Genomic DNA, 144,179 nt, shown 5'->3' on the forward strand with positions numbered 1-144,179 from the left:
CAAGTTTAAGCTTAATGTGCCTACTGAACATCCCAAATGTGGATTAGATATGCATGGTGGTGTCTGCCAGGAACGCTTCCCTCCTTAATGTGACATGACAAAAAGTGCTGCCAGCTCTGTATGTACGCATCTGTGTTTTTTCTAAGTTGTGCTGACATGGAACCAAGCTCTTAAAAATAACTATAGCTTTAACTTTCCTTTTTTAACTTTTATTCAAGACCAGATGATTTTAAAAGGTTTAGGCTACACGGACTTGACAAACAATATTGAAATAGGAGAACATGTTACATTTATTTTTACGTTTGTACTTATAAAATGACAAGGATAATTTATCCAATTTCAATATTTAAATCAGAGTTAAAACCATTGATGGACAAGATCAAATATGAGTCATTGTGTTACAGAGTCAAATGTTCTGTAACACTGAATTTGAAACCTAAAAAAACAACAACAACTAATAGCGTAATACATAAAGGAGAACGTAGAAACAAAAAACTCCACACCCAAAAATGACTTGATTAATTGGTGGGTATGCTGGTATGGTCAGAGCAACATGCTGTTTGACATCAAAGTTTAAGGGGAACCTTTCTATTTTTTCACAACCGTGTGCAGTGTTTGCAATCTAAAATAAACTTTTCATTTAATATTTCTAATAACAAAATTATACCCAGACCAAGTCTTCCGTTTCTAATACCTTCAACTATCAATTCAACAATTTTGTCTCTCTTGTGCAGCAGCCCTCAGCTGTGCCAGTGGAACAACGGAAAGACTGACCTTTGAAGAAGCAGTCTTTGCTGTGTACCACGTAGATCCGTCTCCTCTCCAGGCAGGCGGTGCGGTAAACCTCGCAGTGGTTCTCATAAAACCTGCCGTCCGAGCCGCACACGGGCACAAACGAGGGCCGGCATTTTTCCTGGCAAACGCACTCCGCACGGCCGGTTTCTGCCATCAGCACACACTGCCGGCCTCGTCCGCAGTAGGTCCTGCGACACGGGTCTTCTTCTGCGTCAGAATGATCTGGAAGAAAAGAGTACAGGACATTGTGGCTACAAGCTGAGAAGTTATCAGTCAGCAGAAAAATGTAATGACCTATATATAAACTGAGAATGTGTTGAATGGTGGCAACTCATGTAAAACACACACTTTTGAAAGCTCAAAAATGGGTTTATCCATACATTTTTAGCAGGAAATACAGGCCAGGAATGCTTTGCTGTAGTCTTGTATAGCTCATTAAACATTGCCTGAATATATATTGACCTGTGGCACTTATGTGTAGAAAATTAACAAGAATCCAAACCACCTTGGTTACAAGTTCAGTGTATTTTCCTTATCAGTAAAAGACGGAAGTATGTAAAGTTCCAGTGCTGTAGGGGGATTTGTACCTTGGAAAACAGAAGAGCCACAGACTAAAGCCATACGCCTCCAAAGCTTACTGCAGTGGAACAGTGCGTTAACAAGAAAATACTTTTTTTTTTTAAATCATTGCTTACCAACTGTTAGGTGTCCTTATTAACGCTCTCTGCAGTCGTTTACACAGTCAAGCACAACAAGGATATTCATACATGAACATCTACTGTTGGTGAGCTCAAAATGTAAGCAAATATCACAATTTCGCTTCGTTTTTCCAACTTCAACAACCACATATATCTGGTCAGTTAAACAAGAACAAAAGTAAAACAGTAATGATAATTTTCATAACTAGAGCTCACACGCAAGCATCTGCTGCTCAGTGCCTTCATCACCTCGTCCTACTCTCCCAACGCAGCTCACTGCAGGTCCATCTCAATGAGTTGGAATATCTCCAGAAAGTTTATTCAAAAAGTAAAACTCATACAATCTGAATCCACACAGAGAAAGTCATTTTTAATCAAGCTATTGAAAACTCTAAATTCAGTTACTTTGAAAATGATGACATTACTATATTATATTGTTACTATACTCAAAATATTTGTTATATATTTAATATTAGAAGGCAAGGCAAATTTATTTGTATAGCACACTTCAGTACAAGGAGAACGCAAGGTGCTTTACATGATTAAAGCATAGGAAAATAAAAACTGAATAAGAGCAAGTTGGAATAAAATGTAAACAAAATAAAATGTAGGAAAATGGAAACTAAAAGCAAATATGATTGATTAAAAAAAAACAGTTGGACTAATGATTAGAACAGTCGAAGGCAGTCCTAAACAAATGTGTTTTTAATCTTGATTTAAAGGAACTCAGGCTTTCAGCACTTTATAGTCCTCTGGAAGTTTGTGCCAGAGAAGGATAGGAATTAGATGCTGCTTCTCCGTCTTTGGTTCTGGTTCTAGGTATGCAGAGCAGGCTGGAGCCAGACGACCTAACTGGTCTGGATGGTTGATACACTGATAACAAGTCTGCGATTTATTTAGGTGCTAAGCCATTCAGTGATTTATAGACTAATAGAAGTATTTTAAAGTCTATTCTCTGAGATACAGGGAGCCAGTGTAAGGACTTTAGAACTGGGGTGATGTGCTCTACTTTCTTAGTCTTAGTGAGGACACAGGCAGCAGCGTTCTGGATCAGCTGCAGCTGTCTGATCCACTTCTTAGGCAGACCTGTGAAAACACTGTTGCAGTAATCAGTTCGACTAAAGATAAACGCATGGATTCGTTTTTCCAGATCCTGCTCAGACATCCTGCAAATGTTCTTCAGGTGATAGAAGGCCGACTTTGTAATTGTGTTTAGATGTTTGTGGAGGTTCAGGCCTGAGTCTGAAAAAATCATATATAATATATTTGTTTGGTAAATATTTATAGTGCTTAACTAGCAAATCTGAAAAATACTTTATTAACTTTAGCAAACTTTGACGTTTGGGGTGAGATTCTTTCCAGTTTGTCCATAACCTTTTCAAAGAGTGATTGTGCGATCTCATTATTGTTAATCATTTGTGCTTTTCTAATACTAGACATATTTTTTCTCTGTTTTGGTGTCACAATTAGTATTGATAAATATTAAAATACTCTCCAATTTGGAATAAAAAACTTAAATATCAAGCCATGGCTAAAAATACTGCCCTCTAGAGGCATGTAATAAGGGTCTAATCCTTTGAAATGTGCTATTTTGAGATGAAACATTAAACTCAAGCAGTGAAGTCAAAGCAATCTACTCTAAAACTGACCCCATTTAGTTTTATTTCTGTATTTCCTTTTAATATTTCAAGCACTTCTCTCTGTCACTCTTTTTACCTTTGATGTTAACAAACTTAGCTGTTTTAGAAACCAGAGCAAACATAAAGGAGATGGATAAAACCACCGGCTGCAGCAATTTCAGCAAACAAATCGCAAGACATAAACTTTGTTAGTGTCAAGCAAACGGCACACACAAAAACCATCTGCTTTAGAAAATGGTGTAAATACAACTACAGTTTTAGATTTAAAAAAGCTAATGTGTGCAAGTAACTCTGATATCACTGCCTGTAACATTTTATTGTTGTTGGAGACACTAGAAGCAGTGCTCAACTGTTTCAGAGGAATAAACATACCTCCCAGAGGGGCTTTGTGGGCGCTGTGCTCATCCTGTTTTGAGAATGAGTCGGTTAAGATGCTGGGAACGAGCTAGCTCTATTATCCCTCTGTGAAATAATGGCAAAAAGCATATTGGCTAAACATGAAAAAGCTCAAGCTGTGCCCTTATATTCAAACTGCTGAAAACAGAAATTGAATTTGCCTTAAGTATAATCATATCTCTACTCTCAGCATATTAAATAACAGAGATAATGTGCTGCCATTGGAGGACAAAAGTATAGTAATTGCATGAAGGCGATTTCAGGGTTGGTGCACAGAGGTCAATGGCAGCACACACATTTTACGCCCCTACCTCTCCTTCAGTCTTTGAGGTGACTGAAGGCAGGCAAGAATACAGCATCTGGCAAAATACTCCTTCCCCTTAAACCTTTTAAATCTTATCACAATACAGTGCATTTCAATGTATTTGTTTTATTTTATATGAAAAGATGTCATGTCACATTAAAAATGTAGTGCATAACTGTGCCGGAAAAATGAAAAGGATACATAGTTTTCAATTTATTTAAATAAGTCTAAAATTTAGCCACCTACCTAAACTGACAAGTAGAGAATTACCCAGAAAAGCAGCCAAGAGGCTCAAGGTAACACTCGAAGAGCTGCAGAGGTCAGCAAATCTGTCCACAAGACTACTATAAGTAATGCCCTCCACAGAAATGGCCTTTCTATAAGTGGAATTAAGAAAACGGTAAATAAAGTAAAGGATGTCTTACCATAAATAGAAAAAGGTTTGCCAAAATCAAAGTTTTTGCGCATGTGTGCAAAACGCCCTGTGTGGTGGTGAACATGCGTTGTGGTAAACAGGGCGATGTGCAGCGGTAAACACTCCACATTGCCCTTAATACCATCCTTATGGTAAAATCTGGCAGCTGCAGTAGCATACTGCTGGGCAGCTTTATTTAGGTTCGGGCAATGAAGCATGTCATAGTTGATAGGAAGATGGATGGAGCTAGATACAAAACAATCCTGGACGAAAATCTTTCAGAGGATCCAAGACTTGAGACAGGGTCAGAGGTTCACCATCCAGTGGAATGCCCTCAACATGCAGCCTTTTGTTGAATTTGGACTTTGCATCAATTATCTGCCTTTTGCTTTAAGTGTTCTTAGTAATTCTCTTCAGTTTAAGGGGTGGTTTGAGTGGCTAATTCAATTCTAGTTTACCAAAACTGCTTTGTGCAAACACTTGGCCAATCTGCAAGCAGATCCGGAGAATGATCAACTTCCACATGTTTACAAGACGTATGTGTGTTAGGAGAAACACACAATCATTATGCTCAATAATGGGAAACTTGCCAAATGGTGCAGTGCTGCGTATAAGTAACATCTGTACTATGCCTTAGGCAGAGAAGTCACTTGCTGCTGCATGTGTCCATATTTAAATGACTTTTCATGCACAATAATTAAATAATACTTCAAAAAGTTGAAGTCTTATTGCATTTACTTTATGTTCTCACTTGACTCACTAATAATAGAAAGCCCTTCAAAAAGCCAAAGGTACAATGGAATGGTTTAAATTGAATCATATTCATGTGTTACAATGGCCTAGTCAAAGTCCTGATCTCAAAACCAATCTGTAGCATCATGTTTAAAATGTTGCTTACAGACACTCTCCAATCTGACTGAGTTTTAGCTATTCTGCAAAACAAATAGGACCATTTTCCCTCTCTAGATGTGCAAAACTGCTAGACACAACATTGAAGACTTGCGGCAAAGGTCGGTTCTGTGTGTATTGACCCAGGCAGGCTTAACATGGCAAACCTTTTCAAATTTCAACTGTAAAAATGAAAAAAAGTATTGTATTGATTCCATTTCACTTTCAATTTAACCCATGAAATGGCTACGAAATACTGTCAATGCTGTAACATTATAAAAGTTCAGGGGTGTGAATACTTTTTAAAAGGTGCCGTGGCTTGTGGCCTTCACCCGGGTCATGACCCGAATGAAGGCCAAATAAAGTCAGGAACTAAAGCAATGTCCCAGTAGTTTCAGCGTTGCTGGAGTCTTCACCAGATGGATGACCCTCTCCATGCACATTAGGAGTCGGTGAAGTAGTGCCAGAAACGTTTTGATTTCTACTTTAAGGCTCCGTCTGCTCTGTTTTCATTTATTGTCCATTACAGACAAGTCAAATTATTAGTTGACTGTTCAGACAAACTGATCAATCCAGAAAACCTGCATTAATCATCTAGGAATGTTACCTGAATACATTTCTCATTATATATGACTATCTCTCTACAGTATAACACTATGCATAACTGTTGGAATAGTAATTTAAAAGTAAAATCAATAATTGCAGGCCGACAAAGCCCACAGGAATGTCCAGCCTGACCCAACATGGCAGCTCTGACCACATCTTTATCATAATTAAGTATTAGAAATCAAAGGCAGCTGAGGTTTGGGGGTTTGCCAGGTTACTAGCCTGATGGGAACACAAGTGAGGCAAGACGGATGCTATGCCTAAGACAGGCTCAATTCCTTTTTATCCAGTTGGCTAATTGTTCTGCGTGTCTCGGCAAGGCATCTGTGGGAAATGCAAAACAGCCGAGCTCCCTCGCCACCTCGCTGTTCATGTCAAGGTCAGGGACGATTACAAGATCGTTTGTATTCTCCAAGCATGAGAGATTAAACGCTTAGCAACAACCGTCCAGCGGCAGGAACCCGCCGGTGTTCGCCTCGTCTTCCTCCTTCCCGCTCAGCGTCTTCATCATTCCCCCTTGACCTTTCCATTTTGTTCGTAGAAAAGAACATGAACAGCAGCCACTCAAAAACAACAGTAGCAAAAGTGCATAAAAGCTGCATTTACAATACCAAAGCTTTCTGACATTTAGCTAACTCGCTATGCCTGCGTTCATCTCCTCTCTAACATCTTTTGTTTCTTATTGTCTTGGACCATGCTGTTTGCAGTTGAGGCTTGCTTAAGAGGCTGAAAGTGGTGTCTGATAATCCTCCCTGTCTAAGCTGCTGGCACAATGCTTTCAATGGATCAGGCTTTCACTGGTGCCAGGACAATGCCAGGCTGACCAACCAGTTTCAATCCATGCCTTCTGTCACTCTTATTTGTTCATTTTAATTCTCCCCCAGTGCTCAGTCTTTTGTCTTCTTTAGTACACTGATCATGTCCATTTTCTTTGTTGTTTCAGACGAAATATACACATTTTCGACTAGAACATAATTCCAGTCTTGCTTTTAGGATAATTGTTAAGATAAGTTCTGATGAGTTTACATGCAATCATCACGGGCCTCAATTTTAGATTTTTAAGTTTTATTAATTTATTAGAAGATGGAGAAAAATATAATTCAATATAAAACTATGTAATATTAAAAACTGTTATAGCAAAGTTTTGAGCAGAATTATGGATTCTTTAATCAACATATAGTAAGGGTTATCCATTGTTAGAAATGTGGCGTATGAGTAGAATGTAGAAGTGGAACGTCGGTCCTGGGAGCAGCATGCACACCTAGACAGTCTGGGACACAAGGCTGGGACACAAGGTCGTCAGATAGCACCCAAGTGGTGACATATTATTTTACTGACGACATGTCAGGAAGCGTACAGCCCTTGCATGGGCGTGTACCTAGACTTCTTTATAATGCTTAACAAATGATCAGTCGGGGCTCTTGCCACATTCATTGCCGTTGCGTCATGTTTGATCAGGAGCCCATCAGCGCTGATGTGTCTGTAAACCATTCCTCTGCCTTTTAGATTAAATATGGTAAAATATAGTTACGGTTTGAAGAGTCTTTTTATTACTACAGAAGTCCACAATGCAAACACCGCACTATCAGATAAAAGAACCAGGGGAGGCCGAGAACAGGTCAATACCTGAACACCATTAAAAGGTCAAATATATACAGATACAGCCCCACTAATGTTTTGTTCAGCAGGTTCCACATTGACCACATGATGTTTGTTGCCATCAACAGCCCTCTTAAACAATTCTGGCTGAATATTTAACAGAAAACGTTTACCAGAAATCATAAAGCCCATTCAGGTCCTTTGTACATCCATTTAAGTAAGCTACGGCATAAAATACCTCAGGCTAGAATCTCCATTTACCATTTAAAGACAATCGCCAAAAACACTTTTTTGTACTAAATCCTTTTTTTTGCCTCAGAGGGGTTGCTTGAACTTTCTGATACATGTTCCTTCAGAGGGACAAAATAATACCCCTGAGCATGTTACTAACTAGAGTGGAAGTATGTTTACCCTGCTGATGGGGGACTCTGCCTGAATCGCCACCATTTTAATAATCACACCAAGCTAAGAAAATCCAGAAAATACAAACCTTTCCGTATCTCACTATGTGAAATTTACAATGTTTTTCTGTTTCTCCCAGGTGGACTGCATTATTTATTGAATGTGCTGGATTTAACAAAAGCAGTGATGTTTTCATTGTACACACTTTACAGGGAACATATGAAGGGCATACGAATGCTCCATATGCGTTTCTTCACCGGAGGAGAGCCCAGGATGTCTGCAGATCCAGCAGATTATTCCATTTGCTCTGTAGCAGCTGTAGATAATTAAATATTGAGACACACTGTCAAACACTGTCTTTCCTGTGCTGCACCGTTGGACAAAGCGCTCCTGACATGCACACTGCGCTTGAATATCAATGGACACCTGCATCCCTTGGTGCTAGGTGAGATATGCTGGGGTGTACACACACGTACACACACAGATAAGGACAAACTTATTTTTGCTGCATTGTACCAAATAATGTTATTTGTGTCTGTAAATAAGGGCAGAAGCTAGAATACAAATTTCTAGGCAGTATGCAATGTGTGTTTATAGCTTTTTGCACTTACAGTCACAAGTTTACGTACACTCAGTTCAGCTTTGGCTTCATCTTCAATCATTCAATTGATTTGTTTTAGTTGGAATGGTGTGCTGCTCAAAGTGACTGCATGTTGGAGTAGCTCTGTTTTTATTTTGCTAAATCTTTAAAGAAACTTTAATTCCTCCTTTTTTGTGGATCAATTTTTTTGGATGTTTTTCCTCTACCGGTGTTGGATGCTTCGCTGCTTGAAGGATTTTTGTTGGGGCATTTGTTATGACATGTAACCATAGCAACCAGTTGGTTTTATACAACCTGGAGCAGCTAGTTAACATCTTAAAAGCTGAAATAATACTTGAGCTACGTCCCCAAATCTCAGATGAGCTGAACAGGAGGTGTCGAGGATGAGGGAGCAAGAAGGAGAGAGAGAGGAGGAAGAAATATTAGCCATTTCTTCCATGGATTATTATGGGCAAAGTGAGATCTTTGGGAAAAAAGTTGAAGAACTCCAAGCCTTAAAGACCCAGCTAGAATACTGGGAATGCTGTATAATGTGTTTCAGTGAAATATGGCTGCAGGATCATATACCTGACTCCAGCGTCTCTCTATCAAGCTTCCTGACCATACGGGCAGACAGAGATTTAAAGAAGAGTGGAAAGAGCAAAGGTGGTGGATTGGTGGTGGTGGTGAACAACAGCACCCAGGACAATGTCGCTGTGAAGTTTCGTCCCTGCAGCCTGGATATTGCAGTGTTAGCAGTGAGGTTTTGTCCTTATTGTTTACCCAGAGGGTTCATCAGTGTTATTAAGTCAATAGTCTACATTCCTCCATCAGCTATTGCTGACACTGCATGTAAATGTCATCAGCTCAGTTGTGGATAAGCTACAGACACGAAATCCAAATGCTTTTCTAACAATATCTGGTGATTTTATTCATGTCTCACTCTCTGCTACACTTCCAACTTTTCAACAGTTTGTCACCTGCTCTACTAGAGAACACAAAATCTTGGATTTCTTTTATACAAATGTCAAAAACTCATACATCTTTAAGGCAAGGTCTCCTCTAGGTAAATCACATCACAATCTGTTTTTTCTGCTCGGAACATAAGCCTCTTTTTCAACAGCAACCTGTATTAAAGAGAACTATGTGAAAATGGTGACAGGAAGCCTAGGAAGCCCTTAAGGGTTGTTTTGAGGTAACAGACCGGGATGCACTGGGGTGCCTACTTAACCTACTGGTAGGCCCTAGACTCCTGTCATCTGCAGAAATACTCAGATGACTGCAGTCATTGGGTGAAAAGATGTACAGGGAGCTGAGCACAGGAAGCGGATGGACTGCTCTGTAGCATTGTGTGGAAACAATCATCTCATCCTGAATGTGGATAAAACAAAGGAATAGGACCAACCTGATTACCATACAGGGAGAAGGAGGTGGCAGAGAAGTACAAATACCTCGGTGTTCAACTAGACAACAAACTGGACTGGGAACACAACTGTGAAGCTGTCTACACATAGGGACATATTAGACTGTACTTCCGTAGGAAAGCTTAGGTCCTTGAGGGTTTGCAGCAAAATGCTGCAGATCTTCTATAAGTCTGTTGTGGAGAGGGTGAGCTTCTCTGCCATCATCTGTTGGGGAATCAGCATCAGAGCAACTAACTTAGAGAAGCTCAACAAGCTTATAAAGAAGACCTGGTATGTTCTGGGGACTCTTCTAGAACCTCTGAAGATGGTTGTACAAAAAAGCATTCTTCATAAAATTAAGAACATTATGGACAACCCTAACCTACCTACTGATCAGAATGTTGTACAACAACAGTATCTTCAGTCAGAGGCTTCCCTATCTCAGCTGTAAGACAGACCGGTAAAAGAGATCCTTCCTGTTTGCAGCCATCGCCATCTATAACAACTCGTTGAAGAAACCCCAGTAACATGAGTTACACCAGCATTTAAATTTCCCTTTGGGATTAATAAAGTATTTTTAACTGCATTTAATTGAATTTTAAAAATGATTCTTACACACATGTCCAAATAAACTGTATTAGTGCATATCCATGAGCATTTAGTTTAATGTTTCTTAGCACCATGACCACATGCTTTTCTGTAACCATCAACAGGCTTCCTGGCATACTTGATCAGTTCTTTAAGTAAAATTGGTAGCATTCATTTAAATTGTTTGGTTTCCAGGCCATGACTTTTAAACACATTCCATATATAATCAATGAGGCAGAGGAGGGGACTTTGGGGAGGCTAATTCTACATCTTAATCTTTGCTTTGTTTATTAAGTCCAAAACCAGTTTGATTGTGTATTTTGATAATCCTGCTAGAATATGCCATTGTGCCCAAATTACAACCATCTATCTTGAATTAAAGTTACAATTGAAGAATCTCAAGGTAGTCTTTCCCCACTAGCCCTTCCCTTTGCTACATGTAATTGCATTACTGGCAGCAAAGCTGAATCTTTGTCCAATCTAACCATAAAATCATTTTCTGAAAGGAATAGGTATTGTTCATTGTGGAAGATGCATCTTTTAATCTCAGTCCATCTGAAACTAGTGTCACTGTGGGCAGTCCAGCAGGTGGTGTTAAGACCCGTTTTTTCTGCCAAAGAGAAACTATTAGCTCCAGTCAATCATGATCACTAATGGAAGTCATTAAACCTTGGTTCTTGATCTTGTCAAGCTAAAGAGTCTTCAGTATCACTATTAAAATATGTAAGTCTCTATATGTACATATTTAAGACTGTATGTACCTTTCTTTCCCTGTCAAGACTACAGAAATTCTACATTAAATTCAAACTTATGCAACAAATTCTTGTTTTCAAAATGCATTATAGTTATATGTTCACTGTAGCCCAGGAAAGGACCAGTCCAGATAAATCAATAAAAGCCCAAAATTACGGCTTTTAGACTGATGCCAGTATGTAAATAAAAGTGGAGCAGTGGGTAATTCAGACAAAACAATTATAACATTTAATTTATGCAGCGATGATGACTGGATCAGACTGGTCAGACTATTGTGAAACTCCTCCAAACAGCTCACACTACTGTCACTGATTAGTAGAAAAAATATACGTAAACACTTATTACTAACCAACTAGTTAGATCAGTGCATACTTGTATCAAATCCAATAATACAAGATTACATTAAAGTGGCTGCTACCCAGAAGAAAACGCCAACAATTTTCCATAAAAGTAAAATCACTACAAGAGATGTAATCTGTCAGCCAGTTTCACGGCGTGCTCCTCTCTATGTGCTCGTTTATTTCCATACGAGTTGGTGGAATTGAATATTACATTTTAACAGGAACAACTAATGAAAAGAGGTAAAACTTGTTTGCAACAGGTTTTCAGTTCTCATAATCTCAAAAAAAAAAAAATTATAGCTTTGAAAAGTATTCAGGGGGCCATTCAGATTTGGAAAGCAAGTGTACATCACTTTAACATTTTCTCCTTAGAAGAGCAAAATCTAACTTTCTTTGCAAATGCAAGTCATGATCAGAAGTCAGTGAACTTTAACAAGACAATAGATCATTTTAATGCAACCAAGATCACATCAGGCAGCCTGCACAAGTCCAACTGCTGTTTTAATTGTCTGTGTTACAGTGACATTCACTCAGAGTTGTAGGAGCAGTTTGGTGATGTAATAACCAGGACATGTTAAACACTACAAAAGGATGGATCACAGCAGTTTCAGACTGAACTGCAGATGAGGTCAGTGTTTTACTTGATACAAATAAAGTGTTTTTCATTTAGTGTGCAGAATTTAGCTTCTTTAGAGTTTGCAGCAAGTGCTCGTTTTAATTGTCACTCGAAATACTCCAAGATCTCTTCAAGGGTTAGCATTTGTATAATTTCCATGTAATTACCAATCTCCAAGAACAAATAAAAAGAGGGAAGAAGTGGAGTCAAGGGCTACAAAACAAGCTCAGTAAATACATCTTTGACATTGGAGGGCTTTGAGGCATTATTCTCGCACCATTTCATTATGAGTGTTGTTAAACACAGTTCAATTTTAGCTAATCAATGCATACCAAAAGCATACCTTACAAAGGATATACTCAATTGTGAAGTCACAGATTAAAATTTTAGCATTTTGCCATTTTAAGTTAGGGAATTGGTTACATTTACTCTGTTAAGAGTTTCCACACTGTGGACTATAGGTCAATGTTCTCACCATGACAATGTAACAAAGCCTATATCTGGAAGTATCGTCTAGCATTTTGAAACGAATCAACAATTTAATAATAGATGTAATAACGATGTAAATATAATAGAACAAAACTGTGTTCTATTATTTTTCTTAAGTATGCATCTATCCATATATATCTGCCTCTCACGTAGACCTTTGTCCAAAGTATTTTCTTAATTATATTCTTTAACCAGAGGTTGTAATATGATGTTGGCCCTCCATTTAGAGGTTTAACAGCTTCAACTCTCATGAGACAGCTTTTGAGGTTTGGCAGTGAGTTTTTTTTGACAATTCTTCGAGAAACAACTGTGAAGTCAGACATTGATGTTGGACAAGGAGGCCTGGCCCACAATCTGTACTCCATTCCACACCAAACCTTGTGTTTGTGGACCTTACTTGTGCACTGGAGTGCAGTGAACAGAAAGTAGATATCCCAAATTGTTCATAAAAAGCCAGAGCAAGAAATTGTCAAAATTGTCTTGGCATGCAAAGGCTTTATCGCCTTAAACCCACCCATACCAGTACCATTATGAGCAGAGCCACACCCATTTTATCACACTTTAAAAGTAGGTCAGTAACTGTCACTTTTTTTCCCTAAAAAATATTTTCACAGGAAATAAGAGACAAAGCCCAACTCTTGAAAAGAAGTCCCACAATACATTCCCCTCAGCAACAAACATTACACTTGATACTGTCTTCAAAATTGGATTTATGATAACAAGATTTCAGCTTTTTGGAGCTGGCGGTTACCTAGAGTATCGAGAAATTGCAAAAACATTGGCAGCTGTTTGGGCCCATGTCAAGGCTGCCTGAACTATGTGAGGGATATGTCCGCTGCCAGCACTCAGGTCAGCTGCGATTTTTGAACTTGCCTGCAGGATGGGAACAATCTTGGAGAAAGCTGGTCATTCTGGCAGAATAACCACAATTTTGGCTTTTTTGCAATTGCAAAAACAAATGGTGCTATCCAAACTGGCACCTTTGGAATCTTAATTTCTTCTGGATATTATATAAAAGAGACACCCTGTGACATATGTGACCTTGAAATAGAGCACTACTGAACTGCCTGATATTGCCACAGTTCACTGACACACAGACAGACAGACATTAAAACACACAGGCATACACACCACGCTGCTTTCTGTTTTAGCTGTAGCATTAGAAATGTCAGATCAACGACGCTTAACATTGCACTTAGTGACACAAGGCTTAGATGCAGCTGTTTAGGAATAAAAACTAATCATATGAAGCTCCCTGTGCAGTGCTCATGGGCTAATCTGAGAGTCACATGAATATTAAAAGATCTGTAGGTATTGCCTCAGCAGAACAGCCCACCTTGCACCTCAGGAGCCTTGGCCCTACTCTGATTTGCTTGCATAGGTTGTAGTATCAGTTGCATAGAAAAGAATTCCCAGAAGTCACACATCTTCATATGCCACTGAAATGCAGGGTATGTACGCAATATGACTTGAGCATTTAAAAAATATATATATTTTTTACCAGTAAACATACAAACAGAATTTTTTTTTTATTTGTTTAAAATTAACAAGGTCAGTCTTAGCTTTATGGTGCACCATGAAAGGTTAACGACACTGATACAAATTTAATTACTGTGCAAAATGTCAAATCTTTAAACAGCTGACCAGACACCAACCCCCCCCCCCCTCCACATACACAGATGATCTATTCTAAGCACATGACCGCACAAAATAGCAAAAACTAAATATTAAAAAAATGTCAGTGAGAAAATATTTTATCCTTTTCTGTTGGAGACATGCCATTAAAGGCATCTTTCCTGATATGACAAAGAATTAAATAAATAAATGCTGAAATGTTTTAGTATTATCAAATTTATTTTAAACAACTGTGACAAAAGGGTGGCAATTACATTTTTGAGGGTCATTTAAGCTATGGACAGAAGCTGCTAACAGACAGAATACAGAAAGTAGTCTTTGCTGATTAACTGTACTTGTCAGATCCCATATTAAGATATGCTGACTCCACTTTTCTCTCTGTCTTGATGCTTGTCTCGCCATCCCCAGATTATTGATTGAGGAGAATGCAAATGAAGGAGGTAATCAAATGTAAAGACCAGCTGGCCTCAGCTGCTGTTTATGAGGTCTTGCCACCTCTTGGGACACATGTACTGCAGTTACTTCTTTGGTAATAAAAGTAAAAGATGTAATTCATTAGGCTTAGATGCAGGTAGTAGACTTGCAGTTACTTTGATGTAGGAACATAAGTGAGAACGCCTTCTGAGCAGAACAGTTATGATGCAGGCACAGAGGGAAAGGTCATCCGCTCCTCCGTATAGCAATCATACTTAGTCTATGCTTCAAGACATAATGTCAGAGCTCATCTGGAAGGTTCATCTGGTCTGTCTTCATCATGTGTCTCCACCTGCTACCATGACAGCAACCTTAGACAGCGAGACAGCTGTTACTTGCCCTACCGTTACCCAGTGCTTCCATGCAATCATCTACATAGATAGTTGGGGGCTTAGTGAAGTTTATGGTAGAGCATTCAGTAACTCAGATGCTAAATTAAACACATTGCTAATTTGAGAACCTCAGATACAAATGTATGTTAATAGGATGCAACTATAGACATTACTAGGCACAGCTCTGACTGCGAGATGGAAGCAAAGTGCTGCCAATCCTTGCGATGAGCGAAATATACATCAACTGGCATTAAAAGGAAACATGCGTCACCTAGGCCGCATTTAGAGCAGAAACAATTTTATGATTGTCTACCACGGCTTAAATTATAAACATTTTCATGGACTTTAAAGGGACAGTTTTTGAATATGAGCTTCAGGTAAAAGTTATTTGCAGGTTATGCATTTGCTGACGTTACTGTCATCTATATTATCATAAATTAAGTCAATCATTATACAAACAGTGTAAAACAACAGAAATATCAGTGGTTTCAATTAAAGCTATATTTTTGAATATACACGTTGCTATTAAATAGTTAATCTTATTATAAACACTTCATTGTGTTCTGTATTTTTTACATGTTCCACACAGGAAGACCACAATTTTAAAGGTTTTTATATCAGCGTTGGCACTAATTGCAGTTATGTTTTTGCAACTGGAGTCATTTTAAGACATTAGAAGTCTGCTTTGGTCTTCTCAGACTAGCTGTTAGTTTCTACCTCCAGGCACCCCTTAGTAATTTACTGTGGGTGAGGGATTAACTACTTATGCCTTTCGATACAACCTTACTTCAAAAATCTTCAAATATAATAAAAAAAAAACCTCTTTATGCAATCTTTGGGTTGATGGGGCTAACCAATATCTCATTTCCATTCTTTGTTGGTGAGCTGATATTTTGACACTATAAGCCTTTTAACTATAAACTGAAAAATTTACTACAGCAAAAACCGAGGCTGTTCATGAGTTATGAATAATTTTAATGAGAATTTAACCAACTTTTATGACTTTAGAGTCACAACTGGTGGTTTATAGACTGCAAATGTTAAAAAGAATGAACAAAAACATTTTGAACACATGCTTTTAGAAGTCCAACCATAATTGTGAATGTTATGAATAGAAAATATAATTCAGAAAACACAAAATTACAACAAAGCATGTTCTTTCTTCAATGAAACATGGGCTGCTCTTGCCTGTGGGCGATAAAAAAAGAGCAGTAGAACAAAAGGCAAAGTTAAATTGCATTGGATGTATTGGGAAAAAGACGGTGACACAATCTGGGAACGCTAGGCTTTAACAACACAACCAAAATGTTCAGGAATTCACACTTGGTGGTTGTCAGTCACATGGTCATTTTAGTTAAAGCCTGACAGGTATCTGTTTCTCACTCAGTGGGTTGCCCACCTCAGAGGACTAAGAATGATTAGGTAGAATGGCAGGGCTTCATCTTGTAAAATAATGACTTTCTGATGCAGCCTCGGGGCAACCTCTATAATTAAGTAGTTAGAAAAGCTGAGAAAGGGCAAAAAATTTGTTCTTGATATAACAGTTTGTAAAACTTGGGAAATTGAACCTTCAAATCTATTATAATTCCAGTTAGAATTAAACCCTGTAGGGATAGAAACTATTGACTTCACCAACATGAGTAGAAATATTATATAAAAAGCAATTCCTGATCAGGCAAAACATTAGCACCACTGAGCTCTCTGACCATCGTCAGCAGGCAATTCTGGTCAGGTGTCTTACCCACGGACACAATGACAAAGAGGGTTGTTTGAACCAGCAACCTGATGGTTACACAATCTGGATCACTTTCTTAGGCTTGAACATTCTTTGAGGTTTCTGCAAAAACTAATTTCACCATCAAAGATTGTAAGAAAGGAGTATGAAATATTCATATTAATTCAGGGAAAGGGAGCTGAATACAACCCTTCTTATTGTTGGCCCTCTAGCGCCCCCTCTAAGGGGTGTTTTGACTGCAAAAAATTGACTTAACACACAATTACACAGGTGATTCTAAATTCTTTTTTGGACTTTGCTTCAAAATCCTTTCAAGCCTGCAGTTATATTTGATGTTTACCTTTTTTTGCCACATTTTCCTTCCACTAAACATTGCATTAATACGCTTGGATAAAGCACTTTAAACAGCATCTGAATAGTGTTCCAATATGTTATATAATGTTAGTTAAGTTCGGAAGGTAAAACTGAGGTCTGCTAGTATAAAAGTTTTTGTATTTTCTGTGCCTATGCATAATCATCGTTTTTGTATGTTTTTTTTTTTTTTTGCGGCTATTTTACTTACCCTGCTTCAGGGCAAAACCTTAGACACAGCAAAAGGAATTTCAGCAATACTATTCCCAGAAAACTCTGATGCCTTGCACACACATAGCTGGGTCTTTATAAAATCAAATATCTCCCCCACATTGTTTTTAAAAATAATATTGTGCACACAGGATTGTTTTAAGAAAATATTTAATCCACAGAACCTGCACAAATATGCCACTGAGTGTTGTTTCAAACATACCAAAAGCATACAGGGCAGTGTACCACAAAGCTAAAACTTATGTCAGTCAGTCAGTCAGTCAGTCAGAATGCTTCAAAATAAAGGTGATGTTGAACAGCATTGTGTGTCTGTACTGGGAGAGAGTTGTTGTAAAACAGCTGAACTCCAAGCACTCTTTCTCCTTTGCACCTTAATGTATTGGAGCAGTTGGGCTTGTAAAAACAAACCAGCAAAAAGCGTCTGAACCAACTGTAATTTTTATGTTCCATGTATGCTTTTACTTTGTAGTCTCTATACCGAGGTGAAGACAGGAAATGCTGTATTGTTGTTTGGGTAATGTCAGAAATAAACGGAGATGCCGTCAATTTCGTAGCAGTAGCATTGTCCAGTTTACCATTGATTAGACATGTATTGTAAACACTGAATCACAACACCAACGTAACAATCAGCACTTATCTTATAGCATTCATTTTTCCTCCACTACATGGCAAAGTGTATAGCAATGGTTGCCAACGTGACGTCAGCGGCACATTTTGTGGCGCCAACTGCGATGCGCTGGACCCTAAAACTCAATTTTACCATGTACACACACAAATATAAAAACTGTGATTTCTGAAATTCCTCTTTGGCCAGAGTTTTCTGAAATAAAGGTTTTTGGTGATGTAAAGCTGAGTTTTCATGTGGATCAAAGGCCAAAACACATACAAATTTATCAGGCAACGTGTTAAGAAGGTCTTAAAGCTATAGTTGATAATACTGTTCAAACTCAATACATTATGTATTCAGAAAATGAAAGTTTAAAAAAATCTCTCTCTATGGGAGCTGCAGGCCTGCAAAAACTCTAACCAATCACTGCCCTTTGCAGTGAAGTGCTGGTGAAGATTGTACGTTTTTGAGAGTTGGAACTTAAGTCCTCCTCTGTTTAAGGTTGTTTTTCTCTCTTAACAAAGGAAGCCATTTACATTAAGAGAGAAAAAACAACCTTAAACAGAGGAGGAGGACTTAGGTTCCAACTCTCAAAAACTTACAACACAACAATAGAGTTGATTCCTTCCAATTATCACCTCAATCCTCACCTCCATACGGGTGATCAAAACATCGCTCTTGTAAGCCAGGCCAATAACGATCCTAACGACTCCCCATTCCAAAGGCGTGGACCTGTTTCAGATTAATTTGCAGGCCAACAATGACCTTAACGACTCCCCGTTACTAAGGGGGTGGACCTGTTTCGGGTTAATTTGCATGTTATCTAAGCCATTACAAGGCCTTTCTTGGGCAGTATTATAAAGCTTAGAACTCCACACTACTCCAGACATTTTGAATTGAGAAAGCTTTCTGGATAGGAAGCGAAACATATTCAAACTTTGGAAAAAAGTCCAGGTTTTTTTTTTTACTTTTTTGAAATGACCTTTGCACCGAAGCACAGGGATTTGTTAGTTTTGTTCCTGCTCTCACCCTCTTCTGTCCCTCAAGTTCCTGGGGTATCACCATATCTATTAGTAGTCCAACATGCCAATCATTCTGATGTGCCCACGTAACACCAGTGTGCATGATAAGATAAGATAGACTTTAATGATCTCACAGTGGAGAATTTCACATGGCACATCAGCTCAATAATCAAAAGAAGGTGCCAAAAGGAGGAAAAGGTGCATGAGGTATATACAGTGCATCCACATTAAAGTGGTGCCAGGTAAAGAACAACAGTGAGGTAGTGAGATAACGATAACAGCTGAAGTCACTTATTTAACAGGATTATTGCACAGGTTATTGCACAGGGTATAAAATAGTAATTGCACATTAGTTATTTCACAGTTATTACAGTTATAGTGCAGCATTGTAAATTCTGATAGCAGCAGGGATGAATGACCTGCGCTAGCACTCATTTTTCCAAACCGGATGTCTAAGTCTGTCACTAAAGGAGCTGCTCAGCTCCTCTACAGTCTGGTGCAGGGGGTGAAAGGTGTTGACCATGATGGATGTGAGCTTGGACAACACCCTCCTCTCGGCCACTTCCTCCACCGAGTCCAGAGTGCAGCCCAGGACAGAAGTGGCCCTTCTCACCAGCCTATTCAGTCTATTCCTGTCCCTCTAGCGCTGCCAGGGGCCCAGTAGACGACAGCGTAGAGGAGAGCTGAGGCCACCACAGAGTCATAGAAGGTTTTAATTTTTTTTTTTTGCACATTCCTCGTTAGTTTCCTCTTGCCGGCTGTGCATGCACACTTCTAGTGTTTATGTATCTGGTTAGCTTAGCGGTTAGCATCAGTGTTAGCTGTTCATTGTACCGCCGCTGCTCTCACCATATACTTTGAACATGGTTGAGAGTCGCAAGAAGCAAATCACATTCATGTCTATGAGAAGAAGAGGAAGGCTTCAGTAGAAAGACCAGAGTGGATTTGGGAGATTATTTTCACGCAACGCCCTGAAGAGCGGTAAAACGGTCTTTTGCATACACAGTTAATCAAAAAGGGACTTGGTGAAACTTCCAGAAAAATCGCCGACCATGGCTTTAAGCTTTTAAAACACTTTTAATAGTCAACAACCCTTTAGGATATTAGTTAATAGCTCATATGTGTAGGAATACATTATTCTAAATGCAAGATTTGTATAGAAGCCAGCTGAAACTACAATCACATAATGGGCTTTTGATGTAGATGTTCAACACAAACTCAACTTAATGGTCCTTGATTCCTCTTGGTATTCTCTAGACTAGGGCTGAGTGATATGGACCAGAAACTAGTTTACTCTTTAAGCTTGTAGTAACCCCAACAGTCACCCCCTTTACCTATTTCTTTAAATAAAGGAAGGAATATGTAAAGGAAGGAGTACTGTCCAAGCACAACATTTATGCATTTATGTGTTTGTAGTTGAAAAGTTCACAAACAACTTTAACAACAGTCCTTTTTATTGATCCCTGAGACTCAGAGGAGATTCAGGTTGTCTTTATTTGCTGCATAATTCAAAGCTGCACTCCCATTTCCACACCTACAAACTAACGCTATGGTAATAAAGGTCTTGAGAAACAGTCCTCTCATGCTGCCTCCCTCATATTAGCATACTTTTACCAGTGTAGCAAAGGATTAAATAAGATCTCAATTGTTTTTTTCAAACGTAGGCTGAGGCTAACATCACTAACATAAACCCCCTTACATCTCATGGGACCGTGGTGTAGAAATAGAAAGTGTTTAAAAAGATGGAACATCTCTCTTGTGCTCGGTACTCAGAAACAATCTAAAACTTCAAGCACCAAATTAAATTTTCATCCTTCTGTTTGTCTACTAATGCACATGTGCAACATGATCAAAATAAAGCTAAATTCTTGCTCCAGTATGTAAAACAGCTGCGTCTTTAATGAAAAATGCAGCATTTTCATAGCTGGGAAAACTCATTGTTACAGCTTACTGCTCCCTTCCTCTTTATTATCAACATCTTAATCCCATTGATCCATCTTCAGGCTCATTTTGCTTTCTCCTTTCACCATTTATCTCTGTATTTATACACCTCTCTACAATATATACTCCATTTCTGCTGACACCACAGCAGCGCCTCCCTCGCTGCGGGACTCTGGGAAAACGGAGACCAACAAGACACGATGGCCTTGCTCCTACAACAGAGATGACTAATAACCCCTGCAGGGCAGAGGCCTGCAGAACTGAGGTGCAGAGGTGCCTCCTGTGTTGGGTGGGCTTTGCTTGTGTGCCCCATTCTGTGTTCACGCTAACAGCTTTGTGAAATAACGGCTTTATGTCCATTTGGAAGGGTTTAATATCTCTGCCAAGAACAAAATTGCCATCAAAAAGAGAGAGGCTGTGTTCTCTTTAATTATGTTTAAAGAGAACATTACAGTATTATGCTTTGGCGATGACAGATTGTTAATTTTGAAATTTACTAGCATTATGTGGAAAAAATTGAGAGAAACAAAATAGTTCTGAAAAAACTGACACAAAAGTTTGTTAGACAGGAAGCTAGCACAGCTGAATGACCTGATGGCACGAGAAAGCAACGAATGTGATGTGCATGGAGATGGAGGCAGGGCAGCAGAACCGATTGATGGGTACGATTAAAGGGGAATGCATATCAAGAGCATTGCATCTCATCCATCAAAAAGCATCATTTAGTGCCTTTAATAGCCTTTTTTTTTAGATCCGCCAATATATGATACCGGACTGTACACTTAGAACAGTTTTATCATAAGCATTGATACTCTTCAATCAAACAGATTTGAAAGGGATCACTCAACGCTACAATGTTGAGCATTGGCAGCCTACCACATGCAACTGGTGTGGATGATTTGATAATAAGAGGGAAGTATTTCAGATGCTGCTGTTCTGTTCTGCCCTTTATAGCTGGCCTACTGGGAGACCTACAAGGAACAACTGCACCACGTTTTCCTTCTAATTTGCACCCTGCGGATAACAGGATGGCTTATTTGCTGCCTTTGTGCTTTTGTTTACGAATGGCAAAGCCTCTGAAACCAGCTACATGGACTAGCTGTGCTGGCAGCTAACATCCTTCCATCCTGGTAACAAATAGGTTGATCTGCTATGAAACCTATGCTCTAGGATCAACTAGGACGTAGTTTTTTTTACAGACAGATTTCTTCAGGAACCAACCCGGCTGCTTGCGTAGACTGTGGCAGTGCTACTTCTGTCGCAAACAATCAGACAACGTCAGCAACATCTAAAGGAAGATGCCATTTCAATGATGTCCTCCAGACAAGGTATTCTCAATTTGTTTTAATATATACATGTCAATAAAAGGATACATTACTTATTACCAGGGGTGTTGCAAAATCCTGAGACCATAAAATGCCATTACTCAAAGTCAAGTGTCTTGCAGAATCCTATCCAGCTGCTATCATAGTTTGACTTCATCTGGTGAAGTGACTGTAGCCTGTAATCAAGAGACCTAGACATAAAGGTTTGTGCTTTAAGCTTTAAACGTCTTGCGTTGCTCTGATGAGTTGGTGGTTTTCACTAATAAAAAGACTACTTTTTGGGCTAGTCCATAACCCTATACTGCAAAAACGGAACTAAAAGTAAGTAACATTTTCATTAAATTAGTGTATTTGTCCTTGATCTGAGCAGGCAAGTATAAATGATCTCCCAATGGAATAAGATTTTTGCAATTAAAATAGAACAACTCATCCCCATCTTATTTCAAGTGCAGTATAACCAATTATCTTATTTTAGGGGTCAAAATACTCATTCCACAGGCAGATAATCTTACTTACCTGCTCTAATCAAGGACAAATGCACTCATTTCAAGATAAAATTTGCTTACTTTTGGTTCCTTTTTGCAGTCTATGTGGCAACGTATCGGATACTAGACAGAAAAGACATTCTGTGGTGCCTAGCCATTATTGTCTAATGACACTAAGGCTAAAGGGTCATGTAAAGAGTCAATTCAGAACTCCTATTCAGGAATTCGAAGTACATTTCCAAGAGGTAGTTTTTGTTTTTGGGCTATAATGACCCTGAACAACACTTAAGCTATTTGTAGACTACACACTAATCGTTTTAAATTAGGCACAACCTTCCTAATCTATTTACTTAATTATTTATTGAGCCAGCTTTTTTGTACTTTATGATATGGTGGTTTTTTTCTGTATTTTATCTACGACATTTTGATAGTACTATTGTGTACTTTTTAATCTGTATCTCTATGCCTGGAGCACTTGCTGTTGTTGTTACTGCCATGTCATTATCTTCTGTCAATGTTGTCAGTGTGGTCTGTGAGCAGCCCATTCTTTCTACCTCCAACCAAATTACCCTCGGGTACAAATAAGGTTACATTGACCTTGAACCCAAAATGACTAGACTAGTCAAAGTTAAAAAGAAAAAAAATTCTATTATATATATATATATATATATATATATATATATATATATATATATATATATATATATATATATATATATATATATATATATATTAGGGCTGGGCAAGTTAACGCGTTAATTTCGCGTTAATTCATTAGACTATTAACGGCGATATTTATTTTATCGCGCATTAACGCATGTTGCTCACATCATGCTTTCAGTCAGTGTCAGTCAGCACGCGCGCTGACTGCAGCGCGCTGTCACGGCAGCACTCTCCCCCTCCCCTCTCGTACATGGCTCAGCGGCGCCAGCCAATCAGCACGCAGGCTCAGCCTGGCCCGCGCACTCAGCTCTCACACAAACTTAATACACAAACAGCTGAGAGAGAACGCAGCAGCGAAAAAACATGAACAGAGGAAGTAGCACCGTTCGGCTTTATTTTAATACCGTAAATGAAATCAAGCTGTATGTTTTGTAAAAAGCCGGTTCATTTAAGTGGAAACACAACAAATTTATCTAAGCACGTGAAAAAACATGAAAACGTCGAGCCCCAGAAACGGAGAGAGGAGACGAAACTTCTCTCACTGCCCTGACAGACCCACAGACTGATGTCTCTGACTGAGGCGTTTCAGTCCTCCAGGGAACATCCAGGTAGATCAGTGGATGGATGGATGGATGGATGGATGTTACTGGAGCCCACACATAACATGTAATTAAGACCTTGAAAGAACCCAGTACATATATTAAAAAGTGTTATTTAAGATAAGATAACATTAGCTAATCCTTTTTTTATCCCACGACGGGGAAATTTATAGGATTAAAGCAACAGGCAGGTGCACACAACACAGACAAAATTACATAAGGATTGAAATATATAAGAGGTGGATTAGCGAAAAAACACTGAACATAACATTATTATTATTATTATTATTATTATTATTATTATTATTATTATTATTATTAATAATAAATTGTAATAATAAAATAAAAACCACAAAACCCAAAAGGTCAACAGTTTCATGATACATCAAGCTTAGGGACTGGCTAATATACAGCAGGTCAAAAAAGGCCATATTTTGGCTGCAGTGCTTGTTCTCTTATGAAGAAAAGATCAACTAGTGCACTAAATTCAATAGATGGGTTGAAAATATCCAGTATAAAATAAGTGCTACAAATGTTACAACACTTTTGTTCATATGGCAGCAGAACATTAAAATAAAAGTGCTCTTTACACTACTTTTGAATTCATTCTTGGAGTTTGTAAATACAATGCGATTAATCGCGATTAATCGCGATTAATCAGGGCGATTAATCGCGATTAAATATTTTAATCGTTGCCCAGCCCTAATATATATATATATATATATATAGAAATTAATGAATGAAATGAAATTAATAAACCTTCCCGTTAAGTATGTATTACTTACTGTGGCCAAGTCCTCTTGTTTTTTTTCTAAAGTTGCTTGTAAATTCCTTGAGTCGCGGCTTTTTGGGCTAATTTCTGAACGTGCAGTTGCTTATTTAGGGACTAATATAAGCGACTATAAACATGAGTAAAAACACTTGCTTCTGCTATTGCACTACAGAAACTGAACTGGCCGGCTGAAATATCTTTCCGCCGCTCCACGTAGACACATACTCCTTAGCCCTCCGTGGCCGTTTTAAATCTCTGCTCCCTCATTAATTATCTCCATCTACTAATAATAGCGGACATACACTCATTTTATGCTTGTTATTAATGATTTTTCTTTTCTTGGGTACTTTCTCTTCCCTCTCACTGGACAAAGAGTTTGGATGGTCCTCCATTTCAACAGAAAACGGCAAGTAGAATTATCTACGGTCGTCTTTGCTTCTTTTCTACTCATCCTCCACCGACAGCATGTCTACATATAAGAGACAGATAGGGAAAATGCGTGTGGCTGACACGTTTAGCCCCTTTTGGCTACTGCAATCAGAAATAATGAAGCAACATGGCACCTCACAGTGGGTGCACCGACACACATTTATTTATGATATATATAGGCAAGGCAAGGCAAATTTATTTATATATCACATTTCAGTACAAAGACAATGCAAAGTGCTTTACATTATTAAAATATAGCAAAATAAAACAGAATAAAAGTAGGAATAAAATGTAGATAGAAAAAAGAACAAAAAAGTGGTGATTCAGTTAACTAGAACAGTTGAAGGCAATCCTAAACAAATGTGTTTTTAATCTTGATTTAAAGGAACTCAGGCTTTCCGCACCTTTACAATTTTCTGGAAGTTTGTTCCAGATAAGTGGAGCATAGGAACTAAATGCTGCTTCTCCTTGTTTAGTACTGGTTCTAGGTATGCAGAGTAGGCTGGAGCCAGAAGACCTTAATTAATTAATTAATTAATATATATATATATATTATAATGATATTCATTATGTATAATCAATTGATTCCTCTCTTAAGCTGAATGAATTCTTGTACCTGCTATAGAGTATGACCTTACAGCTCATACTCTATAGAAAGCATGACTTTTTTTTATTATTGACAAAGAAGGAACTATTTCCAAGGCAAAACATTTAAATCAATGTGTTATTTGTAATGCAATTAAGGATATATGTCAGAGAGGAAACCTATATTAAGCACACAGTAAGAGCAAAGCATTGCTGGTCTCCACATTTATTAAATATATTTAGAGTTTTGTGTTAATCCACATTGAGGTAATACATCAGTGGTCCCATATCCTCTTTTTTCCTTGTAAACTCCTTTCTTGCGGCAATAGAAAAACGGAGTCCTCTCTACTTGCTTTCAAGTTGAATGCACATAAGCACAACGACAGCCAAGGAACTCAGACAGGTATGTTGTACTGAAAAGAAGAACAACCCGAAACGCTGTGTTTGGTCACACTGAGTGCATCAGCTTGTCCTTTGACAATCCAAAACTTTTTATTGTCATCCACCAAGGAATTTTTCTCTCACTCTCTATCCACTTCAAAACACGCGAGTCCTCTGAAGTAAATGTAGAAGTGTGGCTCTTCATTTTAAGCTTTGTGTAAACATTAGATCATAAAGCACTTCACATGCTGTACTGTTTTTACCCAATCTACTACTATGCAGAGATTTGGGAAAACAATTTCACTAGAACTATTATTCATACCTCAAAAAAGAGCAATAAAAATCACCAAGGCTGGGTACGTAAAACACCTTTATCCACTTTTTATACATTCCAAATTATTAAAATTCATGGATAGAGCTGAACTACAAACAGTGCTAATTATGTTCAAAGCCCAAAATAACCAGCTACGACTTTAAGAGGAGCTTATGAGTTAAGAGGTTTAAATCAATATCAAACATCCATCACCAGAAAACACAGACAACTTTGTTTATTTAAATGTGTGTGTGGTGAAGCTTTGGAACAAACTGAATGTGGAGCTCAAGCAATGTCCAAACATTAAGCAGTTTAAATATTGACATGAAAAGGGGATTATAAATGGATATAGCTACAATATAATAGAGTTCTCACCCTGTGTAACTTTTAACCACTAGGGGCGCTTTCAATTTTTTTGTACTGCTAAATCACTGCTGCACTTTATCCTGTAACTTTATCTTATCCTGTAATCTATATTTCAAGCTGTATGCAAATGAAATTTCGTTTTGCACGCACTCTGTGCATACAAAATGACAATAAAGTTGTTTAAGTCTAAGTCTAGGACTTCTAACTTCTAGATTTAGTGCCCCTGAAGGCCACTGACAACACTGCACTGTCGCACAATTAATCAGTCTCCCTCTGTGTTTTGGAATCTGACAGCAGACCACTTTGGACCAGCAGATGGAGAAGTCATGGAGTTACTGGTAAAGACAAGGCCACATTCACCCCTCTAGATCAAATCCTACATCAGAGAACCAAAAATATATTTGATCAGCTAAGTGTCATATTTGTTTTGTTCCGTTGTTACGGCAGTCTGAGCAGAGGACAGGTCATGTGACCCTCTGAAGTTACATAGGGTAGTTCTCGAGAGGGGCAGCCCTCAAGAAGTATTGATAAGTGCTGTATATTAACCTAAAGAAATCATGCAGTATATCTCAAATTAAGCTGTTACACAGTGTTGCTTTATCATTGTTGTTTTTGTAGTAGTTGTACATTACATGTAAATATCCAATCCTTCTTTATTTATACAGCTCATAAAAACACAGACCGAGGAGCTGTATAGTCAAAAGCAAAAAATAAAAGAAAATACACACACATATAACATAAAAATAGTATATGATCAACATAAGAAACACCCCCTACGTTTCAAAAACCCAAGAGAAAATATGTTTTTAAAAGATATATGTAAAAACGGCGAGGGACGAAGCCTGTCTTATGTACAGCGGTTAGGCATCAACAACTATGTTAATCGTTAAGTTTTAACCCCCCTCCCCCCAACACAAAATTTCTATAAAAAACACTGAACAATATTTAAAATGACTGCACTATTAAAAAGGCAGTTAAAGTCAGTTAAATTGGACACCCTAGTATCTCCAAATCATTACAATCCACGGTATTGTTGAAAACACATTTCGAAAGACAAGATAAAAACAAAAAAAAACAGCAGCTTCTCTAATCTAAAAAGGGGATTTAGCAGTTTTCTTGTTTTGCAGCTTCATGCACGACTGCCTGACCCACCTCAACACACTCTCTCGTTGTGATAAAACGTAGACGTCCCCATTGTACATGACTGCAGTGACAGCCATGCAGGTGGAGCTCAAAATACAGACCCAGGTTAGGGACAGAGAGAAGTTACAGCTGGTGTGTGTCAACTATGTTTTATATATCTTGAATAAATGTACTAATGCGCCACAGCTACAGCTTTAAGCTAAATCCCACTGTAAACAGCCTGAGAATTATGTCAGCAACCTTTGTATTACAAAAACTAAAAATAAGCTGCTCAGAAAAGTTTTCAAACTTTACAAACGCTGACATCAATGCAATGAATTTGCAAAATGTACAGCTAACAGACTCTTGGGAGCATATGGCTTGTATCCTCCTTTTGCTCTGCACTGAATCTGAAGACAGGGAATTAAACGCTGTGGAGAATCCTGACATTTGCTTGCGGACCATAAAGCTCATCTTCCCAATGCGGAATATTGTGAAGCTGTACTGTACGTATAGGGAACCTATACGTATTAGTTAATGAGACTCAGCTACAGTTTGGAAAAAAAGCAACAGTCACACAACATTAGCAGAGTTTGACTGTACTGTAAATTAAACATCTAAGTCAAGATTCTCAAGCTGTAGCGCAAGTATCAATGATGGTGCTTGAGCTAGCTTTAGAGGTACTTAAAGGACATTTTGTCATCAGTTATTAGGAAGGTTAATACTGTCAGCAAATGTAGACAGGACAGAAAAAGGGATTTTTATTACAGAAATGTTATGTTCTGACAATGTTACGCCCTACTCAATCATGGGGAAGACTGCTGACAAGCAAACGGTTATTAAAACCAACCACCAGAAGGGCAAGCCACAAAATGCTATTCCTAAAGAAGCTAACTATTCATAGCTTAAGAATGCCCTATGCAAGCATATCAATGGAAAAATAGGTGGAGGGAAAAAGTCTGGTAGACAAAAAAAGGTGCACAAGCCAATGTTATAACCACATCATTGAAGCAAAGCACAATGAAGACATTCAAAGGGACTCAAAACATGCGGCTCTTTTGCAAGGCGGCCATGTTGGATTTTTAAGTTGGGATTTCCCTCTTTGATTTCAAACTTTAGGGAAGCTCTCATGTAGCTATTACACGTTTAAACATGAAAATTTCAAAAGTGACATATAACAACTATTTGCAATTTTTGGTTGTATGACAAAATGTATAAAGTCCAAGTTCTGTTGTACCATTGGTCTAAAATGTCAGTATGGGGTTACTTGGAACATTTACTTCAGTAGTTTTTGTTATAAAAAGAATGAGAAGCACTGGCCTAAAGGGTGAGAATTTATTTTTAGAAAGATCATGAATATCATAACATCTGCATATTATGATATTCATAACTGACATGGAAATTGAGCAGCACTGCTACAGTACCGCTTAGGGTTTCAGTATGTGCCCTATTAACCAAACTAGCAACTTTAACTCAATATGCATTTTTGAGCATAGTTTTCAAGACAGTACAAACCAATGGCTGGTGGCTATAACTAAAGGTGAAATGCAAACAAGATTCATGGCTGGAAAATACATAAAAAAATCAGTTAGTTTAGTGTTAACAAACTGACATGCAATTTGGGAAACATGTACATTTTCACATGGTATTTTGTCCACAATGAAATTCACAAAATTTCACAAGAGAGGAAGCTTCTCAGTTTGTCAGTTCAGACGGTGCACTTGCTAAAGCTGTTGATGAAGATTATGCATGCTGAGTTACTGTGTGGCCATGCATGCAGGATATTCCTATTGATTTTAATGTATTTATAAAAGAAAAGGCATACAATTTTAACTAGAACTGCTTGTTGTGTTTAGATTTAATTGTCTACTTTAAGCAAAAAATAAATCACTGTTAATACTTTAGGAAACAGAATAATTGAGGGAAAAATGTTATGCAACATCTGGCATTTAGTTACTAAACAGTATTTTGATGGATCAGTATTGCATCATAGTCATAATTTACACAACTAAATATATTATTTACTTTATATTCTAATAGCTGGCCTGAAGCAAACTATAAAATAAATATAAAAACACAGCGAGAATTTCAAAACACACAGATATGTGTCCTTGTGTGAACTATGGAATCAGATTGATGTATTATTTTATTGTGTGTTAAAAGGTTTTGCCTTGTACTTGTTGTTTAGGTTTTGCTGTAGTAATACTCGGTGCAGCACAAGCTTATACAGCGACTACTTCAAAAGACATGAGAAAACACAGCTAATGTATTCAGTGCTTGTGCTTCCTAAAGAGCATTCTAGGTTGAATTCTGAAGTATGAATTATATACAGCTGTGCGTGGATGAAATATGTGGATATGGTTGTTTGGTTGGTATGGCAAACAGTGTCATTTCAAATAAAACTAAAACAAAATACTTTCATATTTGCATTTCAGAAAAAAATATAGTAGAAATGTACATAAAAACACTCACAAGCTTACCTTTAAAATATAGTAAAAAAGCACTGTAGTTTAATGTGCTCCCTGTAGCTGTGCAGTATGTATATTGATGTAGAAAAATAAGTTTATTGTGATAGGCTACAGGGGAAGATTAACTGGTACCAATAATAGTGCCATCATTAACTGGAGGGCGAGGGGTCGATAAATCCGACTACACAAACCTTTTACTTGGATTGCCAATAGTTATTTTTAAAGCTTTTCAAGTTTATTTAGGGGCCAGTTTAATTTTTAAATTGTTTAACATTGCATTCCTATCTTAACTTCAGTCACAGCCTAAAAACTGCTTTTGGATAAACAGAGGGAGGAGGGGACGGTATTTTTTGTTGTTCAATGTGTCCTATGAAAAACAATGCTAGAGGGTAATAAAAATGTCTCAGTCTAATGCCAAAGTCTTGCAAAGCAGCCAGAGCCTTGTGACGCACTGGAACTGAGACGCTCCCAGAAAACATACAAAACGCAATGGAGAGAGAGAGTTGAACATGTAAATAACTTTCAAAACAGAGGGCATGTGCAAACATATATATGACTTTATAGACTCGAACATAAAGAGACTTTATAAAAAGAACAGTTGAGCGAACTAAAGGCACATCTTTCTAAGTCTTTCAACATTTAAAGGTCAAGCAAGGACATTCCCTTATGCTTACATAGTCGTGGTCTTATAAAACAACTCCCCCCTATAATAAACAGAGCATGATTTAAAAAGCTTAAGAAATAGTATCGCACACTCATCTGATGATTTGCATTCAAAAAGTAAACAAATTCAATTTGACATGGCGGCTGACAAAGACAAAAAAACAACAAAAACTATCAATGGGAGGCACTTCTGGTAATTGAAATGTAATGAAAGGGGAAAATATTATATATATATATATATATATATATATATATATATATATATATATATATATATATATATATATATATATATATATATATATATATATCTTTTATAAAAACAGGGCAAGAATTTGAACATTAAGCAGTTATCTTGTTTCTCAACCAATATTCAAACACCTTTCAGTCTACAGCAATATGATACTAAGTTCTAACTCGATGCCTTTCAACTTAAGATCACATCTCTAACCTTCTATAATCTCATTGGACTCCATCTAAAGACAATAACAGGAATACAGGGTTGCAAAGGCAAAGCACTGAAGAGAATAGACCAAAATTGTATATACTGAATAATACATTAACATCTATTCCCACTTACAAAGCTGGCAGGTCTAATGTTTAAATTATGATTTGCCTCGAGGTACCCAAGAGGCAAAATGGAGAAAATAGAGAGAATTGTCTTTAAAAAATGGATTTAAATAACAGAGATGAAGAGAAAAAAAGCAAAGTTGCAGTCAGATTTGTACACAGTCAAATAAATATACCATGATACACAATAAATAGTGAATAATGGGAAAAAACAGCATATAAAAAGCTCTGACCGAGCTTTGCCCTGTCAGAGGGGTCCTGTGAGTGATCTCATCAGTGTTGCTGTTCTCTCTGCTCAGTGGTCAGGACGGCTGCCTTAGTGTTGACAGCTGGCTGCCGCGATGTCACAAAGGAAGGGAAACACCATGGGACAGGGTAAAAAAAGCAAAAAGTGGCAGAAATAAATGTGACCTTTTGGCCTTAAAGTTATGTTACAATATATTATTTATTTAGTTATGATATATTATGAATATCATTATAATGATTTATTATTACTGGAAGTTATGCCCTGATCTCCAGATGTTTAGTTATTGTTAAGTTCCAGGGATGGTGCATCTTTCAGTTTTCCTGTATTGTTTATGTCAAGTTAGTAAATCATTTGACTTTGTATCTTCTTTCTGTTTATTCTGTTTCCCTGTCTTCAGTCTTCCCCTTCATGTGATTCACCTGTGGTTTATCTCGTTAATTACTTTCACCTGGCCTTTTGCTTTCCTCTTTCCATTTAGGCCACCTGTTCCTTCCCCCTATAGTCAGATCCTCCGTTTTCCTATCCTTTTGTCTGGTCTTCTTGTTGTTGCTCCCTGGTGTATGTTTATTGCCATATCCTGTCTAAGTTTTGTTATTAAAAGCTGCAGTTTTTAATTTGCAGCTACCCAGTTCTTGTCTGCGCTTTTTCCCCCCTACATCTGCATCAGACATATCATGACAGGTTTATCAGCTAACCCAGAGCTTCCTAGACCTTAATGTGATGGTTTTGCAAGAGCAGATACTCCCAAAAAGTGTATTTTACTAGTTTAAGGTTAATTTGTAGTGCTACTTTACTACACATGGCATTTTAGGCTGTGTGTGATACAGCCTAAATTGTAGGCTAATAGATTTAACTTTTTTCTCATCTGAACAGATCATGTTATTATGGGTTTCTTCCATAAAGGCTAGTTTTGTGAACAATTAACAGACTACAGTTCCTCTAGAGCTTGCGGGAGCCTCTTGGCAGCTAGCTTCAGTGGTAATCAAGGACGTTTTTATCTTTCATGTGATGTATTGAACAGTACTCTGTCAGAAGATCAGATATTGGGATGCTATTTTATAACGGAACGCAACAAAACTTCTTCATAATCTGTCTTTCAACAGAACATTTGTATAGAGAATAAATAGCAAACAAATGGACAACATCTTGCAATTCCAGCGATCTTGTATTCATCAGAGTAAATGGAGTTTAATATGGTCTAATACCTTAAATATTTTCTTTGCATTTTAATAATACCCCACTTTGTGGTGGTTCATGTTTGTGGTTTTAAGGTGAGACAATGTGAATAAATACTTTCACAAGGTAATTAAATCTTTGGCCTCATAGCATCACTGGTATTTTAATATGAAATTATAACTCGCTGTAACCTGCTAATTAAAATGCAAACCTGATTTTTTCACAAAACAATTGGAGTTAAAAAGAGTGAAAATGAGAGAAAAACAAAATAATTTGAGTCAAAAAATAAACAACTTGATAACATGGGACAAAAGCTGGAGTAAACCCAGAGACAAAGAGGACAGAATTACCATCCACCACTGGATGAAATAAAGAGTCAAAGGAATCACATTGGATGGTAAGATGTAAAAGTGGAGACATGAAGAGGGGAAGAGCAGAGTGGAGGGCAGAGGACAAAAGGAAAAAGGACAGAAAGGGCTAAAAGAATCAAACATAGAGCAAGTGGAATGGGAAAATTGAGGTGAATGGCAGCCAAGTATCTGAGGGACAGGCACAGAGCGGTCAGTCTGTGTGTGTCTGTCTGGGCCTTCTGACCATGTTTGCATGTACACGATACAATCTGGTGACATACAGAGAAAAAAGGTTGAGGGAAAGAGCTCAAAAGGGGGAAAAAACGTTGTAGAAGAGAGACAGCTAGATCTGAGGGGATTTTAGGCTTGTTCGAAGAGCCATGGACGTTACATGAGCCCAAAAATCTCCCTCTGGTTTTATGGATTTTGGATATTCTCTGAATTCACACAAGATATAAAAAAAATAATTAGAAGACAGTAAAGCAAATAATAGGGGTGTAATGGTACACAAAAATAATGGTTCAGCATGTACCTCAGTTTTTAACATATAGTTCAGCATGTTTCTGGTATGTTTCAATCAAGAGAAAAACAAATATCCATCTTTCCACTTTCATTCGCTAATTTGAGAACGGGTTGCAAGGGTATTAGGTCCTAGACCCCAGACAGCCTTCTCCCCAGCGACATCCTCTAATTCACTTTGGTGGATCCCAAGGCGTTCCCAGGTCAAACAGGATGTAAAGTCCCCCCAATGAGCCCAGGGTGCTTCACGGGGTCTCCTCCCAGTGGGATGTGCCCAGAAAACCTCCTTAGGAAGCCACCCAAGAGAGCCGAGAAACATGCCCCCATGACCCCCTCTTAGCAATTCCCAGAGGATGTTGTTCTGGTCCAGTGGCCTACTGTTGCTTACCCAGGACGAGTGCTTCCCTTGGATCTAAGGTACGACTATCACTCAGGGCCTCCTCTCCAACAACACAATGTAGGCTTTCTCAGGGAGGTGTGATCCGTCAATAATTAGAACATACTCTCTATTCCCGTTTTCTGATAAGTGGGAACACAAACCAGGTCTGCGACTCCATTAGTGCTGTCTCAGTTCTCCATGCAACATGGAAGAGGTGTGTCAACCTCTGTGACAGCCAATGATCAATGTTGCTTAGGAATTTTTGAATCAGACTTTTCCAACATTTGACAATTATTAGCTAATATTTTAATTACTTTGGCCTTAATGTGATTGATAATAAAAAAAAATTTGGAGGCTGTTTGTTGTTTCTGAGATGTACAGACATTAAAGAAAGTTTAAGGTACCTCTTAACAATCCCACACAACAACTTCAGTTTTCAAGTTTAAGCTCACCAATATAGGTCTAGTCTCCTCAAAACCTGGTGCTGGTGGTGAGTTCACAGCAGGGGCAAGATGGGAACACTCAACTTCAATCAGATCACAATCCATAATAGATGGCCATGTAAATATCTTATGAGAAGGAGCAATGGAGAAAATTACTTAGGACTACACACAGGAACACAGACACATATGCATTCACACAAAGCACCACAAGTGTAGACAACCGGCCCAGAAGGAGCAGACAACCATTGCCTTCATCCCTCCCAAAAAAGTGTAATAGAGGGTATTTATAGAATATTCATGCACAATCTTAATGGAGCTTCTGCGTGAATATGTTCTTGTTTTTGGATTTGTCTGAGTGCATGCTCAACACAAACAGTATAGCAGAACAGACTCCTCCAAGTGATTTACCTCCCACATAAATATAAATATGCCTCTGTATGTAACTTTAATATTTAAAAAGTTAACATGTTTGGCACTAAAACTGATAAACAGTTTCCTGTAAACTCTGCAAGGCTGAGATAAGGAACGGGTTGGAATACAAGGCACCAACAAAAATGTTCTGCCTGTACTGCTAACATCCAACAAAACATTCCTATATACATGAACCAGCCACTTTATTACTTACTAAATACATATTGACACATTTCAGTAAAGAACAGGAAACTCAAGCCACCAGCCGCACAGGTTAATGACAACTGGTAGAATTACAGTTTGGAAAATGCTTCCTGGTCCTAATTCAGCTGCGGTATAAAGATGGTAGGATCTAATTTTGGTAGAGAAAATCTGAATGTATCAATCTATTCTTCTTATAATTCAAAGCTAGCAATGGTGGTGTAATGTTGTGGAGGACATTTTTGTGACATACTCTGTTTCACCTCTTAGCATTGTTTAAATGTCACAGACTACCAAAATATCACGCCTGACAATGTCAGTCTCTTTATAACAGCAATCTACACGTCTTCTGTTGGCAACTTGCAACACGATTATCTACCATATCACTAAGCTTATATCACTTGAAAGTTGTTACTTTAACATGACAATAGATTTCTGCACCCCAGTGGCCTCCATAGTCACCAGATCATAATCCATCAGAGCAGCTTTAGGATATAGTAGGTTTGTCATGATACTAAAATTTCAATTAGATATTGATACCCAGGAAAATATTCAATACTCTATACCATTTTGATACCATGGGGGGGAAAAAAAAGACAAATCATTCAAAGGCATCAAAAATATACCTTTTTCAATCTCAACATGGAATATGTTTCTCAACAAAATCACAGATGCTAGTTAAAGGTGTGAAGAAGATCTTTGAGTTTCCCTTCTTCGTTTGCCTCGTATGCAAAATATCTCCAAACAAGGCTTTTTCCTTTTTTGACTAAGACTGACTGGTCTGGCCCGTCCTGCAGCTGTGGTGGTCATAGTAGCCGCCAATACATGTGCACGGGTGCAAAAACAACAAGGTGGGTCGTGGTGAGGGCTCTCTGTCTGCTTGGCTGCACAGTAGAGTATGCGGCTCTTTAGTATTGATATCATGCCAAATAAGTATTATATCCAGATACAGTATTTGAGTATCGATACTTTTCAGAGTATCTGTATTTTTGAAAACCTTAGGATATCACAGAACCAGAAATCTGTAATATGGATGTGTAGCAAAAAAATAAAATAATAGCAGCTCTCGGGCCAATGTTTTACTCTACAATCTGATCTTGTGTTGTATTCATTTTGCTGGGTAATATTAGGACATGAACCAATGTTGCTTCCTTCCAGGAGCTAGGTGACTTCCAAGAGGTCAACTCTTTAAGGAAGGTCTGGTCAGATCTAGATAGACTTATTCATGAAGGGTAGGAGGCCAGATCCATCCTTTCACCATGTTAAAAAGTACATTTTCAAGAAGTATCCTTTCTTTAGCTATCTGGTGTTTAAGTGCCAACATACAAGATACAATTCAACTTTTTTTTCCCCTTTTCCTTTTTTTTATGTTTTTAGTGTTTGCTTCCAAAACAAAACCATCCATCACCGATTAGGAAGAAACCTTGGCTGTTGAACTGTGAGGGGAATAAACACAATTGATCCCAGTGCTTGTTAAATGTCTGGTGTTCATGATGTAAAAACATGATAAATCATTTTAAAGCATATTCTCAACTTTATATTTAATGTTTTGATTTTTTTGCTAAATAAAATGAAAACCCATAAGGTCGTCGGAAACAAATCTTTTGGAAGGAGCTCTCCTTCCTTTTGGAAGGAGAGCTTTTGCAAAATGGAGTGAACAATTATTGCCAAGGAAACATGCAGAACGCTGATAGATTAACCAAAGAAGTCCGTCTACAGTAATGTAAACGCCTTACAGAGACTGAGTTCTGTTAACTGCAAGGAAGACCTCTGCGGAGCCCCCAGAGAAAAGTATTGTACAATTTATCCAATCCAACTATATTTATAAAGCAATTCAAATTACCAAAGAGACCAAAGTGCTACTTTGCGTAACTCAAAGGAATTAATATATTTTTATCCATTTTCATAGACATCTTCAGGTTCACAAAGAAAAATGACCTGGACAAATGGTAATTTGATGCCTACAACATACTCACATTAACTTCCTTAGCTATTTGTGTTTTCAATACATTACATTAATAAACACACAAACTATCCTGTTATCTTTTAGTATTATTTAGGACATTCACTCCTATTATTTAAAGCTCCTAAAGTACAGAAAATCTAAACACTTGTTAGACATTAGAATTTTTGACAAAATAACAGTTCAACTACCTAAAGGTTATGCCATAAATTTAGCATCCATTTAGCTAATAGTAAACAGATGACATTTATTACAGATTACATCTGGTTACATTTAATGCTTTATCTTTTTATTTTTACATTTAATGCTTTATCGTGTTAGACATAGTCAGCAAATGATCCTATGAACAAAAAACACAATTTCAAACTGTGTCCAAGCGTAATAACTTTCCATAGCTTCATACACAGTCAAAGCTTTCACTCTCAGTTCTTTGCCATCTAGGTGGTGGTGATATTATGAGTGCTGATGCAGGGCTAAGCCCCGCAGTGCTCCACAGGGGAACACTAAAAGCAAACCCTGACCCTGTTGACCATCAATAATTCAGCAGAAATCAGGGTTAGAATAAGTGCACCGAAAAACCGCACATAGCTTCTACAGCTCAGAGAGGAGCCAATCGTTCCCACATCATAAAGTTTGCATAAGGCCCGGCCTTCTGTTAGCTGTCAACGAGGATGAACATTAGCTCCATTACGCTGAAAGGAGGCCTGGTAGATTTAAAGTACAGGAAAAGTGGGGGTTAATCTTTGACCAGATTGGGCCTGCTCTGAGACCTGGTCGGCCTTTAGAAAAGCTGGCATAGTGGATGTAGGAGGCCATCTGCAACTGGCTGACCAGCTGGCTGTCCTACTGGGAACTCTGTCAGCCATGTACGCATGAAGCCAAGCTGACAAGTGAATTTGAGAGCAATGACTGAATGAGAAAGTGAAAAGCTGTGTAGTCTATATTTGTTTTATAGAACAAAGACTTCAAAGTTTATAGAATTTATGACTCACTCAACACAATGCAAAGCAAATACTGAGAGTTTGTTCCAATATTATAGTTGAATAGAAACAGGAAATTTAGTTTAAACAACAACATGCGAAAAAGTAAGGCATATACCTGTTTTAATAAAACTAAACAACATGCAGGACAACCAATTGCCTTCAGATGTTCCCTAATTAGCAAAGTCAACCTGAGCATCTTTACGGATTATTAGATAACAGAGGCTGTGGCTGCGAAAGACAGTTACCAAGGAAATGAACCCAAGGACGTGTGGCATGCATAAACAAATGGACAGTTATCTTCCCTGAAGCCAGGCTCTCAGTCTAATGGTGACATGGATCCCGGAAGACAACATGGGGTAATCGACCAGTCCTGAGCATGCTTTGCTCATCCATATCAGTTGACGTGGCCGAGAGTTGGACACTCTGGAGCGTTCGGAAATCTGCCTGTCTCGCATTGTTTTTGTACTGAAGCTGCAAACATCCCTCTGCCCTTTAGATTAAATATGTTAAAATATAGTTTCAAGAGTCTTTTTATTACTACAGGAGTCTACAATAGAAACACCACATATATCAGGAAAAGAAGCTGGCTGAACCGCAACAGGTATCAGAACAATCATGAACAATAAGCAATCCTGAAAGAAAAACTGTAAGAGGTGATATAAGATTGGTTCACCTTCCAGCAGGACAATGACTCTAAACATAGAAGCTACAAGGCAGATGTTTAGATCAAATCATGTGTTAAAAGGACACCAAGCCCAGGCTTTTATTCCTATTGAACTACACCTCTATCAATCAATATATATTGTTATTAATGCCCTGCCCTACCTGCAGCTGTAATTGTAGCAAAAACAGGTTCTAAGAAGTACTACAGATGAACAGAATACAGTATAAATTATAATATACATCCTTCCAAACTCAGCCTAAGGTTTGTGGCTGTGATGAGAAAACGTGAAAAGGATTTTGAGCATTTATAGTTTGACCTTGTCATTGAACTTGTAAACATTTTTTCCAGGTAATGCAAAACAGAGCCAATTAAAAATGTGTGGATTAAATTGGTTTAAAGTTCAACTCTGTTGTAACTGGCATTAAACAGGTGAGTGAGATTTGCATTTTTATCGAGTTTCTCTGGCCTTCCCCTGCCCTTAACTCTCTTTGAAGAGGAGAGAAAGCAGATAGGGATGTTAATTAAGGACCAAAAGAACGACAATGGGAATGATATCAATGGCTCTATTGTGTTATCCAAGATAGGAATAAATTGAATTATGGAGCAAGCTGTGGAAGCTGCAGTGGAGAGGAATGGTGAGCACGGTGACTCTTTCAGAAAACAAAATAAAACCAGAACGGTTCCATAATTTACACATTATGAAATTCTTTTTGGTGAAGAAATAAGGTCACCATTCAAGGTTATAGATGCTACTTAAAATCATAAAAAAAACACTATACTTTGACACCAATATAGTCTTATGTTGCATCTATTTTAACTATTCCACTTTTATGTGGTACCTGGAGCTTAAATAACTCCATAGACGATTGTGTAAAAAAAAAACTGAAACCCTAATACTGACTCTTTTTGTCAAGGAAGATAAAAAAAAAAAAAAATGTTTTATTTCACAGAAAATAGCTGCAGTGCGTATAATGAATAACTGAATTTAATACAGAGGGTAAAGACTGGTAGCATAAATTGATCCATGTCCTGAATCAATATATTTTGATGCTTCCTCTACTTTTTCTTGTCACTTTTCTGGATCAATATTTTGGGTCGCCTGAGAAATTCCAAAGAATGTTCTTAACATATTATCTGGGTGTCTCCCAAATCTCTGTTGGAAACATAAAAACGTTTCATGCGGTGAAAAACTATAGCATTGAGTTTGCATTTTGTGAATTAAATAATAAACAAGTGTAAAGGAATAGTGTTTAGAAAGGGACATTTTATACAATAAAATGTCAAAATCGTCAATGCGAGTTTAATTTATAAAGCACATTTAAAAACCACAGCAGTTAGATCAAAGTGCTGTATGACAGTGAAACAAATCAAGACATATCAAAACAAGGAAACAAGAAATTATGGGGTGAAATATATATATTTACAGTAAAATCAGATAAAAATTAATTTTAAATAAACAAAAAAATAAATCGCCCTGCGACAGACTGGCGACCTGTCCAGGGTGTTCCCCGCCTCTCGCCCAGTGAACGCTGGAGATAGGCACCAGCAACCCCGCGACCCCATGAGGGATTAAGCGGTTTGGAAAATGGATGGATGGATGGAAAAAAATAAATAAACAAAAATCAGATAAATGAATCACAAGATTATATTAGGATGTCAAAAAGCCTGCTAGAATTGAAAGCTTAAGAAGAATGATGGGTTTTCAGGAGTTATTTTAAAGCTGTCCAATGTTTGTTGTCCAATGTGCTTTATTGGTACGGGGCATTCCTCAAATGATGTCAAATTACTAAATTTAGAACTAGCAGTGCACCTGCTTCACAGCCATCTTGTGGTTGGACAAGCTGTGTAGAGTGGTGGAGCAGACAGCTTTGTCCCAAATATTGCATCAACACATATAATGCTAACAACGAAACACTGCTGCTTCGGTGTCTGCCGGAGTGACTCTCGATATGGTGACCATTTGAAAGGATTTTTTTTACATTCCCTTTCCTAAACCCCAAAAGAACGCAGGGAAATGCGATCGCTGGATAGGAGCGTGTAAGCGTGAGGGCTTTGCAGTTCGACTGTAACTTTAGTCAGTTTTAATTTGATCACAAGGGATCCGTTTTATATGATCCACTAATGCGAGTCTATCTAGCAACAAAAAGTACACGAACAAGCAGACAACTGTGACAGACTCAGGAAGGGGGATTTTTGGTTTCAGCGACCATCTAGTAACACAAAGCAAATATTATTTTCGTAAGACATTTGCAAATGACCATAGAGCCGTTCACTTTCAGAGAATGGATTATTGAGGGATCAATCGAGTTTAAACAGACGTGATTTTCGATTAGCCAAACGTCCTCGATCCGTTTAAACAACCCCGTGCCGATGTGTTAAATCTTCAGTTTTAACCTACTAACTGGACGATGATGTAATGACCCTCTTCTTTTTCTCCGCTAACAAAAACATCTATATTTTCTCGTGTAGATGGTTGGAAATAAGACGGAGCGCACTGGATTCGCTCTCCCTGCTGAATACGCGCTTCGACACGGGAGACACAGATTCTGGCGGGGGTAACTCTGAGAACCAGAGCGATGAATCCATGTAGCTGACATTAAGTTGGATATTTAGGAACACTGCAAATGGCTTGGCTAGGCCTAGCTAATAATGCTGGAACGTCTTAGCTACCATACAGCCCAACTATACTTCTAGCAAAATAAAACTTCTCCTTTCCAACAATAAAGCTTTCTTTCCACCAACTGTAAGGCCTCTACATTTCAACCAACATCTCAGTTGTTCGACGCAGTGCTTCTCATGTGAAGCATGTTGAAATGAAGCTCCTAGGACATCCTCATCTTCCAAAAGTATTGGTGCTACAAACGTTGCCATTTCTCAATTTGTGATTATATTATCCGACCGTCTGAGGAACTGCAGTTGATTTCCAGAGGGGTGGATCTAATCAGACCTATTTGAGAATAGCCCCATTCACAGAGTGGGTCCTGGCACTACAAAGGCTCAGTCATACCCTGCTCTTATGTTTTGTTTGTGGGACATGCAAGAACTTCAGCTGCAAACGATGAAGGGGAATCTTACATACAAGGAATTGCAGTAGTCCAGGATAGCAAAAAGAGAGATGCTGCTTAGTCTTTGCCAGAAACATTGACCAAAAGCAAGGTTTTCCAATAATGATTTCCTACAAGCAACCAGCCATGTTTTTTGACTCAGCTCATCCAGATCAACAAACAAAAATCTTAGTTACATTCTAATTTATTTAAGGGAGTTTAGGGTCAACAAAACTTTGCTGTAGTCTATGTAGTTCAATAAAGGCAGCAATGATTCCTCAGATCCTATTTTGAAAGGAAAACAAATTTGTAAATTATCTGCACAAGAGTGAAAAGAGATGTTTTGTTTGGTAATGATAGACCTCAAAGACAACACACTATGAGAACAGGCCTGGGCCCAGAATAAACACAACTCCACAGACATGTGGCACTGCAGCCAAAGAACGTCCATTCATCCTGGCAGCGAAAGCTTTTTCTGTCAAGTCTGACCAGAACCACTGAAGAGCAGACCTTTACACAATGAGTCCAAACAGGAGAAAAGGATGATTCACCATGTCAGACAGCACTAAGGTCTACAAGTACAAATATAGGGTCACCCCAAGTCATTTTAGATCAAAAATGCTTCTTTAAGTATGTGAATATACAAAAACATCTAAAGAACATGCAACACAGTAATGGCTTAACTGACACCTACATAAAACATTACTACATAGTGATGTTTGTTAATAAAATGAAAGAATAGGCTACACAACTTGACAAAATGACTGAGGATGCCAAGTCGTTTTATTTTGTACTGAAGAAAACTTTGAAATAAATCTTGTTCAAGCTCTGTGAATATCTCAAATTAAATTCCATTCTTTTAAATTGTGGGCAATTTTCTTTTCAGATTAAGAATGGATAAAATAGAGAATAACTCAAATGTTTGAGTTAAAAGAATTGGGGAGGAAACAGAGTCTGGCAAAATATGTTTTTCCAATTTAACTTTATAATTTGGAGCAGGGCCACAATAAACAGAAAAGTTATTAAAAGAGAAAGCGTTCAAGTAGAGCAAGGAAGCAAAGTAATAGGGCAGAAAACTTTAATCTACCTTGAACATCAGATGCTAAATCCTCAGCAAGTGAAATGAAAAACAAATGGGGAGACAGACAGGGAGGCATCATCTCTGATTAAACTGTAAAAAAACTGAAAGAAATGTGATTTAGGTACAAGAGAAGCCAAATCCGAACCTTTAACAACACCTAAACAGAAGACCATTAGGTTCTTGAGGGCTAAAGACAAGCGGTCATGGTCTGTTGTTGATTGGATGACAGTGTGCAAGTGTAAAAGTAAGCAATTGAAAACTTCTTAGAGTGCAACCGACTGCTAACTTTTCTTTTCTGTTGTTGTTTTTGCATTTTGGCACCACCCCAGGTTCTGCTGCCCTGGGCAGAGAGCCATATCCAAAATCCCAACTGCTGCTGCTGCATGAGGATGTTGGAACCAGACTGATGAAGAGTGCTGCTTCTCCAATTCCCCAGCGAAAGAGGAAGTTTCAAGTGTGTGGAGCTTTGTTGTGATCCAGCTGGAAAGAGGGGTGCAGCCCAATAACCGGTACCGTAGTATGCGTCAAGCTAATAACAGCTAGCGTTAGCTTATGTTGACCGGAAGCTTTACTGACCGATTTAAGTTGCTCTCAAACATCGACACATTTTAAATAAACAAACAAAGCTTAGACTGGAGGGGGGGGGGGGGGGGGGGGGGGGGGGTAAAGCCTGCCGTCCCGCCAGGATTATATTACGGTGGAAGAGACCTTGTATTTTGACGGTACGCTTTACAACAAAACAGGTGAAGTCCTGTGAAGTAATTCCACACGCCATTTTTTTCTGAATTTTGGTGTGTTTAAAAAACATTTTAGGCCCATTAAATATCCATACAGAATTGTATCCACATGCAGTTTTCATAAACAAAAGAAAATGCAGACTACTGCAAAAAGACAACCACTGGGCGCCTGCAGTCACAGAAGAATAAGGATTCCTGCAGGATGACTGAGAAAAGAGAAAAAGGATTACATACATAAACAACACAATGTTACCACTACAGAGTATGTCCTCTTTACTCCTCTTCATCAGTCCAGAAAATCTGCTTTATTAACAATTCGACACCAATTGTCACCAGTTCCCTCTCTCCCTGCCATCTTATTATTTATTTATTTTTGCTCTTCTCTCCTGGCACAGCCACAGTGAAATGCTCTCGTGCATGGATAAAGACATTAATTTCTCTTTGTCAGCCGCTGACAACACTCATACCATAAGAGAAACATCTCTAATGGAAGCAAGAAATGACTCAGTTCCTTGAATAAAATCAAAGTGACATGATGCTCGGTTAGAATCAGAGCAAAAAGAATGACGGGTATTCATTGTTGATGACAATTTCTACAGCAGGCGGTGCAGCAGATATAAAACTTGGCAAAGCAGCAATGAAATGGCAAACACTGCCAAACCATATTAAAATGTGTTTGTAATTTTACTCTTGATTAGCCAATAGAGAGAAAACAGCAGCAAAATTCCTGACAATGGTCTTGATTCAGAAAATGGGGAACCTGTCATAAAAACACACTTTAAGTCTTTGCATTGCAGGCTTAGTTTAATTGTTTAAAGTGCAGTGAAAAAGGCATGTGTCCCCTTACAGCTGTGGTTCTCAAGTGTTTTCTGTTGTGCCCCACTTTTCAGCCCCCCCCCCCCCATCCCAAAAAAAAAAGGTAAATTTTTTTAGCTTTATCATTTTGTGTTTTAATGCATTAAAGCTGTCATTCTGAAGATTACCCAGAATCCATTTTAAAATGTATAACTCATATGGGTTCATTTATAACATAACAATGGTTTTCCGACAACTAGAATGCTTCAACATCACCACCCCTAACCTACCGTATATAAAATTACTATAAATGCCCCCCACAGGGAGCGCCCCACTATTTGAGAAGCACAGCTTTACAGATTACTTCAGATTTTTCAGTCACCATTAAATGTTTCAGATAAAACTAATTTTAATATCAAATGGACTTAAAAATAGTAGTGAGCAGATCTGCTCACTGCCTGACCAGTAGAATCAAGAAATCACTTAAATATAAACTTTCTGACTTTTTTAGGCTACAATATCTCCAAAGCAACATGCACTACCCTGAACTAAAGAGATAAAAATAAGAAACAGTCACTGACATCTATCCGTTAGTAATGGGTTACAAAACAACCAAACAAACAAAAATTAAAATAAAAAATATTGCCCAAAAGCAGTAATTCTGAAAATGCTTGATGCAAACAGTAAAGCTACAATTACATTACCTAACAGAACGATTAAACAGGAACTTTTCGACTTCAGTAGTTTCCCTTTGTCTCTCAATGAAGCAGTAGATTTGTTAGAAGCAAGTCACAATTTTTGATAACCTCGTCTGTTTCAACGGAGGCCTCTGTTTTACACATTCATATGACTCCTTACACATTCATCAGCGTTAAATGACATTTCACGATATCTTTGAGATTCAGTTGATTAAAAAAAATAATTAAAGCTAGTGAAATTAGGTCTTTTGTTCAAGTAAACAAGAAAACAAATCTCTAACAGCCTGGTGCTGCTCTCCCACACAAATGCAATGATGAGTGCCATCCGCATACACGATTTATTCCTCTTTCAGATGAGGAAAAACATTTAAAAGAAATATCATTTCCATCTCAAGCCATTTTTGTTTGAGTAAAACCACAAACAGAATTATGCATTCAACTGTAACACAGAAATGTGTGCAATAAATAGACATAACTGAAATAAATAACTGGAATGACGCTGCTCCGAGAAGATCTGATGAAACACAGCTGTAAGTGCATCAACACACCTACGCTCAATTATGTTTTTCAGCAGCTCTTAACCTCCAAAGGCACACGTATATTTGATCATAATTAAAACATTCAATTACTGAACCCGTCACACACACACACACACACACACACACACACACACACACACACACGGACTCTGAGCTCAGAACTTCACCAGAAGTTTCAGTTCTTTTGCGAGCCGGCTTTTGTTTTGTGATCCACTGCGCCCAGCGTCCACAGAGAATAATTAAGTGACTCCCAGCACTTTTGCACCCCATAATAGGTAATCCAAAGATCATTAGTAACAGTATACGCTTGACTTGTGTTATTTATTAAGCTGTTCTGTTTCCCATTAAAACCCCTCGCTGGAAGGTGATTGATACCGAGCCGCTTTCATGCGTCTGAGGAGTCTTCCTGTTAACAGATTGCCTGATTTTTGCCAGCCAAAGAGCCCACTCACAGATAAAGTTGCTTTTATGTTGCTAGCCTTTAGAGGTTTTACAATGTCAAACTTCTGCACTCCACTTCAGCAACAAACAGGAAGTTAACGTTTCCTCCTCCAGAAGTAGAGATGCTCATCTAGAATATTTGTGAAAAAAAAACATGCTCGTCTGGCAGCAACTAGAGCATCTCGTTAAGTCCTGAGAAGCAGTCAAATTAAAGTAAATTATGAATATACTCAAAAATACCATTCCTTATTATATGAAAAGTTTGGAGAACTAAAAACAAAGCTTTCCATGATTTCTTATTGCACATGCTGGGGTTAATAAGGCTACCATATTCAGAGAAAATGATGTGATGTTCCCACATACTAATCTGGGTGAAAGAAGCAGGTGAATCTACATGAGAACAACAGTTTGTTGTCACAGAAAGAGTTTCACACAACCAATTTAATCTTGAAGATCAATTGAGAAAATGATTTAAACAGTGTTTGCCTGTAGGAAAGTAAAAAGTTTCATGATACCTACCATGTAACTTCCAAGAAAGGAAAATAAAATGAGTTATATGTTAATATATGCACAGATATATACCGTTGTGTGTGTGTAGTTAAAATGACAAGAGAACGAAATAAACAACATTCAAAACACTTTTCGTGCCTTTTTACTGAGTTGCAATTCATATAAAATAAATAAAAAACAAAATTTTCCAATAAATTTTGCCCTATGAACCATTTTCTGCATATACTGGGGGTATTCTTATGTTTAAATTAGTCAGCTTCAAAGGGATTTATTAGCTATGTCTAAAGTATTGTGAGCAGGGGTGAGCCTTTATCATACCGTTTTATTGCCATCACAAAAAATCTCTTATTGTGATAAGAACTTGGTTTGGCGGCTTGGTGGTAAAAATCACACTTCTTTAAGTAACTAGTGTCCTGATTAGGACTGGGTATTGTTAAATAAAACCACACTTCAATTTGGTTTTGATTCTTTGGGTCACAATTTTACTCAATATCGATTTGTTATTGATTTAAATGTTTCAATACAGATTTTTTGTAATAAATAGAAGTATACAATTTTTTAAGAGTAATTGTTCATTTTAGATAATTATTTCAATTTTGTACATAAGGAGAGCCATTGCATTTCAGTGGACATATTATTTTTGTGCAATTCAAAATCAATAAGGTGTATAAAAGGGAAAACATGCCAGTGCTGTCATAACTAAACTTTTGCAGTTAAACCTAAATTAATCTTAATAATTCTCAATTCTTGAACAATAACATCTGGAAATGCAGCACTAGCACAGTGAAACTTGTGATAAGGTACAGGCTGGCCCTCTTTCAACCGCTGGGTTGAAATTGTTATGAGACACATAAGTTTATTAGTTACAGTGCTAATGTGATGATTTCTATTCTCAGATGGCCAATATAATTACAGCAACAACATACAGTATATGGCCTATAAGGCAAACTATAACAAAGCCACAGTTTATTTCCTTGCAACTAAATAAAGTTAACTTGAATCTAATAAAATAAAGAATTGGGAAGCTGATACACCCACATTGTTCACTCTGAGTAACCTCTGGAGAAACAGACTATTTTCTGCTATGCTATAATCGTATCATTGTCCAGCATTTTATCCTATTCATCTTTAGCAGAAGGCACACTTGTTTAAATGTGTTGCTGCGCTTTCCTACAGGAGTTTCTTTTTTGTATCTCAACTTTTCTGCGTCAGCGCCACTTCACAGCTAACGTGGATCTACTTAATGTTGCTCATGGTGTCAGTGACTGACAGGTATTGCTCCGCGGAGGAATGACCCGACGAGCTAGAGCCACAGCACAGCACATCTGTCTGTTAAATGCGAGGAACAAACTGAGAGGGAAGAGGCTTTTCGATTCGTGACTGCTGACTTATAAGCACCGCTGAGGGTTTTTGTTTTTGTTGGCCGGGCTTTATGGGACAAGTTTTCTCTGATCTCTGCTGCTCAGTCGACCTGTAGCACTTGTTCATGTCCACTCCGCAGCTGAGCAGAGCCTGGCTGCAGCGGAGGAGAGGTAGAGAAGGCGTTTGAGGCAGAGAAGGGGTTTGAGGCATCGTCACATCGCAGAGCGTGTTGCGTAACTACGGGACAGAGTGCGACAGGGCCTCCACGGGCCGAACAACTGCGGCATTGGGCGAATCCCCAGTAGTCCCAGTCCTCCACTTTATTAACACTGCAGTAAAATAATTTACTTCATTTCCATTCGCATTGTGCATTGTCCCAGCCGTACAATGCAAATATTGCAGGAACCCAGTGGCCAGGGGAATTAATCCACTCAGAAGATTTTCTGAATCGTTATTGAATTGGGGAAAAATGCAATGCATTGATTAATTGATATTTTTACCCAATCCTAGTCTTGATGAAACAGATTTGCACTGTTACCCTTTAAAAGACTGGAAAAGCTGTCTTTTTAATCACTTTTATTGTTATCACAATAGTACCACAATATATCGTGATAAAATTTCAAGTCCATATTGCCCGCCCCTAATTGAGAGTATTACTACCTCTTTAACTTATTCTCAATTTAATTTCACAACAAGTGTAAAGTTCAGTTTATATTTATTGTGATTACATTTGATTTACTAACTTGAAGTTGCTCAAAATTATGAAGTGTATGGAATATCACACATGGTTTTCAAAGTAAAAATAACACTAAAACATGAGGATTTGTATGTAGTGTGCAATAAAACCCTTAAATGAAATCTAATGCAACGAGTTGCCAGTAGAAGTTGCTTAATCAGTGAATGGTCACTTGTCTAATTTAATTTAAAGGTACTGCTTTTCTGTGACTGTCTAGGAGGTTTGTAAGCAAACAGCCCCAGAGTGACAATGGAGTGGTTTAGATCAAAGCATTTTCATGTCTTAGAAATGTCCAGTCAAAATCTAGACCTAAATCCAATTCAGAGTCGGTCCCGAAAACCAAAAAAGCTTTTTCAGGTTAACCTTTCTTTCTACTGAGCCCGCTCTACACACCGTGTTCCCTGCGTTTTCCATGTGTAAATGTTTGATTCCCCGCCACGGTGCTGTGTTTACTTCATACAAGTTGTCTGCGCATGCCAGGAGTTTTTTTGCATGTTTCCTTGGCAGTGCTACAGTGCAACCAATGGGCCAGACATGACTACAACCTTTTCAGTTTTTCTTAATCGTTTAAGAAAATTTGCCCTGTTCCTTTATGTGTAGACAAGGCATAAGACTTGATTGCATAGGTGTTAGAAGCTAGAGAAGAGAAAAACCCAACTCACTTTTAGCTACAACAGGAGTGAAATGTGGTTCTACAAAATATTAACTCAGGTGTATTAAAAAAAAAAAAAAAAAAAAAAAAAAAAAAAAAAAAAAAAAAAAACATACCACATGTTACAGATTCTACTTTCCCTGCCAAGTAAACACCTAAAGCTGCTCCACATGTTTAAATGGCAGAACTTCTCAATAGCATCTATATTTAAAGGGTGTTTTCACAAATTTTCAAAAAAAGTGAAAAAATAAAGATCCAATATTTGTTTCGCAAAGCACTGCAAATGAAGGCATGAAATCCTTCCACTGTAAAGATGCTGGTTTAATCTCTAATTCAGTTTTGATTTTTGGTCTTTCCATCACTATTTTTCCTCATGTGTAGGCAAACACTTCATGTGTGGTATTTTAACAATTCCATTACCGCAGAGAAAAGAATCTACAATACCAGCAGCAATTCTCAAGAAAAAAAAAAAAAAAAGGTAAATGGCCGACCAAATCACCCTGACATTTCACGCTGATAGTCTTTCCCTGATCCATAGAGCCTACTGTATGACAGCCAATGGAGACGGATGAGACTGCCAGTCTCTGAACAATATAGGATGCAGCCAACCATACAAGTAGTGATAAAATCTGACGTTATCACCCTGCAGACTTTTTCCCATGGGACAAGTTTTGCTTTGCTGACTTGCTCTTACTCATTCCGTGAAAGACCATCTCAACATGCCATCGCTTCTCATAGATTTAAAGAACCAGAAGCTTTCCTCAGACATTTGCTCTTTAATGATGATGTAATTGAGAAAATGTCAATGCGTGGAGGCACTTTGTCAATTTCTAAATGTCAAATAAAAAACTAACTTCAGAGCCCAAAAAAGTGAGGCTCCTTTCGGTCATTTCACACCAATTTCTCTCGAGCTTTACCTTCGCTACATTTTTTTCTAACATTATTATCCAGAGACATATCCTTACAGTTCAAAAACAGTTCAAACTATAAATTTATCAAACAAGTTTTTCACAAAACAAGGCCAACCTATTCATGTGTGTTTCATCATAGGCCCTCCGGCACCTGTATCAGAAACTGACTGGATTGTTTCAGCTGTCATTTTGAAATGTCAAAGCATGAAACAAAGAGGGGAACACCAAATTTTAAGAGCATGATAGAACCCTGTGCTTCAAATAGAGAGACAAAGCTGTCAGAAATAAACTTGCCACTTGATTTCACGGCTCATGAAAACAGTGGAAACCAGCAGCAATTGCAGGCTTGTAAAGAGACGGGAAGGGTCACCCTTCACCCAAACTTACTGAAGGAAGGGGAAATATAATGTTTGCTTTAAATTGTGTCAAAGAGTGAGAAGCATTATTTTATAATGATCTTATCTTTGAATAAGAGGGGGAAAGTTAGATGCAAATTTGATCAGCTGAGGTCTGATCAATACAATGTGAAATTAGGGGGTAATAATATTAGAGCATGGGCTTTTTTTAAATAATACAAAATAAAGCTGTCTTTTTTGGGCAGGTCACCTTTCTCTAAGAGCTTTTGATCTCCGTTGGACTTTTATCTGGTTAAATGAAAATGTAATTAACAATGGGGGGAAAAAACATAAAACACTTGATATTTAATTATGTATAAAACATAATATAAAATGCTCTGTTCAAAATTGTACACATATTGCTATGGCAACAAAGTTGAAGCGCATATAACTCTTAAGAGAAAATAATCTTTCCTTTTAGACTGCATAGTATTAAAATAATGGCATTTATAAAGCAAAACATAATTGACAGAAGATGTTATAGTTGCTTTCCTCAGAGGCAACCACAGAAAATTATAAATTATGACTGAACAAATTGTTAAAACACAAGCATATGCATGCACGTGATTGCGTGTGCACACGATAGAAAGATACTCTGCATTTTTATCATTTCTTCATCACTAAAATAGTGATATTTGCCAGTGAGACCTGCTGTTACAGGCATGTTTTAATTGTGATAATGAGCTGAATTTTCAGATGTGTGTGTAGTGCTGGATGAGAGAACAACATGAAACTCATCAGAGTCCTCTGACAGGCCAAAACTTTCCCCACATTCTCCCAGAAATGTTTTCGCTTACTGTGAATCTGTCTGAAAACAGTTGAGTTCATGGCAGCAGAGGATTTGTGTTGCGTCACACTTTTGATCATCAGACTGAAAATGTCAGTAAAACAGAACTCGCTTTTTTTGATTTTTTTTATCAATTACTTAATTTCTAAAATCACTGGCTCAAATATGGATGGAAACCTAATGTTCGTTTGACAAATACTGATCAATGATATTGCAAACTGCATGCATGAAATCCCCCTCCAAGCCCTCAGGCACAGGTTTCTATTCATCTCCTTTACCCTGCAACACATTTCTACATTTTTACACCCCTTACACATAATGATATAAAACATTCTGCATATACATGTTGGTCTCAGCGTAAAGAGCAATATGTCTCCACGAGAAAAGCCTTTTAATCATACATGCACCAATAAAACATTTCACATCATTCTAATTTCACAAAAAACACTTGGGATAAGGCATTTGTTTAGAAAAGGAGCATTTGTTGCAATAAAAAGATTGATCTACTTTTGACCATAATTTAGTGTGCCATTTTGTAAATTTGAAAACTATTTTATGGTCTCGTTAGCAAAACAGCCTCCATGCTCTCGAGAAGCCCCTTGGCCCCATTGGTTGGCATCACTGCCATAGACGGCTGACTAGTTTGGCAAATAGATTTATGAAATAAACAAGAACAAAATAATGCATGTAAAACCGTGTTTATAGTCATTTTTGTGAACGTTTTTGATTAGTGGTAATTATTTCTGTTTTTGGAAACAATGCAAACCATTGAACTTTAACACATTTAATATTTAGTCAATGATGATCAACTTTTATATTACCTAATTTGTAAAACTTTTAAAAGAAAAACATCAAAAGACATGTCATAGTTAAAGTTATTTTGACAAGATATCCCATGTGGGGAAATTGTGGCCTCTTTTCCACTTACTTAAATTAGTTGAAGACCATTTTTGGCCAGATAGCTTATCCTTGTCTTGCAAACAAGTCTTACTTTTTGAGTGGAAGACAGGATGGCATAAATGTGTGCTGTGACCTTCAAGGACCTTAAAACACCCCTTGTAAATGTGCTCAAAATTACATATATTACATAAATATAACTATCAGGATGGTTCAACTAGGAGGCTGGCTGGTTGTTGTAATTCCTCAGATTTATTGTTATTCCTCTGCTGCATGGGGACAGCTTTGATCAAATTGAATATTTTTTGAACGATCTGTTTAGTTCTTAAAGAGCATATTCATTTTAATCTTAAATCAGAAAGAGGACAATAATTATTCCTTGTGTTATAACATGCTCCCTGTTGATCCTCCCCTTTTTAACCCCCTTTAGTTTTGTCGAAGCTTCGTTTTCTTTAGCTGCAGAGTTGTGAACTCTGCACCAAAACAAAGTCTCCAACAGTTTCTGAGCCTCTACTTGTTGCCATCAGCACTGCAGCATCCCTCAAATCACCATCATTATTAGACGGCCTGACATCACCATTTGACCATCATCACAGCCAGTCCATCATCTTCAATCAAACCCTTTGATTGCTGCTGATTAGAGGTAAAGTTAGCCAATCAAATGCTCTTGAAAATCAAGGTAGCCAAGACGACTTTTCCCTTACTCACTAAATAGAAATAAAATATCCTTTTCAATTGGCAGTGGAAATGCCACATTGCCACTGAAAACACGTTCAATCAACTATTTTCCTTACAAACAAGGCTTCAGCTTTCGAGACGTGATAACAGCAGTTAGCCGAATATTTGTCCTTCAAGCTAAATGTGAGTAAAGTAACTCGAGAGAGAGACTCCGAATGAGAGCAATTAATGAAAACAAAGCCCCAATTCCCAGATGCTTTTAAATGATCCACTCTCCTGGTATGTTCCTGCCTTTCTATGGTGTACATGTGCTCCCCAGCTGCCATCAAGGCTATAAATATCACTTATCACGCTAACTTACTTCCCTCTTGAGATGCAGCAAAAAAGAGAGAGAATAAAGGGGTCCAAAAGAAGTGCCACAGGTATGACTGCCTGCCAAGAAAAATAGCATCCGTCAACTTTAGCTGAGCTGCACATTCATTCACAATTGGAATCCAGCCATGCAGCTACAGCAAGGGGTGGGGGGAGATTATAGCTGGTCTGGGTCCAATCATGTGTCCTTTACAAACCTCAGACCAACATCTGGAGATTCAAGAGACTACAATTTTCTCGCTCTTCTAAGTGTTGACTCTACTGCAACAATCACTTGCCGCAGTAAAATCAAGTTGCCGTTAACTGGGCAGAAAGTCGTTTTTATCCTCTAAATGCCATAAAAAAATAAAAAATAAAAAATTAAAGATTGTTTTAAAATGAGAAATATAGAGTGACAAACACAGGCCCTGCGTCATTTAACACTCAAAAGTTAAAATAGCGTTGATAATTTGCTGTGCTTGGGAGTCCTCGCGGTGCTGATGAGTGCAGGTGGGGAGAGAGCCAGGGGCGCGATGGGTGTGTGCACAGGCATATAAAGCTTTGCTCTTTCACAAACAAGGCCCCCCGTGTCAGCTTGCAAGCACAAGCGCCGAGCATCGTGCATGGTTTTCTCTACTGTGAGCCACTAAATTAACTGGAGTTACAGAGCTGCGCCTCGGTTCCTGGCTCGGCTCCCAGAGTGAGCAAAGGCTGCCTGCACAGACGACTCCCCTTGCCTACTCATCATGGCTCAGCAGGACCTGGCAACACTGCTGTGTCCTAAAGGTAGGCCTACTTCTGCACGAGTTCACCGATAAACCGAGCTGTAAATCTAGCCTCTGGATCCCAGGATGCCATCTGTGGGGTCTCTGCCACGCTTCCTGCTGCATCTCTGCTAGTTTTGTTCCAGTAAGTTTCTTCAGGCATGTTTTGCTCCTGCAGACAGATTAATATCTTACGGTGCTGGCGGGGGTTTGTTTCTGTCATTTGTCATTAGTATGAACAGCATGAGGTATAATTATAAGTAAATGGAGCCTTATGTATGACACGATATTAAAAGATATGGCAGCTAAATAAAACAAGAAGTAAATACAACAGGGAAGACTGCTCACAGCATTCCAATCCACTCAGGTTTATTATAAAGAATGTCACTAATAGACGTTCAGCGACAGTGAGGACTGCTACAGGAAAAACAAACCCAACAACGGGGCTTTAGATAGAAATCAGCACTGATGCTCAACACACTATACTCTCTAGCATCATAAACATCCTCTGGCTATGTGAATAGCAGAATTCTTCACTTTTAGCTTTTTACACCTCTGTCATTCAAGGAACATTGGTGTTGCGGGAGTCACTGCTGGGGGAGAAACATCTACAGCAACACAAACACCAAATATCTTCTCTACCCACCTCTGACTGTGTGATCTATGTCTTGAACAGGGCTATAATGTTTTACTTAATCAGTAGGTGTTCCCGAATGTTTTTACTTTAAGCCCCTGTATTAATTCTCCAATAATAGCTGAGCATGCTTAAATGCAGAACAAGATGGATTGGATCGTCATCTACTGTCATTTTAGTTAATTATATTTAAATCAAGTGCTCTTTCTATATAAATAGCAATTTGGCCCAAATAGCTATGCCCTGAGATGAGGCCTGTATTCTCACAGGGCGCAGAGATGTTTTATGTTTTTGTCTTTTGCACTGCATTAAATTGCATCTGAATATGAATTTATGATTAAATCATTATGTGCTAATTGATTTGAACTCATTTGGATTCTATATAATTGCATATAAACTGGACCTTTTTATAAAGCATCCCGAGATGACCTTTGTAGTGATTTGACACTTAAATGAACTGAATCAAAACTGAATTACCTATGTCTGAACAGCAGTTTATGCGCGATGTTTTTCGACACTGTTGCTCTGATAATAAAGATTGATTATGTTTACAGGTGATGCAGTTTCAATATTTAGCAATACATGTGTTCTTGTGGTTCAGCTATCTCACTAAGCAAACTGTTTACTGTAGAGTTTGCCCTCTTCTGTTTTATTTTATGTTAAAGATCTTTGCCCTGAAAATTGTTATGATTGAGGGATTGTGTTGCTTGATTAATTAGTTCAGCCCAACAGGGAGCGGCATACTCTGTTTTGTTGTGTAAAATGCATTTTGCTTTGCTGGGAGTATCTTTGACAAAACAGGCGAAAACCTAACGAGATATTATAGCACAGGGGTCACCAACCTTTTTGAAACTGAGAGCTTCTTCACTGGTGTTGTGTCATACGAAGGGCTACCAGTACTGACCTTTGAACTAGAAGAGTCTGAGTTCACCTTAACTTTATGTAAAACAAACATTTTCCACGCTTTGTCGTAGATATTGTAATTTTTAAGTCTATATAAATGCTAGAGTGAATAAACAAAGAGTAACGGAATACAATAAAGTTTTAGATGCAGCTCACTGGCAGGTTGTGCTGTTTTCAGAACAGGCTCGTGGGCGCACATGTGCCACCATGTTGGTGAACCCTGTTCTAGCATCAGTACTCTTGTGGCGACACCACTCAGTCTTCCACTCTTTAGCATTCAGGTACTGATTGCCAACCAGCAACAAGCATTCTTGCAGCATTCCTTAATGCAACAAGTTTTGAAATATAGCGTTTTTGTCATTTTTATTGAACCTCTATGTAAGCCCTTTTTGGAAACTTTATTCCATGCAGACGCCACAACACAGTTTTCCCAAGAAGAAAACGGTATCGAGTTGAGAGAGCTATGCAGCGTTGTTTTCCAATTATTGCTCATGCATGGTATTCCATGGCAGTATTAGATATGCTTTTCAGTCTCGTACTATTTAAATGTGTGGCATTCAATGTTATTTAGTTTCAAGATTACACTAAATCCATTTGAAGAATGTGTGACAGCTCATAGTGGAAGGGATATTTTATAAGGTTCTATGTTAATATTCTTGGGAAAAATAATTTGAAGCCACAACAGAGGCAGCATAATGTCTTATACAGGCTCCATTCCATACTAATGCTCACAGGTTACCGCTTGCATGGTGAGGCCAAAAAAACCTTATGAATACCAACTAAGCAGTAAGCATAGATCCGAATAAAGGCCCAGCCACTAATCCTTGATAAGAATGGCTTCATTTGTTTGTTTTTTTGGTGGGGGGAAAGCATCTCTCTCTTAAAAGCAAATAATGGAAGTTGATAAACTCCCCTCCATTATCTGTCACAGCCCAGCGATGCACCGTATTTTTCTAAGGATAAACATTTCAAATATGTAAAAAACGTTATGTGTAAGCTACAGGTGTGTCATGGCCACAAAATTTGTTTGCTCCCAAACGAAAGAACACCAAGATGTGCTTTTAAAGGACAGAAGAAAGCAATACATAAATAAAAATATTAACGGCTGATAAACCAAATGGATAGGGACTAAAAAAAAAAATGACAAAAACATACCAGGCACTAATTAGCTTCATTCAAATGAACATTTTGAGTTATTTCTTTAGAGTTGATCATTTCAGAGGACAGACCATTAGTAAGCTAACATACTTTTGCAGTAAAAGAAAATGAATGTCAGAACACACTACCGATTCATTCATTTGTCAGAAAATGTGAATATTTCTGTGCACTACTGTTTAAACTGCCATGTGTGCTGCTCTGTGCAAGAGCAAAGACCCGACTTCTGTGCGGTGAGAGTCTAACACAATCCCCGTGGCCTTTGCCAACCTCCAGAATGGGAATCGTTGCATTATTCAGTTCACTTTGTTAAATCTACCTGGAGCTCCGACAGTGAAACAGATGTTGGATGGTGCTTTGACCCCCCATCATTAACAGCTGGAACTGAACTGTACAGGTGAGGGGGGGGCTGACCTTTAACTCTGATCCTTGGGAACAACCGCACACTCGTTACCTCATATGAAAAATCACATTAGTTTGTCATTTTGGTGGATGCTAAATAGAATCAAATGAAACTAGAGAGTATTTCCCCTGAAGAGCCATCATATTAGTGTGGATAAAATAGGTAAAAACACAAAATGGATAAAAATCACTGCAATACTGTACAATTAATACATTTAACAGTAGTTCTGCATTTTAAAAGATTGTGTCAGAAATCGGGTGCTTTTGATGTTGCAGCATGGTTTGGCCGACAGCAGCAGTTCAAAACATTCACATGAGGGCCTTTTCCCCAAAACTATTTCTAGTGCTTAACCGGTCCTAGTCCTCCTTTAACACCGAGATCAAATCTGGCCCAAGAGCAAAAAGTCTAGCGCCAATCCAGAACTGGTTTGCTGCTGGACCGGCAGAAAGAACTGCTGTTGTGAGGAGTTGGGGGCGGACTCACAGGAAAACGCAGCTAATCAAAATGTGAGATTCATGTTTAAATGTCAGGAGTTTAGCTCACTTTTGTATCATTTAAATCTAAAAACCAGAAAGACACCACACTTTGACCAAAACTGTTAGCATGCAACATCAGAATATGAAGCCTGACGGCCCCCTTTCTTCCCACAGTTTACGTTTAAAAGGAACCATGCCGGAGTTAAAGTAGGTCAACACGACACTTGCAACAAATTTTTCCCTGAATCCATAAACACCATCTCCTGCCATGTTCTGTAACATTGTTAGTATTTTAATATCACAAGGTAGTGTTAGTCTTGTTCTAAAAGTTGTTAACTCCCACTCTCAGGCACTGCTTGTGCAGGATTGTGGAGCGTTTATGACAGAGCTGGTTGCTAGTAAAAATAAGGGCAGCGATATAAGGGCAGCTGGTTTCTGTGATAATATACATTTTGGAACGCACTAGGATGCTTCCCAAAAACACAGAATGAAACATTTGTTTATAATGATGTGGCTTCCAACTTTACTGGTTCTATACCTAATTGGTTCAGAACCAGTTATGCTCACTTGGGTCCTAAGCAAACCGACATCTCTAGTGGGACTGTTTCACTGTTGAGGCTGAGCAGTCTGCAGAAAGAGAAAGATCTCAATTGGGATGTCATTTTCTCAAGTGTGGACAGGGGTGTGTTTTTGGGACATACAAGAGCAGACCAGTTCCTTTGTGATTGTGGGTCATTTCTGACGATTGCCCTCCTGCCTGGTGGATACCTGGTTGGTACTTTACCAGAACTGTGATAAAACATCTAACCCTCTTATCCCATAACCAAATGCAATGTTGTTTTTTACTTCTGAATACGGATTTTGTTTATCTTATGCTTAGCACATTATGTGCAACTTCCATAACCGCACAGTACTTAACCCTCAAAACACTTGCTTTTATGTTTAAAGTTCTGTTTTACATCCAAATTGTGTTCACAAGAAGAAGTTTTCATTTGGCTTTAAAAAGCCACCAACCACAAATATATGCCTTAAATGTACACTTCTTCCCATTGTTTAAATGGAAGACAAGTCATCCAGCAATAGTCTAAGAGTGGACTTGTTATTAATGTAATCAAATCTTAATTTGTCGTCTGTATCACTGACAAACTAGACGCATAAATTGAATCACTCCTAAAATAAAAAAAGAAAGCAAATTTTGGGTGATTCTGTCTCAGTAAAGAGGGAGAACAGCCTGGCAAACTAGCTGGGAAACGGAGGACAGTAATAAAAACGCCAGTCACAGCAGCCGTCGCACTGCATGAAGTTTCTAGAAATTTTGAGAATGCACTTGGTATTTTATCGTAGGCCATCTTTGGCTTTGAGAGCACTAATAAGCTGTCAGTCCGCTTGTCGAACTGAACAACTGCAGACTGCTGAGGAGAGATATTATCAAAGACTCTCCTTTTCTTTTTGTGTCCTGTCCTACCTGAAATCTTTACTAAACAATATGTTAGGCCTGGTTGCCTTGTGATGTTCGATATTCTTCAGAAAAGGGCGGTCAGGGAGGATTCCCGATCTCACAATCAAGAGCCATGTCAATAACAGATAACCCAGATTTTTCAGCCTTCTCTGCCAGAGGTAGGCCTGTTACTGTAAATCAGCTTTTTAAAGGAAAACAGTTAAAATCATTTTTACAAGTACAGTAGACGTGTGGCTGACCTTTTCTGCTATTTTCATATGAAGACACAACATGACTACTAATGAGTGGGGAATGGCAGGAGACCTCCTACAGAAGAGGAATGGTGTTTTATTGACCTAATAGAAAATCACATTTTAAAGAACTGCATAAAGGAAATTTATATTTCGGAAGATTTCACTGCACTGCATAGCTGAGGCTGAAAGAGGACATTTTTTTTGGAGGTGGTTGTTACCGGTAAGAAGATATATATATAAAAAAAAAAAAAAAAAAAAAAAAAAAAATGTGATGTGATGTCAATGTCTGTGTTTTCAATATGGATGCTCCTGTTTGGAGCTTAATTAATTAAAAAAGTAGAAAACCAAAACAACGTGGTAAAAGATACAAGTAAAACGATGTATTTTGAAAAAGGTATTTTGCAATTACTGTTAGGAAAAAGCAAGGTTGTAGTGAATAATCTGTTCCACATCTTGTTTTACCCAAAAGGAGAAGTTTGTTATGATCTCCTCCCACTCAGAATGACAGCTGAGTTATCACTTAGCTCGCTGAGAGACAGCTCATTCCAACACTTCAAAATAACCACACTAGCCACAGTCGGCACTATCTGATTTCACACTATTCTTGCTGCTCCTGCTTAGTATGGCAAGTAGCAATTTCAACACGCAGCTCTCCCTCCCTTTCTTCTTTACTGATGTCTGTAACCAGTGACACCCTAATTCATTCGCTGCCCTATTTCCATGGGCCTGGAGTTTCATTGCTGATGCATTTAGGGTGAAGAGCCTCTCCACCGGGGGCCCAGCCGTCTTGCACACACCTGGGAGTCTCCTCCGCTATAACACATTCTATTTGCACAAATTGCTCCAATTGTGTTTAAACATGACAGGCAATTCCCAAAAAAATGACTGAGACCGTCTCTAGTCTTCAGGGAGACAACAGAGAAGTGAGGGATAATTGAGATTTGTCTCTTTTTTTTGCTTCGTCGTTGTTAAACACGAGAGAAATTAAAATTTTACGCTCTAAAAGTTGCATGAAAAAAATGTAAAAGTCCCATCTTAGAACTACTGCTTTGTTTTAAATGTCTTTCAATTCTTCTGGCTGGGAGGAGCAGAAAAATAAGAACGGCGATGCGTAGGATTCGTTGATTGCATGTGCTCTACTGCAAAAAAATTTAAATGGAGAATACTAATGAGAATATGCTTCATATAACAGGTACAAGCATTTTACAGGGTTAAAAAGAACATAATGAAGCAACTTGTTGCAGCATCATGTAAAGTATAATTTAGTCAAAAGTAAGAACAGGAGAGCTAAACTGGCAGAAGATTATACAGCATAACTGAGTAAACCGGAAAAATCACAGCTGAGGAGTGGGTGCACGAAGCGCTTCAGCGATAACCAAGACTTATTTAATACAAGTCCGTTCACAAACTATTTCCAAAAGCAATCACAGTCCATACAGTGGGAGAGTGTTACTGAACAGCACAAGGCAGCTGTGATTAAATTTGCAACAGAACATGCACAGAAAGATAGCAGCTTCTGGTGTTTAAATTCAGCTTACATGCTTCTGTTAAGCGCAAAGTATGTTTGGAGAAAGTAGCGGGATGAATTCAACCAAGACTGCGCCAAAACTGGGATTTCACTATTCAATAAAATAAGATTGTAAAAGAGGAATTAAAACTTTTCGGGTAACAAACTGTCACAGAGAAGGAAAAAAAATACCTTTAAGTATTAAAAAAGATATTACTCCCATGAAATAAAATGTATCATTTTCAGTCTCAAATCTGCCTAAAATCAGCCTAAAGAATTAAGTTTATTTTGCCAGGAAGCCTTAACAGCATAGAAGGGAATAGTTTATTTTATTGAACACTTATGTTCAATAAATTAAAACAACCTCCAATAAGGCTCATTTTTAGATTAAAAGTCCTGTTGAAATCAACAACCTTTCAGCCGGAATTAAAGCTTCATCTGTGTTAATGTTCTGCTTTTTATTGGTTTGGTGTAATATTCTAATCTTAAAAGCAGTGTTTTCATTATCTGTAAGCAGAAAATCATCATAATTAACAGAGATAAAGAATATGTAATCAATTTGTATAATGTGTTTCAGTTAGTAAACTGAGTTCTTGAAAGAGATTAACTGCTTATTAATATTGTAATTAATTGAATATGACTGTATGCAATAAGAACAAATTACAATATTGACACCACAAATAAACAATTTATATAGTGGATCTAGGCAATAATTGAGTCAGTAATGATCTTAATTATTAATATCATCACTATATTAGGCACAAAAAAACATGAACAAAGATGAGATTGGGGACTGATTAAGATCTGCATGCTGTAGATACAGTAGCATGATATAAATGTTTATAAAGGTGGATGGAAACAATATAAAGTTTAAAGACTGCCTCGTGTAAAACAAACCAGAAAATACATTAGATATTTATGGCAGTACTCATTTTAGCTCACCTATATCAACCTTAGCAATTAGAGCGGAAGAGTGTGCCATAACTGCACCTGCTCCAGCTTTTCCTGTACAGGTTCTCAGAGCCATTTTACATTTAAATTTCTTCAGTAATAAATTATTCCATGAGTTAATTTCAGAGGAAGCGGCTAAAATTTCAGGGGTTGTGTTATCCACCTGTCTACTCTCAGAAGCTATTTCTTCACTGAACATTTATTGAAATTACATCAATAACAGGGTTTGTATTACTCTTCACGAATTTCATAAATGTCTTAAAAATATTAGAAATAGATTCCTGCATACGACACAGATCAGACATTCATTCTCTGTTGTGACAGAAGTGTGTGCCTGCAGCTTAAGTGCTTTTATGCTCTCCGTCGTTGCTAAAGAACGGAGGACTAAGTGTGGATGAAAAGCTGCAGAGAATGCTCAAATTGCATTTTTAATTCTTAACACACACCCTGAAAGGCAGAATCCTGGCAAGCACGCTCACTTCTACTGCCAAAACCTGGACAATGCTAATTGCTTGTCATATTTAGGAAAATTACGTGGGAAACACAAATGCCTCATTAAAACGATCTTTAATTCTATACAAGTCAGTTTAATTTGATCCTGACAGGGAGTGCTGGTGTGATCACCATGTTGATTTCTTACGCTCACTACCTTTAATATTTAACATTTTGTTCCACCGTGCTTTCCACTCTGGACCTCAGATGGATCTTTTTGAATCATTTCAGGGTTCTTCTTTTGGACCAACATCTCCATCATTTGAATACAAAAGATTTGTTATTTGAACCGTCTATAACCGACATGACTAAAAATAATTTTTCTTTTGTTTTGGATTTCTTTGCAAATTGTCTCATATGTGCAAATTAGGGACTCATCCTTATGCATACCTCTACCTGAGCAAAAGAGACAGAAAAGGAGGGACCTGCTGATCTGGTCACGGTCCTGATGGAGGCATTTTTAGATGATCGATATCTGAAGCCCTGACAAAACTCAACTTCTAATGCCTGTGGTGTGTGTGCTGTCTGTAATTGTCGATTTTCACCTGCACCACTTGGACTCTTTTGTTGTTTTGTTGATGAATGAAGCTATGGATCTACATGTTTCATAAGACATGTTGTAAAACGGGAACTGTTAAAAGATCGAGGGCAACAACAAAAACAGACTCAGACAGAATGTAATTTTACTATTTATAATCTCCCAGATCTTCTTTTCTACCAGCAACATTTATAGACGACAATTTGGGATGTCTCCATCTTGGCTGCCATGCTACATTAACTCCTTACTGCCTGAATTTGTTAACATTACATGTATAAAAAAATAATATGTTTATGCCATCCAGTAGATTTTAAATTAAGTGGGGATGGTTAACAAGCATACAACACAGACAGTAATGTAGAAAACATAAAAGTGCACACATTTTGCATCCAAATGAGCAAAATTAGACACATTTGAGCATAACCCAGCTAGATGGAGGCCAAGTTATTTATATATAATCCTTGGTAGACGTGGAATATACATTAACAGCTATCTGCGGTGTGCACAGCACCTTGGCTATGTGGTCTTATGAGGCAAATTTATGACTGTCTGCAAGGGGATCATTCTGGGAAGACTTGTGTATGTTCGAACATATAAAAGCTTGCAATTATTGCTACCATAGCTCAAACAGCAAAAGAAAATGTTTGTTGTTTGCAATGCTACACTTTAATTTAAGCTCAGATACTAGATAAATCCAGTGTACACATAGGTACCATTACTCTTTAAATTTACCAGTTTTTATTGTACACACATCCCAAAAAAAATCATTTTAATTTCACTATAATTCCCTAAAACTCCCTTTTATTTAGTAAATATTTTCATTTTCTGAAAATATAGTTTTTAACTCAAACAAATGTTAGATCATTTTATTTTGTGTGTAACTTCAAATGACGTCATTTAGAAGCCCAAAACATTGTAGGAAAACTTTAATCCGACCAAAAAATGACCAGTTACACAACTTCCTTTCCTGACTGCAGACCCCTTTTTAATGATTAAAAAATACTTAATTTAAGCCCAGAAAGTGAGTGAAGATGTTATTAGAAAAGCAGACGGACTATTGAACCTGCCCAGTAAACAATATCAATGCTGTGGCGAACAGAAGTATTGTACAACCTTGGGTTACAGGCTACTTCTCGACCTTCAATATGCTGTGTTGAAAGAAATAAAAGATCCTCTAATTGAAGTGAAAGTGTTTAAACTATCAGTGTCCTTCAGCAGAGAAAGTTATGTTTTTTTTTTTAACTAAAGATCCATGGTGACTGAAAACTGAAAAGCCAATTCTAACTTTTCAGTTTTAGAGTATTTTCTCTGTACAACTATATTATAGTAAATTAATAAACAACAAAATGTGCTCCAAAACTTTACTTTATTTGTAAAAAAAAATATAATAATAATTTTGTATTAATATTTAATATGTTGCATCCCAAATGAATGCTTTGGTTTGAAGATTGACTAAATATAACGAAACACAAATGTGAGTCAATGCTGAATTCATGTTTTCCTCTAATTCTGGGATTTGGATTACGCAGCCCCCCCACCCTCATATGAGTCACGCTCAAAGCATGCGGCGGCAGTCTGTCACTGTGCAGTACACCGCACATTTTGTTTAGATACAACCCCAAATGCAAAAGTATTTTGGGGGATTTGTTTGTGAGAGACCAACATAAGGTGATGCATAACTACATACAGTATCTCATAAAAGTGATTACATCCCTCACATTTTCAACATAAGGATTGAGCTGTGGAGAAGTCTGCAGGAGGTTTAGGATAATAAATGAGATCCCAAACTTCGATCATTTCACAGATCATTGTTCAGTCGATTCTCCAAAACAAAAGGACAGCACAACCGCAAACCTACCAAAACATGGATGCACATGGAAATTCTGGAGGAGCTACAGAGACTGACAGCTCTGGTGGGAGAATCTGTCAACAGGACAACTATCAGGCGTACAAACCACAAATGGTGGTCTCTATGGACGCATCACAAGGAGAAAGCCTTAAGTGATCATGTTGAACATTTGCCATAAATCGTGTACAGGTCTAGTCAGATAAGACAAAGTTTAAACTTTTGTGCCAACATGTAAAATGCATATTTAGAGGCAAACCAACACTGCACAATACCCCGAATAAAACATCTCTATGGAAAAACATTGTGGTAGCAGCATCATGCTGTGGGGACACTTAGATAGGAAGGTGGATGGAGCCAAATACAGCACAGTCTGGATGAAAACCTGTTAAACCTGTAAGAGACTTTAGATATCCCAGATATTCTGCACCCAAACCTAAACATACTGCAAAACCTCTAGGGTGTTAGACTGACCCAATCAAAGTCCAGGCCTAAATTCAATTGAAAATACTTGGGAACACTTGAAAATGCTGTTCTGAGATGTGCTTAATTTAATCTGATGAAGCTTGAGCTATTTTAAGAACAATGAGCAAAGTTATGTATTTTATTATGCAAAGCTAAGACATACTGCAAAGGGTTTGCAGCTGTAACTCCAGCTAAAGGTGGTTGTAGAATTCTTTGAGCCAGAGGGGTTTAATACAACTGAATGCTAAATTTTCTTCAGATTCGTGCTTATTTTTTCTTTCCCTTACAATTATGAACAGCTTTGTGTTGGCATTTCAAACAAAAAAATCCAATAACACGTTGATTTATGTAGTTGGACTGGATGTAAAAACGTTACAGGGTAATAAATTGTTTTGCAATAGTAATTTATCCTATGATAATGTATGTTAGTCTCTTCAAAGACAAAAAACATCACTTTCAACAGGCTTGAGTGTACTCTGTGAATGTTTTTATTTTTTTTTTCAAATGTGAAAATAAGGTCGACTTTAGGGTTTGGCCTGCATAGATGTAGGATCTCCACCTAGTTGCAGACCAATGGGACATGTTAGTATTTTCCACCACCATCTACAAAAAGCCAAACAAGTCAATATTTCTTGAAAAACTGCATTAAATCCCTCCATAAGAAGTCCAGAAACTGGAAGAATGGATTAAAAAGCCATTTGGCTGACATACCACTGATATCCAAGACTCTCCATGCTGGCTATTCATTCACTTTGTCATCCTTCTGTATGTAGATATGGATTTAGACACAGCTATAGATGTAGATATATGGACCTATAGACACAGAGGCAGGAGCAGAGAGATGGAGCAGCGGCCAAAGATAGAGCTGAGCACAGAGGCATATAATCCGAATTCAAAAGCAATCATTTTTGTTCTCAGCTCATAAACCCGTCTTCAGTTGATGTGTAAAGCAGTAAAAATTGGGGGTGGATGAAGGTAAGGAACAGATCTGAAAGCTTTGCAGTGATGTCAAAGCTCAGGCAGCAGCTGCTGTGTCATTGAGAATTTGACCTCTGGAGTAGAATATGAAAAACAAAAAGAGAGGCAGAGTGGCAGACAATTACAATAATTAGAGATGAGTAGATTAAAGTATATTTTTGCTCATTTAAAAGAATTGTCTTTCCAAGCAGACTCCTAAACAGAAGAAAAAAAAAAGGTTTAAGGCAATTATGAAATCTAATTTAAACAAATATTGAAAAAGTTACTTTGGCTATAAATGTAAGAAATTCAATTCAATTAGTTTTTTGTAACTATGGCTTATCAGATGGCAAAATTATTATTATTTTTTTTAAGAAAAATGCAATATTACATAATAAACTAATGATTTTTAATATTGAAATGTCTTTATACAGTGTACCGATTTAAAACATCATTTTGCATGAAAAGCCAGGACTCTGCTGAAGTCTAATGGAAGCTAAATCTGTCTGGATTGTTGGCTCCGTTATCTCTTCCAATTAGAAATATTCCATAGATTCTCTGCTTCGTTAAGTTCAGTCAATTACGGTGATACCATAGTTGTTAAAGCAGGTATTTATACCTTTTGGTAAAGTAGCCAGGTGCCTAATTCTGCAGCATCTCCTTAAAGCTTGTCAGCAGAAGGAAGCATGAAAGGCTCTAAAATGTCCTGGTAAGTCGCTGTGCTGACTTTGTATTTGATAAAGCACAGTGGAACCATTACAGCAGATCACCTCACACAACTTTGATTCTGCGCCTCTTAGTTTTCCTTCAAAACTGGATTTCTACATGTAAATACAGAATGTAGTTTCATCTGAAAAAGGGCTTTTGACCACTGAGCAGCCCGGTCCTTCTTCTCCTTAGCCAAAGTAGGATTCTTCTAATGTCTCCATTTTAGGAGGGGCTTAATGCAAACAAAAGATTACGTCCCATTTTCAGAATTTATCTGAGTGTGGTGACCCTGAAGCACTGACTCCAGCCACATTCTACACCGTGGGAATCTCCTCCACACATTTCAAAGGGATTTATTTCACTAAACCTTCAGTGCTGTAGTTATGTTATTCGTGCCCTTTCTACTGTACCTTCTCCTTCCACCTAACGTTCCAGTAATACACTTGGATACTGTACTCTGGACCGTCAGCTTGACCTTTTGTGGCTTACCCTGTTTGTGGAGGGTGTCAGTATCCGTCTGCAGACTCAAGCTTAATTTTGTGGACCACAAGAGAACATTTCTGCAAGAAATATCCTTTTTATTGGTTTTATTTTATGAGAAACATAATTTGTAAGACATGCTCATACTCCAAATTAATATAAATAACTGCTTTAAACATCACTTAATATGTAATGAAATAATGACTCAATTTCTTAGACACTATCAGTTCTTTTGACAAGAAAATTAGTTAAAAGGACCTAGGTTTTGGTGAATAAACTCAAACCTATGCAGATACTTCTCATGTTAGTGGAGTTTTTGTGCAATATAACAACAGTAATGAGATTAATTAAGAGGAGCTCTTAGAATAATCCCACATTTATAAAGAAGTTTGAACCTTTGCCTGGTCATTGTACCAATGTGTCAGTCGCCACAGTTGTGATCTGCAATGGCTGAATCTTTTTGTGCCTCCAGATTTGGCCGCTGCTACTGCTGCTTATAGCAGTCAGATGAAAGTGTTATTGAGAGTGCCACTGCCAGTCCCTCCAACTCCCTTGAGGTGCTGAATGCCCTCCTTAAGCCCTTCATCAGGATCTGCCGGCACGCTCACCATGGAGCCAGAACCGTCACTACAGTAAAACCCTTTTCGTCTTTGACTTTCACACTTGTACTGAATTCTGATAACATAAAACATTGTCTGCCTATGCACTGAATCAAATCTCAAGCCTGACCAAATTTATGTTCATAATGGTGTAAAAACTGAGATTTATAGTCATAACTTTACTTGAAGATAGTTTAAATTTTTTTTTATCCAACAAAAAAGCGGGACCAATTTCAATGCAGCCCCTTTTATTTTACTAATTTGATTATGTTCTTCATGACTCAGTGAAGCTTCACTAACTGTAGAGCAATCTTTATTGCTCCACAGTTAAATCATATTTCAAAGAGAATTATAATTTGAGCAAGGTAGTGATTTACAATTCATAGCAGGGAAATGTTCTGCTAGCGTAATCTAATTATCTGGGGTGCCAATAGACGATCAGAACACAGCAGCAGAAAATGACAGGACAGACTTTTTCTTAAGCATATATGAGTCCAAATCATCATAAAAACGTTTGATTTAATTTTTAAGTTAAAATTAGCACACATTGCTACTAACCATTTACGCACGACACAGTAATAGCTTGTTCTATACTACAACCATCAAGATCTGAACACCCTGCTCCGCCAGAGATAGTCGTTTTTAATGTTTGTCAGAAATGCCCGATAGAGTTAAGCCCAAATTTAATCATAACCATGGACGATTTAGACTTAAAACTATTTTAATTTAACCAAGAACTTTGTTCCAGGCAGGACACAAAATAATGGTAAAAAACGAGCATCAACTTAAAAGAAAAAGAAGTCATTTTATTAAAAGGAGAATGGCATATAGAAAATTGCATGCTCTGAAGAATATCATTTTAGAATAACTAAGCCCAGGTTTGACCAATCTACATTTAAAATATTTTAGTAGAACTGAACAAAGTTCAGAGTCAACAAAAACAGCAAAATAGCCCTTTACGCAAAGAATGGTAAATTCAGAACAGTGATACTTATTTAGCGTTGCTACTAATGCATTGGGAAAAATTAATAAACATTTTTTTTTAAATACCCAAACTTTATTTGCCAAGCAGTCATCATTCAATAAGGGTTTATAAACATCACTGAACACATAAAGTGTTGCCACCTCTTGATGGGAAAAACACATTGATGCTGTATAATGGGTATTTATTAAGTTATAACAACCCAAAATTAAGGCCCCTATCCACTCTCTATTGCTCTATGAAGCAGCGAACAGCAACCCCTACCAGACACACACACCCAGGCATCCATCCATCCATCCATCCATCCATCCATTTCCTAACACGCCTATCCCTTGTGGGGTACACCCAAGCATCAGAGTCTGAAAATAAACCAGCCCATTTACGTCGTGACGGCCCTGTCAGCTGACTGTTTGTTTGTTTGAGCTGTTGCAGGAACGGATCTATTGGCTGGAGTGCAGCAGACAAGCAAATTGGAAACACCTGAATCCATCACTCTGAAAAGGCTTAGATGCTGCGCAGCAACAACAGAGGGTGAATGGGCTTATCTCGCCCCTCTGTCTTTTGCCATGGGTTTTCCTCCAAGGTTTGGTTTCAATTAGTCTGGCATTAGTTAGTTGGCTTGGTTTGATATAGTTTGCTGACTTTACAGTTTTTTTTTTAATACAAATACTTACAAATTGTTTTTGTGTCCCTTTTTTGTCATAATTCCTGAGCCAGGTTGTGAGGTGTTCTGTCTCGACCCACTCCAGCTTTATATGTCTCATGCAAGCTAATAGCAAAAACGGACCCAGATAATAATTACAGTGGTGATCCAAGTGTGTTTTAACTAGCAAAACATGTCAGCTGCTAAAACGGCCACACAGCACTGTGGTGCTTGCATTACTGCGTATAACTCCCTCCACAACTTCCTGTAGTGCTTTGTAACAATAGAAGACCTTTATGAAGATCAATTAGACGGTTCTGCAGTTACATTGGGGGTTAACTTTTATAGTCAACATGTGTTCAAGCAGACTGATCATTGCAACCCTACATGTGGTGAAATATTGGTTTAAATGTGTAATTTAGTTTAGGTTAAGGGGAAAATCTCAGAGACACAAAAAAAGTAAATAGCAATGCTATCGTCAATTAAAAAATAAATATGTCAGAAGCAAAAGAAAAGCAAAAGGGAAAGAAAATCTGTTTTATTTTTTTTTGTTTGAGTTTTTTTAATCTTTTACCTCTTCCTCGCTGTTGAACCATCTAGGATGAATAAACAAAGCCAAACTAGACTAGCCACCGTACAAAAGTTACTGGCTATTCTTTTAGCATCTGCCAAGAATCATCTTTATTTCACTGCCACATCCGTCAGTATCACCAGCTGTATTTATCGTATCACTGAAAACTTCCCCCACTTTGCGACAGGCCATTAATAATGGCTCACACTAAATATTAACACTAACTTCATTGTTCTACATGCCCTAGATTTACGTAAACGCGGCGTTGTAAATGTGCACAGTGGCACAGCAGGGGGATGAAAAAACATCAACAATGTCAAGATCTTGTGGTCCCTAATAAATAATGTGAAATTTGTCACCCCTGAAATGTTTTCCATACAACTTTAATCCTCTGTCTCCATCACCAGTCAGCCTTTGCCAAGTTTTATCAAACAATAGGTTATATTTGTGATGCAGTTTTACTACGTATAGAGCCGGCAGGAATGTCAATAACTATGAATGATCACCAGATTTAGTAAGGATAATTTAAATATTAAAACATTACTATATTTTTAAACCACAGGGATACATTCTAATTGATTATTAATATCCACTTGTCTTATTGGACCAAAATCCATTGTATCTGTGGTTTAAAAAAAATTCTATTCCCTTAAATATCCCATAGTTTTTTTTCTTTTCTCATTTCTTTGTCACCATTTGGTCGAGTTTTTTTCTCTGCCTTTAGATTCCCCATCTCCATTGAAAAGCTGACAATGACTGAATAATTAAGTACATTACTTCAAATCTGTCAACCCCCCCCCCCCCACCACGTCCTGATTCTCTCTAGACTGTCTCCTCTCTTCTCCTTCCTTGTCTCATCCCAGCTTCCTCCCCAGTCATTTGCTGCTTATTAGAGAGTCTCTCTGTCAACCTTGTCCCATCTAATTCTCACCCAATTACAATCTAAATGAACCACAGGACTGCTTAACTTGCTTTGCCTCTTGCCATTGTTTAATTTGTGACGGTAACAAACTCCGATTAGGCCTCTGCAAAGGTTCATAAATTAAGCACTCAAGACCAAATTAATCTCCATTCCCTGGTATAAATGAGGAGTATTAAATTTTTCCATATGGATCCTAGCGACAAGAATAACACAAGGAGTAAATAATCTAAAACGACAAGAGTGAGCGGTGACCTTTTTAACTTGGAATGGCTCACCTGCCAGCTAACCTTTACATACAATCTTTGTAATAAAGCAGCTTTCAACTAGAAATATCTCTGCTCCAGAGTTAAAACTGGGCTATTTTGTTTAATTTTACTGTCTGAATGTGAGGCATGAAGATGGCACCACAACCACGCCTTTTTAAATGACACAACTTGCTAACACAGAGGATATTTTCTTATTTCTGCTATCAGTTGTCCAACAACTTAAAACTGTTGTGGGTATCAGATGCATAGACAAATAAATTGTTACTTTACTGTACGAGACGAGTACAGAAGCTCTTTACTTGTAAAGTTTTTGCTGAAAGTGTAAAGTTTTTCCCTGTTCTGACTGGTAGGCTGCCAATATGCTCCTTTGGCGTTTCATAGCCTTGCAAGTTTTGGTCATTTTGTGACCAACTCTTTCTGGTACCAAATGGTGCCATCTATAAAGTAACATTCATATTGGGTCTGCACCAATTTGTACCTGCCAGGGGGACGCCTAGTACCCAATTATTCCATCCATCCATCCATCCATCGTCTATATCCACTTATTCGTGCAGGATTGCGGAGGGGTTGGTGCACATCTCCAGCGGTCATTAGGTAAGAGGTGGGGTACACCCTGGATGGGTCCCCGGTCCATCACAGAGTACCCAATTATTGCATTTTCTAAGATATCCCTAGACTCTATTGTAAGGAAATGGGGCTTTATTTTTAATCAACACAATTATTTTGGTTTGGTCAGTGGTCCTTACGAGTCGTATTTCAAAAGAGTTCAGATTTAAACATTTCATGAGCATTTCTATCACAATAATTGACTACCAAGAGAAACAACTTAAAGTACATATGGAATGAAATGAAAATGTGCAGGTATGAAATGAGGGTACAAACTAGCGGATAGGTAGCCTGACCCAGACTCATTCTTATTCAAACAGTGTTTTGTGCACATGTTATGTTTTCCTTCAATGTTTTTAATTTGTTTGTTCAGAAGATAGATAAAAGCAGATTTCTCCGCATGTCTCAAAGGGGTGTTACAATTCAAGTTACAAGACTTTAACAAAGAAGTCGTTCACCCAAAGTCCGCGTCAAGTTTCAAATATTTGATGGACAAGTCAAGTGAAACGACTGAAGGGCAAGTTTTCTTTTATTTCTCTTTGGCCTAAAACCTATTTTCAAGTTTTGTACAACGCAATTAAACACTTTCTAATCAAATACATGTCATAAAATGTTCTTATAAACTGCTTTGCAGCAGGTTAGGATTTTTAATATTGTCATTATGCCTTGTTTAACACAGGAACATTCATCAACTTTTTCATTAAGCATTCAGCAAAATGAAAAACAGCTTTTAACTATTTTAACAGCTAAAGATTTATGCCAAAGGGAAAAAAATGCAAAAAAAATTAACACATTTTCATGTCAAATTTCTAAATTAGCCAAAGTGTTTTTATTTTGTCTTTGTAATGACTTATAATCAGCTCCCTATGTCCATATTGCCCATTCCTTCACTTTACAGTGCTCTAATTGCTCCGGGGAGGTTGGTTTCCCACACTGTAAAATGATGGATATAAAGAATATCAGGGAAACCATGTTTTACGTCAACTTTAAAAGCTTTGTAGTCAACTCTAAACAGAAAAGATGTTTTTTAAAAGTGCAACAATACGACATAATTAGTAAGGTGTGATGTCACGATAAATGAGAAAATAAACAGAAAACCAAATTTGTATTGAAAAGATATATTTTTGTTGTTGCAGTTGACAAAAGCTACACACTGGCAGAATAAAATAAGTTTAAGTAAGTTTATTTTATTGAAATGAAAAAAACTAAAGCCTGTTAATACAGTTTGACAGACATCTCTGTGGTGATTATCATGAAGCTCCTGCCAACAGAAACAGGTCATTGTAAACCATCATGAAGCAATAGTTCACAAACGTCAAGGCTAATAAGTCAAGCGCACTCTTTTGCAGGTAGAATATCTGTATGCCGAGCATTCTCTAACAAAGCTGTAGTATGTAGTTTACGCTCTGGCTTAGTTTCACTTTTGATTACAAGAGAAAGATTGTTACTAAGATCCAACCTCCAAACAAAGAGTTTCAGCAGTCTCATGTCTTTAAAGCGACAGTCAAAGGTAACTCAGAAGTGTTTATTTTTGTAACTTAATCACAATTCAAGACTATAAATCTGACAAAAAATAAATAAATCACAAGGGGAAAAAATCTAATTTTGAGAGCAAATCAAATTTGCAGCTTACAAGCTTGTTGCATTTTACGATAAAAAAATGTAAAAATTTTAAGATTTCAAAAGAGAACAAGGTTGTCTTTATTATAAGACAACCTACATTTGTCTACAGAGAATTTCATGCAGTAGTAAACTATTGCTGTAGGAATCGTGCTAAAGTAGTGCAGCCAAGAACCTCTCAGATTTCAGCTTAAAAAAAAGCTTATTTCTTCAAGAGAACCCACTTAGTCAAACAATGCACACACAGCTAGAAAGCAATTATTTTGTAAAAAACGTTTTTAATATGTTCATATAAAAAATAAAACAACTGTCAACTAAAAATTCTAAAGAATTAAAATATGAAGAGAAAAAAAATATGGTTTCCAATAATAACTGTACAAAAACAAATCCTCTGTGTCACGTTTACGTCAAATAGAATCAAGCTCATAGAACTGTGAGCAGAAAAACAACACTCTTCAGACAAACACTGTACATTATAGAGTCCTAATCCTTCGAAGTGAAGTCACTTGTGAAGAAGGCAGCATTTTGTCCTAAAGATTTTATTCAGTCTCACTGTCAAGCTTTGCAATAGCAAAAATACACAAAACTTGAAATGTGTGAATATGGCACCAAACAGAAAGCACTTCATCTTCATTAGCGGTTCTAGTGCAGCTACAGTAAGCACAGCTTTTCAAAGCAACTTAGCTGTGAATGCAAACTGAATACAAATGGTAAAGCCAGACTAAGTCCATCATAAACACAAATAACAAAAAGAACATGAACCGTGGTTACAACAGATTTTTTTCTTTAATGTCCTCATCAAAATGTTAACTATCCTTTGGTCCGATGATGCACCTTTAATCTTAAAAAAAAACACCCTCCGTCATGAGTATTTTACAAACATTACCATATTTCAACAAACCCAAACATCAAAAGCAAAAAAAACCACGGTTGATTGTTATAATTATAGGTAGCTTCGACACAGTGCCAGCCACCTAATAGCCACTCCTGATAAAGATGTATAAGAACTAAGATAAATGCATCATCTTCACTGTAAGCTTAAGGGATATTCCTCTGTAATTTGAATTTTTTTACTTCTCAATTTAATTGTCGATTTGAACAAAAAGGATTAAAAAAAAAAAAATCACCATTGGCACCATTTCTTATTTAATCTCAAGGCAAAAATATGATCATATCAATTCAATATTATAGACATAAAATTTCATTAGATTAGATTTCAAGGTTTAAAATTACAATGAATTAAAATATCAATCAAAAGGGAACTTAAACAGGAGGAACTGCTGCATTACTGTATTCTTAGGTTGATCAGAAGGATAGTAATCCATGACTTTGTTTCCCCTGAGGTATAAATATAATATAACACAGAAGTCAACTCCTATCACGTGTTTCTAGGCAGAATGAAGAACCATATACATCTTGGAACAAGAAACTACATTAAAGAGTGGTACCTGGGGTCACCAAGTCTAGATTTTTTACATGCTATACACATGCTAACAAAGTGTTTGGAAGAAAAAGTTAAGTGTGGAGGGTTTGTGATTATGGGGGCCTTTTTTCGCTTCTGAAAGTCTTGGGAACAATCATTATTTATCAGTGTCAGATAAAGCTGGAGAGATTAAAGCATAATTGGTCTTTAAGACTTTTTTTAATCACAACTTAACCAGCAGCACCAATAAATTGGGCTGACGCAGTTGTAGAGCTGATTGGCTATTGGTCCTCTGCTATTGAATCTAAACTCAACCAGCATCTCTGAATCAGTCTCAACAGCCAGATTATGTTGGGTTCAGTGCAAAGACTGAGTGGCCATTACAGGCATAACCCCTTTGGGCAATCACTAAAGCGGCGTATGAGGAGCAAAGTCAAAGAAACATTACTTTCCCGTGCCTGACAGGGCAAAACAAACATCTGACAGCAAAATAATTAGTTACGTGTCAAATTTACCGAGAGGTTGTCACTGAAAATGAGTGATTTAAGATGCCGTTTGTGCAGCTGGGGGTTGGTCATAAAGAAATATGTGGAAATCTTTACTAGCTAGACTTCACACATGGCTCTGCGGAGCAATGCTACCTCCGAAATTCTTTCCAGGAAATAAAACTCTTAGGCCACTTGAGCCATAATTGTAATCCTGCTACAAGCGGGATGTCTCATCTTTTATTATCAGATCTTTTATTCTCGGTTTCCCCCAAAAAGCCCATTTTATCTGAGCTATTTAGGGGTGAACTACGAGGAAGGTGTGTTTTCCAGTAATCAGAGGACCAAAGCACATGGCAGACTAACGGCAGAAGAAAAAAAAAAAAACATATCGTGATGGAGCACAACGTGGCATATTTTGAAAAATGCTGTTTTGGTTTGAACACTGTAAGTGTACTCACATTGATTGATGCTCCCGTCTGCTTTCTCCTTCTCCTGCAAACAGAGAACACACACAAAATTGGTTATTACACAGGCTGAAAGGAGCGATCCTCCTTTTTGCAGCTTTTCACATGCCATCCATTACTCTACCTTTTCCTCTTCTTGGGGGGAAAAAAAAAACCCAGACAGTGGCACAAAACAAGGGCATTCAGATAAATAGAGAAGGAATGAGACAAAATGTTGGTTGATGACAGCAGATGAAATAAAGTCCAATACAAAGACAGAGTCAACTTAATCATTCTAATTGGAAATACACTTGCAGATAAGCTGCAAGATACCAGGTGTCAACATATTCTACAGGAATGTTTATTCAGATGTCAAACAGTTGATCCAAACTAAATAAGCATTTGTCAGTCCTGTTGGAAAGGATACCAGCATCATGTTCGCAGGTAATGGCATGTCGCTGTCATTCATGGGCTTTCAGACATGATATCCTTTTTTTTTTGATGATGATGGAAGTTACATCTGCTCTGGCATTTCTGTTTAGCTGTGACAACTTCCTGGAGGGCTGAGCTACGGCTGCCAATAACTTCATGCTCTCTTTGTGTGGATGATCCAGTACGGCTGACCCTGTCGTTCTGTGTTTGACCTCTTTCGTCTTTTAGACAAAGCAACTCAAGGAGCTATTGGCTCAAACTGAGCCTAGTTCTGCAGATGTCCTCCTGTTAAAAGGAGGATTCTCCTTACCACCGTAGCTATATGCAGGCTCAGTATGAGAGACTGCTGCGATACACCTTGCAATCGACTTTCCACATTCGCTGTTTGCATTCTTCATGAGGAGAGATTACTGCAAATTCAATGACTTGATGTAACTCATCCCTGATTTACTTAGAAAACATTTTACCTATTGGGATAATAAATAGAACCTGACTAGGATCAAGTAATTGACTACATAATTGAATTAACTACATATTTGGGGTAGCAGTGGAGGGCGGGGACCTTGGCGTTCCGATCCTCGGCTGCAGAAGCTGGCTCTTGGGACGTGGAATGTCACCTCTCTGGTGGGGAAGGAGCCTGAGCTTGTGCGCGAGGTTGAGAGGTTCCGACTAGAGATAGTCGGACTCACCTCGACGCACCGCTCTGGCTCCGGAACCAGTCTCCTTGAGAGGGGCTGGACATTCTTCCACTCTGGAGTTGCCCATGGTGAGAGGCGCCGAGCTGGGGTTGGCATACTTGTTGCCCCCCATCTCGGTGCCTGCACGTTGGGGTTTTCCCCGGTGAACGAGAGGGTGGCCTCCCTCCGCATCCGTGTGGGGGGACGGGTTCTGACTGTTGTTTGCGCTTATGCGCCAAACAGCAGTTCAGATTACCCACCCTTTTTGGAGTCCTTGGAAGGGGTACTGGAGAGTGCCCCTCCTGGGGACTCCCTCGTTTTGCTGGGGGACTTCAACGCTCACGTGGGCAATGACAGTGGGACCTGGAGGGGCGTGGTTGGGAGGAATGGCCCACCTGATCTGAACTCGAGTGGTGTTTTGTTGTTGGACTTCTGTGCTCGTCATGGATTGTCCATCACAAACACCATGTTCAAGCATAAGGGTGTCCATATGTGCTCTTGGCACCAGGACACCCTAGGTCGCAGTTCAATGATCGACTTTGTTGTCGTTTCATCTGACCTGTGGCCGCATGTCTTGGACACTCGGGTGAAGAGAGGGGCGGAGCTCTCCACCGACCACTACCTGGTGGTGAGTTGGCTCCGATGGCGGGGGAGGAAGCCGGTCCGACCGGGCAGGCCCAAACGTACTGTGAGGGTTTGCTGGGAACGTCTGGCGGAGTCCCCTGTGAGGCGGAGCTTTAACTCCCACCTCCGGGAGAACTTTAAACACGTCCCGAGGGAGGCGGGGGACATTGAGTCTGAATGGACCATGTTCCACGCCTCTATTGCTGAGGCGGCTAGTCGGAGCTGTGGCCGCAAGGTTGTCGGTGCATGTCGTGGCGGCAACCCTCGAACCCGCTGGTGGACACCAGCGGTGAGGGAAGCCGTCAAGCTGAAGAAGGAGTCCTACCGGGCTTTTTTTGGCCTGTGGGACTCCGGAAGCAGCTGATGTGTACCGGCAGTCGAAGCGGCAGGCGGCTCGGCTGGTCGCCGAGGCAAAAACTCGGGCGTGGGAAGAGTTCGGAGAGGCCATGGAGAAAGACTTCCGTACGGCTTCGAAGCGATTCTGGTCCACCATCCGGCGTCTCAGGAGGGGGAAGCAGTGCAGTACCAACACTGTTTACAGTGGGGGTGGTGTGCTGCTGACCTCGACTCGGGACGTCGTGCGTCGGTGGGCGGAATACTTCGAAGACCTCCTTAATCCCACCAACACGTCTTCCATTGAGGAAGCAGAGCCTGAGGACTCTGGGTCGGGTTCTCCCATCTCTGGTGCTGAGGTTGCTGAGGTTGTTAAAAAGCTCCTCGGTGGCAAGGCTCCGGGGGTGGATGAGATTCGCCCTGAGTACCTTAAGGCTCTGGATGTTGTGGGGCTGTGTTGGTTAACGCGGCTCTGCAACATTGCGTGGACATCGGGGGCAGTCCCCCTGGATTGGCAGACTGGGGTGGTGGTCCCCCTATTTAAAAAGGGGGACCGGAGGGTGTGTTCCAACTACAGAGGAATCACACTCTTAAGCCTCCCTGGTAAGGTCTATTCAGGGGTTCTGGAAAGGAGGGTCCGTCGGATAGTCGAATCTCGGATTCAGGAAGAGCAGTGTGGTTTTCGTCCTGGCCGTGGAACACTGGACCAGCTCTACACCCTCAGCAGGATTCTTGAGGGGGCATGGGAGTTTGCCCAACCAGTCTACATGTGCTTTGTGGATCTGGAGAAGGCATTCGACCGTGTCCCCCGGGGGATCCTGTGGGGGGTACTCCGGGAGTATGGAGTACCGGACCCTTTAATAAGGGCTGTCAGGTCTCTGTACGACCGGTGTCAGAGTCTGGTCCGCATTGCCGGCAGTAAGTCGGACTCGTTTCCGGTGAGAGTTGGACTCCGCCAAGGCTGCCCTTTGTCACCGATTCTGTTCATAACTTTTATGGACAGAATTTCTAGGCGCAGCCAAGGTGTTGAGGGGATCCGCTTTGGTGGCCTTAGGATTGCGTCTCTGCTATTCGCGGATGACGTGGTCCTATTGGCTTCATCAGGGCGTGATCTACAGCACTCACTGGAGCGGTTCGCAGCCGAGTGCGAAGCGGCCGGGATGAAAATCAGTGCCTCCAAATCCGAGACCATGGTCTTGAACCGGAAAAGGGTAGAGTGCCTTCTCCGGGTTGGGGAGGATGTCCTGCCCCTAGTGGAGGAGTTCAAGTATCTTGGGGTCTTGTTCACGAATGAGGGGAAGATGGAGCGGGAGATCGACAGGCGGATTGGTGCAGCGTCTGCTGTGAAGCGGGCGCTGTACCGATCCGTTGTGGTGAAGAGAGAGCTGAGCCAAAAGGCGAAGCTCTCGATTTACCGGTCGATCTACGTTCCTACCCTCATCTATGGTCACGAGCTTTGGGTCGTGACCGAAAGAACGAGATCCCGGATACAAGCGGCTGAAATGAGTTTTCTCCGTAGTGTGTCTGGGCTCTCCCTTAGAGATAGGGTGAGGAGCTCAGTCATCCGGGGAGGACTCAGAGTAGAGCCGCTGCTCCTCCACGTCGAGAGGAGCCAGTTGAGGTGGCTCGGGCATCTGGTCAGGATGCCTCCTGGACGCCTCCCTGGAGAGGTGTTCCGGGCACGTCCCACCGGGAGGAGACCCAGGGGAAGACCCAGGACACGCTGGAGGGACTATGTCTCCCGGCTGGCCTGGGAACGCCTTGGGATTCCTCCTGAGGAGCTGGCCCAAGTGGCTGGGGAGAGGGACGTCTGGGCCTCCCTACTGAAGCTGCTACCCCCGCGACCCGACCCCGGATAAGCGGAAGACAACGGACGGACGGACGGACGGACTACATATTTGTGTGCATAAAATTTATGTTTTCTTGTAAAGTGTCTTGAGACGAGTTGATGTGAATATCTATAAGTAAACTAAATTTGCAATGACTTACAAAGTATTCATTTAATCATTTAAATTAATTTCTTGCGATTATATTTGGTACTTACCTTTCTTTAGACGCATAAGAGGAAAGGAACTGAACACACGAAATCTATACCTTTGATTTCTCCCAGATTGACAACATCTTGTGTGCTACTTTGAGCATATCACATTAAATTCCAATCAACGTACTAACATTTACATTATGTCAATTTTTTTGCTGTTACTTTTTATAGCAGCTGTCATGTATGCCAATAACGTAGAATTTGTGCAAGGAATGTTTTGGCAAAAGGATGGATGCTTTGAAGTGCATTGCGTGCTTATTAGTGACCGATCACTTGTGCTTTTTATAGCTTAAGGACTTGCATAAATTTGTCAGCTTGAGATGCACTTCATTAATATATGCAAGGAAAACAAGCAATCGACATGATATTTGAAAATAGAACAATGTGGTCTTTCAGCGCAACGCCACATCTGAACAATCCAATATGTGGCAGCATTTGAAGCGCAGTGACATTTTGCATTCTTGTCCCTCAGCATGGATGCCACCGGTAATGAGGCTCACTGATAAAAGCGTGTCTGTCTAAACCCCCCCCCACACACACACACCACCGCGGCTTCCCAGGAGACCAAGACTCCCGCGAGGAGCGCAGCAGTTGTAAGCCTCCCTGTCAAAGCTACGTCTTTGCAGCTACATCTCTATTCCTATTTCCTCACCGCCTATGCCATCTGTCCATCTTAATTGCTGACATGCTTCCTCGTGATGGCCGGATAAAACTGTGTGAGATCCTCAGCACCGCCTTCCATCATCTCGAGAGCAGCGGTTTGATCAATTGATTAAAGAATCAAATCAAGCACAGAGGTGACAGAGAGGTTCTTATTTCTAAAAATACTGTTCTGTGGCAAACAGAGTTGTTTTTGTCACTATATTTTATACATTTAGACATGAAGATATTACCATATCATGTGTAATTAGTAGTAACCGTTTTTGTTTTTTTGCCCACTTTCTTTTACACTCTGCAGTGCAGCTTTCTGTGCCTAGATGAATTCAAATAGTTCCCATCTGATTTAATCTGAGCAAATAAGAAACCAACTGGGTTTCAGTGAAGAAGGATCCGATGTTGTTGGGTTTTCTTTTTCCAATTCTTTCTCTTGGTAATAGAGGCTGACAGGTGTATTTTTAAATACAAGTTTTGTTTTTCCATCAGGTGAAGAAGTGTTTTAATAGTGACAGATACAGTGTGCATAATTGGGAAGGGAGAGGATTCACAATCTTTTTAACCTTTGTTGCCTGAGGCGGTTATCTTGACTTGTGTTGCACCTTGGCTTCAGGGCGCGTCACAGACAGGTATTAGAGGAACATGTTAAATGAGGACAACATCTTTTCCACAATGTAGTCAGACTTGAAGTGTGCCAATGTTTCCTTCCAGTTTGACACTAAGCAATACTGACTAAAGTGTACGTGTCACACTGCTATCTATTGTTAAGGAAAATAGTGTACAAGCTTTTAATACTTCACAGTGCCTATGAGAAAGGATGCAGCAGTTGGATAAGAACAGCTTGAGTGTGTGTAAGATAAGGTTAGCTCTGGGGGGTTGCTGTTGTAAGACAGCTAAGGAATGTTTTTTCACCCCGAGTAGGGACTGGATTTATACTTATATTTAATTTTATTTTATCACGGCTGCAAAAGGAGAGGCAGAAATCATCAAGAAACAAGCTGGGACTGGATCGACCACATGGGTGTTGGTGGAATCGGAGCTGACCACTCCCCAACTGCAGGGTCTACATGGTGACATTACAAATATTATACGAGTTTGTGTACAGGTAAATTGAGTTAGCCGTCTTCGCTTGGAGCCCCAGACAGAAACGTCTGAGAGTGGTTCATCTGCTGGCGGAAGTGAATGAGCTCCATGTATACATGCTTTGTACTATTCAACTCTTTTATTACACTGGGCTTAGGGCTGGCCAATAAAACAACAATATATATCACAATAGACATGTGATCAATATCCAAAGAAAATACCTATAATTGTGTACAATTTCACTGAACCTTGATCCAGAACCGCCGAACATTTTGGGGATGTAAGCAGAGGTAAAGGCTTCAATTCAATTCTATTTATATCTATATAGCGCCAATTCATAAAACATGTCATCTCAAGGCACTTTCCAAAGTCAAATTCAATCAAATTATACAGATTGTGTCAGATTATACAGATTGGTCAAAGAATGTCCTAAGGAAACCCAATATGTGGTCTCTCGGCCTCTCATGGTGCAACTGAGCATGGCTGGTGATAACAACTAACTCACTCTTTGGTAAGATGTGTAACATGTGCAGTAGCAGTTTAATGTTTCGCCACCGTACCTCATAACTGCTTAAACATAAAAAAGTGTGTAGTGAGAAGGGAAAATGAGTGCAACAGCTCCAGAGAAAATTTTGAATAAAAAAGGGAAATGTCACGTTACCAGTCTGGCAGCGTTTAGGATATTTTAAGTCCGACAAGAGTCTGTTGTCTGCAAACTATGCAAGGCCGTCATTCCTACCAAGTCTGTCAATACGACAAATTTATTTTACCACCTCAGCCTTTCTCATCCACTGAAGTACAGAAGTGTCAAACAGCCATTGGTGTCTGGTTAGAACCGACAACCATCAAGAGGTACTCAGCAGAAGTGCCACATGACATAATATCAAAACGTTATTGAGAAATAACGGATGCAGTGGCATATTATTTAGTGAAGGCCATGCTACCACTCAGGACAGATACAAGAATCTTATTCGCGTGCTTGAACCCTGTTACATTCTACCAGGTCGAAAGAACTTTTCCAAGACAAATATTCCTAAGCTTTACGTGATGTGCAGGGAATCTGCGGAAAAGGAGATGCTGTCAGCAAAGACCTTTTGCACATTGACCACACCACTTATTTGACAGTTTTTCATGGTTGTGTTGACCTCTTTTTAAAGGTTAAAAGTAAAAATATTTAAATTAAGCCTTTTATCTTCTAGTCCTTATTTCAAATAGCGATAATTTTTGGTTCATTTTATTTTACCTATCAACTGAGATGAAATGCTTATATGGTGATACAGTTTTCAGCCATGTTGCCCAGCACTAACTGGGGTTTAAACTTAAATTGTTGTCTGATTTATTAATGGTAAAATGTGTCCTTAAGTTCCAGACTAAAACAACACAAAGTTAAGTGCATTTTGTGAAACATCAAGTCTCGTCACACATATGAATTATTTTTGTAAGTTCTGTTCCACCACCTAAATGTTTAATGCTCATATTAAAGAAACTGGGAGTAAAAGCCATAATTTTCATCTGCATTAGAGTGGGGTACTTTACATTAGCCATGATCTAACCATCTTGTTTTTTTATTAGCGTTTATTTAATGATCTGAAAATAAAACTTCTGTCCTTTATGCAATTTATTGCTGCCGCGAATTGGTCAGACAGTTGTTAGCTGAATTAGTCAAAGTAGGTCAGATTACACCAGTGGGAGTAGCTCTGACCTTTCAGAACCTTGTAATGAGTGAATCTTCATCAGTGGAGATGGAGAGTCTGAAAGAGGCATCTATATAGCCTTAAAACTGTGACCTTATAGCACAAAATCATTCGACCGTGGCTTATGTGACGATTATATAGTGTGCTTTATAGTAATCAATGCAGAGAAAGGCAAAGCTGGAAAACAATTAACTACCTCTATGCATCGTTCTACAACGCTGAAACACAAAGGAGATACAGTATTAACAAGTTAGCAAGCAGCTGAAAAGTCTCACCCTAGCTATAGCAATGCAGGGTTTCCGTGGCGCACTGCCATGGCAAAAATAAAAGCCGCCACACCTTCAAATATATGTTTAAACAATGCAAAGCATGAGATGTATACATCCTATATTATGTATAGCCTATATTTGAGCACTTATACTAACTATAATCAGAGTTTGAAAAGAATTTAAGTATCATGAAAAGAAAGTACTTAACTGTACTTTATTTTGAAAAACCAACACCACCAGCTCTTTCCAGTGTTGCCCATTTAGCATCTGTGTTACTATATTTAGAGACTTATCAAACTCCTCAAGCGATTTTCTTTCAAAAAGTGACAAGTCTATCAACTTGTTTCTGTGTTGATGGCAACTTTAGGTGACTCCAATTGTTCTGGAGTCACTGTATTGAAACAGCGAGAGCTGAGCCCATTCCTTCTCCCTCAGCTCTGTCTCACAGGCTCACCACAGCTGCTGCCTCTTCGTCCTGAAAGGCCTGCATGCAGTTAGAGCAAAGAGGGCAGAGAGAGGAGACACATGCCAAAAATAAACCGTGCACCCACAAAAGTGCAGGTGATGCCGCCCTGGATTACAGCGGAAATTAAATATGATAGAAATATAGTTTTTAAGGAAGGAAACCCTGCAATGACCTTTAGAAAAGACTGAAAAGTTCTGGTTTTTCAGTATTGTCAATTATTTTATTTTTTAATTAGAATTTTTTTTTCAAAATTGTTATTTCATTCATTGTGCTCAAACAAACCAAATAAACATAAAAACATGATAAAGTCCTGGATGAAATATCATATATTGTGCAATTACAGTCCTGTTCAAAATAATGGCAGTCCAACATCAGTAACAAAATCAATCGCTGGTTTTGAAAGAGATTATAATCGTTGCACGGCAAATAATTTACCAGGTTTAGTAAAGTAATGCAGACTAGACAGATAAATCATGCAGCTGATTCGGTGTAATTGAATCATTCATTTAAAAGGTGCATGCTCAAATTAACAGCATGGAGTTCAGTCAGTGAAGTAATTCTTTCTGTGGATCATTCCAAACCTTGTTTAGGAGAACAGCATGGTTTGAGCAACATGATGATCGGAGACAGGAAACCATATAAAGATATACAGATACTAAGCTAACAAATGCTTGAAAATAGAAACCAAATCTGCAAAGATAAGGGAACAGGGGGGAAAATGCCATTTCAGTGGATTGAATATAGCTAAAATGGCAAAGACTAGGACATTAGTCAGCCCCAGATTAATCAAAGGTCTACTGTCCCAGATGTGCCAGTGTTCGCAGCTTCTCTAAAATACGCAGCTGTTCTATTTTTGCCGCACCGTCTCCACGTCAATCTGGAGCAGAAGGGATCGTTCAGGCAAGAAGTCAGCTGATGAAAAGCAAAGTGGATCCGGTAGAGTTTACAAGTAGAAGACTATACGTGCAGACTTCGGATCGCATATTACTCTGAAACATCAATACGTCATTACCTGCTACTCCAGCACCAAGCCACCAGAGGATCTCACTTGATACTTGACACCATGGACAACAATTTTAATTTTATTTAAAGTCTACAGGTGGACTACTATAGCGTGATCCGGGTCCCACCGCGCAGAGGCACGCCGCTCTACTGACACTGCCGGTGGAATAGGGCGTCTGGCAGAAAGGACAATGCTCCCACACCACTTCCACATTCAGTGGAACCCTGGGGTTAGGTATTTCACGATGAGCAATCCAGTGTATGGCGTCTACTTTGATGCACAATGAGGCTAGAAAACATTATTCAGCAGCACAATAACTTGAGAGCGGGGCAGAACCAGTGAGCAAACAATCTTAATGATGAATGAAACCTGACACCACAAAACAAGTGTAAACCTGTTCTATACCTAGAGAATACTCAAAAATCAAACCTTTAATGTAAACATTACTGTTTCCAAAAATCCCTAAATAATTTCACAGAATCAGTTTCACCTGTTATATGTCCCATGCATAAATAAAAATACTGCCACTAATAGCATTCATTTATCATTTTCTTACCTGAAAGCTTTATTTCCCTTTCCATTTTGGGCTTTTTAATGTTGTTTGGAAACCAGGCTTCATTTCTCCTAGTGAGTTTTGCTTCCTGCTCCCTGCACACCAGGTTTCCATTTCCCAATTAGCACAACTGCAATGTTCAGTGCCGCCCTCAGTACAGACAGATCCTAAATGTGCTCTGTGTGATCTTTGTTTGCTTTGTGTACACCTTTAAGTTAAAGAGTTAGTTTGTTTTAGCCAAACACTTTTTTAGATGCTATTTTGGACGTGCGACCTATGCACTAAAAGTGCAGAAATATCCTTTAGCTTTATTTTAAAACTGGCTACCTCCCCATCTCCTTACCTCCACAATTTAGTACACAAGTACAATATAAGATCTAAATAACTGAGATACTTTTTTTATATACAATGACTACAATTTATTAAAAAGTCTGAAGAAAATAATTAGAATACATTTTTGGAATTAATATTAGAAGACAGTTAATAAATTAAGACTGTATAAACAAAGTTGCAACTGTGCAACATGCATTTTTGTAATCTTTGCAATTTGATTTCTGTTTTAAAATGTTTTGATTCCAATGTCTTGAAATAATTTAAAATGGCATGTTTTAACACGTCCTATCAGAAAGGGATGTGTAGGAGTGTGCTGGTGGTGCAGGGGCAGCGTCCACAACCCATGTATGGAGGCATTAGTCTTCAATGCAGCCATCCAGAGTTCAACTCAGCCTACTTTTATTAAAGGCTACTAGTGCCACAAAAAAGCATAATAGTATAAAAAAAGAAATAAATATTTAATGCTGCTTTGTAAGATAGGGCAAGAAAGTGAAGAAACTATATTAGACTTTTATTCAAGTATGACCAGACTATATAGGAAAAAAAAGAATATCGAAAATTGAAATCATATTGAGTGATGGATAATTATCAAAAAATTCGACATAAATTTTGAGTAAAGCCCTGACCATTTTATGCTGTTGTTTAATGGCCTCTTTTTTGATACAGTGCAAAACTCAACCTTTTATTCAACCAACCTTTTACCAAAATTGCAAGTTTTTAAAAAAAGAAAAAAAAACATGCTTTCTGAACTCGTTCAAGAGGGCAGAGCTTGGTGATGGACCGTTCCTTGGTCTGCGTGTGTGATTGGTTGGGAGGGTGTAGTGACCAGTATACATGATGTATACATGAATGCAAAAGGAAGGACTTTTTTTCTATTGCACCTCCCATGTATCGATCGAAGGATATTTTTATTAAATTATTGTTCAGCCCTATATTCAAGTGATATTCAGTGTTACACTCACCATTTTAATAGATCAAGCAGCAAGAGTATTCACGTATACAAACACAATAAAATGGCTACAGCTTCTTGATAAAAATAACATAAACAAATCTCTGTAAGCAACGTGCTTCCATTTCAGAAGCCGTTTAAATCTTCCCATGCAACAATAGTCTGGCATTGCTGCGAAGACTGACATTTTGTGCTGAAGCAATTTGAAAAACAAGGCAATTCACATTGAGCTGAGACTGTTGTGAAGTAAGCTTGAGGATCCATTGGTCTCTAAATCCATTCCTGTGCAGACAAGTTTCATTAAAGGCTCATGTATCAGCATATATATATATATATATATATATATATATATATATATATATATATATATATATATATATATATATATATATATATATATATATATATATATATATATATATATATATACACACACAAACACACACCTTTTACTTCCTTACCCATTTCTCCCTTTTAACTGACAACAAAATGTTTTGCCAAAGTAATGTCTCTATACCTCAATTATACAAGAGTTTCAATATACAGTCCAACTGACCATAATCTGAGATTACGATATGTACAGATACCCTAGAAAGTGTTTTTTAAAAAGTAAAAAGCACAAAAATAAAATTATTGTTTTGTGGAGGATTAATTCATGGCTGTCTAAATAAGTTAATAAGGAGCAAAATCAACTGCAGTCAAAGTTTAAAATACTTTATATTGCAACGGTAAGTGTGTCAGGTAATGCTGTTAATATTTTTATAGAACTAAAGCCTTAAAGAGTGTTTGGTGACATTTTATTTGCTCTGTGTAGCTGCTGTAGTGAAGGACTTTTAGGACACGGATAAGTACAGCTCAAAACAGCATAGAGGCTGTAGTATGTAAGGAAAGATCGGGTCAGTAGATTTCAAGACAAAGGAGGGTAAATTTATAGTTTTTATTTTTTTTATACAAGGGCAGCACCAAGGTTGGGATCCACACCAGGTTGCTGCAAATAAACAAGTTGTAGAACCGGCATATGTTATAATAATTTTCAGATCTATGATCAGAATGTTAGTAACAGCAGATTTTAAAAAATATCGGCAATATCAATATAACGCGGATAGTTGTACGGAAATTAAAAGACGAGCAAATAGATGTAAAATGATCTGACAGAGATATTTTAACTACATCGAGATGATCATATGGTGATTGACAAATTTTTGACCGTAGTCAATAAAAACTAGTAGCCCGACATGGAGGGAGTTTATTAGAAAGTGAAGGTGTGTTACTTTAATACACCATCCATCAGATTAAAATTTGGTAAACATTTCATTTATGTTAGAAGAACTGTGGGGTGATGGGTGACTTTACTCAATATAAGATAAAACAGGTCAGGGTAAATGATGCTCTTATCACGTCACATTTACTAAAGGATGGAGGTAAACTAACATTGTGTCCTGTACAACAACATTAACATCAGGATTGAAAACCGCCATTTATGCGGTTGCATATGTTCTGTCAGCTTTAAAGTTGTTCTTCGATTTGAATAAAGATTAAGACATGAATGTGAGAAAACACTTTGAATAAACCCTCTGGAAACGGCAGAATAAAAAGCAAAGCCTCATAAGTTTAAGCCATGATCAAAATGTAAATGCAGCGGGGGAAAAGCCCCACTTTTGAAAAGGACAACATGAGAGGATTTGGCATCGTGGGCAGGGGCAATTTCCATTCTTTTCATTTCTATGTTTATGCAGTTTGTCCCTGTTTGTTTTACGCATAACCCTCTTACTCATAAGCCTTTAATCCAATGAACACAGTTTAGTGTTTCTCTATGGTTGCTGCAAATCTCATAACCACTCTGCTCTTAAATAAACACCACTCCCCAAAAATAATATAATCTTATTGTCAAATCACTAGCATTTGAAAATCCTCCATCTTTTATGTGCTATGAAAATACATTAACTGTAGAGGAAAACTGAAAAGTAATTGGCCCCAGTTAATTGGGGCAGCTGTTTTAGGACCAATTCATTGTCACAGTTAGGAAAAAGAAAACGGACACAACTCATTAAATCCTGAAGGCTTTGGGAATGCATTCATGTGAATGCATTGATACAACTGATTGACCCCAGTGTTGACTTTAAATTCTTGCTTCACTTGACTTACAATTCTGCACAGATAAACAAATGGTGGAACGCATGGGAATTTGTTGCATCAAGGGATTTCGAAGGGGGTTAAAATGGCAAAAAGGTATCCAACACTTGTGGGGAAGACCTACAGTGGTTCATGCCACATAGAATTACACTATCCATGGATTTTAGTCAATCTTTTTCGTGACAATTTATTAGGATTTTATGCTCCTTGCTATGCACATGGCATTTTATTAAGGGTGCGTTATTGCCGTCAAGGACCTGTTTGGCAACAGGCAAAGACCTTTTTTGATTTACCTTCCTTTTAATGTCAAACCTTAACTAATAATTCTCACCTATTCCTAATAGAGACTGTCAAATGATCTTAGAAACATGCCTGTATCTTAGCCCACAAATACCCTGCAAATAGCCATACAGAGAACCATGGCCACATGCAACATTTACTATTTTTTTTAGTTTTTACCATTCTAATAAAAACGTAATGAAGACACAATGCAAACCAGAGTGGAGGTAGACACATGATAATAACACACCTGAGTCATTCATCTACTACTTTCCTTTCAACAGTCCCAGTGTGAAACTAGGCCCTTGTCAAAGGTCAATCACATTTTATAGTAACTGCCGATGAGACAGGAACTACACTTTTCCTAAATGTTCACCAGTATTATTAACTAGCACAAGCAACCCTTGTACCTAAACAACTAGGGGTGCACCTAGGGATGCACATTGCTGGCCCAGATCGGTGATTGGCCAGTCAGGAACTAAAACTCACTGCAGCCCACAGGGGCGTCGGCACTGTGGCTGCTTCCTTCTTGGGCTTCCTGTGCTCTGGGGACATTTTCAGATGTCTGGGACTCTAGTCTCCCTGGTTTCCGCCTCAGTGCCCTGGGGAGGCGGATCTTTGGCTCCTCACAACCTCTATCGAGCATTTTTCTAATGGTTAACCTTACATATACAAGCACACCCTCACAAACACCCACAGGTGCTTGGATCCAGGTGTTTATACATACACTTCTATACAGACAAACCTGATAGCTTTGGCTAGCACTAAAGCTATATTGTATTAAAGAACACTGTATTTTACAGTGACGTCATCATATGCGTTGCTTGTTTGTACCTGTGATACATTTCCTGGTTGTTTTGTTGTCCTTTGGATATACCTTTCTGCAGGTGTAGAAGCAGATTCCAAGGATATTATCTTGCACTCTTTTTCCTCTATTTTTCGTCACACAATCCTGTCTTTCTCCCTTCCTTTTTTTCTCTTCTAACTTTGAGTTTGTGTGCCCATTAAATTTAAAAATAATCTCAAGAAAATGTCCAGTAGAGTCTTATAGCAAAAGCAGTAATACTCCACTTGTGAAAGTAAATCTGTTGGGCTCTCTTTGGCACTAAGAAAGCAATTATGTGCTACATTGCCAGACAGGACACATAAAAAAGAAAGAAAGTAAAAAGCTAAAATTCCAATCGGTGAATGTACAATGCCAAGACCTACCATGTCACACTAACAACACACTTAGGTGTGGACATTTTGACTGAGGGAAGGAGACTTATTTGCTTAATTTTGGTGTCAATAACGTGTTTAAAAATAAAGTCAGGAACAACAAAAGGTGTAACAAGTTTTTGAAAGGAAATTAGATTTTATACAAAAAGGTACGTTGGTTATTCTTTTAGGCAGCTACAATAGGAAGTAGGACGTCACAAGATACCGGTGGGGTGACTGTTACAGAAAATGTTTACTATTTTATATTATATAAATTTATTTATATCATATTTATTTGTACAATTTTATTTTTTATAAATCTAAATATATAAATTTTATGGGTCGTAGAATTTGCTGCGTCAGGAATTGTCAGCTTTTAGAAATCCTATAATTTACGCAACAGTCTGTTAACGTTATGTACACACTTAAGTATGCTAATCACGCTAATTGTACTAATCAGACCCAGTGTTTGTTAAAAAAAAAAAACTAAATAAAAAAATAATCCCATACCAAAACTCCTATATACAGTTAAGTCAACATTGCTTTCTGATTGTCTCACATTAAATGACATGAAAGCATATCCTGTTTTTGGTCAGTTAGGATTATCTTAATTTATTTCTATTTGTTAAATACAAGAGCAACAAGAAATCCTTTCTTTTTTTTTTTCTTTTTTTTTACAGATGTTATTACACTTTTCAAAGACAGATGTTTACATAAATTAAGATTATGATGACTGCAGAATTTGTAAAAAGCCTTGTGGTGATAATACATTTCTGATAGATTTATTCATTTGAGTTAATTGGAGGCAAAGGTGGATGTATTTTAAAGGCACATCTCAAGCTTGCCGTCTCTTTGTGGGACGTACAGAATAAAAATAAATAAATTTAAAAAATCAGTAAACCATGCCTGAATGTGGCCCAGTAATCTGTTCGAACATTTGCACACAAGTATAAACTCTATGCATCAAACGATTCAGGGCAAAGTTTTTTGCCCCAGAGGTGAACATGTTTTGGAGAAAAAAGGGGACAGCTTGCAAGCCTGAGAACACTATCCTGATTGTGAAGTACAGAAGTGGCAACATCATGCTGTTTAGGTATTTTACTGCAGCAGGGACTGGTGCACTCCACAAACCAAATGGCAGTGAAATTTAAGCTTGAGTAGAAATTATTCTTCAAAATGGTCAATTGGCCTAAGCATGCCATCAAAATAGCTGTACCGCAGATTATGTAAACAACCTAAATGTTTTGGAGTGGCTTTCACAAAGCAATGATCTTGGTCTTAATGAAACGTTTTGCCAAAACTGAAAAGGTTTGTGAGAGCAAATCAATCTACAAACCTGACTCAGTTAAACCAGTTCTGTTAGGAGGAAGTGGTCAAAACTCCACCAACCCGCTGTGAGACTAAGGTCTAAATTTAAAGAAGGTTGTAAAATCTTACTAAAATTATCCTGCTTCACATTCTGGCATTTAGCAAATACAAACAATTTACATAATCTAAAACAGGAGAGGTTTAGTCTCAATGTCGATTGTTTTGAAAAACAACAGTTGTCAGGTATCTGGGTAGTTGTGTGTCTGTGTGGTGTTTGTTCCTCTTCTCTCCCTGGAGCTGCAGGTTCCCTGCTCTTACCCTTGTACATACTAAAGTGTTGCTTAATTCTTTTTATATGCTTTTATTTTGTTATTGTTACGTCTTTGGATTTTAATATAGGGTGAAGCGCATACCCATTAAATGATAGAGATTTTTACCATCAACCTATATTCAAATCTAATGTTTACACTTTCAGCAAACTATCAATCCCAAACATTTTATTCATTTTAATAAATAAATAAATAAATAAATAAAATTCAGAATACTTACCATGGAATGTGACTCCTGGTGGGAGGTGTGTGTATCCACACCGCTTCGTCGGCTGCTCCTGTGCCCTTCAGTAGCCCAGCATCCCAACGATCCCAGCAGAACAGCCACAACCCAAACACACAGGCTGCCCATGTTTATCTAAATAAAAACATGGAGAGAGAACCCAAAACAATAAGTCCTTAGACCAACTCTGCTGCACCATAAAAAATTATGTTTCTGTATATAACATCATGATATTCATCTCTGTTTTACTAGAATGTAATAGTATATTACACATTAAAAGTGCGGAACCGAGCAAAATCAGTTTGAAAATTGTGTTCAAAATGGTTTTTATTTGTAACTTTAATGGTGTTTCATCACACTTTAGTTTTAAACTTAGTCTGACATAATCCTTTTTATTGACTTTTTAAAAAAAAAAAAAACTTTACAGTGACTCACTTTGCTTCTCACAGAGGAGATTAACAAAGATGAGAGCAAATTCAGATCCCTGGCTTGGTTATTTTCACAGCAGTCTAATGGCCAACTGTATGAGAGCAAAATTAGATTCAAAAGATAATACTACTTAATCTTGCCTGTTTCTTGAACAAATATAGTTATATCACACTTCATAATTGTTCCACATCCTAATATTTCCTACTGACTTAAGGTTACAGGACATGGGCAAATGTATACCTGTAAAATATTAAGGCTGACCCACAAATGTGTAGAAAATATACAATACAACCAAAGGCTTGCATGCACAAAGACTGCATAATAAAGCTGTGTAAACATCAAAGCCCAAACTGATGAAGGATAATTATCTGGATTACAAAAGAACACAGAAATCTTTTGATGTCAACAAAGAAACAACCCTCTGATGAGGCATAGCAGTGAAGCGACGGTCTGGGAGCTTAAAATATAAACTAAGGAGCTCAATTTATCTGCTGCGACACACACCTACTCATCCACACACACACATGCAGGTGCACACACAAACCTCTAAAAGAAAAGAAATATCACATCCAGCTTTAAAATCATGATATTTTTCTTTAAAAAAAAAAAGATACGCTTATCTAACATCCACTATTTAAAAAGTGCATCTTAAATAATGGACATTTTTAATTTTAATTTGTACAGAATTTTTAAATAATACATATAAAATGGTAGGATAGCTTTTTGTTTTTTTGAGTAGTACAACAATTTACAGGGTTCATGTAGTCAGTGCAGCATTACATTCATCTTGTATTTTGTCTACCTATAACAGAGAAGCCATAACATGGCGTATTGGAAAGAACAAATCTTTAGCAGCAGACAATACAGTGTTGCTATTCGTTTCCACTACGTTTGTACAATAGACTTATGTTTGCTGCTTCTACCATAGACTTATGTTTCATTTTATGACACTTGTGAAATTCACAACCAAGAATTTCACTATATTTTATATATATATATATATATATATATATATATATATATATATATATATATATATATATATATATATATATATATATATATATATATATATACACACACACACACACACTCACAACTAGCATAAATACAAGATGTGTCTTGAACATTGAAAGTGTCATAGTGTTAAATGTCAACAGTTTCTCCTCTTCAGAGTTTAAATGTTGCAGGAATCCTGAATCTCATATTAAACTTTAAAGATCTGAGACTACTGCAAAAGAAATGTGTTTAAATTATTATAGAAATGAAAACATTTCTGGGTGACCTTTATCGTCTAAATGGTAATATAATGATTGGGAGACAAAAACCCAATGTGAATTTGCAGCAGCAGTGTCTGTTGGTATATTTGGAAAGGTTTTGTTCATGAAAAGTTTAGTCCGTGAGTGCAATTCAGAAAGTTTTCAAGTCACCTTTTGAATTTTGGACATGTTTTACCCATAAGATTGTGCTTTCTGTGGGCAGGGAACACTCAAGAAATAAATAATGTGCACAATGGAGACCACAGAGTTTTGAAAAAACTGGAAGGAACAGGAGTGTGTGGCAAATAAAACTGTGTTTTTCTGGCATTTCCTCCTACCTCCAAGTTGCATACCAGAAACATGTCTAAAAAGCAACAGCAAACATGTAGTATTACCATTTCTATTGTTATTTGCTGACTCAGTGCAGTTTACTTGTGGTCTTCTTCCAGATCACCATAAGATACAATTTTTGCCTTTCTCCCTCAATTGTGATTTTCTTGTAAAAGGGACATATGCTTTTCAATCCTTCATTTTCACATTTAAATCATTCAGCTGGTCTATATAAAGTGGAACGGCAATGCTTAGTCTAAATTCCTCGTTAATTTACCCCCCTGTTCCCCCTTTTTACCCCTGTTCTGAGGTTTATCTGAGAGAATCTCATTTTGGTGCTTCGGTTACTTTAAATCTAAATGTGCCACGTCACACCACGTCCTCTTCCAGGTTGCAGAGCGATCAACTTCACCCTTTCAGCCATTTTTGTAGTATGCTAGGGGGCGGTGTAGTGAACAACTAATGACTTATCCACTTGTAGTTTCTGCATGCCTAAGTTTGGACTCCAAAATGGTTCAGAGAAATAAAGATGGTGGATTCGCGAGACTGTAGCTGGAATTCCATGACCTTGTTTGGCTGTTCTGCAGCAAATACTGTTCCAAAAGAAAAAATAATAATTGTTCCAAAAAAAAAAAAAAAAAAAAAAAAAAACAGAAAACTGAACATCTTGATAAATATGACCCAGAAACTGGATTTTGCATGATATGTCCCTTTTAATACACATATGGTTAAGGTGAGTCTGGGCTCACCTATATTAATGTCAATAGATTGTTTTTGACCTACACAAACCTCTGCCTAAAAATACGTTTTCCTCAAAACATTGTGTCCGACCATATATGGTAGTCCTGTGCAGCACTACTTTACCGTCTAGGTACGTACGCTGTAGATTTGTCTGTAGTGTGACGAACCTGTACCAATATAGGTATGCAATTAATAAAATGCCAGAAACATGCATTTCAGGCCACAGCAAAAAGCATATCATGTAGACATAACTTATTATGAATGTCAAACAATATCAAATTATCTTTTGGATATTGTATTTGTAATTTCCAGGGAAACAAACCTATGTGTTCCTAAACTAGCAGTTTGCTGGGTGCTGTACAATGTTTAATCAATGGAAAGTTGTAAAACAAACAGCTGACAGACTAATTAAAATATATTGACATGTTCTTCACTGTTAATTAGAATTATAGGGTCTGGTGATAATTATTGGAGTCGTCAGTCGCTGTAGTGATCTCTCTTACATACCGAGTCTGTCTGTACCAGGAATGACATATTCAAGTGACACCTTCACACCAGTCATCTTGACCAGAGCAGTATTAGCGCATATTATATATATATAAATAATAATAAATATATATATATATATATATATATATATATATATATATATATATATATATATATATATATATATATATATATATATATATATATATATATATATATATATATATATATCTCTGCTAAGTACGCACAAACTGCAAAATCACATAATCCCTGTGAAGGTAAACATCACTTTGAGGAAGCGTGGACATTTTTCAGCTAGCCTATTAGCCAGGGGCTAATGGGTCCTCATAGATGAGAGCTCACCCATGTGAAATTAAACACCAAATGAGATCTGCCAGTCACTGTCTTAATGTGTTGCCTGAGGCTCCAGGCATTGGCCCACACACAGCTGAGTGCTCATGAAGACTCACACACAAAGACTGGTAGCATGCACTGAACGATGTTAAACTCAACACAAGGGAGGAAGAATATCAGGCAGACAGTTATTTGACCGGAATATTAAAATGTTTAAAGAGTTGTAGGAGACACTTTAAAACAGGGACAATCGCTGGCAGCTCACTTCAGACTTGCTCAGTTTGTTGCTCAGACCTAAGGCACTAAACTTTCCTATCATGCCTTGTTTTATAAGTCCTTCTTCTGAACCTTCAATTCTAATGAGATAAAAGTATAATATTTGGCCCAGAATGTCCTGGAATGATTTGGGTTCAGGCTTCAATTTTGTGGAAAGTTTCGTACCCACTATGACGAGAAGCCAGCAGGTTCAGTAATAAGCTGTTTTAGGTTGAGAATTTCAGGACGAATAAAGATTACAAAAAGGGTGAAACGCCTTTCCTCCTTAATATCACTATATTGGTTACTATTTTTTTTTTTTTTTACTTTAAGTCATTGTTTTCAAGTCAACTCTTAAGCTTTGTCCAAGACAAATCCATGTCTTGATGTGACAGGTCCAAGTCGAGTCCCAACTCTTTAAGGGACAAATCCAAACAAAGGTTCAAGTCTTTAAGGGACAAGTATAAGATAAGTCTTATGTCTTTCGACGGGGCTAACATCTACTATGGTGTGCGTACAGTCCTGACCCAGTGCGGCTTTTACGCAAACCCCCACTAACACTGCTCCTAGGGAAAATGCGGCCAGCTCTGGTGCCAGATGCAGAGAAGGCGCTCAAGAGAACGGTTCAGGTGGGTTTGCGCTCTTGTCAGGAGTTCACACAATAACTACTGCAATATTTAGGAAGTGTAATTCCCTGGCGCATGACACAGGAACAACTGCGCTGTCCGATTTTTATGATTTTAGTTCCTTGCAGCACCCGCACAGTCCCCGCACAGTAGTAGATGTGAGCCCAGTGTCAAAGAATAAGCCTGCTTAAGGTCTAAGGCATTAAATCTCCAGTTTTTAAATGGTAACTCTCAAATCTTTAAGAGTAATGTCCAGGTATTTTTATATTTTCTGAAAATACCAAAGTGATTTAATACAGGTTAGTTGGAGGAATTTCTGTCAAATCATTATGTTAAATCATAAATGAAAAGGTTGACATTAACATCAATGGTTTATGCTCTGTAAGGGTCTACTGTAAATGAATAAAACCAGAGAATAAACACTCATCATAGTTGAAAGTAATTTAGCTACAGACCTCAATGATACTCAACAGCAGCGTTAAATAAAAAACAGACCAACAGCAAGCTGCTGTTAAGTCCTGTTAACTTTAATTATCTACACTTACCAACTAACCGATAACTACATTGCTCGTAAGACTCGAATATTAAACCCTCAAGTCCAAGTCGAGTCTTGAGTCATTATAGTACAAGTCTTAGGAAAGTCAGGAAGTCTTTGTTTCTGTGACTAAAGTGCAGCTCAAGTCACCATCTCTGGCTGGTACAGTAAACAGCCATCTGCCCACTGCAATGTTTTGAATGGAAATATTTATAGTGACATTTATCAAGGTCATTAAGCAAGAAGCTGCTTTATCACAAGATAAAATATTAATTATGGCTTAAATTAGTTTCAAAGGCCTCCTAGGAAACATATCGACGACCGGGGATATAAACATGAGTATATTAAAGGCTAATTACTTAAAGCAAGCTGCAAAGTCTGATCTTAATACCTCAATAAGCGACAGAGCAGTCTTGATTAAAAAAGGACTGTTCACAGAGTGATATATTTTAATTTAAAGTGAAATGTAATAAGGATTTCATTTTAAACGGCTCAACACAACAACTCAATCTTTCTCATTTTGTTAAAATTTCCAACCCACATTCCCGCTCTGCTACTTAAAGCAGTCTGCTTGATTAAGACAAATCTGGTATCTCAGGGAAACCCGCAGATAGAATATTTATGTAAATTCTTTCTTGGAACTCCTCTTGCATCATGGGTCTGATTTTTTGAGATGGAAAAAGTTCAAAGTAATGGAAAGGGTACATGACTACAGTCATAGTATATAAAGTAAATTGCCATTTACTGCAAACACCCTGATGAAACTTCACATTGGGGGGGATCTTATTTCTGCCCCTCAGAAAAAGCTGCTTTTACCAGTTTCAGGAAAAACAGGTTATTTTGTGGTCATGAATCTGCAGCAAATTTAAGCAAAACAAACTGAAAACACAAAATAGACATCAAGAAACCAATTTGACAGCATTAGAACTAATTTTGATCTTAAGCCAGGAGACATAATCTACCTTTTGTGGCCAAACGAAAATTGCATAATGATGTGATTATGTCTGATGTTTTCTAATCATAAAACACAAAAGCCTTTTCTTTTTCCTCAGTGTGGGAAACTCTGAGAAACAGCTGGTTCTGCTTCAGGTAGCAGATGCAAACTGTCAGCTTGACTATAATGGTGATATGTGTCGCTAAATCACATATGGACCCAAGAAGGGATAATCTTCAGCACAAAAGTGCCACTGAGTAATGATCTTGTTGTTCCAAAATCTTAGTTGAGGTCTGAAAAAATAAAAAAGTTCTACTTAAATATTTGTGTTCATGCCTCAGTAAATTAATTCCCTATAAAATTATAATAATCCCTGTTGATTCCAGATGCAACATACCTGCATGTGAAATTATAGTATTCACATGCAAGTATTCCTGTTTCAAAACGTTACATCAACAAACTTCATTGAATGTTGTCGGGTTTTGAAATGACCCACATACTCAACAAGGTATTTGTGGAGATGGTGATATAATGGTGACTATAGCTGCCTTCCCAGCAGTTGACCTGGGTTCGATTTCCAGCCATCGCATACCATAGCTAGACTATCAAGTCAACAAGCATTTCTGCCGCTCTGAGCAATTGACAAGTACCCTCACATGTTGTAATTGGAAAATAGAGTCCACGCAAACTTCTGGGGGAATGGTGGCATGGTGGTTCAAGCATTGCACTTAAGTCCTGGAGGTTCCCGTCTCCACTACTACGGACTGCCACCCTGGGTCCCTGAGCAAGAACTTTATATGATGATGATTAATTACATTAATTGATTAAATGAATGAATTAAATTAATTGAATAATAATAATAATAAAAAATAATAAAAAATAAAATAATAATAATAATAATAATAATAATAATAATTCAAAGTGGGGGCGGCACAGTGGGTAGCACTGTTGCCTTGCAGCAAGAAGTTCCTGGGTTCAAGTCCAATCCTGGGCCTTTCTGCATGGAGTTTGCATGTTCTCCCTGTGCATGTGTGGGTTCTCTCTGGGTACTCCGGGTTCCTCCCACAGTCCAAAAAACATGACTGTTTGGTTGATTGGCTTCTCTAAATTGTCCTTAGGTGTGAGTGTGTGCGTGAATAGCTGTCTCTGTGTTGCCCTGCGACAGACTGGCGACCTGTCCAGGGTGTACCCTGCTTCTCACCCAGTAAACGCTGGAGATGGGCACCAGCAACCCCCGCGACCCCATGAGGGATTAAGCGGGTCAGAAAATGGATGGATACCATTATGCCCTACACAAAGTAGGGCATAATGGTAAAGCTGAATGAAAAGGATGCATGCTTTTCAAATGTTTACACAAATTTAAAAAAGTGTTAATGTGCTTTAAACCTAAACCCACAATCCCATTGTGGCTCAGAATGTATGTTTATAGAAATTATCTTTAGAAAAAGGTAAATCTCTGACCCAGCTTAAAGTCATTAGCAGCCCATAACAGGGCTTTTTAAGGACTGCCTCGTATTTTGCTCCATCTATCTTCCCCATTCACTCAACGTCCATGTCCCTGCTAAAGAGAAGCATCATCACAGCATGATGCTACCACCATGTTTCTCCAATGTTTTTCATATTAGCTAAATAACTAAATGTTGATTTCATCTGACCAGAGAAACGTTCATCTAGACGTTTGTGTCAACGATATGGCTTGTAACAAAATCCAAGTGGGAAGTATTATGGTCTTATTTAAACAATGGCTTTCTCTCCCTCTTCTTCCATAAAAGCCAGATCTGTGGAGTAAATAACTAATCCTACAGATTCTCTCAAAGCTGTGAATCTTTGCAGCTCCTCCAGAGTTAACCACGGGCCTCTTGGCTGTCTGTCTAATTAATGCATTAAAACAGCTGGACTTCTATTCTGAAGCTGAAGACGTTTTGCTTCCCATGCAGGAAGCTTTCTCAATTCAAAATGTCTGGAGTAGTGAGAAGTTCCAAGCGTTTTAGACCTGCTTGCGAGGCCTCTTTAAGAGCTTAGATTCACATGTAGATTCACCTGGAACTGATCACCCCTCTCAATGGAAAGTTGTTAGGCTCATAATTTTCCAGGCTCACAGGAGAAATGTTGTTGTCACATGCATGGAGGTGGGAATTTGGGTGAAACTTAACAGGAATCAAACCTATTGCTGTGTTGTAGCTTTTTGAAATTTGAAACCTGAGCCGCCCTCCTCTGTTTAAAAATGTTTTCTCCTTGCTTTATGTAAATGGATTCCTTCACCCTTCTCTCAAACCATCTGTCTTCTTTGTCCAAAATGTGAATATTTTGGTCAAAAAAAAAAAAAAAAAAAAAAAAAAAAAAAAAAAAAGAGTGTCCTTTGTCCTTGAGGTGTAGGTGGACAGCAGAGTCTTGTCCTAAGGAGGTAGCTCTTCTGTGTTGAGCCATGCGTCTGCGGAGAGCTTGTCTGGGTTCTCCAATATAAAGATCAGATCATTCCTCACTGCACTGAACTGCATAGAGTGGACTGGGATTTTGTATTTGGAGAAAATATTCTTGTGTTTTTCTAAGACTCCAGCAACATATGGGATGACAGTGTTTTTGCGAGTGTTTTTTCTTCCTGTCTTGTTCTGCGGCGTTTCTTCTGGATTTCTTTGCTGATTTGACAAAATCCCAGTTAGGGTATCCATAGGTTTGGAGAGCATCTTTGACGTGTTTTTGTTCCTTGTTCTTCCCTTCTGTCCTAGTGGGCACAAATTCGGCTCAACGGTGTAAGGTTCTGATGACAGAAAGTTGTGTTCCAGTGGGTGGTGAGAATCAAAAAGCAGATATTGGTCTGTGTTAGTAGGTTTCCTGTAGACTTTGAGGCTTCCATCTCTTTCCATGCTGACCAAGCAGTCCAAAAAATGTAGCTCGTTGTTGAGACTTAAAATTCTACATTCAATCAATGCCTTATCATCTGAGAAACATACCAAACAAACTTCTACCTGACCTCATGAGCAAAAGCAGCTATGATGGATCGACATAAAGTCTGTGATAAAGATCAGATAAAGGTCTGTCAACATACCATCTGTGACCAGTGGGTTTGTGTCAGTTGTTTGACCAAGCTCATGAAAAGTTTTTACTTTGACAAAAACCTCAAAAGCACCTGTGCTAATTGTTTTAGGCACTAATGAGGGAGTTATATCAATTGCTGATATCATTACTTTTAGAGTGCACGGTGATTTCACAACAGTGAATCAATAGCATCCCTTTTAGAAGCCCAATACTACAGCCAAACTTAAAGCTGGAGTGTAAATGAAGACAAGCAGTCCTCCTTTGCTCTCTGTAATGGCAGAAAGGTAAAGGCCTCTCGAGCGGCTTCCCTCTCTCAGCTCTGCAGCACTCCAGGTAGGATTGCTGTCACAGTTACAAATGACACACGCAGTTCCACACCGACAGTCATTTCGAACTCAGCGTGCTCTTTCCCTTCTTGCAAGTTGCTGAGTATTTAAAAAAGGCTACAAAAGAGGATTGGAGCGATGGAAAAAGTTTCATTTGTGAATGATGAAACTGTGAGGCGTACATTTCACCCGCCTCAAGTCAGAGCTTTTGCATTTGAAGGCTCGCTCTGAGCTACATTTGCCGCATTCCTGCACACAGATATAATTTCACATATATTTTTAAGCAATTTGGAATATTTTTCTAAATTATTCAGAGGAGTCGTGCATTAGAGATATCCAGTGTGTCACGACTGGTTAACCAATTATCAAATACAGCAAAAGCAAGAGGTGAAAATAAATAAAATAAATGCCTTTTGTCAATCACTCCATGAAGGTGGGTGTCAGACTCCCCACCCCCAAATGGTGCATGGCCCATTTTGGAACAAACCTCTCTTACCCTAAGTGCCACCTCAAACTGATGCTCGTCTCGTCTTCGGGAAAATCTCTGCCATCAACCTGCGTCTGCCAGCCAGTCTGCCTGCACTTAGGTTTCAAACAGCCACTTCTTCACACAGATCTGCTCATGGCACCAAATAGAGCCACTGGGAGAATCGCTTTTTGCCCAATCCTGGTTTCTCAACTTGCTCCTCTGCATTTTATTCCTGTGCCTTTGTGGTTGGAGGAGATACTGTCGAGACCAAAAGTGTCAGTCTGTCAGACAGCCGCGCCTCACGATCACACGTTCTAACCCTGGTTATTCTGCAGACACTCGGGCTTTTCAAGCTACTCTCTTTCATGGTTTATTTTTTTGTATCAAATTGTAATACATTTCAGAATATCTGACAATATATTGACAGTCTGCTCCTTGGAAACACAAAGCTCATGTATAAATATAATACACAAACAGAAACATTAGAAATAACTTATAAAGGCCATAAATAAATATTGATGCCTTGTTGGAGCAAGAGCTACAGCAGTTTCTTTTATCAAGTGAAGAATAACAATTTTCGGCAAACATGATGATGATGCCATCTCTGCCAAATACTTCCAAATTAGAAACTCGCAGCATTTTCGGTTAAAAATTATTTAAAGCTACAGTACAAATCCTATAACCCTGTAAGTATTTCAGTGTGGTATACTTAGGGTTATTGATTAAAAATAATCTCCTGCATCATGTAGACTCAAAGTAATGATGAAACATGGATACGCCTGGAGAGATTTTAAATTTGCAGCTAGTGCGCTAGTTAGAAATGACACTTTCATTTTATCACTGTGGTTTTATTAATAATGGAAAATAAATAAGATGTCTCACCAATGTTTAATAAAGCTGAAGAGTGTGCCAGCACCTGGTGTCTTATACAGCACTGTCATAAATAAATAAAAATACTATAGGTGGTTGAGGCTGTTGCGCCATCAAAGAACGTTATTTGAAAACACAAAATACTGACAATGACCTTCAGTTAAAAATGATTCAAAGGCTTTGATTGAACTAAAACTCAGTATAACACAGAAAAGCAGACAAACAGGCTGGGAAACCTCCAACAGCAGAGGAAAAGTCATTACAGCAATTAGAACGCGTGACCAAAGCATATGCAAGCCTTGATTAGATAAGTTAATGTATTCATTTTTAAGAACAGCAACTGCATATGTGGCCTTTTAGATAGCCTTAGAGAGAGAAACGTTACACTTGCTTCCCCGAAATGACACAAAGACCGAACAACGGCTATAATGTAAGCTGCAGTGCTTCAGAAACAGCTGAGCTTCCAAATTAACCACTGTTTGATGCTCTCCCTTTAACATTTCCTGTGTAGCTGAGACAGAGCTCCAGGATGTTAGGGAGAATTAAAACCAAATCTTAAGGCAAGTGAGGGAAAAAAAAAAAAACAGAAAGAAAGGCTGCTTCTTCTGAATAGCGTCCCATTCTCTTCCTGACACATTTTCTGATATCTGGGATTTACCTCTGACAAGTTTCTATAAGCACATTGGCAGCGCTTGGGTGTTAAAGCCCACATCATGCTTGTCAGGTGCATCTGTAAGGCATGCAAACAGGGAGCGACTTGTTAAATCCAGAAATTCCCAGCAGGCTTTGTGACAGAGCTGTAAGAGCAAACGAGATATCAGGGGGATATGCAGAGCCTCAACTGGGAGGCCTGCATGGCCAACAGGACTGCATCTGCTCATTATATAACAGCAGAAAACTGCTCCAAAACAAAATGAAAAGTCTATGTTGTTTTTGTATACAATGCCAAACCAGGCGTTTACATACGCTGATCATGGGCATGAATTTCATTTTTTTTTTCGGCTTTTAACGATTCAGTTTAAACCATTCTTTTTCAGGGTGAATTTATGCTCCACCAAACAACTGTAGTGTGTTTTTTATTTTCAAAACAAAATTTGGATGCACAACTTTGAATTTCATGCCATTTTCCTTTGATCCACACAAGATGAAAAATATACTTACAGTTGAATTATATCAATACAGCCCCATTAATATTCAAATAAATCTTAAATTAATCTATTATCTAATTTTAAATAAATCTATTAGCAAGATTTTGTCTTGATATTTAACTATGTGTCTCATCAGAAGTGATAGAACCCATCTAAATTGTTGGTTCAAGGATTCTCCATACATTTTTTTATTCGGAGTGACATTGAGGAAGCCATTCACAAAGTCTTCCACACTAGAGTTTTTGAGATTAGGATGTGCAGAGACAACCCAATAACCATCAAGTCTCTAGCCTAAACTGAATAATGTTGTAACAGTGTCACTGCCCAGTACATTACAGTAACATATACTGAGAGGGTGCCGAGCAAGAAAGAGCTGCACCTGATAAATTCAATTCAATTCAAAACAAATCTGTTTTTAATCTTGATTTAAAGGAACTCAGGCTTTACGCACCTTTACAATTTTCTGGAAGTTTGTTCCAGATAAGTGGAGCATAGGAACTAAATGCTGCTTCTCCTTGTTTAGTTCTGGTTCTAGGTATGTAGAGTAGGCTGGAGCCAGAAGACCTTAATGGTCTGGATGGTTGATGCACTGATAACAAGTCTGTGATGTATTTAGGTGCTAAGCCATTGAAGGATTTATAGACTAACAGAAGTATTTTAAAGTTCTCTGAGATACAGGGAGCCATTGTAATGACTTTAGAACTGGGGTGATGTGCTCTACTTTCTTAGTCTTAGTAAGGACGCGGGCAGCAGCGTTCTGGATCAGCTGCAGCTGTCTGATCCACTTTTTAGGCAGGCCTGTGAAAACACCGTTGCAGTAATCAATTCTACTAAATATAAACCCATGGATTAGTTTTTCCAGATCCTGCTGAGACATTAGTCCTTTAATCCTAGAAATGTTCTTCAGGTGATATAAAGCCGACTTTGTAACCGTCTTTAGATGCTTTTGAAGGTTCAGGTCTGAGTCCATCACTACACCCAGATTTCGGGCCTGATTAGTGGTTTTTAGTTGAAGCTGTGTGCTAACTTTTGATCTCTCCTCTATTGGTCCAAATATTATTACTTCAGTTTTGTTTTTATTCAACTGAAGAAAATTTTGGCACATCAACGTATTGATTTCTTCTAGGCATTTACTCAGTGCTTGAACTGGTTCTTAGTCACCTGGTGACATGGTGATGTAAAGCTGTGTGTCGTCTGCATAGTTATGGTAGCTGATGTTGTTATTTTTTATTATCTGAGCTAGAGGGAGCATGTAGATATTGAAGAGGAGGGGACCCAGGATGGACCCTTGGGGAACCCCACATGTGATTTTTGTCATCTTTGATGTAAAGTTACTTACTGACACAAAAAATTCCCTGTCCTTTAAGTAGGATTTAAACCAGTGGAGAGCTGTACCAGAGAGGCCGACCCAGTTCTCCAGGCGCTCTAACGGAATGGAGTGATCAACAGTATCAAATGCTGCACTGAGGTCCAATAGAACCAGCACGGTGGTTCTTCCACAGTATGTATTTATATGGATGTCATTAAACACCTTGATAAGGGCGGTCTCTGTACTGTGGTGAGCACGGAAGCCAGACTGGAAAACGTCAAAGCGGCTGGTCGTAGTTAAGAAGGTGTTTAATTGTTGAAACACAGCTATTTCAATAATCTTACTGATAAAGGGGTGGTTTGAGATGGGCTGTAGTTCTGGAGTAGTAGTTTGTCTAAATTGTTCTTTTTTAACAGTGGTTTGAAAATTGCTGTTTTTAGGTGGTGGTAGCATCATGCTGACAGCTGGTTTTACAGTTCTTAGGTAGAATAGTGAAGAGTCACTATCACCTGCAAATTCTTCAACTTTACGTCAAATCAACAGATAAATGGTTGAAACAGTGACACAGCCAGGTGTTCTCATGGCAAAATGATCCCAAACACAAAAGCTGAATCTGAAATGGATAAAGGAAGCTAAGGCCACGGTCACACTGCAGGTCTTGATGTTCATTCCAATTTTTTGCTGAAATCAGATTTTTTTGAGGTAGCCGTTCATACTACTATTAAACGCGGCCGCCGTCATAAAAACTATCTTTTATGGTGCGCTAACTGCTACAACTGTATGTGGATGTGTAATGAGAGACAGGAGAGTGACATGAAAGGCGCATAAAATGTGTCTTTTACTCTGCACCATTCAGACAGCGGATGCTTTGAAAAAGTATCCGATACACATACAAATTATTACCACATATATAGAAGTGGCACAATTCAGATTTTTTGAGGGGGTGAAAATATCAGAATTGGGTTGTTCTCACTGCCATGAAAAAGACGGACATGGGTCACATATGGGCAAAAAGTTTGGATTTGGGTCGCATTTCCCTGCAGTGTGAACGTGGCCTAATACATAGGCTTTCGGAATGGCTATTCCTCAAACCTATTTAAGAAAAAAAAAAGCTGCGGAGAAAAGTTGAAGTCTCCTTCATACCAGCAAAGAAAATAATTTCAATGAATTTACCATATCTGAAAGAAAATTCAAACGTTTAGTCAGAATTAATTCTCATTTTTGATTGTTTCATGCTTAATCATTCCATCTCAGAAAAAGTACCGTTCAAATGTATCATTATAAGCCCAAACTTATGATGACAAATGTGCAAGATGAGCAAACTTAACCTCATCTGAAGATCACAATATGTCATTTAAAGCCTCTAGAATGGCTGCAGGAGCCAAAAATTGATGCACGTAAAGAGGCAGAGGATTCCTCTGTTGTAGCACATTGTGCCACACCAGCACACCTCAATATATCACTGACAAACTCAACCGCTCTTTTGTCGGTGCCATTACTCCTCAGTCGTACAGATACAATAAAATAATATCAAGTTATCCTTCAAAACTCCGACTTAATATCTTTTTTTTCCCAGCAACATTTAGGCCTTCAGAGGCCGTCGGATGTAACTCGCAGAATAAATGGCTGGCAGGCCTCTTCTACAGACGCCACAGTAATTTAGAAATAAAATCTTTGTAGCCAAAAGAAACCATCAAACATGTTCGGAGTTCAATATTGGCAAACAAAAAAAAAAAAAAAAAAAAAGCTTCTTTAAACTACAATTGCATCAACTTGTTTTTTCATTGATCATTTCAGACCAGATCAGTTATAGTGGTCAAACTTTTAGAAAAAAGAAAACAAAGAATCAATCAAACTCATGTTAAATGTCATTTGCCCCCTATAGCAAAACATACCATGGTTAGTTTTACCAATTTGTTGAAAATTGTTTTTTTTTTTTTTTCACTCATATTAAGATCTTCTCTCCCACAAACATGCATTCAAGTCAGAATCTGTCAGGTGATGTCACATAAGGCACAGCTGTTAAACTTCAGTCCTGCGACTTTTAGATGGGCCTCTTTATCAAAACACTTGAATGAAATACTTAGGTAATGAGCGAGGTTCTGTAGAACCTGACTGCATGCTGAGGAGGGAATTTGGCCATTTGATTTGATACTGGTGTCTTGGACGAGGGACAGAACTCAAAGTTCTCACACAAGGTCTCTGTTTGAATGTTAATCAAATTCCTTCTTCTAAGGTGTCTACTTGTCGTTTGCACAGCTGCAACAAATCACATTTGAGCCAGATATGAGACCACTGTGTGGATTTCAGAAAATGTAGCAGGAACAGAACAAGTTGAAGCAGTTTGATACGAGGGACGGGCCAGACAGAAATGGCCAGATTTCCTCATCAAAGACCTTTTAGAGATCATCTGGGGCAGAGCTGTAATAGAAAACCTGACAGCATGGTTGATTTGCTCCACTGAGACAATTTTCAAGTTAGACAATGGTTCCAGCAGACCTGCTGCATCAACTTCTACTTCAGTCAGAAACGATCTTATAATGAGCCCAATCCCCAACAGTTAGCTCCAGCTGCAGTGCAACCTGCATCAGGCCTTTGCAACCTGGAGCACCAGCACCAGATTAAGCTTTTTAAGACCCTCTACTGTGGCTCTTAATGACTTTGGCCAAACATACTGAGGAATAGAGCAGTGTATAATATGAAGGTAGTTTTTAAAATCCTACCTTTAGCAGTTTCTCCTAGGTGCTTCCATGCAGTATAAAGATAACATTCCTACAAACAACACCACTAACAGTGTAAGGAATATCTTTTCATTATTAAGTCATTTTGTTGTCAATAGGTGTGCTTTTTGTCACTTAACTTTCTATAAAAATGTAATGTATCCTTTAAGAAAATGTATTAAACCTAAAAACAATTTTAAAGTTGTTCTATATTTTAAAGTATTATACAAACAAGCAATTTTGTTTTGAAGGGTCTTCATGCTTTTGCTGCTCTAAACTAATTTTGTTTAGCTAGACTGAAGGCAAAAATGTCTCTTAGGGTTGTAAAGGTTGCTGACCCCTGGCCTATACCACCACATTTCATCCCAGTCACCACCAGAGGGAAGAAATAAGAAAAATAAATCCCTTTCCTCAGCTTTGTGGTGCAGGGACACAATATGAGCTCAGACTGCATGCAGAGCCAGTGCACTGGCAAATCAACTAACTATTTTAACTAAATTTACTAATTTTATGAGCAACTATATGCAGAGAAACCAATCAGAGGGAAGAATTCAAATAGGACTACAGCTTTGAACCGGTAAATGTTCTGAAAAAAATCAATCAATCAATCAATCAATGTCAAAGTCACTGTTTGCTTCAGCAGGATCTATAAGGTTTATTTTTCCTCCACTTCTCTTTTCAGAAACTTCGTGTTCTGTGAAATCCTGCCGTGTTGTTGCATATTTCATTACCCAGCTGTGGCTTTTCATTATTAATGTACATTTGGAAAAAAAAGGAATATGATACAAAAAAAAAACTTCATTATGTCCTACAAGATTAGCATTACCGAATCAAGATCAAGCATGGATGTCAGGACATGACAAAAAAAGTAAAACTCTGTGTAAAAGCAAAAACCAATATGAATATTTCAACAAAATCCATGCATCCATGTTTAATTTTTTCTGATGCCTATTCCTTTCTGGGACTCCAGGGGTCAAATGGATGAGGGTACATCCTGTACAGGTCACCTGCATACACACACACACACACACACACACACACACACACACACCTAAGGACAATTTAAGTTTTGGACAGTAGGAGAAAAAGAGTACACAGAAAACAAAAAGGGAAAGAACAGGCAAAGAAAGGATCCTCTTCCCACAAGGAAACAGTGCTAACACCTGTTGTACCTAGCATTCTCTCATTTTAGGAACAGCTTAAATGTTATAACTGGTCTAAGAAGCATTTAATTATTTAATGTAGATAAGTATGTCGTTAAACATGCATTTCATCATAGATCCTGCAGCTTTTATTATATCTGACCTTTGTGAGTTTAAGTTTTTCAGTCGCTCTCATTGAGATCTGCCCGACTGGGGACCCTTTAACAATTTAACCTGATGTAAACTGCCAACAAATGGAGTTTAGTTAGCAGCACTTGTTGGATAAGAAGTGATAAGACCCAGAGGGTGAAGTCATATCACTCCTCCAAAGCAAAAAGATCCCCAGTTTGCAAGTTATAAATATGGGGGCAGAGGGACAGTGGCATAAAAGAGGCAGGCAGATGGCTGACTAAAGTCAATGCTGAAAACAGAAATGGCAGGTGACCTTTCCCTAACCCCTCTCCACATTTCTCACTCTCCGCTGATTCTTTTCAGGCAGAGGAGGCAGCTCTGTTTGAGCAAAGCTCTGCCGCTGATGCTCTGAGCTCATATGGGATGCAGCAGTAAAGGTCATTTCTAGAAGTTCAACATCACTGATCAGAATTTCAAGTGACCGGTGGTGTCCACGTCTGGCTGTCCTGCACTGTGGGGAGTTCAGGGGACCTGCGAGGAGATCCAACAGGCCCAGTCTTAAGCCTGCGGAATAGGAATGTACAGAACATATTGGATCGTTTTTAGGAAAGTACCATAGCCTTAGTGTCAGTCTTATTAAGTGCTTTCCATTGTCATGGGCCTTGTTTTAATCAGAGAAATGTTTCTTCAAGTACAAGAGTGTGTGTCGCTATCCCCCATGGTAAATCCACAAGGAAGAATTTCATCACTTCAATTTAAAACTAATCTCGTCTCCTGCATCACAGTGCGAGTGTATAGCGAAAGAGGCAGCTCATAAGGCTTTGTCTTAGAGCACGTAATAAATCTTCGCCTTTGTTTTTGAGAACGGCTCATTATATTTCCTGAAAACTTGGAAAGCCGAGTCTCCAGGTATATAAATTTCAAAGACAGAAGCAGACATGGTTTTCCTGAGGGAGCAGCCATGTTGAGTGGGAATGAATGCCATTTCTGATCAGACAAACGCCGCTTGGTGATCAGGCGATATTAAACTGCCACTTAATTCAAAATCAGTGTTCTATTAAACTGCCATGAGCATCTTTTCACGTTTGGAAACTCGTGAAAGGCTCAGCGGCGAACAGGCTTAAATCGGAGACGACCTTTCGCTCAGTTCCTTCTGAAAACGCTTCAACCCAAGAAAGAACTGAGCGCAAGTCCGCTTGCCTGCGATTTGAGTTTGTTTGCTGTTGCGATGACTCGGATAACTGAAAATGTGCACAGACACATAGAGACCCAACGTTCTAACTTATTTACAAGCACCAGATTGCTACTCGGTATGAATATTGCAGACAAGTCAAAACTATTTATATCCTTGAGGGTAAAATTAAAAGCTAAAACACTCACTATAAATCAAGTAAGCACTTATTGTCATTTCATATAGGATGAATCAAAATAGTTTCTCCTGTCAGAAGTACAGCCTGCAGAGGGCGCAGCAACTCTCTAATATGTTGACAGCCAAGGAGTAGTAGATGCTTAAGAAATCAATGTGACTTCTTGGTCAGCAGTATAGTCTGTACAACTGCATGTGTTTAGTCTTCATGGTAACCAACCAGTTTCCACAACTATTTACTCCTTGAATTACTGATTCAAGTATTAACCCATACCGCTTTCAAGAAGCACTGAAAGGCATGACTTTGTTGGGTTTTTAGTGGCCATTGTGTGTTTTGTGAAAGGACAGAGACGGTGAGGGCAGTTGAAGTCAACCCACTGTTGTTATGCCTCCAAGAGAACAAAGTAGTCACATCTCTACTGGTCTGTAACCAGCGTTGCGGCTCGAGCGAGGAATGTCGTGATTATGGACTGACCGTGCAGCCCTCCATGGGATTTAGGGCAGCACACACTTTTGTGCAGTGCAAATTTTATCAACCCAAGGGTAGTTAGTTCCTTCTGTAGCAGGGATGTTTGAAAATTTAATAAAACTAAAAAGTCATCACATGCCAAAAGAATGTTTAACAATTTAGGTACCATACACACATCTAACACTTTTATATAAAACACAAATTTCCTCCTTCAGATATTCATCACAGAATGAGGGTAGCTTGTCATGAAGAAACTTACGGTCCAGTAGCGCAGCACCAATGGTGCATCCAGTTGCTGTTGCGTTGGAAAAACTCATAAAAAATACCCATTTCAAACGACTGTATAATCGGCCTTATACGCAGCCCTAAGTGAATAATACTCCAGGATTGCCTTCTTCTGCATTTCACACTATAGCAAATGCAACTTGATCACTAATAAATGGAGCATTGTAACTCTGAGATGCTCATATAGCGCAACTCAAACGTCGCGCAAATGTCCCACCGATATAACTTCATCTGATGCCAAGTTATGCAGACCCAGGTTGGGATGATTTCTAATAATTATTATTTGATCATCCCTTATAGAGCAATAAACTCCCAGATGGCCATTTGTTCCATAAATAAAGGGAAAAACTGTAATAATCTTTGATGTCACAGCCACAAATTCTGTTGTGACAGCGCAATAAATGAATCCCACCGCCTTCTTCTCAATGCAAACACAGCAAGCAAAACAGCTGCACATTTAAAGCGCCACACTTTTGTTTAAATATAAGACAGTTGCTTTCTCATGAAAAAAAAAATAACTACAGCTGGCACTTGATATAAAATAAACTGGAATTTGACTCCTAATTTGTCTTGCAGCAAACCCATTTTTAATGCAACTGACTAAATTAGATCAGAAATATGTAATTGTATTAAGTAGTGCGTCTCAAGTTTCCCTCTTTATATTATGAGAACTTTAACTAATACACTTGCTCATCTGTCAACAAAGCACCTGAAATGTCCTGGAGCAGGGGAACAATCTCATGCCTTGAAATTGTTGAGTGTAAACATTGATCATGTCATATTTGTTACATTAGAATACGGGAGGCAAGACTAATTCATGAGCTTTTCAGCATTTCTTTTTGTACAAACAATCTGTGCATCCTCACTCTGCAAGCAGCCCCAATCAAAGCAATCTGAAATCAAATTGCCCATTAACAATGACAAAACAACAGCATTATTGACGCTGCGTAGCAGTTTATCGGAGTCGGAAAGCTCACTGCAGCATTTATTTTGTCACCGTCGCTCAAAAGGTCAATTACATGCTTATGATGATGAATTTAAATGCAGTCTAGAGACCTAGATAAGTAGGCTGTCGGACTAAGAATAGCATATCGTGCAAAACCTCTACAAGCGTGTGAACGCTTTTCCTACACACCAGCAGAATAGGCTTTCATACCATTATGGATGAAGTATAACGCGAGTTACTCTCATGCCCATATGCAGCTTTAAGCCGCTTCTGGTTTAATTGGTTATCAGCGGAGCCCTCCAGAAGCCTAATTCAGCTCTAATGACTGGAAATGTTACGGTAAGGATTTGTTTGGGTGCATGCACGCATGTGTCTGTGTGTCTGAGTCATCCCGCTATTAAGCCGTCTGTGAAGCAACAACCAGCCGCAATCTGCCGGACTCACTGTAATGACTCTTTGGAAGGGAGCTAATAAGTCAAGCAGCAGATTGCAAGCTACAGTATGCCCGGCTGACTCACTATTCTGGTTGACATCATTATTTCTCAAGGCGACCCTGGGGGCACGGCTTGTTTAATCACTGGTGATTAGAAGTGGTTTCATCTCAAGTTCTCCTGCAGCTTTGATGCTGTTGTTTTCCTTCTTCGTGGAGTCTCCACTGAGTCAGCATGAATGCATTCTGATATACTTGCTTGTTTCACACACCAAGAAACAATCCCCCCAGCCCAAACAGGCAGGTATGTGGCAGGGAATTATGGAAGATGTAAGAGTGCAAACAGATAAGTCTGAGAACTGCAGCTGATGATTTTCTCATTCAGGAACAAGGGTCAAACATTGATCCTGATCCCTGCCTGCGCTTTGCACGTGCTGCTGCTGTTTATGCACGTGCATCTTCGTGCAATTGCCTGCGTTGTTTACACGAATTAGACTGAATGGTTATTATTTTAATCAAGTTTTTTGTTTTTTTTGTCAACATACATTTGTATTGCAGGCTGTCTGGGCCAGAGCGGAGGGCAGCCGGTGGAGATCGGGAGGGTTTTCAGCACCGCCACACACCGCATCTCATGACAGGCGTGCGCGTTAAGCAGTCCTCATTTCCCACTCCGCTGGCCGTCACGGAAGCTTTACTGCTGCTGGCCCGGCCTCTCTTGTGACACTTAAAGGCTTTTCTTGGCAAAAGCAGCTCGTTTAATGCAATCAGAGAAGACAATCTTGTTAAGGATTGTCGCCCCTTTCCACACTTAGCCTAAGAGTTTTTTTGTTTTCCTTTCTGTATACAGCGTGTCTCCCACAGGTATTAATTGTACATGGATGAAGTCTTGGCAACATCCAGCCAGACGAACAGTGGGAGGTACGAGCGAGATGTTGAGATCGGGAATCCACTCGTCCAGCCGGAGATATGCGTGCCTCACCGTGTTTGTCGGTAAAACCTCTGGAGCTCTTTATTTACGCGTTATTCTTAGAGATTTCCTCCTATACCAGATGATCTATAGCACCTCGCTTTGCAGCAGACCTACCAAGCAGTGTTGTTAAACACTCAGCGGCTGTCATTGACATCGCCCTGCGCTATAAAGGCTGCATTTCTCTCCAGCTGGAATTTCTGGGGGTCTCTATTTTCAGATAAAACTATCGGGAACATTTATTTATATGAAAAAAACTCGTTTAGTCACAATTATACACGCACACAATCAGCCAATTAAACTTGTAGCTGATGAATATTAGAAAAACCAGCTGCCACCTTACCTGTGATCCTCTGAGGAAAAAAGAAGAAGAAGAAGGGGAAAAAAGAGAAAGATTCCACGCAGAGACTCGTCCGAACAGTGCTCTCTGTAGTCCCAGTGGGTTTTTGTGTGGCTCGGAATAATTACGGGCTGGTGGCAATCAGACGCAGCTGTGTTGATAGTTTGTAGCGACGGGTAGCGCGCCCAACTCTCAGCAGCAGCAACAGCAGCAGCAGCTTGCCATCCTCCGGCTCTGCGCGGCTGGTTTCCTCTCAGAGCTCCGCTTTCTGCTCTGCCCTATTTCAACTCCTCTCGCGCCGCTCCACTCCTGACGTCAGCCGCTCGCACGCCAGAAGAAAAAAAAAAAAAAAAAAAAAAAAACGCGCCGCGGCGGCCGCAGCTGCGGATCCATCGCAGTACCGGAAGGCGACACCTGTGTTGGTGTGCGCGCGCGGGCTATCGCATCGTTGCGGACCAAATTCCCTGACAGGGGAAATCAAATCTCTGCCTTGTTAAAGGTGTTTTGTTAAGTTTTGATTGATTTGAGCCAAATTAATTCATATTTGTTGCCACTGTTTGTTTCGTTAATAGGTTCAGTAAAAAAAAAAAAAAAAAAAAAAAATCCATCGGAGAGTTAATTTGTTTCTGCATTAAAATTCATAAAGCAAAATCTCTATTTAATTGACTTATTATATACAGAGTGAGGTATGTCAAACATTTCATTTTGTCAACTTTCATTTTACAAAAGCCATAATGGGGGTATTTTGTAGACAAAAAAGTCTGTACAGAGCACTCTGTATTCAATCGGGGCTCCTTTAGCATGAATTACTACATCAGGGCGGTGTGGTTGAGGGGATCAGTCTGTGGTGCTACTGAGATGTTAAGTAAGCCCAATTTGATTTATTTAGAAGCCCCTCTCCATTGTTGAGCCAGGTGTCTCATCTTCCTCCTGACCTAAGTCTTTATCACTGCATTATTGTTTTATTGTAATATTGTAAACACATGGGCATTGCACAATCCAGGGTCAAAACTCTTGTATGGGTACACATAAGTGGTGAATAAAGCTGATTTTGATTTAGGGTTTAGGTCAGGTCAGCTAAGCCAATCGAGCAGTCTTTAAAGAATGTTTTGTTAGTCAGTATAGACTTCCTGATTCATAATGTGGTGAGTGTCCTGTTTATTATTTTTAAATCTTCCAGAGAAATCAAATCCCATCATCTCATTTGCACTTCTGGTTTGAGGTGCTTAAAGAACTCAAATTATTTAACAAGATTCAGAAACTTGGCTTTTATTGATTTCAGGTTCACATGGGATACCATGGTTTAAGAGTTAAATGCTGGATGATTCAAGGTTGTACAGTATACTGTATAATCCTGTCGAAGAATGGGTTTCCATAATTTGAGAATATGATGGTAAAGTATAATTTAGAAAGATTTGACTTTATGTACCTTCGGTTTAGACAACAAGTTGTACACAACATTGTAAAAAGAAAAGCATTACAAAGAACAATGAGATTGCAGACAAAATTGTACATGCTTATTCTGGCAATTCAAACTCTATAATCTCAAACATGTGTAAAGGCTGGGGAGATCAAACAGCATGTACAAAAGACGGGTGAGAGAGGGAACTATGTGTCGGACAGCGTCAGTTGTTCTATACTTCGGCATGAATTTAATAGACAAACAAATGTGTTTGTTAAGTCTCTTCACTTAAGTCAATATTAATAAAATATGTGCTGGAGAGGTTTTAGGGTGGCAGAACCTAGACAACTTCACAAATTTGGGAGCCGTCCCAGATTCCGATCGTTCTGGAAGTGTGTTAGTAAAATCATTAAGGATTTCCCGGTAGAGCCATTAGAAGTGTCTTGCACAACTCTATTTCTGGCCGATCTTCCAGGGTATTTAAAGGGAAGTGACAAATGAAAAATACAAATATTATCTGTTGGAGCAAAAAAAGAAATGACCCGTGAATAGTTACAGGCTCACCCACCTAACACTGACCAATGAGGTGAACTTGTTAATTAAATTAAATATCTGGAAATGCTCACATCCCTACTGAGGCTGAATCATTACCTGTACATCACAAGACAGTATAAATTGAATAAATACTGGTCAGAAGAGATTTGATGAATCACAGAGTTTGACTGACGTGCTTCCTTCCCCTGTCTTGAGTATTTTCCTTTACTCTTTTCAATGTGTAAAGTCTATGACCGTTTACTTAATTTGTTAGCATGCAGATTCCTTGTCATCTAGTCAGCTGTGAAGACAGAAACATTGTATGTTGGTGATTATTGTAAAAACTTGACTGTGTAAATGGCAAATGTTTTTGTTGCGACTCACTGGTTCTCCAAAACGCAGTAAAAGTTAAGGTGCAAAAAAAAAAAAAAAAAAAAAAAAAAAAAGCATTTATTACTTTTTGGCAGAGTGGACTTGTGCTAGCACAGTCCTTCTGAAAAATAACTTCTATTTCATTCAAGGGAAAATTGAAGTTCTTTCGGCAGCTTGTATTATGTGCCTATCCACTCTTCCTCCAGACTCTGAGCTCATGATGCTAAGTTGACTCTCATCTGAGGACATTAGACCATTAAGCAATGGTCCCATTGTTTTTCTTAGTCCTGGAGGCTTTTGACATTTGAATCTCGTGTTGTGGATCCTTCTGCTAGGGTTTTGCTTCACAACCCTCTTCAGGCAGTAGTTATTCCTGCTGCTTGTGCATCTTATCCTACCATACTTTTTCCTCCCACTCAACTTTCCTTTGAGCTGCATGGATATATTATTCCGAGAAGAGCCAGCTAAAATTGCCATGACCTTTAGTGGCTTAACCACCTTATAGAGGGTGTCAGAGACTGTGCTGGATAACCATCTAGTCAGCAGCTTTGGCCATGATAGTGTTGACCAGGGGTCATCAACCTTTTTGAAACTGAGAGCTACTTCAATGTTGTGTCATATGAAGGGCTACCAGTACTGACCTTTGAACTAGAAGAGTCAACAGTTCACCTAAACTTTATGTAAATAAATTTTTCATGCTGTGTTATAGTCATTATATAACACATTATATAGTCAAATATATATAAATGTAAGTGTTAGTAAACAAGAAGACAAACAGAATAAAGTTTTAGATACAGCTCACTGGTGGATTGTGCTTTCTTAAATCAGGCTCATGGGCAACACATTTGGTCCTCGGGGGCTACTTGGTGCCCGCGGGCACCATGTTGGTGACCCCTGGTGTAGACCATAACATAATATTTATTGGTTAAAAATCCTATTTCTAAATTGTTCTTAGGTAATTTTAAAATTTTCTCCTGAATCTATATGAATTTTACTTAGCTGTAAGTATAAACCAAACATTTCTGTTTATCAAAAATAAATTAACACTGTATGAAATGCATCACTACAATGATTTAGTTTCACTTTTTGAATTGTCTTTCTAAAGGATTAACTTTTCAAGGATATCCATTTTTAGTGACATTCACCTGCATTTTGTATTTAGTCTTTTACATCTAATCCTGACTTGCAAGCCATGGTGTTTAGAATGAGGCGCCTGATGCATCGATAACACATCAACGAGGTAATGGCGTTGTTAGAAGCATGCAGACAATTTGCAACAGCAACTTAAAATAATAAATAGTTTGATTTAGGTTAGACACACACTTAAAAGAATGTTAAACATTCAGAAAGATAATATTTGTTTTTCTCATGTTAAGCAAATCAATATTTTAATTCTGAAAGACAAAAGAAACTAAATTTTGTATCTGCCAAACCAGATATGTTTAACCTATCACTTAAAATCTGCTACTTTAACCTATTTTAGAAAGAATATTCACTCCACACAAGTAGATGGTCTGTCCTCTGATCTTGATCTTTTATGCGGAAAGCTTAAGGGGATAAACTACAGAAGGCAACAATCGTGCTTGGCTACAAGAAGTGTATTCTAAAAAGACAGTGGGATGGTGGTGCCCCCATAAAATCTGCATGGGGCATTAAAAGATTTATAGTACATGTAACATTTATCAAGAGAATGACAAAAAAGGGGGTTTGGGAAAAACGAAAATCAAAGAGAAAGAGGCAAACACGAGGAAGCAATGAGAGTAAAGTAAAGAGGACAATTAGTCATTAAGATACAGCACTTTTTTTGGCAAGAAGGTAGATATTCTTATGAGGATTAGTCTCATTACTTTTTAAACCTCTTCCTATCCCTGAGCTTATTTAGACATACCCAGAGCACCACTCTCTTCTGTAGCAAGGCCTTTGTAATGTTGGTTCAATGCAACACTGCACTTGTCTTTGATAAATGAATGAATGCCCATGGTAAAGATGTGGTTGTAAAGGTAGACCATGTTTCTCCAAAATCTAAATGTACTTTTCTGCCATTTATATTTTCCAAAAGGCACAGAAAGGACAAAATATTCTGTGAGAGATCCACAGTTTTGTACCTTGTGAGGTACAATAGCGTGGTATAAAATTGTGATCAGATTTGAACACAATTTCTTTCCCCTAAAAAAACATTCAAAATATTTAGCAATACACAATTTACATAATACTATGGATGGAGGGACCAGTAATCTTGCAATTTCTAATCCCTCTTTCCCAGGAGAATCTGAAGTTGCTTCTTGATATAATTTCTGATATAATCAGACTCAAAGTGGAATTTGTAAATGTGCTTATATACCACTAACAAACAAAGCGTCTTCATGGAGTGCCATCCAAGAGATTAGATCACAGGTTTCACATTCAGCAATGTGTCCTTGTCCTTGATGTGCTGAGATCCCTTCATCCTCCTGGATGATTCAATGGAATCAAGCAATGTGCATGTAAAACTACATAAATCCTTTCTAAACTATTTTTGAGAAATATTACTTTCAGACATGACTCCTCCTTTACACAATTTAGCCAGCCTTTTAAAGATTACTTACATGATAACAACTTGTCTGAACCACACAGTTAGTGCATTTTCCGATATATTGTAGATCAATAGTGTGTGATAAAATGCAAGCAAAATAAAATTAACAACTGTTAGTCTTCAACTTTTTCTGTTTAATCATGTATTGGCTCTATATGTAAAAAATTAAATCTCATAATTGTGGTTTTAGGACAGCAAATAGGATTAGTTTTTTCAGCACCATGGACAGAGACAGTATTGAAGATGCTACAAACATTGTAGAAAAGTATCTCACTGCTCAGAAATTGTCATCATCGTCAACAACAAATTACACACTAAAGTAATGTGGTTCCATTCCGTTTGCCTTTGCAAAAATGTATCAAAAACAGTGCAGCGAGGTACACGGCAAGTTGCACACAGGATCCCTTATAGACCATGTAAAATTGAAGGAGAAAGCTAAAAAAGAAAGGAGGAGCAGAGAGGGAGAGATTGCCGCTGAGGCAGCAAAGTTCACTAAATTGACTTTTTTTTTCATAGAGAAGCAGGTATGATATAAACAATTGTGGGGAACCGTGAAAACGTTAGCAGCCTATCCTGCACAATAGTTTAATAAGTAAGAAGTAAATAACAGTGAGCTTGGTCTCACTGTGAGGAACCAAGGGGGTTGAAACTGACTTAATTAAATTAAGGTTTTATGGTATTGAAAAAATTAAATATGGTTAACAAAGCGACAATGGAAAAGAAATATAAAGCTAAAATGTCCTAAAGGAGCAATAACCGATAATTCACCACTAGGTGGTGCTTGAGCACTGTTTGTAGACCAAAATAAGATGTGCAACAAGCAGCGCCTCTCGCTCCAAGCAGCCACCCAGCCCCTCCTTCCTTTCTCACGGGTCGCCTTCCATGCGCATATTTGTATATGAACAAAAACACAGCAAAGCAGCATTGTTTTTCGGAAGAACATTTCAAGTGAAGAAGTAACTCATAACTTTATACTGCTGTTAGCAAGATAACATTTTGATCTGCTGGGCTTGCTCTCCAACATGTTGCTCCAACACTGTGCTGCTCTGACGGTGGTATTCTAGGGCAGGGAGGGGCTAAGCACTGAGTAGCAGCTGTTCACATGCACATACACATGTACACGCACGTTCAGGTAAACAAGAGACTGGAGAACAACACAGAGAGCTGCAGTGTGACCTCATACCATAGTCCAGCTGAAATATTACTTTTAGTTCTTCACATCATTATTTTTAGTCCCTTCTATCTAAAATATTGGAATTGTGATTATTGCTTCTTTAAATTCTGATTTAGTGTACCCTGAATAAACTTCACTTCTACATTATAAAAATATTTAAATCATTGTTGCATTATTGTATTTAACTTTATTTAATCTGGTAAAATCCTATTTAGATTAAGAAAATATTTGTGGTTATATGAATATAGTCAGTGCATCAAATAGTCAATTAGTACATTTGAATAGATGGAAAATTAAATGGGTTTGAATGATTTTTTTTTATTTATTTATTTTTACAAGAAAGCAGTGTCAATTCAGTCAGCAGCAGTAATGCTGCAAGAGCTCCTGCTAGCATTGAGGTGGTGAACAGTGGCAAAAAAATAAGTCAGAGCAGAAACCTATATAAAAATATAAGAGCACAAAACACACCTGCAGCATATTAGGTTATGCCGGTGATGGCGTGGCATGGGATGGTATGAAATTCCTGGCCTGAATCATTGTCCCAGTCCCCTGCTCAGAGCTCTACAAGAACGATAAATATGTAAGGGCTCAGAAAGATAAGATGCCTCACCATTTAAACATTTAAAAACAATCAGTCATATTTAAAATAAAAAATATATTCTAAAAGATACAGTGACCCAGCAAAGAGAATTGTATATTGGGATAATGTGCTCACACTGTCTTGATCCCATTAACAGGTGGGCAGCTAAATTTTGGACCAGCTGGAGACAATGGAAGAAAAACTCCTCAATCCCACCATAAAGGAAGCTGCATTAGTACACACATGAATTACCAAATAATAAGGAAGATAAGGCTTGACTTTGGTAATTAACCTCATGACAACAACTAGACTGGACAACTGCTCTGACCTGTTTGTCAAATTTAAATTGTCAAAAATAACCCAAAGATTCATAATAAAAGGATTATCAGTTGTGTCCAAGGAGCCAAGAGCGCTGCTGCATACTGCCTGCGGGTTGGTTTTCTGAAACACAGTGGGCTCTCTTTTATTTTCATTGAAGCAGAGGAAGTTAATCTCCATTCATGTTCTAACTTCAAGTAAACATTCTCTTTACACAGGACTGGGTTTTAAACATAAATTAACCTGCATGTCATCTCCATGAAAATTAAATGCCACGCTGTATTTTTCAAAAGAGAACACCCAGTGGAAGCAAACAAAAATGAAAAGGTGCCTGAAAGGAAACCTTGAGGAACCCCACACTTAAGTACCTGTGAAAGATAACTTTACAAGTTGGACAGAAAAACTCCTGTCAAACAAGTAGGACTCAAATCATTCAATGCTGTTCCTTTCGCACCAACAGACTGCTCTAGTTGACAAAAAAATGGCATGATCCACTTTGTTGAAGGCAACATTGAGATCTAGAAGAAAGAACAAGCTAAGAATGAAAAAAATGTGACCAACAAGGTGAACAATGAACATTCCTCTACCTCTCCTCCTCTCACTGAAATGGGCATCCTTAGATGCTGGTTATTGACAAATGCAGACCAGATACCCAATAACTCTCCAGGCACAGCAGACGACGATCTGAGCTGTGGGCGTACCCTGAGTGGCACATCAATCACACCTAAATGGTTGGAATATGAGTTAACCCCTGAGGGGCTCATATAGACAGCAGCTTGTGCTTAGAATTGTAAATGGAGCATCAAGTGCTCATTACACACCTCCTAACCCATGTCTAGACAAACTGGGTTTGAGACTAACATGCGGTTTCTTGAGCAGCCACAGCAGTCATTATTATCTCTGTCTTCATTTGCTCGGGAGTGTTTGTGCTTGCAGCCATACATCAGAAACATAATATCTTCTTCCCCCGACCTTAAAGGCAGTGATGCATGTGTCAGCACTAAAAGGTCTCACACACATAGGTGCTGCTTTACAGACAGTAACACTGGGAGATAAAACCATTACTCTCCTTTATGTGCCTTTTCCTCTGGCTCACCACCGCTCATATTGATGCAATCCTCAAACACACTATAAAGACACGTCTACATCTCTTACAACATATGAGGCTCTATATAAATATCAGTTTCTAAGGGGAAAAAATTGTTCAATGAAGCTCCAGTTTACTAAGTATTTGGGACATTGTGTAAATACAGGCTGCAATGACTGGAAAATGACATAAACTCTTTATTTTATTTAAACTAGAAAAATAAGCTAATTCTTGAAGCACAGTAAAACAATTTTGCTCATTGTATGAGGTCTGGAGCATGCACCAAAGCGAACAAAAAATGGAGAAGGAAGACTGTTACCTGCCTCTTAATTTGACACAGTCTGTTGGAATAAAAAAACTGAAGGACGAAATTTGGGATACTGAAATATTTTTCTGATCTTCCATTCAAAATGATTTCTCTTACTTAACTAAAAGAAATTTGTTTGATGGGTGCTCACTATTTAAAATAAAAATCTAACGTTTGCAGCCTTTTTTTGTTTTTTCTTTATACTTGTTAGATATTTTTCTCTGTGCATGAAATATTTCTAACATGTTATAACAGATGATGCAATACACCGATTTATCACATTTATATGCAGTCATTTTAATAAATAGAATTGCACTTACATAAACCTTGCATTACTGAACTGGACTGCAGTGCCAACCAATTCACACTGGAATAAAAAAAGTTCTGGAATTTACAGCAATTAGAAGATGGTGACATCCAAGTTTTACTTAAATTGTGGGGGAAAAGATTACAAAAAGAATGTTTGTCACCTTTAAAATCCATAAAATTCAATATAAAAATAGGAAAGTTGAGTGGAAGGAAAAAGTGTTTGAAAAAAATAGGGCAAAAGCAACAGAGAGAGTTTTGAAGAGTGCATTGAAGATCATTGAAACTCATAAGGCACGGACTGCTATTGTAGTGAGAGCTTTAAGGTTCTCCACAGATCCACAGTATCAAGGATATGGGCTTCACATGTTGCATTCCTTATTATAAGCTGCTCCAAAACTAAAGAACGGGCCAGAAAGGTCTTATGGACTGCTGCTCAGTGGTCCAAGGTCCTGTTCTATCATAATTTGGAAATAAAGGTCCAAGATACTGGAGATAGAAGTGGTGATGCATTGAATTCCGTGTTGCTTGAGGTCAAATATAAAGTTTCCTTAGAGAGTGTGGTGATTTACGAGCTACAGTATGTCATCTATTGGTGTTGGTTCACAGTGTTTGAACAAGTCCAAAGTCTCTATCAGAAACAGAGTGCTTCATGCTTCCCTGTGCTGTCAAGTCTTAAAGTGATGCAGATTTACTTTCCTGGCAGGGCTTCATCATTGACTGAACATGCAAATAAGCAATGAACCTAAAACGTCCCTGTACTGTGATGACAGACCTGTGAAAATGGCCCATTGATGAGAGTGTTTTTACTATCTACATGCAGGCATTGTGGTTCACCAACTTGGAATTTGAAAACAACTCAAACCCAACTAAAAACACTGTTTTTAACTACACTTGTTTTTAACATGTCCCAGCCACTCAAAAAAAGTTTTCGTTTTAGTTTCTAAATGCATTCTTGCAAAAATGCCATTTGCACAATCAGTTCTGCACATACAAGTGGTTTTAAAAATACTTACCTGTACACTGTGATCGCACACTGTCTCTTTCTCCTGCATTGTTTACATTTCTATTGTTTACCTTTAAATCACTGCTGCACCTTTACTGTCATTTACTGTAATTTACAGGCTGTATGCAACGAAATTTCGTTCTGTACGCACTCTGTGCATACAAAATGACAAATAAAGTTGTCTAAGTCTAAGTCTAAAAAAATTACTTTTAAATTGTTTATATTTTTATTTTATTTTCACACCTATACTACCTTCTAATAGTTTCAGCTTTTCTATGATGCTTTTTCTGATTTTGTCATGTCACTGACCTACAGCTAATAAAGCTAATTAGGTTTAAAATGGGGCACAAGTTTATGTATTTTATACTCACTCTCTGCCCTGTTTTAATTATTTCTAGCAAGTAATTCAAAGGAGCATATATTATAAATAGGTTCAAATTCATACATTACAGCAGTTTCCAAATTTGATATGTTGAGTTTTTTTAAACTCAATTGGTTTAAAAAACGTACAAACCCATTTTGTGGAAAAAGACTGATTTTGTGGAAAAATGACTTCTCCCTTTACTTTTTTCTCACACTCAGAAATCATAAGAAGTTATGTTATCTCCATTTGTTGTAAAATCACAAAGCTGATTAAGAATTTCTGAGAAATCTTATATTTCTTATAAATCTTATATAGTTATTTCTTTTAAAGCTTGACCACACACGACCAGCTCAGCTGAGGCTTTTAGGGCTGACCCAGGTTTTCCTGTAGGGATTACAGGATCCTCCAGCTGAGTTTTTCCCTAGGAAGAGGAAATATTAGTTGCTGCAGGAAGAAATAAAAGGCTTAAACAGCTCTATGTGGGGAGAAAATGTTAAAAAGACTTTTTAATTTTCTATCCACTTTACAGATATATGCTGCCTTTTGTTAGTTTATCACATAAAATCTTATAAAATGTCCCAAAAATGGAGATTTGTGGTGGAACTGTGAGAAAAGGTGAAAATGTTAAATACCCTTGCGAGGCATTCTAGCAAGGTAATTTCCTGCACGGATAATGGCTCGCTCAAAAGCCGAAGCATCTACACAAAGACGACAGCATAAACAACTTGACTGCATCCTGTACTCTGTGTGAGAAGGCTGCGCTGTATCAGCTAACTATCCACTGGAGAGGTGGGCAGCGCAGGAAAAGGTGTTCTGTGTGAGCTGCTCTTTGTAGCCTGCAGCCGCATGACCTCTTATGGACAAAGCAGGGCTTTTGATTTCTTATGCTGCCTTTGTCATTCGTATGTACTAATGCTCTCGCAGAAAAAAAAAAAAATGCATGGGCACACCGCCGTGTGAAGAAACACACTCGCTCTGTACTACATTTCTCACTCCAGGTCCTATACCTGATCCCACACACCAACACACACACCAACACATCTTGTATAATGGCCTTTGTTTCCTCCTTCCTTCATTCCCGGCTCCAATTTGATGGCAGCACGGCCGCCGGGTTCCCCAGATGACCATTGAGATAGAGCTAACAGATGAAAGCAGCAGTAAGACGCTGGCGGTAATGGTGCTACAGCTCCGGCTTACAGCCCATATTTCTCGCTGATGGCTGCGCTGCTCTGCCTCCCTCTGACACCTGCAGGAGTGAGCTTCTTGAGAGAGTTGTTAGTATTAGAGAGGGAGAAACGTCTAAAGGAGGATCTTGTGAAAAAAGAAAAAAATCCACACACGCTTCCGGAAACATATGCAAGGTTTTTGACATGCAAAAGCCTTTCACCAGGTTTGGTTCCTAACCCATGTCTTTACCATCTGCTCTTCACACATCACTTTGCTGGTTGTAGTCGATGCACTCTCAGATCATTACATTTCTCATTATCAATTGTGGAGTGTCAAGAGAGAAACTGTGAACGTACTACAGAGCGTGTTGAGGTGCAAACGAGGCAAACGTGTAGATAAATAGATTACGAGTGCATCAAATCAACACTAAGTGACAGTAGCAGAACAGCATAAACAAAGTAGGACACATCATCGTCTAGGTGTTTTGTCTCTTTTAGGATTGCCAAGTTGTTCAAACGTTTCTACCTTAATCTTTCACTTCAATCAACAACCACTTTGGGTAACATTCACAAAACCTGCAGTCTCTGAGCTATTTGACAAACTACTGACTTTTCAGATCATAGTGATCTCTTTATGAAATTATGAAATTTCCAACAACAACAAAAAACGTCATCCCTAAAAAGCAAACAAGGAGCGTGTTGCCACCTTTGAAAATGTATCTGGAAACATAGCTTTTTGTCAGAATATTTTATATTAAAACAAATAAAAATCAATCAGCAACAACAAAATAAAGTTTTAAACAAGAGAAACAGAGAAACAATCATTACTTACTATTCAAACTGATAAATGCAGACTTGCTGGTTGCTAAAAGTCTCAGGTGAGCCACATACAGAATTGAACTGGTTCTGCTGGACGTTGCTTCCTGTTAAAGGGAGGTTTTCCTCTCCACTGTCACTACATGCATGTTTAGTATAATGGGATTGGACATAGCCAATGATACAATGGACTCTATTGCTACATGCCCATCCAGGAAAAGCAAATGAAGCAGGTCAATGACTTGATGCAATATGCAGGATTTCTTAAGATAGAAAACTTTTTAACCAGTCTGTATGATTTGATAGCATTGACCTTATAAAGTACTTTGTGTCGTAAATTGGTGCTATATAAATAAATTGAGTTGTAAAAGCCAATGAGTTCAAATGTGACAAGGTTCTGCTGAAAAAGAGCCAGAATGTGAAAACTTGGGAATAGGTTTTCAAGAGGCACATTTCAACCTTTCAAGAGGGTTTAAAACTATATTCTATTTGCAATTGCATGTGTTCAATATAGACATAGACAGTCGCACTTATGAAACAAAATGACTCTTGCTCTTTTTCCATTAAACAAGAAGTGTATTTCTCATTCAACAGGGGTGGACAAGGTTGTGGCTGACAAATTACTAATAGATTACATTTCAGTAAACACCTTTAAACTAAAATGCTATAATTAAAGTTGTTTGCCAAATTTATTAAAAAAGACATATATGACTGTTGCATGAAAAGCTGTGCTTGATTGAGCAGAACCTCTTGAGAAATTAGACTTTTGAACTTTAGAAAAGGTAAAGAATAAAGAAGATAATGATAATGTCTGGAAACACATTTTTGCATACTAATATTTTTCATACTTCTCCAGACCTTGAAGACGCTATAAGTAAACTCCGAAAATGTCCAACTTTGCCAGATGGTGTATGAATGCTGTGTATAGCCCCTTTAAAATGATTGGCACCTCTGGTTAAAGATGCATAGAAAAGCTTTACAATAAATTGTTGTGCAAGTTGCCTTGATGCTATCCTTAAATGATACGTTCCCTTGTTTTTCTCCTGTAAAAAGTAGTTGTGAGAAAATGGCCTTTGTTCCAGGTCTCGAAAGTAGAACATAAATTAAATTTCCAAAGAAAAAATGTGGGTTGTAATCCCGAAAAAATATACAACAAGCAAAAAGTGTTTGGCAACCCCTGACAATGTGTCGATCAGTATCAGACAAATTAATTTGACTAAAATAGGTTTTTAAAAGTTAAAGTTAAATAGAGTCAAACAGTCACAAAAAGTACAAAATCCAGTCTTCAAAACCTAGAAAACAGATGCTACAGTCTGTGATTCTGTGGCTAAATAAATTCCAGTCCCATCGTGTATTATTTTCAGTTGTTTCAAACATTTTATCTACTTCTCTCAATGTAGATATGGGCACATTTAGACAAGGACTTAATTTAACGAGCAACACAGATCTGCCTGTGACCTCTTAGGTTTCCCATTTTGAACAGGAGCTGAGCGAAATCCTCTTCAGGATAGAGGAGATACTAATACCAAAGAGATACAGGAAGTCATAGATTACTAAAAATTACTGAGCACTCTCATCAGGTTTAAAAAGTCAAATCTGACATACAGAAAGGCTTCTGCAGCATTCGTTTTTTTTATAGATGGTTCTTTTACACGAGTGCATGGTTCTTTCTGTCTGCAATGCCCTGTGATGAACTAGCGACCTGTTCATGTGTACTCAGCTATGCAGGTATAAAGGATGGATGGAGATTTGAATACGGAAATTGTGTCTACAGAATAATTGTCAAGTTTGTGTGGGAGGTTATTGTGTTGTGATAGAAGATGTATTTATTTTACCAGTGGTGCCATTAAGTGCAGCTGGTGCTCCGCTTCATAAAGCTGAATACGTTTCTTCAGACCGTAATGTTATTGTTGTGTCTGGCTTAGTAAGAATTATTTTTTCCACTTACGTCATCAATTGTCTGTATTTATTTTTCCTGCAGCAGGTACTTGAGCATATTCTTAAAGCCTGTAATTTGCTAGCTCAGCTCTGTTTAAGAGCATTGTGTAAATCTTCAGTGAGTTTGTGTGTGCTAGTATAACAATGTGGAGTCATGCCAAACGTCACTTAAGGGTTCCAACAATTGCATAATGCCATAGTTTTGAAAGATTTTTCAGACATAGAAGTACATAACACAGTTCGCACTTTGACTGTGTAAGTTAGCATTTACATCCAGACCGAACGGCATTTTAAGAAAGTTGTCAATGTCATCATCATGTCCACCTCTCTGCCTTCTTTAATTCCATACATTTTGATATCGTTACATCAAGAACCTTTAATGTCTTAATGTGGTTTGGAGACGTTTCTGTTATTCTATGAAGCAGAGCGTCTAGGTGTTTGCAGCCCCTATTTCTTCCACCTGTTGTTCTGCTTTGGTTTGACATGTGTTTATTCAACCTAAACTAATTTTTTTCCTGTGTTCTGATTGTCTTAAACAAATGTGGTTACATCCCAATCAATAGAAATAAGAAAATACAAAAAATGGGGGCAAAAAAACAAACAAAAACATTCATCCATTGTTTCATGTTAATCTGACATTGGACACAAGGGTGTTAGGTCCAGGAGGGAAACTCGTACATCAATCCCCGAGGTATTCCCAGGTCAGAAAGGATAAATAATCCCTCAGGCAAGTCCTTCACTGCGGTTTCCTTGCAGTGGGATGCACAATACAGAGGGGCAGTGTGGCTCTACTTCAAACTCCCCATGGAAGATGATATGAGAAAAAAAATCATGGGAAACTGTAGAAACCATCACTAATTTAACCGGGGGAAAAATCTACTCGAGAAATCAATGTGAGAAACATTGGATTGTTAACTTAAAAAGTAAGATTTTTTCAACTGTTGACATTTTTAGACTGCACTGGAACTGCTAGGTTGCTTTGGGAACCTTTGTTTCCGTTTAGTAAAGGGCAAGGGTAGTTTTACGGTTTTGAACAGAACTGCTCCACTGTGAGGTCAAAGCAGCTCTTATACTCATCCTGTTTATGCATTTAATCGTGCAGCCCTCATTAACCCAGAAAGTAAATCCACGTGTATAATCTTCCGTCCCATTTGTAGTTTTCAGGGTTGCTTTCTCTATGTGCAGTTCACATCAATTACATCTAGCCTTGGTTCAGTTGTAAATCAATTTTGCTCTGTGTGCAGTTCAGTCATCCCTGGATGCTTTAAAATTCCTTTATTTCATTTCTATTTAGTGCTGTTTTATTTAAATATTATAGCTTTTACATGTTAATCTGCAACCATTGCTGTTTTATCATCATGTAGTCTCAAAACAAATAGATTCTTATACTCACCGCTGTTCATGATACATCCATATCCCTATGTCTGCTTCTTTTCTGCCAAACGTTGGTAACAAACTGTATTGACATAAAAAGAAAATCACCACAGATTACTGACTGAAATAAGAGCCTTAAAAAGAAAAAGAAAACTCTGTCCTCACAGGCAGCAACCACAACAGGGTCACTAATAAGATTATGTGTCCTAGTGGCATCTAACTGTGCTGCCATCATTCAGAGCCATAACTCCCTGACTGAGACAATCTGCCTAAGGGGATTTGCCACAGTGAAAAAAAGAGGCAGATCACAATTCCTTTCAGCCACACCAGAGCACGGAAAAGGACGAAAAGCACAACATGTCACATATAGCAAAAACCTGGTGGGGAGGGGGATAATCAATGGGTACTGCTTCTGTATGGGATTGTTTTATTTTTTTTGTTTGTTTCAGTTTATGTTCAGCGCATCATACAGCAACCAAATTTGCTGAGCTTAAATTCCTAAAATCTGATCTGCAGCTTCAGCAAAACTGAAAACCAAAGTTCAAGTCATTAGGTTTATTAGTTCAGAAGGAAGAATTGTTGGAAGCAACCGTCATCCAGCCGTTGGAGCAGGTGGTCGTATTTGCCAAACCGGGTACGTCTCTGGAGGATCTGGTGGACCCAGTGACGCTGACGCAGCTTTCCACATTACATACAGCCCGGTGACCCACTCTGTAAAATCGAGGGCCATCATGGTGAGTTTAACAGAGAAGAGGACCTGACCAGCAAATAGACGCTCTTATTTGATGATGCGCTGAAGCGAACTGGGTGAAATTTTGCCATGTTGTCTGTGTGAATTGTGTGCGAGAGAGAGGCGAAATATCAAGCGACCAAAGGCAGGCAATCAATGTAAAAAAAATCTGCTTTGTTCACGTTCGGTGTGAACGTACCTAAGACTTAATCGTTTTCATGATTATCAGTTTAATTATTTAAATATGTGACCAGGAAGACTAAAAATTGACACGCAATAGTTAAGGGCGTTGATACAAAATGGTTTGCATTTCGGAAAGAAATGGAAAACGGTTGGGATGAAATCTAAATGCACGGATATGAAATGGGGGTGCGAATTAAGGCAAAAAGAGTTGCCCTTATGATCTCTGACTGGAACAATCTTTCAGTTCATAAAGGTCATTAGGACTCAGACAGAAAGGCTGATAATAAAATCACAAAACTAAATGAATCAGTACTAATAAAGTTCTCTATTCCGTAACGGTTCTACAGAATTAGTTAAAAATATCTAAGCCATTTCATATAAACTGTTTGGAAACTCAAATATAGGTGCGCAGTAGAATAAATAGGAAGATAATTCAGAAGAAAAGTATCACAAAACCATAGTAAATGGCCAAATATGTCTGTCTGCTCAATGTTTTATTTGGTGTGGGTTCTGCAGCTAAAGCCCACTGAAAGGTCAATTGAGTCAGAACAATTTAAGACGTAAAAACATAATTCTCACTAGATTTTCCATTATAATGAAGAATAAAATTTGCAGCGATATTTAAAGACAACTTGTGCTGCAGGACATATGAGATATCTGTGCAGAGATTTTTTTCTGTATAAACTATGTGCCTTGTTGTGACCTATTTTTTTAGAGCACAGACATTTAGCAGATCAAAACTTTCATCTTAGGTGATATGGACATAAAACTCATTTTTCTAGAATCATAATGTCATGGTCCTAATGGGTATATAATCCCATGAGGCTCAAACGATTTAACTGAGCACAGGGTGAATTCAGCTGTGGCATCCAAGAGGGATTATAAACGAGTGGCAGTCTTGCCAAAGCTCCGTGGCTGATCAATACTGTAGATGTGATCTTAGTCATTATGCTTGAACTAGAGCCAGCTTGGCTCAAAGGAAATGCTTTCTGTGTGATTTCCATTAGTTGTTGTAATTAAAATGCTAAAATAGAAAAAAAAAAAATCCAAATGCTCACCCCTCACCATTAAAAAGACACATGGAAGATTTAGTTAAAAAGGTCAAATTAAACAGGACTTTTTCTGTCAGGCAACACAGAAAAATCCTTCTTTATCCCTTAGGTAGATTTTATTTCTGGTCAAACCTGTAAATCTCTCAGACATAATTTAATTCATTTACAGACAAAATGTGCAGAAAGCCTCAAGGATATCAATAATATTTGAAAATTCCAGACGATACAGTTTTGTATAGTTTCAGCAAACAGTTGGGGTGTGCAGAAGGGTCTATCACCACCGATGCCATGTGCGCACACCCACACCCTTAACACACTGCAAAAACAGAACTAAATATAAGTCAAATTTTCTTGAAATGAGTGCATTTGTCCTTGATTTGAACAGGCAAATAAGATTATCTGCCAGTGGAAAGATTAATTTTACCCCTAAAATAAGATAATTTGATATAATGCACTTGAAATAAGTTGATGGAGATGAGTTCTTCCTATTTTAAGTGCAAAAATCTTATTCAATTGGCAGATTATACTATATACCTACTGAAATAAAGTGCAAATACACTAATTTCAAGAACATTTTAACCCTTTTTTAGTTTGGTTTAGTCTGTTTTTGCAGTGCAGCGATCCATGGTGCACAGCAATATTTTCGGACAGTGTCGATACTGTGCACAACTGTGTGCAGAATAACACAATGTACTATATACAAAACAGTTTTTGTTTAAAATAATAATAAATATATTTTTAACCCGACAGAAATAAAAACACAGAGTGGTCAGCATGACTAGAAAGGCACTATATAAATTCAGTATAATGGTTAGCATCTGATTCGGAGCTACAAATTGTGCATTAAACAAGCGTTACATTTGTGGGAAGTATGTTATACGGCTCAGACGCACCACAGTTACACAGCAGCTAAATCAGAGACCACAACTCTGCAGAGAACTGAGCAGAAAACCTAAAACTAAATATATTTTAATACCATCAGAAGGGAAATGAAGTCCCCCCTCCAGATTACCTGTTATACTGCAGTGAGCTTAGAGGCCTGCTGAATTAAGCGACGGTTTTGCTCTTTTACAGGCTGTGAATCAAAGAACAGCCCTTCTTACTAATTGCAGGTCATAACTGGGTCACAGGCACCTACAAGACATTTAATAATCAAATTAGTGAACAAAAAAAGGCACATACCTAAATTTAACAAGAGCTAAACTTAATTCAGCTGCTTCAATTTAATGGTGTTTTACACACAGGGCCAATTGAGACTTCCTAAATGTCATTACCAAGTCCAAAGCTTTAGCAAATGTCTCAAATCCAAATGTATAAGTGAGAGTTTGTTCATAATGATAAAAACATCTTAAAGCTTCCTTGTTTTGATCTTCTTGGGTATTTTTACCATCATATACACATCAGTGTAAAAGAATGATTGGGATTTTTTTTTTCTCCAGTCATGTAGAGAAATGTTTGGTTCAGCCCTGAGCAGCACTGTGACTAATATCCAGAGTTTTGCACCAAAGTGGTGGGTGAGTTCATGCAGATGAGTTTCAAAATAACCAACTATTCATACCACCTACTCTAATGTTTTTATTTAGAACTACTGATTGCAGCTTGAGCCTGGAACAAAGTTAAATTGAACTTGGATGAGAATTAAAACTTTGTTAAAACTGGCACACAGTTATAATTGGGGAGGACTGACTCTCCCTGCACAACAGCAGGAGAAATGCAACGTCTACTTGTTATAGCAGGGAGCACCGCTTGTGTTTTTGATTACTAATAAACTACCCCCATGGTGCACTGACTGGCACACAAACTTTACAAAAAAAAAAGGTTGTTATTGATATTCAAAAAGATTTATAACGGGCTTAACTTGAAACGTGAGAAGTAAGGGTGACAAACAAGATGTGTTTTTATAAAGATCTATGAAAAAATAATAAATGATAACAAGTTTGCTCTAGTTTGGTGTATCTTTTATCAGTGTTTGTTTCACTTATTTTTCTCACTGCCGTCTCCATCTCCTGCTCCCTTGGTTTGTGATAGTCAGCTTCACATGTGTCTAATTACCTCCCGTGTGTATAAATGCTGTGTTTTTTCCCCCCCTTCCTCCCGTGCCAGTGAGTTTTCATTCTTGTGAAAATCACTTCAGCATCAGGTGTGTGCCTCCCAGTACACTGATGCTACTTGTGTGTGTTTGACCTTGCTTTCAAATTGGAATCTTGGATAAGTTTACCTTTTTTTTAGACTAATTACCCATGTACTCAGACTGCATACTTTTAAAATGCCTGTCACTTCCCGTTTTTGAAGTTAAGCTGCCAAGTTGTGTTTCACAAATAATGTGACATCCACTGAGACAAGAGACAGAAAACTGCACCACATTTGAGTTTGTAGAGCAATAAAGCCTTTAGTACGGCAAAACGTTTTGCAAATATGGTATTTGTCAGGTTTGTTGCAAGGTATTTACTAAACACTGGAACAATTAACACCACAGGTAATGATAGATAGATAGATAGATAGATAGATAGATAGATAGATAGATAGATAGATAGATAGATAGATAGATAGATAGATAGATAGATAGATAGATAGATAGATAGATAGATAGATAGATAGATAGATAGATAGATAGATAGATAGATAGTTTAATTAGCATCATCTCCCAATACTTGCTCACCACTACGGTACTGCTTATTCTACAAATGTCCCCACATCTGCACTGCTTGGCAGAAGCTAAGAGATGTCTGTGACATCAGCACAAAAAAAAATCATATTGCATGTAGAAACCATTGCTTCAACCAGAATATTGTGACAAATGAGCAATTATTTGTTACCAGATCCATATTCAGACCTGACATCTGAAACATTGGAGGTTATTATTTCTCCTCGGGGAATGTACAGTAGTAATAGTCCTACATCAAATTGATCTGCTTTACTGTCGTCCCAGAAAGGAGCCTCTTCTAAAGATGATGCACAAGAAAGGAGCAATGAACAACGAGAACCGGTGTGCATATAAACCGAGGGACAAGTGGAGAAAGACAGAATGCTGGTGAGTTCTTAAGCAGATAATATGAAAAACCTGAGTTAGGAGGAGGCCGGGGAGACAAAGGAAGGGAGACTAATTAACACAAGTGGAACTGAATCCAGATACACAGATACTTCTAACCAAGGGGTAAAGATAAACACTGAACTGAGATAAATAAATCCAATTGCACAAAGAGCATAACACAAGGAAGGAACTTATAAAGCAAACCTAGTGAACATAAACAATGGGAAAACTATGAAAACAAGAGATAAAAACCCAAACAGCTAAGGATCATAACACTTCTTTACCTTTTCAGAGAGCTTGCAGAGGAAAGATCCAGGTTCTAGTGGCATAGGAAGCCATGCTTTCAGGAGCTGTGCCTTGCAGCTGGCTGACATTTTTAGTTTCCTTTTAATATGTCTTCCCATTCCCTAAGGGTCCCTTTCTTTCCAAAGATGATCTTTGTTCCTGCCCCCAAAAGTAAGGCTGCCAAATGAATGAAAGACTTCAGGCCAGTTGCTCTTACCTCTTAAGCAATGAAGACATTTAAAAAAAAAAAAAAAGTCAAAGACGTCCTTTTTTTTGGAATGACCATGACCTGGATGACTGAGAATCTTCACCAGCTTTTGTCAGACTACTTTTCATTGATTTGTCATACGCTTTTAACTGTGTTAAACCCCATATTATAGCCAAGAAGCTTCAGTGTTTTTATTGTACTGACTTTGGTCTCATATGCCAGTTGATGGACTTATTAACTGTACGGTATCAGCGGGTGAGAGGTAATGGAGTTCTCGCTGATGTTCTCTTCTCTTCGGGGTTTGTCCCCTCGACCCTTTTATTATTTTATATACCAACGATTGTCGCAGCCATCATTCACAGTCTCACATTTTTTAAGTTCACTGTTGACTCTGTCTTCATGTCCTGACTCTGCTTTTACACCTGCAAAGAGAGATATAACATGAACAGCAAAACCAACCAAGTATTACAGGTACAAACAACCAACGCCTTGATACCGTCTCTGAAGAATATACAGTATTATTTAATACGACATGTATAAAGTAATATCTGAAGATAATAATAGGGGTTTTCTATATAAAAGTGAACCTGTAAGCCCCTGAATCCAAGCACCTGTAGGCGTTTGTGAGAGTGCACTTATGTATGTGAGATTTATCCATAAGAAAACTGCTCAATAGTGGTTGTAAGAAGCCAAAGATCCGCCCCCAGAGCACTGAGGCAGACGCCAGGGGAACCAGAACCCCAGATGGCCGAAGGGACCCCTAGAGCAAAGGTGACCAAGAGGGGCCAACACAGGGAAAGCTGCCTCCCCCAGCCCACTGACGGGGACCCCGACAGCTCTTGGATTTTTAAATAACTGGTTTTGTCTTTTAATGAATGGTTGTCACATGTATTGCTTTTGTTTTTTGTTTTTAAACTTTGAAATGAGTTAGGTGATAATAAAGTTTCCTGAACTTGAACATGTGCTCGGGGCTCCTTAGCCCTTAATGAAAAACACAGAAACTATAGAAAATGCAGATAGGAATAAAAAGTATAATCAATCTCTGGAAAAAGAAATCCTTAATTTAATTGCCTCTTTACTTCATTTTCATCCCTTTCATCCATTAATGAAGCTCATTTAATAGGTTAATTTAATAAAGGATCAGCAATTTCACCCACATTGCCTTTGTCAGTCTATTATAAAGACGGAGCAGGTGTGCAGTCAACGGATTATCACCGTGTTGTAAAGTGAAGGATTTCATCTAACGCCATTGAATGGCTGTCCCCTGAAAATGACCCTTCCTCCCTGTGTGAGTGGGTGGACCTTTTCAGCTCTGAAGGACTGAGAAGCTGTAAACACCTTCTTTACATGCTCATATAAAGATCCTCAGCTAATAGACTGGAACTGGCTGGGTCATTTTTCCTTATCACGGGGTTTATGTGGAGGGGCTGACTTTGCTCTTTGAAATATTTTACACCTTTACAGATCACTTGACACATCAAGCAATAGCTTTACTGCATGCATAAAGAAAAACATTTTGACATGACATTGTTCCAATTGGCAAACTGAAGCATCACAATATGTAAAGTTATACTTTCTACTTTTCTTTTGACAAAAATATTGTGTTATCTGTTAAAGCATTTTGTGTTGCTATTTTTTGGTTATGGGAAATCTATGGTGGCTATTGGAAAACAATCCATCACACATGTCTGAAACAAATAGACACTGGTGCACTGAAAGTTTATAGTGGCAGAGGAGGAGGCCGTCCTCTCCATTGTGTCTTCGTCTATCTGAAAAGGTGCAATTCATTTGAGAGGTGGGGGCCGGACGGGCTTGTGGGGCGGCGGGTTCATAACACTCTGCCAGAACGGACAGCGGCTGTATTTGAGCCACATGTCTAATTCTTCCCCTCCGGGGAGAAAAGGCAAGCAGAGGGCAACAGAGGAGAGGTGCCTTTTTAAATTTAACACCAGTTATTTGAGCTTTATTGAAGATTGGACAAAAGCCTGTCTGGAAGGTTTTCTGCTACCTGTCCTTCACTTACAACTGTGTGCTTATACCATGTGCTGTGCATAGTGTCTTATAAAAGACCAGAAATAATTAAGGTTCACAGGGTGTGTGTGTGTGTGTGTGTGTGTGTGTGGGAGGGGGGGGGGGTAATAGGTAAAAGTTAAGCTTTGCCTTAATGGTTAATCTGCCTCTATCTTACCTGCTCCATCATCCCCACCGCACCAATCCTGTGTGTATATCCTCTTTTCCATATCCATAAACCTTTGTTGTAATTGTCCCACTTTCTGGCAGCATCATTCTTCTCATACTTTAATCCAATTCCAAATTGGTTCTCTTTCTGTAAAACCCTTGCTGAGCGAGGATTGAACACAGGTAGAAATAAAAAATAACCAAATCCTGATGGCTCAAGACTTTTGCACAATACTATAATTATCTCCTACAATGTAACTTTCTTAAACTTTTAAAATCAATGCAATGGTTTTCTCCACAGACAAGTCTAGTTTCAGTATAGCCACCGTTGAAATTAAGTATGCAAGGTTAAAAAAGAGCACTTATATCAATCTCTCTTTCAGACAGCCATGAATCATGATTGCTTTATACAAAATTATATGACAGCAATCAATGTCACTTTGCTGATGGATAACTTGAGTGAAAAAGGAAACTCATCTCAAGAAGGCAATAACATTAAGCCGTTAAGTTGTGATAAATGACAAGACAGTGGAGCAGTCAGGAGGGCTTTCATGTGCAGCTCTCTCACCTACCGTGCTCATTCCCCACAGAAGTTTGGTTTATTTGCTGAGTAAAGCAGCCAGCTGGCTCTTTCAATACGGCTCTAAACCTGTGTCAGCTGCAGAGTCGACATAAATCTCTGCGGCCACTCCATGAGGTAATAAGAACTGGTGACAAGTCCAACAAGTGAGACAGTATGCGACTGATCTGCAGAAAGATGTTTTCTGGCTGACAGCAAACATTGGCTCAAAGTGGATGAGAAGAGGAACAAAACCAAAATTTAGGAGTATAAAGGCAGGACGGGATGTGTGAGTGTGGAGAAGGGAGACTTTGACAAAAAAGGTGAAGGCCAAAAGGGGTGAGAGAAATAAAGCTTCAAGTTTTATAACAGTTAAAAGACTAAGTTTGCCTTAGCTGATATTTTAGCATTTTGGTAAATGAACTGGACAAAAAAAGAGCATAAAGAATAGTGTAAAGTGTAAAAGTCAACATAAAAATGTTATATTTATAAGAAGAAACTAAATACCTTGCATAACCATGAAACTACCTAATAAAGATTTAATTACGGTATATTTTAACAGGGCTGGTTACATTTTCAAAAGTTTCATTTTTATCAGCTAAACAACTAATCTACCTCCCTGTCAAATGGAAGAAAAAGCTCTTGAAATATTTTACCAACCTATTACTATTAGAGAACCGGGACGACACAGTGCAGATAATCGGGATCCACAATCTGGTAAAGGTGCAGATGTGCGTTAGTAAGCATGCACACATAGTACTGGACACCTATGAAAATGCATCTATTCACATACATTTTTGTCAATTTAGAGGAAATAAACTTATTTTGTGGGAATCTCGACTTCCAGATTTACAGACAAAAAGTTTACAATAATCAACAAAGTATGGTAAACATCACGCTAGTTTGGGTATTAGGTTATCTCTTTCCACATACACACTGGAGACTTTCAACAGCCTGAGATGGTAAACAAAACCAGTCCATCTGCTGCTACAGACATTCTGACAACCTTTAAAGACACAGCTTTTTGCTTTGTGATCGAAAGAAAATATCCTGGATAAAATCTGTAATATATAGAAATAAACTACTGGAAAGTGTGTGATCGACCTGATGACACTCCCGTTAGCTAAGAACAGGAAACTGATGATACAACGAAAGACTAAAAATATGTTGCCTGCTGTTATGAGTCTCAATTCCAGCTGTGGCATTCAGATACCAGGGTGAAAATCTGGTGTAAACATGCCAGCATGGTTCCACCCTGCCTTGTATCAACGGTCCAGGGTGCAGGTGGTGTTGTTATGGAGAGGGGGATGTTTTTTGAAAGACTTTTTGCTGCCTAATACCCACTGAGCAACACAGCTTACCTGAACATTGTTGCTGACCATGTCTATGGTTCATTGACAACATTTTGTCAATGAGGGGTAATTCAAGCAGGATAATGCCCCATGTCACAAACCTCAACTCTCTTGAACATGACAAATGCTCCAAGGGGCACAGCCACCAGACTTCAACCCAACAGAGCACCTCTGGCATGTGGTGAAACAAAAAAATCTAAGGCGTACAACACATGAGCAGCTGACAAAGCAATCTCTTTGAAGCAATCATACTGAAATTGACCAAAATCTTTCCACAGTAGGGTCTTCAACAACTTTTCAATCTAACCAAAAGAAGAATAAAAGCAGCTTTGAACACACATCGGATTCAAAATGTTCAAAAGAACAATTCTTCAAACAAGGTTAATTCAGAGCACAAACGTTAAAATAGGTCTTTGTGAAGTTTTCTGTGCACATGTGATGAAGGTCTAAAAGAGGCCAAATTTTCTATAATTACCAACACATTAATATTCAGAAAAGAAAGGTTTAAATCTAACATCTGGAGCCCAAAAAGGCTCCCTGATTGTTTTGGGAACAAACAGCTACACTGTGCTGGCAAATGTGATGTAAGGTCACTTTGGAGCACCAAACATGCAGCACTTGTGGGACTTTCTCGTGGCCAAGAATTGAACGCTTATGGACACCGGCTGAGCTTAGGTGGGAACATTCCCAACCCACTGGTGCAGGGGAAATGATGCGATACCTCCCATCCCAAGGTCATCCCATGCTACAGTGACTCCCACAAACAGTTTCCAGCATCAGTGATGCCCTGCCGCATGGAGAATTGGAGGATAATTCAGGGCCAAGCAATGGCCATCTCAGACTATAATTCCATCATTCTGTGGCTGAAGGAGTCATCTGTGGTAATGTGTTTGGATGCTAGAAAAATCACTCATCGGTCTCTGAATTACTTTCCATGTTATCGACGTTCCTGTTGGTGTTTATTTAGTATCTGCAAACACTTATTTTTCCATAATTGACTTAGTCGCTTTTTTGTCCTCACAAAACCTCATGCAACCTTAGACTGTTCTTATAGCAAAGGTCTAGATCAAAACGTAATTCATTACATCGCTCATAACATTACAGAGTTTATACAACAAACTAAACCGATCGTTGTCTGAAATTAAACTGCTTTTCATTAAAAATACTGAAAACAGCAGCACATGCACAGTATGTGTTTTTTTTTTCCTTTTGCACCAGCTAAAGTGATGCACAGAAATGGCCAAAATGGTTAAGAAGAAATTGAAGGCTGAACAGAAAAGCAATCACTGCACCCATCTCTGAAGATGGACAGTGACACAGTTGGATAATTAACAACACAGTAACGCAACACGTGTCAAATCAACACACAGGATCTCATGAACACAGTTTTCTCCATGGATTTATCACGGATCTCATACATCAAACAGACAATAGGCAGCATAGATTATCAGGCTGCTGCCAGACAGAGAGACAGAGAGCTGAAATGTTTGCAGATGATTTTAAAGGATGTAAACATTATGAAGAGATAAATTGTGTGACGGCCGAGTAAACAAGGAATGAGATTTCAGCTCATTCTACCTGAGCTTTACCGTATCCTTATTTGAATGAGTGTGTCTAGAAGTCTTATCTACATATTATTTCTATCACTGGTTGGACCATATCTCCTGTAGATATAACATATTGAGACGCCTCAGTTTTCTTTACAGACCTAAATATAGTTAATATGCTCCCTTTCTGATATCTTTGCATAACTTTTTCATATTAGACCTTTTTAAAAAGAAATTGTAGAAGTGTTGGTTTAATCTAGCTGGGAAAAATATATATGGAAAAACTGTTTGTTCTTCTCTGAAATTAGCACCTGATTTAGGTCAGATTTGACCGGTTAATTTCTGCAATGTGTGAGATGATTAGAAGATCCACTAAACACCGGGAATGTCTTAGAAATGGCTTTGTAACTCTTTCCAGAAGGATATACGTCAATGATTTCATGTTGGCTTTAGCCCTCTTCACACAGGATAAGCATTATCTGGGGACCTCATGCAATAAATAAATGACCCCTCTACAACTGATTGAGGATCTGCATGAGATAGTCCATGTCTAAGATTTTTGTTGACATTTAAGTATGTCTCCTAGATATGATGTCAACATGCTGTGTATTGCAGAACAACAGCTATATAATGGAAGCCTACAAATAGTAGAAAATGATTCTTACCGCATAGTGCAATGCATGATGTGATCCACCATTTGCAACTGATATTGCAGCTTCTTTTCAGCCTGTTCTTTGTGATGTAAACATTACCGTAGGGTTTTGCCGGAGCCGGGACACAAACGTTTTTAGTCCAATGCAGTGTCCATTCTTCGGCAAAAGCAAATAAAAATGCACCCAGGAAACAAAAACTGCCTAATCACATATCAGATCCCACCCATTTCTGTCCAAATCACAGAGATTCGTATTTGCAATAGATTAGTATTGTCACAGGAAAGTCGAAGTTCAGCAAAACATATTAGGTCATTTGCAGGGGGAATTTTTACTTTACAAATTTCAGTCACAGTTGGGTTTTCCAACAGGACAGTCCCACTTGCAGGCCAACATTTAGCTTCTGGAATGGCCCTGTCTTGGCCCATTTTGCAAATTTGTGGACTAAGCTTAAAGTCGAGTCTGAGGCAGGAAACCAACACGCCTACACAATTTTTGACAGAGACTTAATTTACCAGGCAATCAATATATAAGGATCTTGTTGCTAGTAACTAAAAGCATGTGTTTTTTCTGTGACAGGGACATTTATACCCTCAATTGAACTCTCTAACATAAAACAAGCCTGCCTAATATGGCCTTTGTTCCAATAAAAACTAAACTAAATCTTTTATAAATGTTATAGTAAAAGACTCATTCCCATAAATTTGCTGTCCCAAGAGTTGGTAACATTAAGCGATTCATTGACTTTGTAATTCAGAACTTCAAATGAAATGGCAACTGTTTTAGCTCCCTGCAAAATGGGATCAATATGTGAATCACATGAAGAATCACTTCATTCCCGGAAAGTGCCCTGGATTTGTCTATGTATCATCAGGACAATGACGAGGTGCACTGCAAGACAAATTTGTACGGTCACTCCAGGTATAAAGACACATGAGTCCAGAGATGCAAAACATACATCATACATTATATTAAAGGCAACTATAAAACATGATGCAGGCTTTTGCATCCTGGTGGCAAGACACATTTTACTGCAGGATTATAACAACGGTGCTGGTACAAAATCAAGCAGACTAAACTTCAAATTATTAGAATCAAATATATTGTTACAGAGTTTAAAAAGTGTCAAGAAGTGTGAAGCCTGAGGTCAAAGAGACCTTCAGAGAAATTGAGAGTCTGACTCTTCCCCACAGCAAGCCCTCCAATTACCACAGTCTGGTCCCAAGGCTATTTAGCTCTAATTACAGCACCCTAATGGCAGGGCCAATCACTAGCAGGTTAATTGTTTGATCTCTGCCATATGTACAGCTTGCCGTCGTGTTAATCCACCTCTCCACATGTACAGGAGCACAGCTGCTCCAGTCAGAGGATCACTCTTTATTGGTTCAGGGCATAGAAGAGAGTTGAGAAGAGAAGGATATACATCAAACCTTACTCAGAAATCAAAATGCGACCAGCAGCATTTTCGTAATGGGTGAAACTTATATATTTCCATCTTTTAAACAAAAGATATAGGAAAATGTAAACTGAAAAACACACATGCTGCCTATAGATGAAACACCCATTTTTGCTGTCTTACAAGGAACCATAATAACACTCTTAATTTCTTGTGCTTCTGGCAAAGTGAGCGTGCCTGCTGCTTTGTGCTGAGCACTAAGGTGTATTAAAGACTTTAATTAAAACAGCCACCTGATGCATCTGAAAACAATGCTGATGAGAGCCACAGGCATGGACAAAAACAATGAGCTTGCAGGCTTAAAAGCAAATCAATGAGGTGGAAGACAATCAGTGGAGCTACAGCACAGAGATAATGTAAACCTGACATTGCAAGGCACTCTTTTCACGACCACATAGACATTTAATAGATGTGTTAACTCACATATTTGTTGAGTTTCAAATCCAATTGTCCCCGGATGTTAGATGTTAACAAAGCTTTGGGAAAGTGAGAGGTGCCTTTAGTTCGTTACTCAATAAATTGGGCACCTATTCAATTAAGAAAACATTATATGTATTCACAAATACAGACAAGCTGATTACCAAGATTACCAACGCCCAAAATACTTGAGTCTAAGAATAACATGAAATTACTAATGTATTGATGATTATGGAAAAAACTAATATGAAAAGCTCTGGAGGTCATGTAGCTAATTTAAGAATCACTTAATTTCTTTACACTTTCCCTTCCTTTTTAAAGCTATAGCTGTTCAGAAACACTTTTTATTATACTGGGTAAAATCGTCCTTCCATCATGAAAGTAGTCAATAAATTATGTATTCCGGAAAAGGAAATTTAAAAAAAATTATCTCTGTGGGAGCTGCAGGCCTGCAACAACTCTAACCAATCACTGCTGTTCGCGCCGAGGAGCAGGGATTTTTCATAGTTTTGTTCCTGCTCTCACTCTCCTCTGTCGCTCAAGTTCAGGGAGTATCGCTTTAGCTATCGGTTGCCCTAAATGCCAATCATTCTGATGTGCTCATGTAACGCCAATGTGCATCCATGTTCCTTGTTCGTCTCTGCTTGCTGGCTGCGCATGCG

At 38.4% G+C, this 144,179-nt stretch overlaps 1 protein-coding gene across 2 annotated transcripts; it reads right to left on the reverse strand.

The window, feature by feature from the left end:
- Positions 1-628: 628 nt before the first annotated feature.
- LOC118561801 (follistatin-related protein 5-like) lies at positions 629-121,137 on the reverse strand. Of its 2 annotated transcripts, none has more exons than XM_036134031.1 (4): positions 121,076-121,137; positions 92,644-92,781; positions 76,082-76,115; positions 629-1,017 (listed from the first exon to the last, which is right to left on the reverse strand). In XM_036134031.1, exons 1-4 carry the CDS (start codon positions 121,082-121,084, stop codon positions 704-706), a joined length of 495 nt encoding a protein of 164 aa, XP_035989924.1. In that variant the 5' UTR covers positions 121,085-121,137; the 3' UTR covers positions 629-703. The 2 variants fall into 2 exon arrangements, with proteins under 2 accessions (XP_035989924.1, XP_035989925.1); XM_036134032.1 differs by lacking the exon at positions 121,076-121,137 and adding an exon at positions 114,557-114,898 and having other exon boundaries at positions 665-1,017.
- Positions 121,138-144,179: the final 23,042 nt, after the last annotated feature.

This window comes from Fundulus heteroclitus, unplaced genomic scaffold, assembly GCF_011125445.2.
Source record: "Fundulus heteroclitus isolate FHET01 unplaced genomic scaffold, MU-UCD_Fhet_4.1 scaffold_72, whole genome shotgun sequence".
Classification (NCBI taxonomy): Eukaryota; Metazoa; Chordata; class Actinopteri; order Cyprinodontiformes; family Fundulidae; genus Fundulus; species Fundulus heteroclitus.

What these genes read in the sequence shown, in the direction of transcription:
- LOC118561801 (XM_036134031.1), bottom strand. An exon ending in ACCAGGAGTCACATTCCATG is followed by an intron (nt 76,116 to 92,643) that starts GTAAGTATTCTG and finishes CTCTGTTTGCAG; the next exon opens with GAGAAGGAGAAAGCAGACGG. An exon ending in AGACGGGAGCATCAATCAAT is followed by an intron (nt 1,018 to 76,081) that starts GTGAGTACACTT and finishes CTTTTCTTCCAG; the next exon opens with ATCATTCTGACGCAGAAGAA.